Source organism: Danio rerio, chromosome 4 (assembly GCF_049306965.1).
Source record: "Danio rerio strain Tuebingen ecotype United States chromosome 4, GRCz12tu, whole genome shotgun sequence".
Lineage (NCBI taxonomy): Eukaryota > Metazoa > Chordata > Actinopteri > Cypriniformes > Danionidae > Danio > Danio rerio.
The window spans coordinates 37368516-37510187 of NC_133179.1; the positions used below are offsets into that span (position 1 = coordinate 37368516).

The 141672-nt window shown below is 38.3% G+C and overlaps 3 protein-coding genes, 1 long non-coding RNA gene and 49 other non-coding genes across 54 annotated transcripts; 20 read left to right on the forward strand and 33 right to left on the reverse strand.

Annotated features, from left to right (window-relative positions):
* The first annotated feature begins 3894 nt into the window (after positions 1-3894).
* On the forward strand, positions 3895-15536 carry LOC137491093 (uncharacterized). 2 transcript variants are annotated; one of them, XM_073947740.1, is made up of 3 exons: positions 3895-3945; positions 4286-4434; positions 13936-15536. In XM_073947740.1, the coding sequence occupies exons 2-3, from the start codon at positions 4350-4352 to the stop codon at positions 14928-14930; spliced, it is 1080 nt and encodes a 359-aa protein (XP_073803841.1). In that variant the 5' UTR covers positions 3895-3945; positions 4286-4349; the 3' UTR covers positions 14931-15536. The 2 variants fall into 2 exon arrangements, with proteins under 2 accessions (XP_073803841.1, XP_073803840.1); XM_073947739.1 differs by having other exon boundaries at positions 3895-3940.
* Positions 15537-18804: 3268 nt separating this feature from the next.
* Positions 18805-18877, reverse strand: trnar-ucg (transfer RNA arginine (anticodon UCG)). The gene has a single exon. It is a non-coding gene; the product is annotated as a tRNA-Arg (tRNA).
* A 10366-nt stretch (positions 18878-29243) lies between these two features.
* trnam-cau (transfer RNA methionine (anticodon CAU)) lies at positions 29244-29316 on the reverse strand. The gene has a single exon. It is a non-coding gene; the product is annotated as a tRNA-Met (tRNA).
* A 94-nt stretch (positions 29317-29410) lies between these two features.
* On the forward strand, positions 29411-29493 carry trnal-cag (transfer RNA leucine (anticodon CAG)). Its single transcript has one exon. It is a non-coding gene; the product is annotated as a tRNA-Leu (tRNA).
* Positions 29494-30376: 883 nt separating this feature from the next.
* On the reverse strand, positions 30377-30449 carry trnam-cau (transfer RNA methionine (anticodon CAU)). The gene has a single exon. It is a non-coding gene; the product is annotated as a tRNA-Met (tRNA).
* Positions 30450-34638: 4189 nt separating this feature from the next.
* trnas-gcu (transfer RNA serine (anticodon GCU)) lies at positions 34639-34719 on the forward strand. Its single transcript has one exon. It is a non-coding gene; the product is annotated as a tRNA-Ser (tRNA).
* Positions 34720-38408: 3689 nt separating this feature from the next.
* On the forward strand, positions 38409-38490 carry trnas-gcu (transfer RNA serine (anticodon GCU)). The gene has a single exon. It is a non-coding gene; the product is annotated as a tRNA-Ser (tRNA).
* A 2354-nt stretch (positions 38491-40844) lies between these two features.
* On the forward strand, positions 40845-40926 carry trnas-gcu (transfer RNA serine (anticodon GCU)). The gene has a single exon. It is a non-coding gene; the product is annotated as a tRNA-Ser (tRNA).
* A 1682-nt stretch (positions 40927-42608) lies between these two features.
* Positions 42609-42727, forward strand: LOC137494131 (5S ribosomal RNA). Its single transcript, XR_011014106.1, has one exon. It is a non-coding gene; the product is annotated as a 5S ribosomal RNA (ribosomal RNA).
* A 3013-nt stretch (positions 42728-45740) lies between these two features.
* On the forward strand, positions 45741-53034 carry LOC141381754 (uncharacterized). Its single transcript, XR_012402407.1, has 2 exons — positions 45741-45925; positions 51060-53034. It is a non-coding gene; the product is annotated as an uncharacterized lncRNA (long non-coding RNA).
* A 3596-nt stretch (positions 53035-56630) lies between these two features.
* On the reverse strand, positions 56631-56719 carry trnar-ucu (transfer RNA arginine (anticodon UCU)). Its single transcript is given in 2 exon segments — positions 56631-56666; positions 56683-56719. It is a non-coding gene; the product is annotated as a tRNA-Arg (tRNA).
* A 436-nt stretch (positions 56720-57155) lies between these two features.
* Positions 57156-57229, reverse strand: trnat-agu (transfer RNA threonine (anticodon AGU)). The gene has a single exon. It is a non-coding gene; the product is annotated as a tRNA-Thr (tRNA).
* Positions 57230-57415: 186 nt separating this feature from the next.
* Positions 57416-57489, reverse strand: trnat-ugu (transfer RNA threonine (anticodon UGU)). The gene has a single exon. It is a non-coding gene; the product is annotated as a tRNA-Thr (tRNA).
* A 749-nt stretch (positions 57490-58238) lies between these two features.
* Positions 58239-58327, reverse strand: trnar-ucu (transfer RNA arginine (anticodon UCU)). Its single transcript is given in 2 exon segments — positions 58239-58274; positions 58291-58327. It is a non-coding gene; the product is annotated as a tRNA-Arg (tRNA).
* A 433-nt stretch (positions 58328-58760) lies between these two features.
* Positions 58761-58834, reverse strand: trnat-agu (transfer RNA threonine (anticodon AGU)). The gene has a single exon. It is a non-coding gene; the product is annotated as a tRNA-Thr (tRNA).
* Positions 58835-59020: 186 nt separating this feature from the next.
* On the reverse strand, positions 59021-59094 carry trnat-ugu (transfer RNA threonine (anticodon UGU)). Its single transcript has one exon. It is a non-coding gene; the product is annotated as a tRNA-Thr (tRNA).
* A 1305-nt stretch (positions 59095-60399) lies between these two features.
* Positions 60400-60488, reverse strand: trnar-ucu (transfer RNA arginine (anticodon UCU)). Its single transcript is given in 2 exon segments — positions 60400-60435; positions 60452-60488. It is a non-coding gene; the product is annotated as a tRNA-Arg (tRNA).
* Positions 60489-60922: 434 nt separating this feature from the next.
* Positions 60923-60996, reverse strand: trnat-agu (transfer RNA threonine (anticodon AGU)). Its single transcript has one exon. It is a non-coding gene; the product is annotated as a tRNA-Thr (tRNA).
* A 275-nt stretch (positions 60997-61271) lies between these two features.
* On the reverse strand, positions 61272-61345 carry trnat-agu (transfer RNA threonine (anticodon AGU)). Its single transcript has one exon. It is a non-coding gene; the product is annotated as a tRNA-Thr (tRNA).
* Positions 61346-61531: 186 nt separating this feature from the next.
* Positions 61532-61605, reverse strand: trnat-ugu (transfer RNA threonine (anticodon UGU)). The gene has a single exon. It is a non-coding gene; the product is annotated as a tRNA-Thr (tRNA).
* A 745-nt stretch (positions 61606-62350) lies between these two features.
* On the reverse strand, positions 62351-62439 carry trnar-ucu (transfer RNA arginine (anticodon UCU)). The gene is given in 2 exon segments: positions 62351-62386; positions 62403-62439. It is a non-coding gene; the product is annotated as a tRNA-Arg (tRNA).
* A 434-nt stretch (positions 62440-62873) lies between these two features.
* Positions 62874-62947, reverse strand: trnat-agu (transfer RNA threonine (anticodon AGU)). The gene has a single exon. It is a non-coding gene; the product is annotated as a tRNA-Thr (tRNA).
* A 186-nt stretch (positions 62948-63133) lies between these two features.
* trnat-ugu (transfer RNA threonine (anticodon UGU)) lies at positions 63134-63207 on the reverse strand. Its single transcript has one exon. It is a non-coding gene; the product is annotated as a tRNA-Thr (tRNA).
* A 1271-nt stretch (positions 63208-64478) lies between these two features.
* trnat-agu (transfer RNA threonine (anticodon AGU)) lies at positions 64479-64552 on the reverse strand. The gene has a single exon. It is a non-coding gene; the product is annotated as a tRNA-Thr (tRNA).
* A 186-nt stretch (positions 64553-64738) lies between these two features.
* On the reverse strand, positions 64739-64812 carry trnat-ugu (transfer RNA threonine (anticodon UGU)). The gene has a single exon. It is a non-coding gene; the product is annotated as a tRNA-Thr (tRNA).
* Positions 64813-66117: 1305 nt separating this feature from the next.
* On the reverse strand, positions 66118-66206 carry trnar-ucu (transfer RNA arginine (anticodon UCU)). The gene is given in 2 exon segments: positions 66118-66153; positions 66170-66206. It is a non-coding gene; the product is annotated as a tRNA-Arg (tRNA).
* A 432-nt stretch (positions 66207-66638) lies between these two features.
* Positions 66639-66712, reverse strand: trnat-agu (transfer RNA threonine (anticodon AGU)). The gene has a single exon. It is a non-coding gene; the product is annotated as a tRNA-Thr (tRNA).
* Positions 66713-66987: 275 nt separating this feature from the next.
* On the reverse strand, positions 66988-67061 carry trnat-agu (transfer RNA threonine (anticodon AGU)). Its single transcript has one exon. It is a non-coding gene; the product is annotated as a tRNA-Thr (tRNA).
* A 186-nt stretch (positions 67062-67247) lies between these two features.
* On the reverse strand, positions 67248-67321 carry trnat-ugu (transfer RNA threonine (anticodon UGU)). The gene has a single exon. It is a non-coding gene; the product is annotated as a tRNA-Thr (tRNA).
* A 746-nt stretch (positions 67322-68067) lies between these two features.
* Positions 68068-68156, reverse strand: trnar-ucu (transfer RNA arginine (anticodon UCU)). The gene is given in 2 exon segments: positions 68068-68103; positions 68120-68156. It is a non-coding gene; the product is annotated as a tRNA-Arg (tRNA).
* A 438-nt stretch (positions 68157-68594) lies between these two features.
* On the reverse strand, positions 68595-68668 carry trnat-agu (transfer RNA threonine (anticodon AGU)). Its single transcript has one exon. It is a non-coding gene; the product is annotated as a tRNA-Thr (tRNA).
* A 186-nt stretch (positions 68669-68854) lies between these two features.
* Positions 68855-68928, reverse strand: trnat-ugu (transfer RNA threonine (anticodon UGU)). Its single transcript has one exon. It is a non-coding gene; the product is annotated as a tRNA-Thr (tRNA).
* An 8473-nt stretch (positions 68929-77401) lies between these two features.
* Positions 77402-77474, forward strand: trnav-cac (transfer RNA valine (anticodon CAC)). The gene has a single exon. It is a non-coding gene; the product is annotated as a tRNA-Val (tRNA).
* Positions 77475-80387: 2913 nt separating this feature from the next.
* LOC101883862 (uncharacterized) lies at positions 80388-82419 on the forward strand. Its single transcript, XM_017355664.4, has 2 exons — positions 80388-80833; positions 81013-82419. The coding sequence occupies exons 1-2, from the start codon at positions 80390-80392 to the stop codon at positions 82228-82230; spliced, it is 1662 nt and encodes a 553-aa protein (XP_017211153.3). The 5' UTR covers positions 80388-80389; the 3' UTR covers positions 82231-82419.
* A 1705-nt stretch (positions 82420-84124) lies between these two features.
* On the forward strand, positions 84125-84197 carry trnam-cau (transfer RNA methionine (anticodon CAU)). Its single transcript has one exon. It is a non-coding gene; the product is annotated as a tRNA-Met (tRNA).
* Positions 84198-84802: 605 nt separating this feature from the next.
* Positions 84803-84885, reverse strand: trnal-cag (transfer RNA leucine (anticodon CAG)). Its single transcript has one exon. It is a non-coding gene; the product is annotated as a tRNA-Leu (tRNA).
* A 94-nt stretch (positions 84886-84979) lies between these two features.
* trnam-cau (transfer RNA methionine (anticodon CAU)) lies at positions 84980-85052 on the forward strand. Its single transcript has one exon. It is a non-coding gene; the product is annotated as a tRNA-Met (tRNA).
* A 780-nt stretch (positions 85053-85832) lies between these two features.
* Positions 85833-85905, forward strand: trnam-cau (transfer RNA methionine (anticodon CAU)). The gene has a single exon. It is a non-coding gene; the product is annotated as a tRNA-Met (tRNA).
* A 605-nt stretch (positions 85906-86510) lies between these two features.
* Positions 86511-86593, reverse strand: trnal-cag (transfer RNA leucine (anticodon CAG)). The gene has a single exon. It is a non-coding gene; the product is annotated as a tRNA-Leu (tRNA).
* Positions 86594-86687: 94 nt separating this feature from the next.
* On the forward strand, positions 86688-86760 carry trnam-cau (transfer RNA methionine (anticodon CAU)). Its single transcript has one exon. It is a non-coding gene; the product is annotated as a tRNA-Met (tRNA).
* Positions 86761-87540: 780 nt separating this feature from the next.
* trnam-cau (transfer RNA methionine (anticodon CAU)) lies at positions 87541-87613 on the forward strand. The gene has a single exon. It is a non-coding gene; the product is annotated as a tRNA-Met (tRNA).
* Positions 87614-88216: 603 nt separating this feature from the next.
* On the reverse strand, positions 88217-88299 carry trnal-cag (transfer RNA leucine (anticodon CAG)). Its single transcript has one exon. It is a non-coding gene; the product is annotated as a tRNA-Leu (tRNA).
* Positions 88300-88393: 94 nt separating this feature from the next.
* On the forward strand, positions 88394-88466 carry trnam-cau (transfer RNA methionine (anticodon CAU)). The gene has a single exon. It is a non-coding gene; the product is annotated as a tRNA-Met (tRNA).
* Positions 88467-89349: 883 nt separating this feature from the next.
* On the reverse strand, positions 89350-89432 carry trnal-cag (transfer RNA leucine (anticodon CAG)). Its single transcript has one exon. It is a non-coding gene; the product is annotated as a tRNA-Leu (tRNA).
* A 94-nt stretch (positions 89433-89526) lies between these two features.
* trnav-cac (transfer RNA valine (anticodon CAC)) lies at positions 89527-89599 on the forward strand. Its single transcript has one exon. It is a non-coding gene; the product is annotated as a tRNA-Val (tRNA).
* A 1432-nt stretch (positions 89600-91031) lies between these two features.
* Positions 91032-91114, reverse strand: trnal-cag (transfer RNA leucine (anticodon CAG)). The gene has a single exon. It is a non-coding gene; the product is annotated as a tRNA-Leu (tRNA).
* A 94-nt stretch (positions 91115-91208) lies between these two features.
* On the forward strand, positions 91209-91281 carry trnam-cau (transfer RNA methionine (anticodon CAU)). Its single transcript has one exon. It is a non-coding gene; the product is annotated as a tRNA-Met (tRNA).
* A 605-nt stretch (positions 91282-91886) lies between these two features.
* trnal-cag (transfer RNA leucine (anticodon CAG)) lies at positions 91887-91968 on the reverse strand. The gene has a single exon. It is a non-coding gene; the product is annotated as a tRNA-Leu (tRNA).
* A 94-nt stretch (positions 91969-92062) lies between these two features.
* trnam-cau (transfer RNA methionine (anticodon CAU)) lies at positions 92063-92135 on the forward strand. Its single transcript has one exon. It is a non-coding gene; the product is annotated as a tRNA-Met (tRNA).
* A 605-nt stretch (positions 92136-92740) lies between these two features.
* trnal-cag (transfer RNA leucine (anticodon CAG)) lies at positions 92741-92823 on the reverse strand. The gene has a single exon. It is a non-coding gene; the product is annotated as a tRNA-Leu (tRNA).
* A 94-nt stretch (positions 92824-92917) lies between these two features.
* Positions 92918-92990, forward strand: trnam-cau (transfer RNA methionine (anticodon CAU)). Its single transcript has one exon. It is a non-coding gene; the product is annotated as a tRNA-Met (tRNA).
* Positions 92991-126237: 33247 nt separating this feature from the next.
* Positions 126238-136562, forward strand: zgc:173705. Its single transcript, NM_001327991.1, has 2 exons — positions 126238-126387; positions 135080-136562. The coding sequence occupies exons 1-2, from the start codon at positions 126303-126305 to the stop codon at positions 136072-136074; spliced, it is 1080 nt and encodes a 359-aa protein (NP_001314920.1). The 5' UTR covers positions 126238-126302; the 3' UTR covers positions 136075-136562.
* Positions 136563-141457: 4895 nt separating this feature from the next.
* trnar-ucg (transfer RNA arginine (anticodon UCG)) lies at positions 141458-141530 on the reverse strand. Its single transcript has one exon. It is a non-coding gene; the product is annotated as a tRNA-Arg (tRNA).
* Positions 141531-141672: the final 142 nt, after the last annotated feature.

Genomic DNA, 141672 nt, shown 5'->3' on the forward strand with positions numbered 1-141672 from the left:
GAAAAGAGGAGTCGAATTCACAGAAAGAAGATGGCGGACAATTTAGTGTCAAAACGCATTGCAAAAGCACCTGTTTGGCAATATTTTGGGTTTACACCAAATGCAAAAAGAGAACCTGAAGACGTCAATGAGGAAGTCTGCAAACTTTGCCTGACAAAGGTGGCAGCATCTAGAGGAAACATAACAAATTTATACACGCATCTTCAACCTACCTTTATGTTTAACTATGGGTGGGTCACGGATAGATCAATGGCCATAAATACGCAGCGCATACTCTCATTGTAAAAATCACGCTACCATCATCTCACAGTGTTTAATAATAAGTATCTTATTTTTTTCATTAAAACGAGTGATTTAGCAATGCCGCGCCATTAAGAAGCCAACTGCAGAGAAACAACAACCGCAGTGAGCACTTTTTCCGAAGTTCAGCTGTTCTTTTTTGCACTTGATTTTGCAATTAATGTTAAAAAAATCAATTGTGAATAGGCTGACAAGAGTGCATCCTGTGTGAGCGCGCATCTTTTATTACTGAGACCGCTCTCCTCAAAAACCGAAAGTTGCTTTGTCTGTCTGGCAATGTTTCGGCTTTTAATCTAATGAAGTTCATTTAGATGAGCCAATATTAAACATTGCAATAAAGTAACTGAGACGTGCGGCCACACATCGAATCTGAGGTCTGATCTTATCTCTCTCTCTTTCTCTTTCTCTCTCTCTCTCTCTCTCATACATCGAGACCCCAGACAAGTCAAGTCCCAAAACTTAGGCAGGTGCAGCTGACAGGTAGAATAGCTGAAGCCTTTGCGAAATGTCAAAATACAGCACTGAAATTAACAGGCATAATGTCTTTGAGCCAAAAAAAAAAAAAGTCTATTTGTAGGATATCTGTAAAAATGCAATTGGAGCCAATGTTATGGAGGAGTTGTGTAGCCTATTAATTATATTAATTCTAATAAAATGAAAACCAAAATAAACAATTTATTGCATTTTTCAGTTGATAAAAATATGGTAACGAAAAAAATCTAAGTGTGGGTAGTTTGTATTAATGTGTTTTAATATTAATGAAAATATGTTTAGCCTATTTAAATTTAACGGCTATATACGCCGCCAATAGACAAGCCATTCAAAACATATTATTTCACTGTGTACTGGGTTATAATGTATATTTTACAATAAAAACTTATTGTAGCATGTCTAGCTGTCATTTAAAACATGTAATTCATACCACATCAGAGCTGTGGACCTACAGTCAATGCATTGTGTAAACTTACAGGGCGTTGTTGGTCAATAGTTTTGTCTTGCTGGTCCACCAAACATAGACCAGCATCACCAGCAATACTAAGCTGGTAGACAAGCATGACCAGCAAGCCGAAGCTGGTCTACCAGCATAACCAGCAAGACCAAGCTGGTAGACCAGCATGACCAGCAAGACCAAGCTGGTAGACTAGCCTGACCAGCAAGCCGAAGCTGGTCTACCAGCAAGACCAAGCTACGTCGAGCAGTGCTGTAAAGCATGTTTAAATGCTGGATTTAGCAAACATGTTTATATTGAAAAACATATGAAATATATTGGAGAACTTTGATTTACTGAACTATGACTCCTGATCACAGATTTCAATGGTCACACCCTATACTGTACAGTCTACGGTCACATGAGTTCAGTAAAAACATCCGTCACAAACACAAACAGAGCAGATAGGGACATGCGGGGGCCAAAAGGACATGCGGGATTTACATTCAATCAAATGACATGCAGACGGTTACATGCGTGACTTTACCTAAAGCAGTATTAACACTGGATGTGGAGAAGAAAGTGTTGACGATATGCACCTCTTCTTCTTCTGGCTGTGCGTTGAGTCAGAGTGCAGAGTAAAACTCCACACCGCCACCTGCTGTATTGGAGAGATTAACATCCTTCAATGTGGATTTCCCTGAAAATGAAATGACTGCTTTCACTGCCTTCTTAAATTACCTAAGGTATTTCAGTTCCTGCATAATGTGAAGATACATTCATTGAGTTTATTCTTTCCTTATGTTTTCTTCATTTTTTTCCGCAGGAACCTGCTGGTATCCTGTAGGAATTATGAAATCCTGCAGGACAAAATGACAATATGTGCAGGCAATTCCTACAGGTTTTAGAATCATGCAGTACTTTTTACAGGAATCCTGAAGGATCTATTTTTCCCCCTGCAGGATAGCTGCAGTACTGCAGGAATTATAAAATCCTGTAGGACACATTGACGATATGTGCAGGAATTTCTTACAGGTTTCACAATGGATCCAAGCAAGTGACAAATCCTGCAGGATTTTATAATTCCTGCAGGAGTTATTTGCTGTAATTGGAATGAAAGAAAGAAATTCTGTCACTTGCTGTTAGCAATACAGTATGAGTTCTAACAGATAAACAATACAACAAACAAACAAAAACTTAATAAATACAGAAATACATAAAAGTTTACGAATAGATTATAAACAATTATAGAAATCAACCATTACTATAAACCATTTAAATTATGCATTTGCATTTTACCTTTCATTTCTATACTTTTTTATATAATTTATTAAAATGTCAATCCAGCAATCTATTTTAATTCAACTACCATCTGTTTCGTTGGATGCAAAAAAAAATAAAAATACTGCAAGAGGTGAGGCGGTGGCGCAGTAGATAGTGCTGTCGCCTCACAGCAAGAAATAATAGGAATAATAGGTTTGCTTTTTCGAACCTCGGCTCAGTTGGCGTTTCTGTGTGGAGTTTGTGTGTTTCTGTGTAATGTTCTCCATGCCTTCGCGTGGGTTTCCTCCGGGTGCTCCGGTTTCCCCAACAGTTCAAAGACAAGCATTACAGGTGAATTGGGTAGACTAATTTGTCCGTAGTGTATGAGTGTGTGTGAATGTGTGTGTGGATGTTTCCCAGATATGGGTTGCGGCTGGAAGGGCATCCGCTGCGTAAAAAACTTGCTGGATAAGTTGGCGGTTCATTCCGCTGCGGCGGCCCCGGATTAATAAAGGGACTAAACAGACAAGAAAATGAATGAATGAACAACTGCAAGACTGATCCTTGATGTAGACACATGTTGAACGTATGTCTGTGCATTTCATGAGTTCAACAAGGTCTATCCCTTCTTCTTTTAAAATGTTTGTTGCTGTTATCCCTGATTCTCTGTCTTTTTGACGAAAGCTATTTTAATCTGTGTCTATTGCCTTTTTGTGGCAGCTGGAACTGGTGCCTCTTTTTTAAGTACACTTTTTACTCAATTTTTATCCTTTAAAAAGAAGCAGGTTAGTGTTATTGTTAGTGTGATTGGTAAAAATAATGTGTTTTCTGCAATGTTAGAGTAAGTTGAATCAGTAAATTAATATAAACATTTGTTAAACATTTTAAATAAAATGCAAAATTGAAATTAGATTATACATTACAACCAATAACGTATATGTCTATTTTATACACGTATAATAATTACAATATTTTAAGTTATTATGACTACTAATGTGTGTTTGTGTATTATTTGACAAAATGGATTTGTGTAGACACAAAACAAACAGTTGTGGCTACAATAAACTATTTTCCTTTCATAGCTATTTCCTCTCTTAATAATTGTGAGATTATTATTATTATTTATTATTATTATATTTCTTGCCATTTTATACGTTTTAAAAGCACTTTAAATGTACCTCAGGAAAGTCTCTTCTCCCCCGAACCCCTTATTCGACGTTGAATCAACATTGGTTTGCTATCTGGGAAGGTTTGTGTGTGAGAAAGAGAGAGAGAGACAGAGAGAGAGAGCAGATATAGTGTAAAGAGAAAAAGAAGGGCGAAATGTATCAATAAGTCATGACTGCAACAGTAAGTGGCAAAAAAGCTAAACAAAAAAAAAGACTTTTATTTTGGCGTAGCCTGTGACGTCATCAGGCGGCGCCGCATCAGCGCTATGGTTCAACTGGAGTAAGGTTTGTTTTAAAACGTTTACAGATATAAACCGATTTAAAGTTAAAGTTCTGAAGTTTTAGCTTTTTTTTAAACGATATTAAATTATGTTCCTGCTGTTGGAAATATTATTTTACCTTTTTATACAACATACTATTTCTATAATCTATAATCTCTCATTATTTGAGAGCTATTGTTTGGATAAAGTGTGTAATAAGTGTTTTAAAGAAACGTTTTACCCGATTTCTTTTTGTTGATTACTCATATGAAGACACTTTTAAAGAGAAGTTATCTTGTTTCTGTTCAATGTTTTATTTATTTTAAACAGGACATTTTTAATGTTTTTTTTTTTATTTTAAACAGGATAAAGTGTCCAAACACAGAGAAAACTCCTGCTGAAGCGACTGATCTCCACACTGTTATAAAGATGGCGTTTATTAAAGAGGAGAGTGAAGATTTGAAGATTGAAGAAACATTCACAGTCAAACAGGAAGATCTGCAGGAACAAACAGGTTCGTTTTTATTCTCAAACATCAACTCAGTCATTTGATCCATTCAGATATATTTTAATAATAAGAATACTAAATTAAATCCATCTTGCAGCCCTGAGTGTGCTGCCTAGTTCTCCTAAATGCACATAAGCACTCATTGAAAGACAGGAATAAGTTTCTTTCTTGTTACTTGTTCTCGTGTCTTTTGTCATTATTTTATGTATTATTGTAAATTCCTTTTTTTTTTTTTTTTTACCAAATTCTTTATGGGTTTAAACTTGTTTCTAATAGTTGTTACTGGTTGTTACTTATAGTATCTGAGTTAGAACCACATTATTATAATAACTAATTACCAGGGCTATTGTTAGTGGTGGGCAAAGCGAGGCTTCGTGAAACACTGAAACTATCGAAGCAAATGTGTCGAAGCTTCGAAACGTTTCGAAACACCACTCTACGGCGACACCTAGTGGTCATTTTAATTGTATTTCACTGAAACAGCTTCAGCAAAGAACAGTTGAGCAAATTAGGGTATGAAACCCCACTTTGTAGCCATGAATCTACAAGTGGTTTTGACGAGCGGTTAGAGTCTGTGACTTCCAAGCGGGAATAATGGGATCGAATCCATACTGAAACAATAATTTTGAAATGCTTTAATACCAGTTGGTAATGCTTTGTTATTGTATCGTTTTGTTTCAACATTGCTCTGACATACGAATAAACACCTTGTAAATAAATTTGTATTGTTTTGTTCATAAAACAGGTTTGTTGCTAGATCAGATACAGTTGTGGCCAGAAGTTAACAATAATTATTTATATTATTAATTAAATTTTCCATTGTATTTTATTAACGTCTATCCAAAACCTAAACCCATCACAGTACTGTAAAAATATGAATTATTGTTTTACAGTGTTACAAAAATGATGCTAAATTGATGGCGTATCCGCAGCTGTATCCTATCTAGACTACACCATAAAACAGTCACATGATTAAAATATATAAAATCATGATTTTGGAGAATTTGGACTAGTCGGGATTCGAACCCAAAACAAAATTGTATCTTAGATCAGTTGTGCACACGCACGGTCCACTAAACCATACAAGACACAGTTACGTCATTGATCATGCCAGTCAAATGGAGATTCTCCGGGTCTTGAAACGCCTCTGAGATGATCAATGCTTTGAATCGCTTTAGTCACGTGACCAAGTGTTTCGAAACACTTAAGTCACGTGACCTGGGTGTTTCGGCTCATGCTTCGGTGCAGTGTTTCGAAACACTTGCGCTTCGGGATCTCGACACTGTGTCGAAACGTCAGTTTCACGTCAGCCATCCTTAGCTATTGTATTTAAACAGGGTTTCCGCGAATCATAAAATGTCCTAAATTCCAAAATCTAAATTTTAGGCCTTAAAAAGTCTTAAATTTTTCTGAAATATTGTGTTGTAGGTCTTAAATCTTTTTAAAACAAGTCTTCATTTTGCTTTGTTCATGATTTACTACCCAATCTGGCCAAAACCCATACAATCACCAACAATCCATCTCAATAAAACTTTCAACTTTTTAATTAAAAAAGGACGTTTTAACTCTATTTATCATAATAGTTTAATTATTTCTTTTACAATAACATTTGTTTAAATGTGATCTATGTATTTACTGCTGAGGACATCTACCTGGACAGATTGTTGTGCATAGATTTAGTTTATTATAGTTTTAAAAACTTTTAAAACATTTGTTAATTTTTTTTGTATTTTTTCAAAGTTTATGTTGGGAAAAAGTGTATGGATATAAGTAAAGGCTTGTTTTTACACAATATTTAAAATCTTTTGCTAAGAAATATCTAAAATATTGTAATTTTATATTATTCATTTATTATTGTATTATTAAATGTATTAAAATCATAATATTTTTAAGGGCAAATAAAAACCATTTTCATCTGGGCCATTTGAAAAATTCCTTAGCTTTTAGCCCTTTATGAGTATAAATTTTCATTCATAATGGTCTTAAAAAGTCCTAAATTTAACTTGGTGAAACCTGCAGAAATCCTGGTTTAAAGCATGTCACAAACGTGGATGCCCACAATTTTAAACATGCTGAATGAAATGGACACTAAAATAATTAATTATTATAAAACATTTTACAGTATTCTAAACTATTTTAATGATGTTGTGGGACAACATGAGGCAAAATAAACAAATTATAGTAGAACAATAATGTTTAGCATTGCACTGACTAAAACTGGCCAACAAACTAGTCTAAAAATGACTTTTGCTGTTTAAGAAATGGATTACAGCATGCTTATGATATGCAAACATTTGAGTGTAAAGTTTATTAGAATTTTGACCATATTCTTTGTTTACCAGCAGACATTGGAATCTTTTTGCTTGAGACTTTATTTAAAGAATTAATTTTTAGATCCTAAAAACAGTGTTATGCTGCTAAGGCATGGGACGATAACAATTTTCAAGGTATAAAGCTGACAAAATATTCTGCTATATCATTACTACTGTATATGTAAGGTTTTTATGTTTTAAGTTTTTCAGGACAACAGTATCTCCAGCAGAAAAGATATCAAAAGATGCCATTTTAAATCATAAAGAAATCTGTGTTTCTGAAACTAATGAAGACAGCAGAAGTCAATGATTCTTTAGAATTATTCAGCCTGACATGTTTACTGCTCCAAAATACTTTCAAAGTTTCTCAAAAGAAAATATATTGTGTTCAAAGGGAAAATGTGTTTGTTTTTTTACCCAGACATATAAAAAAATATTCATTTTAGAGCAGTAATCACAGTACCATGAAACTGTGATATTTTTATTCAAGGTTATTAGAATTAGAATCTTATACTGGCCCTTGCCTAATGCTGCTTAATGTTGCAAAGTCAAAATTTCTATTTTTATTATTTTTGTTTGTATGTATAGTCATGAACACACTTCACTGTTAAAAATTGTCCCGTTAAAAAACAGTAAAATACTGGCAGCTGCAGTTGCCAGCAATGTACTGTTATTTTACAGTATGTTGCTGTAAAAATACATGGACTACATTGATTTACACAATACTCAAGTGAACTCATTTTGCTCACTGAAAGCAACTGCCTCAACTTGGTCAACTGCTGAATGAGTTTATGAAGTAATGTGCTATATATGCTTAGAAGCATACTTATAATGATAATTTATTTTAGTTAATTAGAAAAGTTTGGTTTAACTCTAATGTCTTATTTTTCACAACAGCACACATACATGTAAATCTGGAATCACCAGAGAGATTCTGACTGCATCAGCAACTAAACAGCCGCTATCTTTAAATAAAGAAACATACAGAATAACATCAGCAGTTCATTGTTCATCTTTAACTCATACACTGGCTCTACTCTCCTCCACAACGGTGACAGACAGAAGAAATTAGCTTCAGGTTTTACAGTAAAATACTGTTTTTTCCTTGATTTAACAGTAATCTACTGGCAGCTGTGGTTGCCAGCAATCTACTGTTTTTTTACAGTCTATTTCTGTAGTGTAAATTAACAGTATATTCCTGTTAAAATACATTTTTACACTGTGTTTTTACCTCTCACACCTTTAACCCTTTAAACCCCAGAGCATACACTTCAGTTTTAGTTGAAGTGTCCACACTACTGAGTGTTTAAGAAACATGGAGCAAAGCTGAAGTAAATTCATTAATTAACTGACTAATTAAATGATAATTGAGGATTAACAATGAACAAATGAAGAAATACTGAAGGGAAAAAACAAGAACAGAACATACAAAACTTTAGTCACAGCTTTATAATGAAATAACCTGAAGAACAACAAATGATTAAATCATTTAAATGATCAGCGGATGATTAAAGAACTCTACAAACATCATCACCAGCTACACTTATTACTTAATACATGTATTTTTGTATAACATCTACTAAAGTTATTCTTGAGAAAAAGTTAAAGTTTTACGTCACCATCATGGAGAACAGAGTTTGCTTTAGTTGTGCTCTTAGCCCTGTCATTTTGAACATTTATATATCTTGGCTGCTGCAATTGTTAAGAACTTTGTTTAAAAAGTTCCTTTGTTGAGGCAAGCCAGCCAAAAACCTAAATAAGATCTGGTGATGTTCATGTTGCTGTTAAATGGCAGAGTCTGTTCTCATTTCGTATAATAAAATTTACTGCTCCTATTCAATGTTAAATCTATTGTTTTACATTATATGTCTATATATGGCAATGATTTCTGGAAGTTTTTAAGAATATCTTGGACAAAACACTGCTCTATGGTGCAAATTGCACTCAAAGAGACATCAATAATCAGCATATGAACCTCAATAATGGTGACAACTAACAAAATTAACAGTTTAACTCACAAACAGGCAACTGAAAGTCTAAATATAAACAACAGCAGAATCAAACACAAAAAAAGAAAACTGTTAGACCATTATACAACATTTATTTATACCGCAATGCATGCTGGGATATTTGTACCGTGCCACTCCCAGCAAGCATTGCAGCATGAAACATTTGAGATGTTACCATTGTTGAGATACAAGGTCAGATTCATGAGGTCTGAGTGTGTATTTGTTATATCTGAACTGTTTTTGTATGTTATTTCTTAACTGTTAAGTAATTACGGAGGTATCTTTACTGTTTCCACTTCTCATTAATTAAATTAATACCAGCAACTAAGCATAAAATCTATTGCATGAGGCCCTTCTTCCAGATTTATATCAAAACATTTATCAGAACTAATTTCAGACAAATAGATTTCTCTATTTATTGACTTTCCAACTTGATTGTTATAATACAAGCATTTTGTTAACTCTTTATTATAGTAATTGGAGAGTCTGAATTAATAAGTTCAAGGGTGAAGAGCCCAACTAAACCAGCCCCTCACTCCATTACGGTGACACAAAAAACACCTTAATTTCTGTTGCATCTCAATGAGAATAGTTTGGAAGTCAAATCAGTCAGTAATAAGTGTGTGTCTGCTGTTGTTTGTGGAGTTGTTTAATGATCCTCTGCTGAGACTGAAGCTGTTTTATTTGATTTGATTTTATTTAATGTTGTAACTCAAGTCACTGTTTGTGTTTCTTGTTTATTTTCTTCAGTAATTGTGATTATTAACAGCAGGTGTTCATCAGTGTCTGAATTCACTCATTAGTGTTCATTAAAACTGTCAGGTGAACTATATTAGTTAACTAGTGTATGAAATAGTGAACAAGGACACAAAGCGTGATTTCAAACACAGACTTCAAAACATCGAATCTGAACTCTGTTAGCTCACAGTTTTCTGCAGTTGGTTACTTTCTCGAAAACAAAAAATGTTACCCAGAAAGCACTGTTTTTAACAGAATATTACTGTTTTAGTGAAAAAACATTATTTTACCGTAGAATCTGACCGTTTTTTAACAGCAATTTTTTACAGTGTTGTTTGCAGAGCAAGTAGTGTGACCGTTTTCTGCCATTTATTATTCCTGGTCATTTCTCCAAGAGGCACTTGAATTGGAAGTTCTAAAACATTAGCATATGAAATCAGGTCACTGCTATGACATGATTGACAATTTTTGTATGTCGCTGTTTGTCTTTGTGCTCTGTTTATGCTGAGAACTGATGCTGAGTATTCTTGGTCATTCTAACTCTGAATAACAAAATCCTTGGTTATCAGTAAGCACGTTCCACACTGCTCATGCTATACCAGGGGCTAACAAATAATCCTAGATGTTCATTAACAGACATTACACATTCCCAACCACTGGGTTAACATTATTATTTGTATATTTATGTTGTCACTGTCCCTGATTAGACAAACAGCAGGTCACCTTTTTTAATGGCATTTCTGCATCTTGTCAGGTATGTAAAATGTCATCATGTAGGTCTTCAGCTAAGCCTCAGGACATGCACAAAGGCAAGAAAACAAAGACAAATATACAAGTGAATGAAACCAAGTTGCAAAGTATGTCATCTATGTATGCTAGTTCCCTTCAAAACCCAGGCAGTGTTTCCTCTAGAATTTTTTCCAGCTGTAGCGGCAGGCCTTTTTTAGACAGATCTACCAACTACGTGTGGTGTTATTTCAATGACAAATGTCGTGACCCCAGTATTAGAAGTCGAGATCACATTTATGTAATAGCCTACAGCATGCGGATCTCTTTTTTTGTACATTTATGAATGTCTCTAATTGACCTACAGAACGATATTAATGCGTCCTGAAGTAAAGTGAAACGGCTATAGATCGTGTTTGCTGGCCTCACGCATCTGTCAGTCAGCCAGTCAGTCTGTCAGCACTTATTCTTAACGGGGTAAACAAATAATACACAGCACTACTACGATTACAGAGAAGTTCACGCTGTTATTATTCACTCAACCTTTTAATACATTTTGACGTTTAATACGTTATTACTGGCTATTAAAAAAATTAAATGTTTTGAATGAGAAGCTGTAATGTAGCCGTGGCGGGATGAATTTTGTCATGGTGCCCCGCCATGGAAGAATTAATGTAGTGGAAACCATGCCAGAGGAGCAAATATATACATTTTCTACCCCATTAAAGGCTTCTTTCTCTTTATGTAGTTAATAACAAAAGATATATGTATTTTTGGCTGTGAGACATAGTTTGGACAAAGTTGTCTGTGATTGTCCTTTTGTAAAGTCATGCAGTGTAAAACTCCCTGTCGCCAATCCATCTTGCAGTGTAAACAAAGCAGTAACAAAACACTAACCCAGATAGTCATGCAGTGTGAAAAACATCCGTAACACGAATATTTTGAAAATCATGCAGTCTGAACTCAGCATTAGTCCCTTTATTCATCAAGGGTTACCACAGTGGAATGAACCACTATCTTTTTTAGCATATGTTTTAAACAGCGGATGTCCTTCCAGCTACAACCCAGTACTGAGAAGCATTTGCATAAGTTATATCAGTGTTACCTTAAGGATTTTTTCCAGCTGTAGCGGCAGGCCTTTTTTACACAGATCTACCAACTACCTGTGGCGTTATTTCAATGACAAATGTTGTGACTGCAGTATTAAAAGTTGAGTTCGCATTTATGTAATAGCCTACAGCATGCAGATCTCTTTGCTTGCCCAGGTAAAAAAAAAAGAAAAAAGTGCACTAAAATGCACTTCAAGTATACTTAGTACACTTTTTTCAGTAATGTGCTAAAAGTGCTCTATTTTCGCAAACTAATTTTGTACTTAATGTACTAAAAGATAGTATTAAGTATATGTTAAGATAAACTTAATACCATCTAAGTGCACTCAACTGTGCTATTGAGACACCTGGAAATTGAACTAAAATGTGCTTTTAAAAAATATGTTTAGTTACAACTAGAAATTTGCTTGAACCCTAATTTTAAACATTTATAAATATTTTTGAGAATAGCTTAAAGTATAATAGTAATATATTAAAACAATATACAAAATGTGAAAAAGTGTGCTAAAATACAATTTAAGTACACAAAGTACATCTTTTAAATAATGTTCTAAAATTGCTCTATTTTTACACACTAATTTTGTACCTGATGTACTAAAATATATTATTAAGTATATGTTAAGATAAACTTAATACCATCTAAGTGCACTCAACTGTGCTATTTTGAGACACCCTGAAATTGATCTAAAATGTGCTTTTAACATACTATATCTGTATTTTAAAAAATATATATTTAGTTACAACTAGAAATACACTTGAACCCTACTTTTAAACATTTAAATATATTTATGACTAATTTAAAGTATAATAGTAATATATTAAAAGAATATACAAATTGTAAAAAAAAAAGTGTGCTAAATACTGTATTAAAAGTGCTCGATTTTCCCAAACTAATTTTGTATTTAATGTACTAAAAATTAGTATTAAGTACATTTTAAGAACAGTGAAAGACCAGTTGCGATGAATAAAAAAAAGAGTCAGGAATTAAATAAAATAGAAGGAAATTTAATTACTTTTTTTGTAGTTTTGACTGCAAGAAATCAGCTTCAGCACTCTCCATGAGCTCCACAGGTCGACCTTCCTTACATTCAGGATACAGTGATATTTATGCTAACAGAGTCAACAAACCTATGTCATTAGATTGTTTAGACATCCTCACGTAATTGGTTAGACAAAAGATAATTAAGTAGAAGGATAAACAGTCCAGAACAATTTTAGAATATGCAATGTAAAACATATGTATCCTTAGATTATCATATTATTGACTACACTGGATATACACAAACATAGCATCCCTTCTGCATGCCCATTCTTGGCTTTCCTGATCATTCCTTGACCCACAACACACACATACTTCAAGACAATAATGTTTTGGTAAGATTACCACACTCAAAATCAATTTAAGTGTTAGTGATAATTGCATTCACATTAAGTGTACTTAAGTACAACTTTTGGGAAAATGTACTTCTACTATAATACATTACTAATAGATGTTTTATATATTAACTTATTTTAAACTTAAACAGTGTACTAAAAATCAACTAATGTTTAAAGCATTTAAAGCACACTTTTGAAAAAAACACACTAATAAAACTCTTTTGGGTGTTTTTTTCTGTAGTGTACTTTATTGTAGTACACTAAAAATGTATTTAAGTATTACTGGTATTTGGTATACTTTTGTCAAGTGTACTAAAGTCCTACTAAAGTATAAACATACTTATTTAGTATATTTACAGTGTAAAACCATCAAACTTTTATTTAACACAAAAAACAACAATGTACTAAAAATGTATTTGCGGGTATTTAAGTCTATTTTAATTGCATTTAATTATATATTTTTTTCACCTGGGATGTCATCTCCTCATCACAGTTTACAGCAAACGTGGCATTAAGCTTTTGCACAAGTTCATTCATTCATTTTCCTTCGGCTTAGTCCCTTTATTTATCAGGGGTCGCCACAGTGGAATGAACCCCCAACTTATCAAGCATATGTTTTCAACAGCGGATACCGTCCAGCTGCAAACCAGTACTGGGAAACATTTGCATAAGTTATTTACAATAATGCAAACTCACTAATATAAGCTGAATTATGCGTACTAGCTATAAACATGCAGGATTTGTCTCAATCGGGTCTTCTAAGCAAGTTACAAATGTTTAAATCCAGTGGAAGATACATATAAGGGAACACAACCTGAGTAATCTAAAGCGAGTGCATTTGATCATTTGCATTTAAAGCCACAGGCACAAAAACAGCTTGGTTTTTCTCTGACCCCCAAAATGAAATATTCTGCAAGGTATATGATCTGATTTTGAGCCGAAACCTCAGACACATTCTGGGAACACCAAAGACTTATTTTACATCTTGTTAAAAAAAAAAAAAAAAACTCTCCATTACTCTCCATTAATAAGTTATCCCTTGGTTCTTTTGAGCACAAGATATTGTAAAAAAAAATATGCAAGCTTCCTTTGTGTTTCAAAAGAAAGGAAATGTTTAAAACCACATGACGGAGAGTAAATGTTAATTGGTTATTTTTATTTGTGGGTGAAACATCCATTTCATGCTTATCGCTTTGTGGCTTCATACTAAAGTTCACTTTTTTGTTGTTTTTTAAGACCTGATGGTGCTGAAAGAAGAGACACATCAATGCAATGAAATGGAAGAGAAACATCAAGACATAATGGCTGATGAAAAACCCACACTGACTAAAAAGACTTCATCACGTGGAAGACCTCGGAAATCCAAATCTAAGTGTAATTTCAGCAGTAAACAGCGTAGAAAGACTTTTAGTCAAAAGCCAAAGCTTGATGTTCACATGAGAGTTCACACAGGGGAGAAACCTTGCACCTGCAAACAGTGTGGAAAAAGCTTCTATACTATAGGAAACTTAACGGTGCACATGAGAATTCACACTGGGGAGAAGCCTTACACCTGTGAACAGTGTGGAAAGAGTTTTTGTAAAAAAGAAAACTTTAAAACCCACATGAGAATTCACACTGGAGAGAGGCCGTACACATGCCAACAGTGTGGAAAAAGCTTCTATCATTCAGGAAACTTGATAATGCACATGAGAATTCACACTGAGGAGAGGCCTTACTATTGCCCTCAGTGTGGAAAGAGTTTTAAGCAAAATGGCAATCTTGAAGTCCACATGAGAACACACACTGGAGAGAAAAGATTTACTTGCACACAGTGTGGAAAAAGTTTTGTTAAAAAACAAAACCTTGACATCCACATGAGGATTCACACTGGAGAGAAACCTTACACATGCACAGAGTGTGGTAAAAGTTTCACATATAAAAGCTCACTCAAACACCACATAAGAACTCGCACCGGAGAGAACCCGTTTGCATGTGCTCAGTGTGGAAAGAGCTTCTCAACCAAATCTAGCCTCATGAACCACATGAATGGTCACACTGGAACCATAGTGTTCACATGTGATCATTGTGGAATTAAACTCAAACGCAAAGACTACATTAGGCGACACATGAAGACTCACTCAAGAGAGGATCATTTTAGATGCAATGAGTGTGGAAAGGGCTTTACCCATAAAAGAAGCCTCAGCGCTCACTTGAAGCTTCACAATGCAGAGCAGAGTCCTGAAAAATGAGGCCTTGTCCACACAAACACGGGTATATTCAAAACGGCAGCTTTTTCATGTAGCTTGGCTGTTCATTCAAGTGAAGTTTATTTATAAACTACTTTTGAGAGGATCACATGCTTATGATTGTCCACAGCTGGTCCAGCATTAGCTAAAACATGATTTACCAATCAGACGATTCCTAACTCACTATAAATAACCAGAGTTTTTTTACCTCAGTTATTGCTTACATGCAGGGCCGGATCAAGCTGAACTGCCGCTCTAGTCAGAAGACAGTCACGCCGCCCTAAACCCCAATGTGAAAACGAAAGTGACCGGTTATGAAAATGAAGCAAGGTATCGTGTACCTCTTTTCTGCCGCCCTATGCGCGGATATAACTGAGGACGCGGGTGGTGAGGGAGGTGTTGCAGACATAACTGAGGACGCGGGTGGTAAGGCAGGTGTCGCGGACGCTGCCCTCTCTCTCCGTGCCGGCCCTGGTTACGCAGTTATGCCGTTTGTTATAAAGTAGTGTCTCACAGACTGTACTTTGGTTTAAGGTACTTGAAGACGGATGAGTTAACATCACTGATGAGGACCTACACTATTAGTTGTCTTCAATAAAGTCTTCTCCCTGTAAGAACTTTGGTCAGCTTCCTTATTTCATCTGTTAGAGTCATCTATACATTGGCAAGCCACACAAGAACGGTTAAGCCAAATACAGCAAAATATAACAATGTGCTTCAACTTATTATGAACCAATAACCATATTTGTGCACAGTGCACATTTGCAAACAGTTTATTAATTTACCAAACAAATGATCGGCTCTGAAAAGAGAATTAGAAAGATTAGGGAGGAGAAAATATTTGAGGAGATGCAGGGAACACTGTCCTACACCCTCAGATTGTGTTTTTGATATCTCACTTTGTTTGATTGTCACTCGCCTGAACAAACAAAGATTTACATCCAATTTTGTGCTTTTGTCTGCAATTTCACAAAACTTGTTAGTGGATAAACTCCTGTGGTGTGAACTCGCTGTAAGGCAATGACAGTGAGCGACCGATACAGACTCCCTGAAGCCCTGTTCAGACAATGCCGTTTGCCAGTTACGACAGATCAGATTTGTGTCAGATTATGAGATTTTAACTTGATCAACTCTTGATGTGTTGTGGGTAACAAATGAAGACTTTGATTTCAAAACACTACACATTTATTTTGATGGACTAATTTGAGAAAAGAAACTAGTTTTCTTTCTGAAGACAATTACAGTCTCTGTAGACAACTTGTTGCCTTTAAAGATGCAATGTGAAAACTCCCATATTACTTCAAATAAATGTATTTAGATTCATTATTATTATTAGATTCATAAATGTATTTAGATTCATTATTATTATTATTTTTTTATATTATGATATATCTATAATCTGGAACAAAGAAGTGAATTCAGTGAAATCACTGATTCTGGAGAAATGAGTCAAACTGACTCTCATGTGTCTTGAGATTGGCTGTTTGCTGCACTTGTGTGTCTTGTGATTGGCTGTTTGCTGCACGTCACACTTTAAGCTGCATTTCTCCAGAGTTGATCACAAACTAAAGTAAACTTTACGGTTTATATCAAGCATTGTCAAATCATTTAACATCGCCATAACCAGGTTGGGTTTATTTGATTTTGTCAACTTCCAGAGCTTTGTCTTTAAACCAGAAGAAGGAGGGAAAATGCATATTGACATCTTAAAATAGTATTTAAACTAGCCTAATAGACCAGGGGTTCTCAACCTTTCACAAGCTGCCCCCACCCCCAAAAGCTGGTTCATTGCAGTTATATATAGTGTATATAAACTAAATACGGCCTCATGTTTTATATGTTTGCAGCCTCTGCAACTTCCGTCCATCATAAAAATTTGGATGATTTGACTTTCCGCCGTTTTCTAAAGTCTTTGAGCGCAACACACAAAAACTAAATTGACATACTGCAGTCACACTTCAAAATGTGGTGTTTTTACATTTATAACATTTGAGCACAGTTCAGCAAAATACATCACATGATCTGACGACCAAGAGATCTTAATTTACCATCACCAAACGATTAAAAATGTGACACTGATTTCATACAGAGTTCATACAGACACAGCCTAATGAAAACCAAGGTTTTTTAAACACTTTTTCCAGCACCTATTTTTATTTTCAAGACTGACATGCAACGTATTGAACACCTGAAATGTATTCTCAGCAACCCATTTAAGCATTGCATAGGAACCATCTATTGATTTATTAAAGAAAACATTAATATAGTATAGATATAATAATTAGTTAATAATATATTTATAATTAAGAATATAGAAAACCAAAACTGACACGCAATGTATTGAACACCTGCAATGTCTTCTCAGCAATTAATAAAAATACTACATTGGAACTATCTATCGATTTATACAATTAAAAAAACATTTATTAACAATAATAATAATTGATCATATATTAATAATATAATAAGCCTGCACTAAATGTGCCTGTGATTTTTTTTATTTTATTTGTTGATGTTCTCTCACAGATGACAAGTTTTAGTAAATAATACTTATATTTTACAAATTACTCTTTTAAAAAACTACACTGAGTACTAGTTAGTTACTTTTGAGAAAAACTCAGATTTTCATTATGGCCCTTTTTAAGAATAAAACTATTTAAATGGTTTAACTGCTTACATCACAAGGCTACATATAGGAATTTGCATTAACAAAGTATGGTCGATTTTTCCTTTCATGACATTGACTCAATTTCAATAGTACTGGCACAACTACCACATACTTTAAAGGCCATAGAGACACTTTTTGTCCATTTGTAAACAATACTTCCAAGCTTTGAAATGTTTAATTAAAGTATATGATGAAAATATTTAAATTTGGAGTTTTATTTACATATTGTACACTATTGTCCTATTTGCTCATTGTTGTCTATACAACATTTTATTTTACACTTGATCTTAAACTGAAATAATTTTACACAAGGACAAGGACACTGTCAGTGATAAAATAATAAAACAAATGACTTCGTTTCACTTGAGGTATTTGAAATATGACGACTCTACATTTCTCAAAGCAGTGCTTTAAGAGCCTTATTGTTTATTTTGATAAATGTAACAAATTGTTTTACCTGTATTGCCTGCACAATTTAGTGATGCTTTAAGACCAATCAGAACACCCCTATTATGTATAAATCACATAAATACCTAATCCAGAAACATTTCTGGCATAATTATTTTGTCGTAAAGAAATAAAAAGTTTCACCTTTGCTAAAAGTTCTGGTAGAATAATATTATAACAGTGTTATTTGCAAACTCTAAATAGCGAAATCATATTAGCAGCCAATGACTATCAAAGTACAACATTGGTCACAGTCAAATAAACAGTGTTAATGTTGTTTTTAAGTCATACTTGCATGCTAATTCTGATCGAATATTCAAAATTACATGGTAAACAATATAGAGACTTCTAAATGAACGAATGTGTGAATATAAAAAAAACTTTACCTTTATAACTCGCCATCGGGAGAGAAGAGAGTGAAACGTGTTTATAAAAAATGTAAAATATATTACAATTTTTTTATGAAATAATGACTGTTTTGGTCTAATTTAGCAGCAGAAAGAGATCCGATGAATCCAAACAAAGATAACAAATTTGCACGTCCCCAAGTGTCTGGCTCAAGAAGTTCTTGTAACTCAGAAAACAGCACTTCAGGATCCCTATTGCTTTCAGACGATCTGGTGTGTACACCTAATGACAAAACAGCTTCTCTGACGAGTTTTCCATTGTCATGTCTTTTTGACCTAAGGGTATGAACCTAGCTTTTTGAAGGTCACACTGAATTGTGCTGCACAGCCAACTTCAAATGAACTGCATCAAAGACAACCCAGGTGGGACTTGAACCCACAATCCCCAGCTTCGAAGGCTGGTGCCTTATCCATTAGGCCACTGGGCCATGTCACTAATTTCTATCAAGTATCTCTTGTATGCCTTCAACAAGACTCTTCTTCAGAGCTTGTTGGTCTCGTGCTATGATTCTCACTTAAGGTGCGAGAGATCCTGGGTTCAAATCCTAGATGAGACCTATGTCTGTCACAGAAAAAGCAGTGGTGATGTGCTGTGCTGTCTAGGGTGTTTATATGTTAATTGTAGCACATTCAGCTGTGTTTTCAGTTAATGAACATGTTGTGGACTACTGATCTAAATCAGTATAACTTGTACGATTATACAGACAAAAAAGAAGCGTTCTATCGGATTTCTTTGAAGGAATTCAATTAGAATTATGATCATATTTTGCAACCATTCCTATAGGATTGTTTTAAAGTACAATACATAAAAATCCTTTAGGATAATTTCTGCAACATTTTAATTGGATCCAATTTATATCTTAATTAAGATATGCTTTTCTATTGTCTCTCTTAGCCTATTATACAATAGTTTTGAATGTTTAATGCACAAATTTCCAAACTAACATGTCTATACCAAAAACATATACAATGTCGCTAGCCCAAACTGTGGGCTGGCCCACTCAAAACAGACGTTCACTGTGGGCCCATAGCAAGTCCACACAAAGTGTAGTGTATATAGCCACAATGGGCGAAGTATAGGTATACTATCTGGGTCAGAAGTATGTCCTATGAGCATGCTCTGTGGGCATTTAGTAATTAACAAAATAGTAAGGTCCCACTAATACTAAGTTGAGTCCAGGCACAAAATGTGCCTATAAGGTCCCAGTAAAGCACTTTTATGCAGGGCCATTGTGGCTTTAACACAAAACAAAACTAGTTCACTTCTACTATGTAGCAAAATAGCACAATATCACTTCAAATGCATAATTACATATTTTGAAAGCATAAAGTAAAATCAGTAATAAATGAAGCATCTAAAAATATAAAGACAACATGGACTATTTTTCAAAGGTTTGGGACAAAACTGCTTTAGTTTATAAAAATGCAGATATTAAAGTAACCTTGTAAATAATTATTCCTTTTTAATATGTTAACTTTTCCATTTGAATATGTTAAAATATAATTTATTCCAATGATGTTAAAGCTGCATTTGAGGCATTTGTGTCCTACATAAAATAATTTGAGACAAAACAACAAAACAAATAATAATATACTTAGTTAAAAGAAAAACAAAGTAAGATTTTTATGTGTGTATTTTCTCTACCATTTGTACCTTAAAGGGTCACGAAACACCAAAACTATTTTTTTGAGCTGTTGACAGTCGTATATGTGTCCCACACTGCTAAAAACACTATTAGGACACAAATATTTCACTAAAAAGTGTAAATTGGTTGTTTTTGCGTTATTTCAAGCAAATTTGTACTTCCGGTTTGAAACTAATTTTTGAAGCTGCGTCTTAACCATGAGATAATAGTGTGTATTCCAGCGTGCAGACTGGATGTCTGTGCCAGAGTGTGTCTTATTACGTCTTACAGTGCGGCTCGAAGGATATCTTTTGCGTTCAGAGCTGCTTTCGTGAAGAGATCATCGGCAACACTGCTCGAAGTTTACCATGGAGGTGAAAAGGAAGTTCCCTGACCAGGAATTGAACCCAGGCCACAGCGGTAAGAGCGCTAAGTCCTAACCACAAGACCACCAGGGAAGGCCTGGCTAAAGGTTGCCCTCTAGCCTAGCTGTGGGCATCCACTTAGGTGTGCTGCAGCTGCTCTGACAAAAATAACGTTTGCAACCTCCTTCTGGAGAAGAGAAAGTCTCAGAGCCTGGATCACAGTTCTTCTACGGAGGGACTGTCACATGCTCTGTGTAAGAGCATCCTATCGACACCACAACTTGCCATGACAACAAAGCACAGCATGCGTTGAAGGAACTCCATGTTTACCGGGCCATGTCCTCTTTCCAAGCAGCATGCTAATGAGCACTCCTGGCACAGAGTGGCCCAGTGGCGCAATGGATAACGTGTCTAACTACGGATCAGAAAATTCTAGGTTATACTCCTGGCTGGCTCGTTCAGGATTTTTGGCATTGCTCTCAGTCAGTGCACTGCGGTCGCAGTTTGCCCCTGCCGGAGTTGTACGGTTCTACTCTGGAGTGGATTGAGTTTCTGGGGCTGCCAGCACAGTGCCTGTGGGGTGCTCTCCTGGGTTCAAAGTCTGCCCCAACTGCTCTCATGTCTTGGTCCCGTCCATCCCTCAGGACTTCCAGAAGAAACCAGTACAGCCACTTTCCTGGGAAGACGGCTGTGACAGCTTGTAGACCAAAATGTTTGCTGTGAGGCTAAGGCGTTCTACTGCAGCACAGATACGCATTCGAAAAGCAGACAATATTCAAAAACAAAGTGCCAACCTAAAACAAGATTGCAGTCAAAATGACCACCTCAGACAAGTGTGAGCAACGTTTCAGTCTCTGTTATATGTCTGCAAATATGCCACACAGTGCAGACGCTCATACTGAAAAGAAAGTTACCTGACTGAGAAAGGTATAAATAGAAATCGAAGCCTGCTACAAACGACCTGGTCAGCTCCAAGTGGGCTGTACAAACCTCCTGGAGTTTTCATCCATTGGCTGTGGAGAGAATCATACGGATCATAGAAGAGATGGGCGAGGATGTTATCAGAAATGTCTGTGAAGAATTCAAAGTAAAAATGTGAGTTGTTTTTATTATTATTTTATGGGTAATTATAAAGTATGAAATAATAACAAAAATGAAAATCATTGCCCAATTTTACTGTTTCTTTCTTTTCTTTTTACTTGTGTAAAATTGTAAATACATTTTAGAATTGTACACACATTCAACACCTATTCTTGCAAGAAATGTATTAACTGTTTGATTACAAATACTTAATAGCATGGTCTTTTATGTTGTACAGGTTGAGTCCAGCTGAAATAGTTTTTCTGACGGAGTACTGCACTGTAATGAAACCTGTGGTAAAGGCTTTGAATATCCTTCAGGCAGAGAACAACACACACATGGGGTGGCTCCTGCCCGTGATCTTCCAGTTACAAATAAAACTCTGCAGACTGGAGACATCTTCCAAGATGTGTCTGCCCCTTATCAGAGCAGTTCAGTATGGCTTCCAAAAGCGCTTTGGTGGGATGATCCAAGACCCTGAATTGATTGCTGCAGCAATACTTCTGCCAAAGTTCAAGAACACCTGGACTGAGAAGACTGATGTCATAAAAGCAGGTATGATTCTTTTTTTTGATATAGTGTAATCAGATGTTAATTTTTAATCTGTTTTATTTACTTTATTATTTAACAGTGTTGTAGGAGAGTTAAGTGAATTCTGTATTTAGAAAAACAGAGAAGCAGAGCAGAGATGAAGTTTGAACAGTTGTCTGCTGTTTAAGTAACATTAGTTGAATCGTTAAAATTTTTCGTGCTCGCCTCCCTTGCCATAGTAATAATCGAAATAATTGCAGCTTTTGTGATTTGAAAATCGCACCTTTTCAAATTGCGATTTTGCTTTAAAATAGCTTCAAGACTTCACACTTACATAGCGTTTGACTATTTAAGCTAGGTTGGTCCCGGGAGAGAACCCTGAGCTCGGTGATAGATGAGCCCAAGGCTCCCGCCTGGTCAATAAGCATTAGGAGGGATATGAGATCAGGTAGTTCTCGATAGCTCCCAAAATAAATTATTGGCGCTAATTTATAGTATGTGCTTGTGACTTTAACTTTGCATGGTTTTTTAGGTGTGGGAGGAAACCGGAGTACCTGGAGAAAACCCACGCGAACACAGGGAGAACATGCAAACTCCGCACAGAGAGTATTGTTGAACCAATGACCTCCTTGCTGTGAGGCAACAGTGCTAGCCACTGAGCTGCCGTGACCCTGAACTGAGGAGGATGGTGGGGTTTCCCAAAAACAAAGATGAGGAATGAAGTTTAGGCTGGATATTTATATTGAATTTAGAGTGATCCGATTGGCTAGTTAGTGATTAGTGATAAGGATCAGCTGTAGTCAGTTCTATCACGTGCTCCTCTCGAAATTAGTTTGGGAAACTTCACTTAATTGCGCATGCCTAATGTGTTTGCACTATGTTTATGTGTGTGTGTTTTGTCACTTAACAGGACTGATGTATATAAGAAAACACCTTGACCAAATGGCAGAGGTAGCAGTGGAGCAAGACGGACAACATTCATCAGATGAAGATAATTTCTTCTCCTCAATGAAGTTCAGAAGGTCACAAGGTACAGGGGAGTTAGATGGGTATTTTTCCTGTGTCTCAGACAAAATGGATCTCTTGAACTCATTTCCACACATCAAGAAACATTCTCTCAAACTCAATATTGTCCTTCCTGCCTCAGCTGCCTGTGAGCGTCTCTTCAGCTGTGCTGGACTTTTATTCACCGCAAAGCGAGCACGGATGAACTCTTCTAATTTCGAAAACCAGTTGTTGCTAAAACTAAACAGAAAGTTCATAGAATAAAGATGGGCACCCAGTTGTTAAATTGTTAGGCAGAATGACCTGTCAAAGGTTTGAAATAATATATTTTTTTATTCTATTCTTTTTTTTTTGTTTTTTTTCTTTAATTTGTAAAGTTGTTCCTTCAAATAAAAAGTACTAATTGGAGATTTATGTCCCCTTGTTTTTTTGAACTACACTAAAAACCCTTATCTACCCCACCACAGGTGTTAAAAGAAATAGTTACTTAATACTTTTTACTCATGAGTACATTTTTAATGAATTAATTTTTACTTTTACTTGAGTAGATTTTTTTAGACCTGTAACTTTACTTTTACTTAAGTAAAATTTTATTGAAGTAACAGTACTTTTAATTGAGTAGAATATTTTATCACTCTTTCCACCTCTGATCACCTGCAACTGCAACACTCACGACATCTTCATACTCTCCTGAGCAGCGTTCATCACCTGCATCTGCAACATTCACAACATCTTCATACTGTCCTGAGCAATGTCATCACCTGCAACAGCAACACTCACGTCATCTTCTTCCTTACCTGACCAAGTGCCACTCGCATCATCTTCCTCCTGTCCTGATGAACCCTTATTTTCTCCTGTGCCTTGTGCTTCATTGACTCCTGTGAGTTCAACACAAACATCTGAGACGCACTTATTAGGAGAGGTTAGTACTTGAAATTAGTTTGTGCATAGATATTAGTATTAATGTTTTTGTTTTAAACCTCCTTAAAGCTGTGTTAATTGAAATAAAGGTAGTATTTATTCAGTCAGATGGTAGCCTGTAGATCTGTTTCTGTTGTACAACGGGCAGTCACAGGCCTATTATAAAAACAGTATGCTGAGTTGTTTGATGTAGTTGGATTGTATCAGTTAGACTGTATCGTGATTCTTTTTATACAACATTACTTTTACTATATTAATTGATTATTTGTTGTTGCTCTCTTCCAGATGCACTCATTAGGACCGTCGAGGAAAAGACAGGTAACTGTTATTAAAAAGTGGTATTATTAAAAATCTGTTAGATTTTGGCATCTGTGTATTGTATTACATATGTTCTAAAATATTTAATTAAAGACTGCACTTTTAATTTTTCTAATTCAGTATTCTGGAAGTGCCTTCAATGGTTCAGACCTTACAGATAACAGCGATGATGACTACATAACCCAAATAAGCTCAGATGAGTCAAATGGTAGTGTCTCTGCAAACAAGTCTGAAAACAGTTCAGAAGCAAATGATAAATATGGTAAACAAATGGCACAAAAAAAGATGAAATGCCAAACTAAACAGAGATGCATCTTCTGACAAAAGTACTTTTGTTCAATCAATGCCACTACCAAGACCAAAATGCTAATCATATAGCCAAAAACAGTACTGCCTTTTTGCCATTTATAAGCCATTTTCAAAAATGCAAGACACCTGGAGTTTGTTCACTGCAATGAGGTGGAGGTTGCAAAGGCTATTGCATTTCCCAAAAAATCCAAGTAATAGCAAGTACAGTTAAACATACTTTGAAACAAGGGGAAACTTTGCACACAACACCAATGTGGCAAGACAAGGGCATGGGCAAATGATTGCGTGTTACCGACCAAAAAATAACAAAAAAATAAAAGACTTCATTCTTTGTGTTCATTGCCAGGGGCTGTATGGCAAACTCAGCCTTTGGAAACGCATGAAAAGTTGTCCCCTGAAACCTGCTACGGATAAACCTCAAGGTAGAAAAAGAGTTCGATCTCTTTGCACTTTTAAAACACCCGTTGGCTTGAAGTAAGCAAAGGTTTAAAGAGAGTGCTTTCCCTGATGAACTACGATGATGTTTCTGAGACCGTTCAAAGTGACTCATGCATCATGCAACTGGGAGAAAACATGTACAACAGAATGGGATCGGATGTGACCAAGCATGATTACATAAGACAAAAAATTAGAGAAATTGGCACACTTCTTCAAGCAAGAACGATTACCCCACTGAGAACAATGGCAGACTTTAAACACGTCATATCAGCTGTTACAGTTGTTTCTGGCTTTGATGAAGAGACAACCTCCTACCGCATTCCTTCATTAGCTCTCAAACTTTGCCATTCTTTGAACAAGATCTGTAGCATTGTTGAGAGCAATGCAATGATATGTGGTGACCATGAGCGTGCAGCGTGTGCACGAGACTTCAGAAAAGTACACCAGGCAAGGTGGAATGAGTATATTTCAGCTACTGCTTTAACAATGCTAAAAGAAGCCAAGTGGAATGCACCACAGACCATCCCTTTTACTCAGGATGTCAAAGTGCTTCATGAACATCTACAAAAAAACTTGATGAGTTTCTTAATAAACACAAAAACTTTCCTTCTGCAAAAAGCTATGCTTCTCTAGCTAAAGTCATATTGTCCCAAGTCATCCTGTTCAACAGACGAAGAGAAGGTGAGGTGTTAAGAATGCTTTTGTCAGCTTTTCAAGGCCGAGATTCTTCTGAGCTACACTAAGACATAGCCATGTGTCTTTCAGAGTTTGAGAAGAAACTCTAATGATTTTACCAGAGTGAAGCTTTGTGGTAAACGAGGGAGAATGTGCTCCTTAAACGAGGTTCCTGTGCTCCTTAAACCTTCATTGGTGTCTGCCATGGAGCTGCTTGTTGAAACACGTAAGGTTTGTGGTGTCCCTTTTCAGAATTCCTTCATGTTTGCTAGATCTGGAGCAATGTCTGGTTACAGAGGAGGAGAGTGCATAAGAAGAGCTGCTCATGAATGTGGCATCAAGAATCCTGAGGCTCTGTCTTCAACCAGGCTTAGGAAACACATAGCAACCATGTCAAAGATTCTTAACCTTGATGAGAATGAGGCGGACCAGCTGGCTGATTTCCTTGGTTACGATATCAGAATCCACAGACATTATTACCGGTTACCAGAAGCGACACTGCAGCTCGCAAAAATGAGCAATGGAGAAAGGAACACTTTCCAAATATAAAGGAAAGAAACTTGATGAGATCCAAATGGTACAGTTATAATAAGATTGTCAGTCTAAGCTAAAATAAGCTTAATTTCAGTCCATATTTTTCTATAATAATCTTTCACATGTGAAATGCTCTTTCTTATTGTTGTATAGCAACTTGAAGAACTAGAAGATTCCATATCAAGTGATGAGGTGGAATCAGATGCGAGATGCAGCGACATTCCTGAGACGACATGTTGGAATATTTATCTCTATTCCATGCGTGTTCAATAAGAAAAGGTCTGGAGAGGGTTTTCTTCAATGCCAAAAATATTAGTAATTTATTAGATACAAATGAATAATTCGATGACAGAGCTCTGGGTCACATTACCCCAATGCAATACAAGAATTACATTCAAGAGGTTCGCAACTAACATACATTTCCTGACTTCAGCATATATACACCACCAATCTTAACAGGTGGAGTTTTGGTGTAACGTCACTTGTCAGTCATTGTTCAGTCCTCTATTGGCCGCCCCTTCGACATACTTCCTCTTTTTCTACGAATTATCTGCCTAACAACAAAGTATACATCTTTCTGTGTTCTGTGTTCAGTTTTAACACCTCTATTCAGACAGGAAGTTTCTGCAGAGCTGAATTTAATTTTGGACCCGCATCTATCTACTTCTGCAAAAATGCTAATTAGTATGCACAGCACTCACCCACAACATTAGAAGTTCAGTTAATATATGACCCTTACATGACCAATACAAACAATTGTTTGATTAAAAGAAAGAGACAAAAATAAAAAAAAACTGATTTCTATTTTACAACACAACCTACCCCAACTCTTAACCCAACCTCACAGTAACAAACTTCCATGTGGGTTTCATTGATTCAATGTCTTGTACATGGCACAGAATACAACCTATTGCAGTTTATTAAAATCACACCTACCCCAGCCCTAGGCCCAACCTCACAGTAACCCACTATGTTTTATTCAATTTTACACCTACCCCAACCCTAAACACAACCTCAGAGTAACCAGTTTTATTTTTTTTTATATTTATGAATGTCTACTACAGCTACATCAATCGCAAACCCAGCCTACGTGTGGCATAACTGCCGACCCCTTAGAGGTCATCCAGCCAACTTGCAGTGTAATCTCCTCCACTTGTAGGTCTCTGAGCTGCAGCAACACCTAAGTGCTCTGACACAAAAGACTTTTAACCTCCTCTTGGAGAGGAGAGAGTCTCCGACCCTGAATCTCAGGGCTTCTATGGAGGGACTGTCAGGAATCCTGTAAGAGCATCCCATCCACACAACCTCTTGCCATAAAAAAACAAAGCAGAATGTGTGGTGAAGGAACTCCGGGTTGACAGAGCCTTGTCCTTGCTTCAAGCAATGTGCTAACAAGGTGCTGAACAGAGTGGCACAAAGGATAGCGCTTATGACTATGGATCAGAAGATTCTCGGTTACGGAAACCAAGAAACTGTGTATGAGAGAATGCGTAAGTGTATGAGTGGCACTTGTTCAAGCAGAGCAGGGACGTGCCAGCGATCAGAAAGAACTGGAGTTTGTGCCAAGACTGGGTTTCAAAAGTGGCAATTTCTATATGGTCTAGCAGTCAGGATTCCTGATTTTCACCCAGGTGACCTGGGTTCGACTCCCGGTATGGGAAGGCTTAAGTACTTTTGCTCCTGTCCTTTTTGGCCAGCGGTCGGACTGCAGCTACCTTATAGGGTGTGGTTGTGGAACTGCTAAGTAAGACTTTGATGGCTCAGTTGGTAGAGTGGAGTACTGTAGGACCAATTCTTAGGTCGCAGGTTTGACTCCAGCTCAAAGGACGTCTTTTGTGCTCAGAGCCGCTTTCTTGCCTTTGCGAAGATATCATTGGCACCACTGCTCGAAGTTAACCATGGAGGTGAAAAGGAAGTTCCCTGACCAGGAATCGAACTCGGGCCGCGGCGGTGAGAGCACCGAATCCTAATTACTAGACCACCAGGCTAGACCATCAAGCCTAGCTGTGGGCTTCCACCCAGGTGTGCTGCAGCTGCTCTGACAAAAATAACTCTAACATTTGAAACCTCCTCCTGGAGAAGAGAAAGTCTCAGATGCTGGATCACAGTTCTTCTTGGGAGGGTCTGTCACATGCTCTGTGTTAAAGCATCCTATCGACACCACAACTTGCCATGACAAGAAAGCACAGCAAGCGTTGAAGGAACTGCATGTTGACCGAGCCATGTCCTCTTTCCAATCAGCATGCTACTGAGCACTGCTGACGCAGACAGGGCCAGTGGTGCATACTGCCACCTGTAATTCGTGGTTATTCCTGGTTACACCGGCCAATCACGTTCCGAGTTGGAACCAAGATTTTTTTTTATTTTTGGTTACGCTGGCCAATCTTGTCCCGAGCTGGAACCAAGATTCACCCTATTCTTATTTACGGCAGCCAATCATGTTCCGAGTTACAATGAACGCTATGACCAATCATAGCCCTTATAACATTCATGATTTGTACTGTATTAACAGATTTCGTTGTGGATTAATTCGGACAACAATTAAAAAGTAAGTATTTTTATAACAAGTTGGTTTAAATAAATAACCATTACAGTAACATTAATTACAACAAAACAATGGACGAGGGCTTTAATGCAAGTGAACCAAAAGGGGATCAAAAGTACTGTCTTAGAATGCCATGTAGTGGAATGTCCTGGGATGCCGTTGATTTTTAAGGCAATGGGATTCGCAGGACTTTTCGTCAAATCCTCGCACAACGTTAATTCATGACATTTGACAGATCCACGCCGAACGTCAAGCGACACCGTGATAGGAATGGGAGCATCTTACCATCATTGCTTCAGACTCAGGAAATGTTCTTGGAACTTCACACCACCTGGCCTCCAGAGGAGCTGTAGCTTTTTTTGCCCTGGGGAAGCATGATCCACACGGAAGGGAATAAAAAATGCTGGCCAGTCATCTAAGCCCTTCCAAGTGCCAAAAGGTAGCACCTTGCCCCATGTGAGGCTCAAACTCACGATCTTCAGATTATGAGACTGACGCGCTGCCTACTGCGCCAACGAGGCAGACTGTTGGACCTGGGCAAACTGGGAAACACCAGCTTCCATGTCACGGTGCTGCGGAGTGGCTTCCAGGAGACAGCTTAGGTCAGGCAAGCATGTCAGGATGGCTGAGCGGTCTAAGGTGCTGCGTTCAGGTCGCAGTCTCCTCTGGAGGTGTGGGTTCGAATCCCACTTCTGACAAACCTAATCTTTGGCTACGCGTTCAGGCTCAAGTCTTTAACTCTCTGGCACCATGTCCGAGTGATACAGTAACACTGACAAAGCACCGCATCAATCTCGGTTTGCCAAAGTTTATGCAGCGTAGCAGTGTCCCTGGCAACCTTAATGGGCTCTTTAGACTGTAGGTTTTAAGGCGTTTGCTATCAAGGTATTGTCCATGAAAGTTCGGAAAAGCATGTGAACAAAACAATGGACAAGGGCTTTAATGCAAGTGAACCAAAAGGGGATCAAAAGTACTGTCTTGGAATGCCATGTAGTGGAATGTCCTGGGATGCCGTTGATTTTTAAGGCAATGGGATTCGCAGGACTTTTCGTCAAATCCTCGCACAACGTTAATTCATGACATTTGACAGATCCACGTAGCAATGTCCCTGGCAGCCGTAATAGGCTCTTTAGACTGTAGGTTTTAAGGCATTTGCAATCAAGGTATTGTCCACAAAAACTCGGAAAAGCATGTGAACAAGACAATGGACAAGGGCTTTAATGCAAGTGAACCAAAAGGGGATCAAAAGTACTGTCTTAGAATGCCATGTAGTGGAATGTCCTGGGATGTCGTTGATTTTTAAGGCAATGGGATTCGCAGGACTTTTCGTCAAATCCTCGCACAACGTTAATTCATGACATTTGACAGATCCACGCCGAACGTCAAGCGACACCGTGATAGGAATGGGAGCATCTTACCATCATTGCTTCAGACTCAGGAAATGTTCTTGGAACTTCACACCACCTGGCCTCCAGAGGAGCTGTAGCTTTTTTTGCCCCGGGGAAGCATGATCCACACGGAAGGGAATAAAAAATGCTGGCCAGTCATCTAAGCGCTTCCAAGTGCCAAAAGGAAGCACCTTGCCCTGTGTGAGGCTCGAACTCACGACCTTCAGATGATGAGACTGACGCGCTGCCTACTGCGCCAACGAGGCAGACTGTTGGACCTGGGCAAACTGGGAAACACCAGCTTCCATGTCACGGTGCTGCGGAGTGGCTTCCAGGAGACAGCTTAGGTCAGGCAAGCATGTCAGGATGGCCAAGCAGTCTAAGGCGCTGCGTTCAAGCTGGGGAACAATCGTCCAACAAAGAAGGGAAGAAAGGGGGAAGAAAGAAAGAGAAAAAGGGAAGAAGAGGGGGAAAAAACGAAGAAAGGAAAGGGTGAATTCTAAGCTTCCCGGACACGCCTTCCCCGCACCTGCTTTACGTCACGCATAGTGATACTGTTCTGTGTTAAAACAACGCAATTTGAGTTACATTGATTTCTATTGCAGGTGCTCACCAAGACCGGGGTTCGAATCCAGCTAAAGACGCTTTATTGTTATTGGTTAATTATTACTCAATAAACTAACTGTTTAAATGTGTAATGCTCCAAGGTAAATAAAATATGCCTAAGCGCTTTATTCTTGTGTTTTTTGACATTCTTTCATGAAAAATAAAGCATACTAACTTGAATGTGTCACTATTTAGTAGTTGTTGTAGCATTGTTATGCTTATGGTTATTATTGTTCTGTATTTTGATGTACAAATGATCTATAGAAATGTCATAGAGTATATAGTGTACACACACACATATAAACATATATATATATATATATATGTGTGTGTGTATAGTGTGCATAGTGTATATGGAATTAAAAGTCAAGTAGTCAGTTATTTATATATGCATTATTTATCTAACAATTGTCAACAGAACAGTAATGAAAATAGAGTAGAAAATGTAAAAATAATAAATTAGTTATTAATAATACAGTATTAACAATATAAATAAACAATGTTAATAAAATGTTAAAGACAAACAGAAACAAAGTGGACTTAAAAGTCAAGGACCAATCATTTATAAATGCAATATTTATTTAACAATGGTCAACAAAACAGTAATGAACATGGAATGAAAAATCTAAAAAATTAAATAAGTTAAATATTAACAGAAAAAAAGACAAAAATTAACAAATTAAATAAAATGTTGAATAAATTTAGAAACCAACAAGTAAAATAGGACAAATTGAACTATTATGGTGCACCATTGTGGAGGATTGTAGCATCTGTGTGCAAGTCCAATATAAACTAAGGATAGCTGATGTTGTGCTGCATCTTCTTTTGTTTAAAAGTAACTGTGTAGTTACAAATACAGGGAAAATCTGTTTGCTAATTATACATACATGAACACATTAGTGCATTGAATGACTACGTTTTTGTGAGCTAAACTAGGTTTTTAGGAACTAAGCATTGTATCAGTTGATGAAATATGGTTATTTTCTGTAAATTAAAACAGTTATATAAAACTTCCGTATTTTTACAGAAAATTCCTGGCAACCACTGCCGGTATTTTTCAGTAAATTTAAAGGATTTCTTTTAGCAGTGTAAATAAATTAAAGTTAATTATAAATGTTGTGTTGATTGAACTAAACAACATTACCTTACCTTTATGTAACTAGCTTAAGTTCACTCAAATGAATATTCTTTCTTTAAGGTAACTTAACTCGGTAACGTGGAACCTGTTGAGATAAAAAAGTTAATTAAAGCCAACATATCATTTTTTTGAGTGCAAGGTCCTCTGTCCACGAGACTGCAATGGGCAAAAATAGAATAAATAATTTTAACTCAATGACTCCTTTAATAAAGCACAAAATAGCTCTGTAAATTAATTTAACTATGTTTCTAGAATGTGTGTAATATTTATCTAATATGTAATTGTACAGTTTGTATCTCCAAAAAACAAAAAGAAAAAGATAGAGGTAAAGTTGGTTTTATATTCGCACATTTGTTCATTTAGAAGTCTCTATATTGTTTACCATATTACTTTGAATTTTTGATCGGAATTAGCATGCAAGTATGATTTGAAAACAATATCAACACTTATCTAATTCACTGTGAACAATGCTGTACTTTGATAATCATTAATCATTGTCTGCTAATATGATTTTCCTATTTAGAATTTGCAAAGAATTTTTTTCTGAAATGATATTATTAAGAAGAATGTCTGAATATCCAAATATAAAACCAACTTTACCTCTATAAGAAAAAAAATAAGAGGAACTGGACAGGAACATTTCAGGCCTTAAAACCACATGCTGTATTGTACATTCATAATCCATTCCCCCACCTTTTAAAATCTCTCTCATAAACGATCAAACTAAAGTAAATTATTTGAAGTAAATCTCAAAATGCATGCAATTTAAAACACATGATTATTTAAAAACAAGTATGACATGTTTTACATAGATACTGTACTGAATGTACTGAAGCCTAACAAGTTAAGCAAATTTCAACAAACGTTATATCATTTAAACGAAATACACACCCTTTGATAAATCTCAAGCCACTTTTTTTATTGAGGAGCTGGCCTGTTCCTGTTGCCCTAATCTGATGGCAAAACTCCTGTGCTGGCAAACTTTTTCAGACGAGAAATCCAGTCAGCGTCTGACATGGCTTTGTGGAATTTTTCAGACATTTTTTCTCCTATAAATAAAAGGTTTTGAATTAAAGTATCCAAATTTGAAATACATCACACTAAAACATTAATACGTGCAATTATGTAGATTTTCTTATCTTTTTTAAGAAATCACTATCAGAAAAAAAATCCTGAACTTTAAACAAAAAGATGCTGTGCTCTGTCGAATGATGCTGTTTCTCGAAAATCACTAAAGGTCAAGGAACTTTTTTGACCTCTGACCCGCCTCCAGATGACCCTGTTATTCCTTCGTGTACCTTCGGCTCAGTTCGGAAAATTGATTGACATCTGACTAACCTGTTTGACTGCACACCTAGCGGTGAATCTTGGAACGGTTCCTTCCCCAGCTTTACCATTGCCATGACTCTGATTGGTCAAATGTTGAAAATGTTGAGAATTACGGTCCGCGATTGGCTGCAAATGTTGAGATGCTGCAACGTGATTGGCTACAATGTTGGACCGAATCGCTCCGATTGGCCCTCATCTTCAACATTTGTGAAATATTGATGGACAATCCTTCAGCAGCTGGCATTGCTAATCCATTGTGCTCTTTAAATCCCATCCTCGTCGCTAATATGTCCTGGCATTCGAGAGAGCCTGGTGCTTCTGTGGAACTTGTTTTACTCTCACTCTCTTAGCGTTTTGAAGGATGTTGTTGCAAAATTTTATTACGAAGTGGCCAGGTCCATCGAATCCCATCCTTGTCGTTCAAATGCTTTGGCGTTTGAAAGAGGCCGGTGCTTTTGTGGAAGGTGTTTTACTCGCACGCTCTTTTCGTTTTAAAGAATGTTGTTGCAAAAATTCATGTCATCTTTACCGAAAAGAGCTGCAAATACATACAGAAATGCTATAGTCCAGCCCCCATCAGGAAAGGGAGTATATACATGAGGAGGTGGCCGAGTCCATCGAATCCCATTCTTGTCGTTCATATGGCAAAACTGAAAGTCATCTTACCGAAAATAGTTGCACAAACATACATTTACAAATATGTGCCACAGTCCGGCCTCCACCAGAGAAAAAGGTGTAAACGAGACGACTTGGCAGAGTGGTTAAGGCGATGGACTGCTAGTCCATTGTGCTTTGCACACGTGTGTCTGAATCCCATACTCGTTGCTAACATGTTGTGGCATTTGATAGAATGGTGTTTCTGTAGAAGTTGTTTTACTATCACTCTCTTAGCGGTTTGAAGGATGTTGTTGCAAAATTTAATGTCATCTTTATAAAAAAAAGAGCTGCAAATACAAACATATATGCCATAGTCCAGCCCCCATCATGAAAGTGAGTACATACATGACGAAGTGGAAGAGTTCATCGAATCCCATCCTTGTCGTTCAAATGCTCTGGCATTTGAAAGAGGCCGGTGCTTCCGTGGAAGGTGTTTTACTCGCACGCTCTTATCGTTTTGAAGGATGTTGTTGCAAAATTTAACGTCATCTTTACCGAAAATAGCAGCAAATACATACAGAAATGCCATAGTCCAGCCCCCAACAGGAAAGTGAGTACATACATGACGGGGTGGCCGAGTACATCGAATCCCATTTTTGTCGTTCATTTGCTCTGTCGTTCATACGGCTAAACTGAAAGTCATCTTACCGAAAATAGTTGCAGAAACATACATTTACAATTATGTGCCACAGTCCGGCCTCCACCAGAGAAGAAGGAAAATGCATGACGAGGTGGCCGAGTGGTTAAGGCGATGGACTGCTAATCCATTGTGCTCTGCACGCGTGGGTTCGAATCCCATTTTGTCGATCATATGTTATGGCATTCAAGAGATCATGGTCTTTCTGTAGAAGTTCTCTCACTCTTTTAGCGTTTTGAAGGATGTTGTTGCAAAATTTTATGTCAACTTTATCGAAAATAGCTGCAAATACAAGCATATGCCATTGTCCAGCCCCCATCATGAAAGTGAGTACATACATGACGAGGTGAAAGAGTCCATCAAATCCCATCCTTGTCGTTCAAATTCTCTGGCAATTAAAAGAGGGCGGTGCTTCCGTGGAAGGTGTTTTACTCGCACGCTCTTATCGTTTTGAAGGATGTTGTTGCAAAATTTAACATCATCTTTACCGAAAACAGCAGCAAATACATACAGAAATGCCATAGTCCAGCCCCCAACAGGCAAATGAGTACATACATGACGGGGTGGCCGAGTCCATCGAATCCCATTTTTGTCGTTCATTTGCTCTGTCGATCATACGGCAAAACTGAAAGTCATCTTACCGAAAATAGTTGCAGAAACATACATTAACAAATATGTGCCACAGTCCGGACTCCACCAGAGAAGAAGGAAAGTACATGACGAGGTGGTCGAGTGGTTAAGGCGATGGACCGCTAATCCATTGTGCACTGCAAGCGTGGGTTCGAATCCCATCCTCATTGCTCATATGTTCTGGCATTTGAGAGATCATGGTGTTTCTGTAGAAGTTCTCTCAATCTTTTAGCGTTTTGAAGGATGTTGTTGCAAAATTTTATGTCAACTTTATCGAAAATAGCTGCAAATACAAACATATGCCATAGTCCAGCCACCATCATGAAAGTGAGTACATACATGATGAGGTGGAAGAGTCCATCAAATCCCATCCTTGTCGTTCAAATGCTCTGGCGTTTGAAAGAGGCCGGTGCTTCCGTGGAAGGTGTTTTACTCGCACGCTCTTATCGTTTTGAAGGATGTTGTTGCAAAATTTAATGGCATCTTTACCGAAAATAGCAGCAAATACATACAGAAATGCTATAGTCCAGCCCCCAACAGGAAAGTGAGTACATACATGACGGGGTGGCCGAGTCCATCGAATCCCATTTTTGTCGTTTATTTGATCTTTCGTTCATACAGCAAAACTGAAAGTCATCTTACCGAAAATAGTTGCTGAAACGTACATATACAATTATGTGCCAAAGTCCGGCCTCCACCAGAGAAAAAGGAAAATACATGACGTGTTGGCAGTGTGGTTAAGGCGATGGACTGCTAGTCTATTGTGCACTGCAAGAGTGGGTTTGAATCCCATCCTTGTTGCTCATTTGATCTGGCATTCGAGAGATCATGGTGTTTCTGTAGAAGTTTGTTTATTCTCATTCTTTTAGCGTTTTAAAGGATGTTGTTGCAAATTTTGATGTCATCTTTATCGAAAATAGCTGAAAATACAAACATATATGCCATAGTCCAGCCCCCATCATGAAAGTGAGTACATACATGACGAGGTGGAAGAGTCCATCGAATCCCATCCTTGTCGTTCAAAAGCTCTGGCGTTTGAAAGAGGCCGGTGCTTCCGTAGAAGGTGTTTTACTCTCATGCTTTTATCATTTTGAAGGATGTTCTTGCAAAATTCTTTTGCACCAAAACTGCAAAAATCAGTGCTCAATTTGCTGCACCTACAACAAACACGCAAGATACAACACCAACACCTCACACACTCACCTCTTTTTCCCAGCTCTCTGAGTCTGAGGTGTCCAAACTCGTGCTATCTAGCCATGCAACCACCTGTCCACTCGATCCCATTCCCTCTCATCTCTTGCAAGCCATCTCTCCTGCAGTCATACCAACACTGACTCACATAATTAACACATCTCTTGACTCTGGTTTATTCCCCACTTCGTTTAAGCAGGCTAGGGTAACCCCACTGCTAAAGAAACCCAACCTGGACCATACGCTACTTGAAAACTACAGACCAGTATCCCTGCTTCCATTCATGGCCAAGATTCTGGAGAAAGTAGTGTTCAATCAAGTTCTGGACTTTCTTACTCAAAACAATCTCATGGACAACAAGCAATCCGGCTTTAAGAAAGGCCACTCAACTGAGACTGCCCTGCTCTCGGTCGTGGAGGATCTCAGAATGGCTAAAGCAGACTCTAAATCATCAGTCCTCATTTTGCTGGACTTGTCAGCTGCTTTTGACACTGTCAACCACCAGATCCTGCTATCTACGCTCGAGTCACTGGGCGTTGCGGGCACTGTTATACAATGGTTCAGATCTTACCTCTCCGACAGGTCATTCAGGGTGTCTTGGAAGGGAGAGGTCCAACCTACAGCATCTAAACACTGGGGTACCTCAAGGCTCTGTTCTGGGGCCACTTCTCTTCTCCATCTACACTTCATCTCTAGGACCAGTCATCCAGAGACATGGATTCTCCTACCACTGCTATGCTGATGATACCCAGCTATACCTCTCTTTTCATCCTGATGATCCCTCGGTTCCAGCTCGTATCTCAGCCTGCCTGTTGGATATTTCACACTGGATGAAAGATCATCATCTTCAGCTGAATCTCGCAAAAACGGAAATGCTTGTAGTTTCTGCCAACTCGTCTCTACACCATAACTTTTCAATCCAGATGGATGGGGCAACCATTACTGCATCCAAAATGGTGAAAAGCCTTGGAGTAACGATTGATGACCAACTAAACTTCTCTGACCACATTTCTAGAACTGCTCGATCTTGCAGATTCGCACTCTATAACATCAGAAAGATCCGACCCTTCTTATCTGAACATGCAGCTCAACTCCTTGTTCAAGCTCTTGTTCTCTCCAAACTGGATTACTGCAACTCTCTACTAGCTGGGCTTCCAGCTAACTCTATCAAGCCTCTTCAACTGCTCCAGAATGCAGCAGCACGAGTTGTCTTCAATGAACCTAAACGAGCACATGTCACTCCGCTGCTAGTCCGTTTGCACTGGCTGCCAGTTGCTGCTCGCATCAAATTCAAAGCTCTGATGTTTGCCTACAAAGTGACCTCTGGCCTTGCTCCTTCTTATCTGCTCTCACTTCTGCAGATCTATGTGCCCTCCAGAAACTTGCGTTCTGTGAATGAACGTCGCCTCGTGGTTCCATCCCAAAGAGGGAAGAAATCACTTTCGTGAACGCTCACGCTCAATCTGCCCAGTTGGTGGAATGAACTCCCTAACTGCATCAGAACAGCAGAGTCACTCACTACTTTCAAGAAACGACTAAAAACTCAACTATTTAGTCTCTACTTCACTTCCTAATCTGCAGTTGCCTCTTTGAATATCACACTAACTGTACAAAAAAAAAAATACTAATACCATTAATACTTCCCTTCTTAGACTTTACAGACCTGAAACTTGCCTATAGCACTTATTCATTGTTGCTCTTAGTTGTGTAAATTGCTTCCTTGTCCTCATTTGTAAGTCGCTTTGGATAAAAGCGTCTGTTAAATGACTAAATGTAAATGTAAATGTAAAATTTAACGTCATCTTTACCAAAAATAGCAGCCAATATATACAGAAATGCCGTAGTCCAGCCCCCAACAGGAAAGTGAGTACATACATGACAGGGTGGCCGAGTCCATCGAATCCCATTTTTACGTTCATTCGCTCTGTCGTTCATATGGCAAAATTGAAAGTCATCTTACCGAAAATAGTTGCAGAAACAAACATATACAAATATGTGCCACAGTCCGGCCTTCCCCATAGAAAAAGGATAGTACGTGACGAGGTGGCCGAGTGGTTAAGGTGATGGACTGCTAATCCATTGTGCTCTGTACGCGTGGGTTCGAATCCCATCCTCGTTGCTCATATGTTCTGGCATTCGAAAGATCATGAAGTTTCGGAAGAAGTACTCTTACTCTTTTAGCATTTTGAAGGATGTTGTTGCAAATATTTTATGTCAGCCTTATCGAAAATAACTGCAAATACAAACATATGCCATAGTCCAGCCTCCATCATGAAAGTGAGTACATACATGATGAGTTGGAAAAGTCCATCGAATCCCATCCTTGTCGTTCAAATGCTCTGGCGTTTGAAAGAGGCCGGTGCTTCCGTGGAAGGTGTTTTACTCGCACGCTCTTATCGTTTTAAAGGATGTTGTTGCAAAATTTAACGTCATCTTTACCGAAAATAGCAGCAAATACATACAGAAATGTCATATTCCAGCCCCCATTATGAAAGTGAGTACATAGATGACGAGGTGGAAGGGTCCATCGAATCCCATCCTTGTCGTTCGAATGCTCTGGCGTTTGAAAGAGGTTGGTGCTTCTGTGGAAGGTGTTTTACTTGCACGCTCATATCGTTTTGAAGGATGTTGTTGCAAAATTTAACGTCATCTTTACCGAAAATAGCAGCCAATATATACAGAAATGCCGTAGACCAGCCTCCAACAGGAAAGTGAGTACATACATGACGGGGTGGCTGAGTCTATCGAATCCCATTTTTGTCGTTCATTTGCTCTGTCGATCATACAGCAAAATTGAAAGTCATCTTACCGAAAATAGTTGCAGGACCATACATATACACATATGTGCCACAGTCCGGCCTCTACCAGAGAAAAGGGAAAGTAGGTGACGAGGTGGCCGAGTGGTTAAGGCGATGTACAGCTAATCCATTGTGCTCTGCACGCGTGGGTTTGAATCCCATCCTCGTTGCTCATATGTTCTGGTATTTGAGAGATCATGGTGTTTCTGTAGAAGTTCTCTCAATTTTTTAGCGTTTTGAAGGATGTTGTTGCAAAATTTTATGTCAACTTTATTGAAAATAGCTGCAATTACAAACATATGCCATTGTCCAGCCCCCATCATGAAAGTGAGTACATACATGACGAGGTGGAAGAGTCCATCGAATCCCATCCTTGTCGTTCAAATGCTCTGGCGTTTGGAAGAGGCCGGTGCTTCCGTGGAAGGTGGTTTACTCGCACGCTCTTATCGTTTTGAAAGATGTTGTTGCAAAATTTAACGTCATCTTTACCAAAAATAGCAGCAAATACATACAGAAATGCTATAGTCCAGCCCCCAACAGGAAAGTGAGTACATACATGACGGGGTGGCCGAGACCATCGAATCACATTTTTGTCGTTCATTTGATCTTTCGTTCATACGGCAAAACTGAAAGTCATCTTACCGAAAATAGTTGCTGAAACATACATATACAAATATGCGCCACAGTCCGGCCTCCACCAGAGAAAAAGGAAAATACAAGACATGTTGGCAGTGTGGTTAACGCAATGGACTGCTAGTCCATTGTGCACTGCATGAGTGGGTTTGAAACCCATCCTCGTCGCTCATTTAATCCTGCATTCGAGAGATCATGGTGTTTCTGTAGAAGTTCGTTTATTCTCATTCTTTTAGCGTTTTAAAGGATGTTGTTGCAAAATTTAACGTCATCTTTATCGAAAATAGCTGAAAATACAAACATATGCCATAGTCCAGCCCCCATCATGAAAGTGAGTACATACATGACGAGGTGGAAGAGTCCATCGAATCCCATCCTTGTCGTTCAAAAGCTCTGGCGTTAGAAAGAGGCCGGTGCTTCCGTGGAAGGTGTTTTACTCGCACGCTCTTATCGTTTTGAAGGATGTTGTTGTAAAATTTAACGTCATCTTTACCGAAAATAGCAGCCAATATATACAGAAATGCCGTAGTCCAGCCCCCAACAGGAAAGTGAGTACATACATGACGGGGTGGCCGAGTCCATCGAATCCCATTTTTACGTTCATTTGCTCTGTCGTTCATACGGCGAAATTGAAAGTCATCCTACCAAAAATAGTTGCAGAAACATACATTTACAATTATGTGCCACAGTCCGGCCTCCACCAGAGAATAAGGAAAGTACGTGATGAGGCCGAGTGGTTAAGGCAATGGACTGCTAGTCCGTTGTGCTCTGCACGCGTGGGTTCGAATCCATCGAATCATCTTTACCGAAAACAGCAGCAAATACATACAGAAATGTCATAGTCCAGCCCCCATCATGAAAGTGAGTACATACATGGCGGGGTGGAAGAGTCCATCGAATCCCATTGTTGTCGTTCATTTAATCTGTTGTTCATATGGCAAAACTGAAAGTCATCTTACCGAAAATAGTTGCAGAAACATACATATATATATATAAATATGTGCCATAGTCCGGCCTCCACCAGAGAAGAGAGAAAGTATGTGATGAGGTGGCCGAGTGGTTAAGGTGATGGACTGCTAATCCATTATGCTCTGCACGCGTAGGTTCGAATCCCATCCTCGTCGCTCATATGTTCTGGCATTTGAGAGATCTTGGTGTTTCTGTAGAAGTGTTTTTACTCTCACTCTTTTATCGTTTTGAAGGATGTTGTTGCAAAATTTAACGTCATCTTTACCGAAAATAGCAGCAAATACATACAGAAATCCTATATTCCAGCCCATATCAGGAAAGTGAGTACATACATGACGGGGTGGCCGAGTCCATCGAATCCCATTCTTGTCGTTCTTATGCTCTGTCGTTTATATGGCAAAACTGAAAGTCATCTTACCGACAATAGTTGCAGAAACATATGTAACCCTAGTGAAATAGTTAAAGTATAATCATATTATTATTATATCTACAAGTCTTTATAAATATGATAAACAAAATAAAATTCATGTATACAAATGTAGTTTGAGGTAAAGTAACAACCAATCGTAAGAGCGGGTTGTTAGCTCCGCCCCTTCCAGCTTGCCACAGAGAGAGAGTAGAGACGAGACCGGTTGGCAGAATAATAGAGGAGCAAACTTGAACAAAAAGATTAAAATACAGTATGTTATGATTCCCAAACAGTTTAAAAGTGATTGTAGTTGTACTAAATCAAGTTGTACCTGCAAAAGTGTTAGTGTATTTAAGAGTGTGTTGAAGTCAGACTGCATGTTGCATTGCGTTTACTGTGCGCTGACGCCATTTTGCAATCGCGTGTGTGTGAGAAGACCATAGAGTGATATAGACATCGCGAATTTGACAGGTATTCCATTATATTAGCTCATTTTATGGTAAACGTGTGTGTATGTGTTTTATTTGTTCTACGTGTTGTATAATTTGTATGTTTTTGAAATTATTTTGAACATATTAAACTTATTTATATATTCTGGTCTGTGATCAGGCCAGGTTTTTTTCTGAAGACATTTTCCCAGTTTCACTGGATACCTTGTATTGATGGCGAGCCTCCTACGTCGACCTGAAAAATTGTGAAGTACACATATTTCAATTTATCCTTATTTCACCGAATAAAGTAAGAATTTGCCAAAAAGTTAATTCCTTTATTGGACTGCGATTTTTTAATGCAGCTCTAAGGACTGATTTTCTTGACGGGGAAAAAACAGAACTTTATCTGAATTGAACTGATTTCACCAATTTTAGAGTGAACAACGACACTAATTTATTTGTGTTATTTTATGGTTTCTTTTGTTTAAACTTGAATTCATTTATTGTGATTTGTGTTTGATTTAAAATAATTGTAAAGTAGGTGCACCCTGGGGTTGTTTATAAATAGTTATGTTACTGATGTAAGTATTGTTTACTAAGACAAATACGAAAAGGAAAAAATTCATACAATCTTAAGTAATACTATTTTTGTATTTAAAACATTCAGTTTGTCTTTGGTTATTGCTCAGTTTCACCCCCACCCCCTTTTACTTACCTTGTAATCTTCTGGTTTTATTGTCTGGTCCAATAATAAATAAATATAGTACACCTGTTACACTTGGATGGGAGACCGCCTGGGAATACCAGGTGCTGTAAGCTTTTCGAAGTCTTTCATTTGGCAGCTGATACACTTCCCTGTGCCACAGCTCCGCTGCCATTATTTTTTCTTGCCTTCAAGGGCATTGTTTCTGTCGGTGCTGTGTCGATGCCAGCTGAGCTGTGCTCGGTCCCTGGTGCTGCGCCTGTTTTAAATAGCCAACTCTTGACAGCCTCTCTCACTTACGGCCATACCACCCTGGAAATGTCTGATCTCATCTGAACTCGGAAGTAAAGCAGGGTCGGGCCTGGTTAGTACTTGGATGGGAGACCGCCTGGCAATACCAGGTGCTGTAAGCTTTTCGAAGTCCTTCATTTGTGTTACTACCTCTTTGATGTTAGTCTAGGGTAAAAGTAATAACATTTAAAAGGTGTGGTACTGTTACAAGATGATGGGTGAAAGTAAAAGACATAAACACCAAAACTGCCAACAAAAGTGATTTAATGTACAAAAAAGTGAAATCAGAATAATGCCCAAATATGTATACAATAAGAAAAAATATTTACAATAATAAAGTAATAAATTAAACAAAGTATCAAACAAAATTAGGTCAACTCAAGAGTAAGGGGACACTAGTGAAGCCAAATCAAAGAAATAAATATAACAAAACAATTCTAACTTATAAGCAAACCCCTTACCTCGCTAGAAACATAAAAAGAATTCTATTCTGAACTAAAACAAAACAAATACAATTGGCATTCACTTCCTTACCTGGGGCCTGTTTCAGTAAGGAGTTACAAACAACTCGGAGTTTAAACTTGAACTCTGAGTTGATTTACAGAGAGATTAAAAACTTTTCGGTTTCAGAATAGCTGATCTGAGTTAGATCAATCAACTTTGAGTAGACCAACTCAGAGTTAAGCACGCACACTGTGACTTAAAAAAAGACATTATCAATGGAGCGCAGATATTACGAGTGACAATGACAACATCTTAAAAAAAGAGATCACCATTTCTTTCTCCAGCTGAACTTGATCTGCTCATGCAAAGTTATAGCAAATATGAGCGTATATATTTAAAAAGGAGCAACCATCAGTGAAACAAAGACAGTTAGCCTGGGAAAACAGCTGCTCAAGTTAATGCGTAATTTTTAATTTAAAGTATTTAAATATTTAAGTATAATAAAATGAGTAATGTAAAGTGTGACGTTTATAAAATGTTTCTAAACTTTTATACACGTTTATCAGTTTTAATAGATTTAACAGTGCACTTGTGTGTCTGCCTTTTTATTGATCAAGTGATAGAGGTTGATAACATTTAGAAGGTATGTAGTACTAAAAATACATTTTAGAAAGAATAGTAATCCCATTAATCTACTAACAGTACATGTCAAAGGTTAAGCTAATTATTTATGAAAAAAGAACAAGCCATTCTCGTAAGTGACTTTGTTCTGTGCGTGACAAAAATGTAGGCAATATCTATGTTTCCATCCAAATATATTACATAAATTTGTGCAAAACTGGAATAACGCCTAAAAGATGCGAATAAAGCAGCGTTTTCATCCAACAAGTCAAGAGAACACAATCGTCACTTTCTGATTAACTTGCGCCAAATATCAACAGTAAAAACAGAATTTATTGCGGTAGAAGAAGCTGCGGCAATAATTTTTTATTTAATAAATGTAATTGCGTCTCAGAAGACAATGCTGACACACAATGAACACGTGGGGGCTTTGAAAGCCATGAGACGCGGATATCTTGACACGCTCCAGACGCTCTGAGGTAATTAATAACATACAATAATACTGAAACAGTTAAGGCATTTTAGAATGACCAAAACAACATTTAAGATGTTCTACAGTGAGCTCAGTCTGCTGGTTTGTCCATGTGCGGAGACGTAAGGCTAACGCCTGTTTCACACCGCAAGCTTCAGCGTCGCGTGAGCAGAGCGTGAGCAGCGCGTATGTCGAGCAGTAGCAGCACGCAGGCGTTTGCCTTTCACACCAGCTGCATCTGCAGCGCGCAGCTCTTCAGCAGCTGCTGCAGAGATCAACCTATCTCTGTCTATTCTATCTAGTTACCCATGTCTCTCTATATACAAATACACTTTTTAAACTTTTCATCTGCACCAAGGCCCCTCCTATGCTGTTACTTTAACCTGCAAATGTTTATTTTACACATTTTATAGATCAAATAGTACTGTATGCTTCTCAAGCTAACTTATATGAGAAGTGTCTACATTCTACAAGAAAATCGCCTGTGATATCATGTCATTTGTTTTTTTGATTATCAGGTTGCTGTAGACCTAGTTATAATCATATTTATACAACATAGTTATAATGATATTTATACATGATCAAACTAGTGTTACTTTCTCTGCTTCAGTGATGTCCAGCGGCAGAACAACAGCTCATTAATTCATGCTCGTGCAGATGATGAGACGGATAAAAGTAACCAATGCATGCCATTCTTTTACTTATTTTCATGTTGTCAGATTCACAGTGCAAACAGCCCCCGGTAGGAATAACTCGAGTGAACATAAAACAAAGCTGATTTAAACTTTCTTCCTCTGCTCAGCTGCACAGAACACAGCGAGCTCACATAATCCAGCATGCGTGTCGAACTACACTACCCACAATACACTTCACTATGGACTACAAATCCCGTAAATATTCTATTTCCCCTCTCCTAAAACACTAGTGTGCAACTTAAGCAAAATTGATACTAAATTTGTTTTACATTTGGTTTTGTAGTTCGGGCCTAAATAAATGTTTGTTGCCGTTTTTAATCGTTTTAAGTTCATTTGATTGACTATATATAAACCATTTGACATTATTAAAGCATTTATTGGGTAAAATTGCTTTTTACTGTCATTCAATGTGTTTTGGTCATTATCAATGCACTGTCACTTTAATTGAGTGTGAGCTGTAATGGAAATTCATTTTTTAGATGACCTTTATATAGTAGAAACTTGTCTAAGACTCATTTTTATATGTGTGTGTATCTGTGTTCTCCATATGTTCATCATAAAACCTATGTGTACATTTTTATAGATAACTATATTTCTTTAGGTGAAAGCTTTTTCATTATCCTAAGAAGGATGTGTGGTTGTTATGAGCATATCGCACGAACCGCAGAAGACGCCTGACGTAATTGTAGATGAGGCCTTATTGGGAGTTGACCTCGTAAGCAGTACAAACTAGATAAAAAGGTGAACACATTTTGCTTTAGTATCTCACTCTGCAGAAACTGTTGTTGCTGTATGACTGTGATCTTCTTTATAAAGAATAAAACTTGTAAAAGACATCCCGGGTAAGACTTTGTTTCTTGACCACTGAGAGACCCTCCTTAGAGAAAATAGCCATTACAATTTGGTGTCAGAATAGTGGGATGTCTTGGAGGAACTTTATCGGACCCTGCGGACGGTGACTGATCATCCTGGGACTTCGTGTCACAGCCCTGCCCCGCTCGATTGAAGGTTGAGGGGCCGACCGCCGGGCTTGGAGGGGGACCCCACTGACATCTGGGAAAAGAACTCAGTGGCATCTGAACTCTCTGGTAAGAAACAAATTCTTTGTTTATTGTTAAAAAAAGGAAATTTAACAAGTTTTGGGTATTTGATTATTGTGATCAAAAATAATTAGAAGGGTTTTTACTGCAAATTGGGCCTCACCATGCTGGTAGATCTGTCTCTGTGGGATAGCGGCGTGATTAATGAAAGTGAGATCGGACATCGGGCGGAGATTGAGACCGTTGTTACAAGTGAGATCTGGCGTTTAGCTTAGATCAAGACCTTATACAAGTGAGATCTGGCGCCTGTCTAAGATCAAGACCTTTTTAATACGTTCGGCTAGCTAACTGCGATTTACTCCCGGGAGGGGGTTGAAATCAGGGGGCTGTACAATTTACTTCCAAAAAGAAGCTGAAATCCAGGCTGTGCGATTTACTTCCAGAAGGAGGTTGAAATCAGGGGCCGGGCGATTTACTTCTAAAAGGAAAGTGAAATTGTGTGCCACGAGAAATAGAGCTGGAAAGCTTAACTTGTCGATTTTAGGTGAAAAATTGAAATCTGTTGGAGACGTCCGACAGATTAATAGGTACCGACAAAGTCCAGGGGAGGTTTTTACCAGCATGGGGACGTCTCAAAACAAAGTACGAAGATATGATAGACCGGTGTTTTGGAATATGTGAAAAAATTATATGGAAAAAAAGCATGCAAGATATAGGTAAACTAATAAAGTATCACAAGTTTCTGAGGGAAAGGGAATGTTGAGTGTTACTAGGTTAAACAAATTGAAAGAGTTGATTAAGAAGGCAGAAGGAAAAGCAGGTTGTTTTTGTGAAAGGCATGTGTGTGTGTCGTGTGGAGACACTGTTGATTGTTGGCTCAAAAAGGCAGATAAGAGGCAAAAAGGAAAATACTGCAGAGGCAGCTGGCATGTAAGGAAAGAGAATGAAGAAGTGGCATGTAGGGAAAAGAATGAAGGAGATAAAGTGAAGGAAAAAGCAAGTGAAAAAATGTGAAAGTGTGAATGAAAGATTAATTAGCATTACTAATCTTTTCTATATATCTGTTTCCATTCATGTACCGCCGTACGATCACTATCCCGTGGCTGAGCTGCGAGCCCTGAGAACTGACCCAGACCTCAACTGCTACTGTCCCAGAAGACCTCCGACCGCACCAACGAAATTCCCACCTCGAGCGAGTGGAGGACATCTGTTTGAACTGGAGAAATGGACATTTAACGGACATTCTGCTGTGTGCTCAACATGCTGAAGACAAGCTGACAGTGAAGCAAGAGCAAGACAAGAAGAAAGCAGAAAGGCAGCTGTGCATGGCTCTGATACAAGTGGCCAACCAAAGATCCAACCAAGACCTGACAACCAAGGATATCACAAGTTCAAAGGCGACAAAGGTGTCAAGGGTGAGAAAGATACCAGAAGATGGAGAAACTGGAATGTGACGGATGGCGATTAAATCTGCAGAGCCTGTGGTGTACGTGACGAGAAACTGTACCAAATGTCTGTGCTTGCCACCGAGATGGACTTTTGGTCAAGGATTGACCCGAAAGGCGCAAACCAACAACGGAGCTGGAAGAGCAGAATTGAGAGGGTCTGGGCAAGCAGCCAACAGCTACAGTAAAGGGAAGTGAACATTTTTTACTAACATGTTTAAATGCATGTTTAAATGCAAACACATTTTTATACACACATATTCACATACACTGATATACTGGCTCTCTGCAATGAAGAAAAAGCTTGCATTTCCCACTGTAATTTTGATCACAGTAATGTTGATCATTTTTCTGATGAAATGGCATTATTGTTTAATAATGAAGCATTTCTAGACATGCCACAATATTGCATGAAAGTTGGGGGTACAATAGTTGAGTTTCTAGCTGATAGCGGAGCTAGCAGATCTTGTATACGATCATGTGACTTACAGTGTGAAATACCTCTATCAACCAAATTGCACGAGTCTCTGTCTTCATCTGGTCATAAAGCCATCAAGCGATTTACAGCTCCGCTGACCTGTGAGACAGAGGGGGGTGAAATTTTCAGACATGCATTTGTTTGTTCACCAAAATGCCCCATTCCCATCCTCGGAAGGGACATTTTGTGTAAACTAAACTTGATTTTAACGGCAGATTCCTCTGGTGTGAGAGTGATTGAAGGGGAGGAATTTTGTTGTTTACAAATTGAATCACAAGAGCCGAAGTGGGCCTATTAATGGCTCATTGAAGACAATGAATGGGCTAATTCAATTTGCAAATTGGCTAAAGAACGTGTTAAACCTTTTAACAGTGACATAATGTCTCCTGGTGAACTGCATTGTACGGCACATGTCGTAATTGATAGGGATGATGATTTTGAAAAAGCTTGGTTTGAGAAAGATGAACAGGAAACTTTGAAATTGGAGAAAATGTACTGGAATGGCAGTTTTTGTGCAGTTTCAGTGTCTCTGTCAGAAGAGCAGCGTTCATTCTATCTCTTGTCAGCACAGGCTGTGCCTCACATATCAGTTTTCAAGGGTAAACAACAATCTTGGGCTGATTTAGGGCCGTTTGTGAAGCAGTGTGTTGAAGCTGATGACTGGGAGAATAGAGAAAGAGGGATGGAATTTAGCAAAAGCGCAGAAGCATTTAGAGTAAACAGTGAAACAAAACAGCTGTTTCAAAAACTGTGACTGCTATTGACAAAGTGTGCGTGAAGAATTCTTGCATGGTTGACTTTAACGCTGCAGACATAAAACCAGCTTTAGCAGAAATACCCAGCGAACTGTGGGCTAAAAGCAAGTATGATGTTGGTTTGATTAAAGGTTGTGAGCCAGTCACAATCACTGCAAAATCTGATTACAGACCATGTCAACAACAATATCCTTTGAAAAGGGAAGCCATTGAGGGTATTACCCCAGTATTTGAGCCTTTACTGAAACAGGGTGTTATTGTACCATGCAACAATTCTGAGGTTCGCACCCCTATTTTTCCTGTTAAAAAGATAAGGGATAATGGGATGCCTACAGAATGGCGTTTTGTACAGGATTTACAAGCAGTAAATGCAGCTGTCAAACAAAGGGCTCCATTAGTTCCAAATCCGTACACGATTTTGTCACAAATTCCTGAAAAATCACAATTCTATTCAGTGGTTGATCTGGCAAATGCATTTTTCAGTGTGCCAGTGGACAAAGACAGTCAATTTTGGTTTGCATTTAATTTCAATGGAAAAGGCTACACCTTTACACGTCTGTGTCAGGGTTTTACAGCATCTCCAACTTTGTACAATGAAGCGTTGTTAAGAAGTTTGGAACCTTTGACCCTGACAGCTGGAACTGCTTTGCTACAGTATGTTGATGACTTGTTGATATGTGCTGAGAATGAAGAGACGTGTGTGAAAGACACTGTGACTCTCCTTAAACACCTGGCTAAGGAGGGCCACAAAGTCAGTTTGACAAAATTGCAGTTTGTTAAACAAAAGGTAACATTTTTGGGGCACGTCATTACACCACACAGTAAATCTCTGTCTGAAAAAAGGGTTAGTGGTATAAAAAATGTACCAAAACCGCTGACAAAAAAACAAATGTTGTCTTTTTTTTTGGGAATGTGTTCATATTGTCGCACATTTATTCCAAATTATGGAATAGAGCCCTAACATTAGGGAAGGGGATGAAATCCACGGACAAACTAGAGTTGACGACAGAGGCAGAGCAGGCATTTGTAAACATGAAATTACAAATGGCTGAGGCCCCTGCATTGGGTTTACCTATACCAACAAAACCATTTGTTCAGAGGGTAGATGAGAGAAATGGGTTCATGACATCATTGCTCCTACAGGATCATGGAGGTAGATTGCGACCTGTGGCCTACTTTTCGAGCAAACCTGACCCTGTAGCAGCAGGCCTGCCACGTTGCTTAAGAGCAGTGGCGGCTGCGGAAAAAGCTGTTATGGCTTTAAGAGATTTTGTTGGTTATTCTGATCTGATACTGATGGTGCCACATTCTGTGTCCATGATACTTCAAGAACAAAAAACATAGCATCTGTCAACAGCTCGCTGGCTGAGATATCACACTATCTTGTTAGATATGCCAAATGTGACTGTTAAACGATGTACTGGTTTGAATGCAGCTACTCTTCTTCCTACTGAGGAGGATGGGGAAGAGCATCATTGTTGTTTAACAGCACTTGAACAGGTGTGTACGCCACGACCTGACCTCTCTGACGAACCACTTGAAAACTCTGAATGTTCTCTGCTATCTGTTGATAATGACAATGACGTGTGTTCTTCTTTGCAGGATATGCAGACCTTCGCGACGGGAAAGGAGAAAAAAAAACAAGTGGAGACAGTCTGGCTGTGTGATGAAAGATAATGTGTGGAAGTGTGCTGAGGGCAAGGCGTGTTCACCAAAACATTTTTTCCAACATTATGCGAAATTACTTCACGGTAAAGATTATGTGTCAAAAACAGCAATGGTTGCGCAAATGAACGAACTGTGGTTCACAAAGGGGTTCACTACATTTGCGGACAATTTCTGTAGACGATGTGTAATTTGCAACACACATAATGTGGCCAGAGCGATAAAGGTTCCACTATCATCTCATCCACCTCCAACAGGGCCTTTTGAATATTTGATGATGGATTTCATTGAATTGTCCCCATGCAATGGGAAAAGGTACTGTTTGGTGATGGTTGACATGTGGTCAAAGTGGGTTGAAGTTTTTCCAACCTCAAAACAAGATTCGGCTGCGGTAGCAAAAAGCGTTACTGACTGAAATCGTGCCGAGATGGCGAATACCACAAAAAATAAGCTCAGATAATGGTACCCATTTTGTTAATGAAGCAATTAAACAAGAAGGCCAATATTTGGAAATTGATTTGAGAACACATTGCAGTTACCATCCAGCTTCAGGCGGAGCTGTCGAGAGAGAAAATGGTACACTGAAAAACAAATTGGCAAAATGCTGTGAAGACACAGGGCTTACATGGGTTCAAGCTCTACCCATTGTCCTGATGTACATGAGAATGAGAAAAAGACCAAAAATTAATTTGAGCCCGTTTGAAATTGTCTTTGGCAGACCACCGCGTGTAGGTGTGAATGGGGGTAAACAGCAGCTGCCCTCAACAGATGTGTGTGAGAATGACATGTTGAATTACTATAAAGAAATGTCTCATGTGTTGTCCAATGTTTGTGTGCAGGTAAAGGCCGCATTGGGGAAGGCAGCTGACAGACCACTACACAATCTGAGGCCTGGCGATTTCGTGGTGATAAGGGACCTGAGGAGGAAGAGCTGGAGAGCGAAACGTTGGCTGGGTCCATTTCAAGTGCTGACCACTGAGACAGCGGTGAAGGTCGCGGACCGGGCGACGTGGGTGCACGCTGGGCACTGCAGGAAAATTCCACCACCTGAGGAGGATTCTGCGAGGGAGTAGGAGAGAAAGAGGGGCTCTGAAGCTGTCTGAAGGAAAAGAGCAGGCTGATATCTGAGTGAAGCAAGGTCACAGCTGGGGAGAAACAACAACAAAGTCAAGAGGTGTGTGTGTGAAACAGTAACTTCTGAATACAACACCAAGCAGCAATCAGACGGAGGAGAAGGCAACCAAAAGAGAGGTGAAAAAGCTGTGCTTGACCATCACATTAAGGATCTGAAGATGGGCGAAAAGATTGCTGGCATCCATTCTGTGTGCAAGGAATGTGTGGTCTGAGGAGAACAACAGTGGCATTGCTGCTAGTGTCACCTTAATTAACCTGATTACAACAAAACATTACTGGCATTGTAGTTGATATGAGATTGGCCGTAAAAGTGCCTAAGAACGCTAACAACTGATGGCTAGATTGGCTGTCATTTAAGTGGGGAAACTGAATCTACTGGGCCTTTACTGTGGTGTTACCTGTATTGGGGGTGGGTCTAGTGTTATTGTGTTGTCTGCCATGTATTTTCAGATTTATATCATGGTCAGTGGGCAGACTGATTACATCTACAACATCCCTTCAGATGGTAAAGATGGCTGTCAACAAAGAGGGTATGAATATTGATATGGGGGATGAATTTGATTATGACTTTGATGATAGCAGCAGATATGTGGATATGAACAAAGAAAACCCGTAAACAGATTGAGAACAGATTTAAGTGACGGCTGTTACTTAATTGAGAAAATGCTAATGGATCTGACTTTTTGTTTGAATTTTGAGACGACTATTTGCTTGCTTACATGTATTTTGGGTCTATCCAAAGAAAAACAGCAAACTGCATGAGTTGTATGTTCTGTAACAAGTCTTAAAAGAGTGATCATTTGCATGAAAATCGAGAGAAGAGTGTAAATGTGATGTATGTTTAAGAGTACAGAAACAACAACGTGTTCCTATGTTTATGAGTATTATGATTTAATTAACAATGTAGAGGGTTAATTATTTTAATTAACTGACAAATGTTTCTGAATTTTGTAAAATCAATTAATAGTGTGCAAATAACAGGCAATTTCTGTGATGGAAACCTCTGAGGGGTGACTGAGGGTCTGACTTCGGTCAGGAGCGCAATAACAGTGATTATTCGTTTAGCCCGGCTCCCAGGGAAGAGGGATGTTTTGAAAAGTAAATCTTAATGGGGAAACTATATTAAGAAGAGGGTTTGAACATCTCTAGTGTATTAATGTGTGCAGAAACCTGTTTAATGATTTGTGTAATCAGCATGATCAATATAATCAGAATGAGATTTATAATTAGTGTGATTTTAGAAAGCCTGTGGAAAATGAATTTGATGATGAGTTATCAATGAATGATAAAAAGAGAGGAATTGTAATGGAAATTCATTTTTAGATGAGCTTTATATGTTAGATACTTGTCTAAGACTCATTATTACATGTGTGTGTATCTGTGTTCTCCATATGTTCATCATAAAACCTATGTGTACATTTTTATAGATAACTATATTTCTTTAGGTGAAAGCTTTTTCATTATCCTAAGAAGGATGTGTGGTTGTTATGAGCATATCGCACGAACAGCAGAAGACGCCTGACGTAATTGTAGATGAGGCCTTATTGGGAGTTGACCTCGTAAGCAGTACAAACCAGATAAAAGGGTGAACACACTTGGCTTTAGGATCTCACTCTGCAGAAACTGTTGTTGCTGTATGACTGTGATCTTCTTTATAAAGAATAAAACTTGTAAAAGACATCCCGGGTAAGACTTTGTTTCTTGACCACTGAGAGAGCCTCCTTAGAGAAAATAGCTACTACAGTAACTAATATGGTCTTTTATACTATTGCATCTACGTTGACGTAATACACGTTTATTATTCAGATAAGGTTAAATATATTTCATTTGTATTGGCTGAAAATAAGAGAATAAAATGAATATATGTATTTGTTGAGTAAACACTAGATGGCGCTAGAGGTCTATGTTTGTGCTCAGAGATCCGTGGTCTTATCGGTATCAAAAGACCTTAGCGGAACCACCCGCTATTCGTGTTCACAGATCTGTCCGGATCACTACTGTTTATTACAACGGACAACGGCTATAACCTTATCACAGAGACCTGAAGGCGCTTCATGCTGCGCTGAGGAAATTAGTTTGACAGAGGTGCCGCACGACGGTTTGCATAACAGACAGCCAAATTCAAAGAAACGTACACGCAGTTTAATGTTAGTATAAAATAAAATTAAATAGACTAAAACAAGACATTCAATAATGATTATCTGGCGTATGCCAGATTATTAATGTAAACAATATATAACCTAGTTGCGGCAATCAATAAAATGATTTAAGAGGTTATCATTCGCCTGGATTAAAATATGTAACAACGTGGTATTGAGTAAAACATCATACCAAAATGATAATGGTTTATTAAATACAGTTTTTTAAATTCATTTCTTCCAATATTTCTATATTGAGCCAAAATAATATACCATACAAATCGTGTTGAGTGTTTATGATATTTAATATTCATTGTGTATGATTATAAATTACTTGTAATTGAACATTTATTCACAGTTTGCATCATAGATAGATTAAAAAATTGTATGAGATAAGCTTTACATTAGAAATGGATCATACAACACAGTTAATCGTTTATAGTTTATTATAACATTGAAACAAAGTTAAACAACCATAATAATCATGATGGATGAATATTTTTGTTTTTGTTGAACAATCATTGTCTCATTCGCACACATAGAGAGACATACAAACAGACCGAGAGCCGTACCAGAGAGACGCAAACACACACACAAACACAGTCTCACGCTTTAACAGCTGGAAAGAGCCGGACCGAACGATAACCATGTAAACGGACGTTTGCGTTTATTTACCAACCGATGTCATAATGTTCGCTTATCAGATACATGCATACGCTGTAACAGTCATCAGATGTCTTTTATCATTCTCAAGCATGATTCAACCGGTTCAAATTTCCCGCACACATACACCCACGCAGGCACAGCCAGAGCCTCTCAACACACCAACACCCGAGCCGGAGAGACGCACACACATACACAGACACGCAGTTCTGACCATAACAGAGCAAAGGCAACACAGCGGTGCATATACCTTAGCTTATTAATTCTAACATAATATATTAACATAATAGTATATAATTTAATTATAATAACATAATTTAAAACAATAATGACAATATAATATTGTATAATTATAATAACATAATTTATTACAATAATTAATATATAATACTGTATAATAGTGTATAATTATAATATAGTTTTAATAACGGTTGATATAATTTATTTCATTAACATCCATTTCATAATATTAAAATATCTAATTTTAATGTAATAATACTGGAATTATTAATTTTATTCAATTGATAAGAATCTAATTACAGGTATTATTAATTTAATTAAACTGATAAGAATCTAATTACCGGAAATATTAATTTAATTAACCTGATAAGAATCTAATTAACGGAAAGGGGGTGGGGTTTACAACGGAAGCCCCACCCAAAAGGGGCGGGGCGGTCATCAATAAAAAAATTTTACATATGGTACCGGATATTCCTCTCTCTGACCGATGCGGTCTTTTAGAGTCTGGATGATTATGTCTCAAACCTAACCGGTAACCTGGCCTCTGTTCAAGATCAAAGCAAAAAATGCATGAATTTATTTTTATTTAATCTATCCTAAATCATGTGTTATGTGTTTTTTGGTACCTCCAGTTTCATTACATCCAAACCCAGAGTCAGCTCGGAAAATGGAAATCAGGACAAACATATGCTATCGGCCATTGAAAAGAGTTTCAGATCAGAAAGCCACTCTCCCATAATCTGAGGGAAAGGTGCACTTTTTAGTACTCTCTGGCCCATGAAAGAACAGCCAACTGCAGACAAGGTACTGCTGGGATTTGAAACCAGGATCACCTGTTTACTAGACAGGCACTTTGACCAACTAAGCCACAGCGCCAAACGACCTTGACACAGGCTAAATGTTTAATTCCAAAAAAAAAAAAAAAAAAAAACTAACAACGGTAGCGCTGCATGTGGGAATGTCTGGACTTGAAATATTAAAGTCCAATTGGTTAGGCATTACCACACTATGCTATATAAAGGCATCGTCCAAAGCCCTCTTGAACGAGCAGCGTTCTTAAGGATTTGAGTTTTGTTAAGAAACCGACTGCTAAACATCCCGCTGCGTAAACACTCGTTCTTCTTAACAAAAAGCAAACACGAAACCTTTACATTAGGCACTGCTGGGATTTGAACCCAAGATCTCGTGATTACTAGACAGGTGCTTTGACCAACTATGCCACAGCGCCAATGCTGAATAAGACACAAGACGTTTTTGCACACAGAGACTAAAAAAAGACAGCAAGTCTTAAAATGGCGAGCAAAGAGGTTGTTTAACTCTATTTGTCGCACTACTCATTACGCCTCAAAGCTATACAATTTTGTAATTCATTCCGGTGAGCTCTATAAAACAAGCACACGCACCACCTGGACTATACGCTGCTGGGATTTGAGCCCAGGAACTCCTGTTTACAAGGCAGGCGCTTTGACCAGCTAAGCCACAACGCCACAGAAATTCACAGTAAGAGACATTTGCCCGATAACAAAAATTGAAGAAGAAAAAATAATACACAACAAAAACCAGCATGTCAGGATGCAGAAAATGCTGACAAGCCGGACGCGGTCTCTTAGAGTCTGGATGATCATGTCTCAAGCCTGACCATGTCATCCAAACCCAGAGTCAGCTCGGAAAATGGAAATCAGGACAAACATATGCTATCGGCCATTGAAAGAGTTTCAGATCAGAAAGCCACTCTCCCATCATCTGAGGGAAAGGTGCAGTTTGGATTTGAACCTAGCACCTGTTGTTCCCAAGACAGGTGCTCTGGCCAACTTAGTCTTAACACTAAAAGAAAAAACCTCTGGATACGATACTTCCAAACGCAGTTTCATCTAAGACAGTGGGGGGGGGAAGCAAAATTTACTGTGCTTTCTACTCAGTTACTTTGCACATGCATAAAGAGGCTCTTGTACGACAAATCCAAAAGGCATGATCTCAACAATAGGTGGCAGTTACTTTTCCCCAAAACCACAGGTTGCCGACGAGTCATTCCTCAAGCCCACTAGGCCCTACACCGTTTTCTAATCTCCCTTATTTAAAACAGCTCAATTAAGTCATCGGCTTTATTGTAGAGTACCCCTAGTATCTGAGCCTGCACTGCGCAATGAAAGAAAGAAGCAAAACGGGATGGACAGATGCCTAAAATGTTAGAAACGCACCACACCTTAAGTCAGTGAAGAAAAAGAGCAAAGATTTTGACTCTGGTGGGACTCGAACCCACAACCTTTGAATGGCTCAGCTCACAGCCTAGAAGTCCAATGCACTATCCATTGCACCACAGAGCCTAAGTGCTCTGCTTCTTCTAGAACTGTTGGACAGAAAGCACTTTTTAGTACTCTCTGGCCCGTGAAAGAACAGCCAACTGCGGACAAGGCACTGCTGGAATTCAAAGCCAGGACCTCCTGTTTACTAGACAGGCACTTTAACCAACTAAGCCACAGCGCCAAACGACCTCGACACAGGCTAAATGTTTAATTCCAAAAAAAAAAAAAAAAAAACTAACAACGGTAGCGCTGCATGTGGGAATGTCTGGACTTGAAATATTAAAGTCCAATTGGTTAGGCATTACCACACTATGCTTTATAAAGGCATCGTCCAAAGCCCTCTTGAACAAGCAGCGTTCTTAAGGATTTGAGTTTTGTTAAGAAACCGACTGATAAACATCCCGCTGCATAAACACTCGTTACTCTTAACAAAAAGCAAACACGAAACCTGTACATTAGGCACTGCTGGGATTTGAACCCAGGATCTCCTGTTCACTAGACAGGCACTTTGACCAACTAAGCCACAGCGCCAACGCTGAATAGGAGGCAAGATGTTTTTGCAGACAGAGACTAAAAAAAGACAGCAAGTCTTAAAATGGCAAGCAAAGAGGTTGTTTAACTCTATTTGTCGCACTATTCATTACGCCTCAAAGCTATACAATTTTATAATTCATTCCGGTGAGCTCTATAAAACAATCACACGCACCACCTGGACTAAGGCGCTGCTGGGATTTGAGCCCAGGATCTCCTGTTTACAAGACAGGCGCTTTGACCAGCTAAGCCACAGCGCCACAGATATTCACAGTAAGAGACATTTGCCCGATAACAAAAATCGAAGAAGAAAAAATAATACACAACAAAAACCAGCATGTCAGGATGCAGAAAATGCTGACAAGCCGGACGCGGTCTTTTAGAGTCTGGATGATCATGTCTCAAGCCTGACCATGTCATCCAAACCCAGAGTCAGCTCGCAAAATGGAAATCAGGACAAACATATGCTATCGGCCATTGAAAGAGTTTCAGACCAGAAAGCCACTCTCCCATCATCTGAGGGAAAGGTGCAGTTTGGATTTGAACCTAGCACCTGCTGTTCCCAAGACAGGTGCTCTGGCCAACTTAGTCTTAACACTAAAAGAAAAAACCTCTGGATACGATACTTCCAAACGCAGTTTCATCTAAGACAGTGGTGGGGGGGAAGCAAAATTTACTGTGCTTTCTACTCAGTTACTTTGCACATGCATAAAGAGGCTATTGTACGACAAATCCAAAAGGCGTGATCTCAACAATAGGTGGCAGTTACTTTTCCCCAAAACCACAGGTTGCCGACGAGTCATTCCTCAAGCCCACTAGGCCCTACACCGTTTTCTAATCTCCCTTATTTAAAACAGCTCAATTAAGTCATCGGCTTTATTGTAGAGTACCCCTAGTATCTGAGCCTGCACTGTGCAATAAAAGAAAGAAGCAAAACGGGATGGACAGATGCCTAAAATGTTAGAAACGCACCACACCTTAAGTCAGTGAAGAAAAAGAGCAAAGCTTTTGACTCTGGTGGGACTCGAACCCACAACCTTTGAATGGCTCAGCTCACAGCCTAGAAGTCCAATGCACTATCCATTGCGCCACAGAGCCTAAGTGCTCTGCTTCCTCTAGAACTGTTGGACGGAAAGCACTTTTTAGTACTCTCTGGCCCGTGAAAGAACAGCCAACTGCGGACAAGGCACTGCTGGAATTCAAAGCCAGGATCTCCTGTTTACTAGACAGGCACTTTGACCAACTAAGCCACAGCGCCAAACGACCTCGACACAGGCTAAATGTTTAATTCCAAAAAATAAAAAAAAACTAACAACGGTAGCGCTGCATGTGGGAATGTCTGGACTTGAAATATTAAAGTCCAATTGGTTAGGCATTACCACACTATGCTATATAAAGGCATCGTCCAAAGCCCTCTTGAACGAGCAGCGTTCTTAAGGATTTGAGTTTTGTTAAGAAACTGACTGCTAAACATCCCGCTGCGTAAACACTCGTTACTCTTAACAAAAAGCAAACACGAAACCTGTACATTAGGCACTGCTGGGATTTGAACCCAGGATCTCCTGTTTACTAGACAGGCGCTTTGACCAACTAAGCCACAGCGCCAACGCTGAATAAGAGGCAAGACGTTTTTGCAGACAGAGACTAAAAAAAGACAGCAAGTCTTAAAATGGCAAGCAAAGAGGTTGTTTAACTCTATTTGTCGCACTATTCATTACGCCTCAAAGCTATACAATTTTATAATTCATTCCGGTGAGCTCTATAAAACAAGCACACGCACCACCTGGACTAAGGCGCTGCTGGGATTTGAGCCCAGGATCTCCTGTTTACAAGACAGGCGCTTTGACCAGCAAAGCCACAGCGCCACAGATATTCACAGTAAGAGACATTTGCCCGATAACAAAAATCGAAGAAGAAAAAATAATACACAACAAAAACCAGCATGTCAGGATGCAGAAAATGCTGACAAGCCGGACGCGGTCTTTTAGAGTCTGGATGATCATGTCTCAAGCCTGACCATGTCATCCAAACCCAGAGTCAGCTCAGAAAATGGAAATCAGGACAAACATATGCTATCGGCCATTGAAAGAGTTTCAGATCAGAAAGCCACTCTCCCATCATCTGAGGGAAAGGTGCAGTTTGGATTTGAACCTAGCACCTGCTGTTCCCAAGACAGGTGCTCTGGCCAACTTAGTCTTAACACTAAAAGAAAAAACCTCTGGATACGATACTTCCAAACGCAGTTTCATCTAAAGCCTGATTTATACTTCTGCGTCAAACGTCGGCGTATGCTACGGCGCTGACGCATAGCCCTTCGCCGTGGCCATCGCCGTCGCTGACGTGCACCTCTCAAAAAATGTAACTACACGTCGCAACGACGCGTAGCGTAAGCTCTGTGATTGGTCGGCTTGGTAGCGCTGACGAGTCTGGGCGGGACCGAGAGGCGCAAGAATGGCGCGACGCCGCGCGAGCGATTGTTTACAAGTGTGGAGTACCGTGAAGGAGCTCCGGATGGAAAGTTTTGTTTTGTGTTTACCTCATAGTTAAATTTGTTGCACGTCCGCCGGTTCCTGCCTCAAAATGAGCGAGTTTGAGCCACTTGTACATCCCGGAAGTGTTCAGGAAATGCAAAAAAGTAGCGAAGAAACTCGACACAGAGGAACATTTACACCTCACTGCCAACTAGCGTTTCGGAAGTGTTAATGCAGACCGACAGAGACAGCGCGCAGAAGTATAAATGCACAGCCACACGCGTTGCCTGCGCCATGGGTTACGCCGGTTACCTGACGCAGAAGTATAAATCAGGCTTAAGACAGTGGGGGGGTAAGCAAAATTTACTGTGCTTTATACTCAGTTACTTTGCACATGCATAAAGAGGCTCTTGTACGACAAATCCAAAAGGCATGATCTCAACAATAGGTGGCAGTTACTTTTCCCCAAAACCACAGGTTGCCGACGAGTCATTCCTCAAGCCCACTAGGCCCTACACCGTTTTCTAATCTCCCTTATTTAAAACAGCTCAATTAAGTCATCGGCTTTATTGTAGAGTACCCCTAGTATCTGAGCCTGCACTGCGCAATGAAAGAAAGAAGCAAAACGGGATGGACAGATGCCTAAAATGTTAGAAACGCACCACACCTTAAGTCAGTGAAGAAAAAGAGCAAAGCTTTCGACTCTGGTGGGACTCGAACCCACAACCTTTGAATGGCTCAGCTCACAGCCTAGAAGTCCAATGCACTATCCATTGCGCCACAGAGCCTAAGTGCTCTGCTTACTCTAGAACTGTTGGACAGAAAGCACTTTTTAGTACTCTCTGGCCCGTGAAAGAACAGCCAACTGCGGACAAGGCACTGCTGGAATTCAAAGCCAGGATCTCCTGTTTACTAGACAGGCACTTTGACCAACTAAGCCACAGCGCCAAACGACCTCGACACAGGCTAAATGTTTAATTCCAAAAAAAAAAAAAAAAACTAACATCGGTAGCGCTGCATGTGGGAATGTCTGGACTTGAAATATTAAAGTCCAATTGGTTAGGCATTACCACACTATGCTTTATAAAGGCATCGTCCAAAGCCCTCTTGAACGAGCAGCGTTCTTAAGGATTTGAGTTTTGTTAAGAAACCGACTGCTAAACATCCCGCTGCGTAAACACTCGTTACTCTTAACAAAAAGCAAACACGAAACCTGTACATTAGGCACTGCTGGGATTTAAACCCAGGATCTCCTGTTTACTAGACAGGCACTTTGACCAACTAAGCCACAGCGCCAAACGACCTCGACACAGGCTAAATGTTTAATTCCAAAAAATAAAAATAAAAACTAACAACGGTAGCGCTGCATGTGGGAATGTCTGGACTTGAAATATTAAAGTCCAATTGGTTAGGCATTACCACACTATGCTATATAAAGGCATCGTCCAAAGCCCTCTTGAACAAGCAGCGTTCTTAAGGATTTGAGTTTTGTTAAGAAACCGACTGATAAACATCCCGCTGCATAAACACTCGTTACTCTTAACAAAAAGCAAACACGAAACCTGTACATTAGGCACTGCTGGGATTTGAACCCAGGATCTCCTGTTTACTAGACAGGCACTTTGACCAACTAAGCCACAGCGCCAACGCTGAATAGGAGGCAAGACGTTTTTGCAGACAGAGACTAAAAAAAGACAGCAAGTCTTAAAATGGCAAGCAAAGAGGTTGTTTAACTCTATTTGTCGCACTATTCATTACGCCTCAAAGCTATACAATTTTATAATTCATTCCGGTGAGCTCTATAAAACAATCACACGCACCACCTGGACTAAGGCGCTGCTGGGATTTGAGCCCAGGATCTCCTGTTTACAAGACAGGCGCTTTGACCAGCTAAGCCACAGCACCACAGAAATTCACAGTAAGAGACATTTGCCCGATAACAAAAATCAAAGAAGAAAAAATAATACACAACAAAAACCAGCATGTCAGGATGCAGAAAATGCTGACAAGCCGGACGCGGTCTTTTAGAGTCTGGATGATCATGTCTCAAGCCTGACCATGTCATCCAAACCCAGAGTCAGCTCGGAAAATGGAAATCAGGACAAACATATGCTATCGGCCATTGAAAGAGTTTCAGATCAGAAAGCCACTCTCCCATCATCTGAGGGAAAGGTGCAGTTTGGATTTGAACCTAGCACCTGTTGTTCCCAAGACAGGTGCTCTGGCCAACTTAGTCTTAACACTAAAAGAAAAAACCTCTGGATACGATACTTCCAAACGCAGTTTCATCTAAGACAGTGGGGGGAAGCTAAATTTACTGTGCTTTCTACTCAGTTACTTTGCACATGCATAAAGAGGCTCTTGTACGACAAATCCAAAAGGCGTGATCTCAACAATAGGTGGCAGTTACTTTTCCCCAAAACCACAGGTTGCCGACGAGTCATTCCTCAAGCCCACTAGGCCCTACACCGTTTTCTAATCTCCCTTATTTAAAACAGCTCAATTAAGTCATCGGCTTTATTGTAGAGTACCCCTAGTATCTGAGCCTGCACTGCGCAATGAAAGAAAGAAGCAAAACGGGATGGACAGATGCCTAAAATGTTAGAAACGCACCACACCTTAAGTCAGTGAAGAAAAAGAGCAAAGCTTTTGACTCTGGTGGGACTCGAACCCACAACCTTTGAATGGCTCAGCTCACAGCCTAGAAGTCCAATGCGCTATCCATTGCGCCACAGAGCCTAAGTGCTCAGTTTCTCTAGAACTGTTGGACGGAAAGCACTTTTTAGTACTCTCTTGCCCATGAAAGAACAGCCAACTGCGGACAAGGCACTGCTGGAATTCAAAGCCAGGATCTCCTGTTTACTAGACAGGCACTTTGACCAACTAAGCCACAGCGCCAAACGACCTCGACACAGGCTAAATGTTTAATTCCAAAAAATAAAATAAAAAACTAACAACGGTAGCGCTGCATGTGGGAATGTCTGGACTTGAAATATTAAAGTCCAATTGGTTAGGCATTACCACACTATGCTTTATAAAGGCATCGTCCAAAGCCCTCTTGAACAAGCAGCGTTCTTAAGGATTTGAGTTTTGTTAAGAAACCGACTGATAAACATCCCGCTGCATAAACACTCGTTACTCTTAACAAAAAGCAAACACGAAACCTGTACATTAGGCACTGCTGGGATTTGAACCGAGGATCTCCTGTTCACTAGACAGGCACTTTGACCAACTAAGCCACAGCGCCAACGCTGAATAGGAGGCAAGACGTTTTTGCAGACAGAGACTAAAAAAAGACAGCAAGTCTTAAAATGGCAAGCAAAGAGGTTGTTTAACTCTATTTGTCGCACTATTCATTACGCCTCAAAGCTATACAATTTTATAATTCATTCCGGTGAGCTCTATAAAACAATCACACGCACCACCTGGACTAAGGCGCTGCTGGGATTTGAGCCCAGGATCTCCTGTTTACAAGACAGGCGCTTTGACCAGCTAAGCCACAGCGCCACAGAAATTCACAGTAAGAGACATTTGCCCGATAACAAAAATCGAAGAAGAAAAAATAATACACAACAAAAACCAGCATGTCAGGATGCAGAAAATGCTGACAAGCCGGACGCGGTCTTTTAGAGTCTGGATGATCATGTCTCAAGCCTGACCATGTCATCCAAACCCAGAGTCAGCTCGCAAAATGGAAATCAGGACAAACATATGCTATCGGCCATTGAAAGAGTTTCAGATCAGAAAGCCACTCTCCCATCATCTGAGGGAAAGGTGCAGTTTGGATTTGAACCTAGCACCTGCTGTTCCCAAGACAGGTGCTCTGGCCAACTTAGTCTTAACACTAAAAGAAAAAACCTCTGGATACGATACTTCCAAACGCAGTTTCATCTAAGACAGTGGGGGGGAAGCAAAATTTACTGTGCTTTCTACTCAGTTACTTTGCACATGCATAAAGAGGCTCTTGTACGACAAATCCAAAAGGCGTGATCTCAACAATAGGTGGCAGTTACTTTTCCCCAAAACCACAGGTTGCCGACGAGTCATTCCTCAAGCCCACTAGGCCCTACACCGTTTTCTAATCTCCCTTATTTAAAACAGCTCAATTAAGTCATCGGCTTTATTGTAGAGTACCCCTAGTATCTGAGCCTGCACTGCGCAATGAAAGAAAGAAGCAAAACGGGATGGACAGATGCCTAAAATGTTAGAAACGCACCACACCTTAAGTCAGTGAAGAAAAAGAGCAAAGCTTGCAACTCTGGTGGGACTCGAACCCACAATCTTTGAATGGCTCAGCTCACAGCCTAGAAGTCGAATGCGCTATCCATTGCGCCACAGAGCCTAAGTGCTCTGCTTCCTCTAGAACTGTTGGATGGAAAGCACTTTTTAGTACTCTCTGGCCCATGAAAGAACAGCCAACTGCGGACAAGGCACTGCTGGAATTCAAAGCCAGGATCTCCTGTTTACTAGACAGGCACTTTGACCAACTAAGCCACAGCGCCAAACGACCTCGACACAGGCTAAATGTTTAATTCCAAAAAAAAAAAAAAAAAAACTAACAACGGTAGCGCTGCATGTGGGAATGTCTGGACTTGAAATATTAAAGTCCAATTGGTTAGGCATTACCACACTATGCTATATAAAGGCATCGTCCAAAGCCCTCTTGAATGAGCAGCGTTCTTAAGGATTTGAGTTTTGTTAAGAAACCGACTGCTAAACATCCCGCTGCGTAAACACTCGTTACTCTTAACAAAAAGCAAACACGAAACATGCACATTAGGCACTGCTGGGATTTGAACCCAGGATCTCCTGTTTACTAGACAGGCGCTTTGACCAACTAAGCCACAGCGCCAACGCTGAATAGGAGGCAAGACGTTTTTGCAGTCAGAGACTAAAAAAAGACAGCAAGTCTTAAAATGGCAAGCAAAGAGGTTGTTTAACTCTATTTGTCGCACTATTCATTACGCCTCAAAGCTATACAATTTTATAATTCATTCCGGTGAGCTCTATAAAACAAGCACACGCACCACCTGGACTAAGGCGCTGCTGGGATTTGAGCCCAGGATCTCCTGTTTACAAGACAGGCGCTTTGACCAGCAAAGCCACAGCGCCACAGATATTCACAGGAAGAGACATTTGCCCGATAACAAAAATCGAAGAAGAAAAAATAATACACAACAAAAACCAGCATGTCAGGATGCAGAAAATGCTGACAAGCCGGACGCGGTCTTTTAGAGTCTGGATGATCATGTCTCAAGCCTGACCATGTCATCCAAACCCAGAGTCAGCTCGGAAAATGGAAATCAGGACAAACATATGCTATCGGCCATTGAAAGAGTTTCAGATCAGAAAGCCACTTTCCCATCATCTGAGGGAAAGGTGCAGTTTGGATTTGAACCTAGCACCTGCTGTTCCCAAGACAGGTGCTCTGGCCAACTTAGTCTTAACACTAAAAGAAAAAACCTCTGGATACGATACTTCCAAACGCAGTTTCATCTAAAGCCTGATTTATACTTCTGCGTCAAACGTCGGCGTATGCTACGGCGCTGACGCATAGCCCTTCGCTGTGGCCATCGCCGTCGCTGACGTGCACCTCTCAAAAAATGTAACTACACGTCGCAACGACGCGTAGCGTAAGCTCTGTGATTGGTCGGCTTGGTAGCGCTGACGAGTCTGGGCGGGACCGAGAGGCGCAAGAATGGCGCGACGCCGCGCGAGCGATTGTTTACAAGTGTGGAGTACCGTGAAGGAGCTCCGGATGGAAAGTTTTGTTTTGTGTTTACCTCATAGTTAAATTTGTTGCACGTCCGCCGGTTCCTGCCTCAAAATGAGCGAGTTTGAGCCACTTGTACATCCCGGAAGTGTTCAGGAAATGCAAAAAAGTAGCGAAGAAACTCGACACAGAGGAACATTTACACCTCACTGCCAACTAGCGTTTCGGAAGTGTTAATGCAGACCGACAGAGACAGCGCGCAGAAGTATAAATGCACAGCCACACGCGTTGCCTGCGCCGTGGGTTACGCCGGTTACCTGACGCAGAAGTATAAATCAGGCTTAAGACAGTGGGGGGGTAAGCAAAATTTACTGTGCTTTATACTCAGTTACTTTGCACATGCATAAAGAGGCTCTTGTACGACAAATCCAAAAGGCATGATCTCAACAATAGGTGGCAGTTACTTTTCCCCAAAACCACAGGTTGCCGACGAGTCATTCCTCAAGCCCACTAGGCCCTACACCGTTTTCTAATCTCCCTTATTTAAAACAGCTCAATTAAGTCATCGGCTTTATTGTAGAGTACCCCTAGTATCTGAGCCTGCACTGCGCAATGAAAGAAAGAAGCAAAACGGGATGGACAGATGCCTAAAATGTTAGAAACGCACCACACCTTAAGTCAGTGAAGAAAAAGAGCAAAGCTTTCGACTCTGGTGGGACTCAAACCCACAACCTTTGAATGGCTCAGCTCACAGCCTAGAAGTCCAATGCACTATCCATTGCGCCACAGAGCCTAAGTGCTCTGCTTACTCTAGAACTGTTGGACAGAAAGCACTTTTTAGTACTCTCTGGCCCGTGAAAGAACAGCCAACTGCGGACAAGGCACTGCTGGAATTCAAAGCCAGGATCTCCTGTTTACTAGACAGGCACTTTGACCAACTAAGCCACAGCGCCAAACGACCTCGACACAGGCTAAATGTTTAATTCCAAAAAAAAAAAAAAAAACTAACATCGGTAGCGCTGCATGTGGGAATGTCTGGACTTGAAATATTAAAGTCCAATTGGTTAGGCATTACCACACTATGCTTTATAAAGGCATCGTCCAAAGCCCTCTTGAACGAGCAGCGTTCTTAAGGATTTGAGTTTTGTTAAGAAACCGACTGCTAAACATCCCGCTGCGTAAACACGTTACTCTTAACAAAAAGCAAACACGAAACCTGTACATTAGGCACTGCTGGGATTTAAACCCAGGATCTCCTGTTTACTAGACAGGCACTTTGACCAACTAAGCCACAGCGCCAAACGACCTCGACACAGGCTAAATGTTTAATTCCAAAAAATAAAAATAAAAACTAACAACGGTAGCGCTGCATGTGGGAATGTCTGGACTTGAAATATTAAAGTCCAATTGGTTAGGCATTACCACACTATGCTATATAAAGGCATCGTCCAAAGCCCTCTTGAACAAGCAGCGTTCTTAAGGATTTGAGTTTTGTTAAGAAACCGACTGATAAACATCCCGCTGCATAAACACTCGTTACTCTTAACAAAAAGCAAACACGAAACCTGTACATTAGGCACTGCTGGGATTTGAACCCAGGATCTCCTGTTTACTAGACAGGCACTTTGACCAACTAAGCCACAGCGCCAACGCTGAATAGGAGGCAAGACGTTTTTGCAGACAGAGACTAAAAAAAGACAGCAAGTCTTAAAATGGCAAGCAAAGAGGTTGTTTAACTCTATTTGTCGCACTATTCATTACGCCTCAAAGCTATACAATTTTATAATTCATTCCGGTGAGCTCTATAAAACAATCACACGCACCACCTGGACTAAGGCGCTGCTGGGATTTGAGCCCAGGATCTCCTGTTTACAAGACAGGCGCTTTGACCAGCTAAGCCACAGCGCCACAGAAATTCACAGTAAGAGACATTTGCCCGATAACAAAAATCAAAGAAGAAAAAATAATACACAACAAAAACCAGCATGTCAGGATGCAGAAAATGCTGACAAGCCGGACGCGGTCTTTTAGAGTCTGGATGATCATGTCTCAAGCCTGACCATGTCATCCAAACCCAGAGTCAGCTCGGAAAATGGAAATCAGGACAAACATATGCTATCGGCCATTGAAAGAGTTTCAGATCAGAAAGCCACTCTCCCATCATCTGAGGGAAAGGTGCAGTTTGGATTTGAACCTAGCACCTGCTGTTCCCAAGACAGGTGCTCTGGCCAACTTAGTCTTAACACTAAAAGAAAAAACCTCTGGATACGATACTTCCAAACGCAGTTTCATCTAAGACAGTGGGGGGGAAGCAAAAATTACTGTGCTTTCTACTCAGTTACTTTGCACATGCATAAAGAGGCTCTTGTACGACAAATCCAAAAGGCGTGATCTCAACAATAGGTGGCAGTTACTTTTCCCCAAAACCACAGGTTGCCGACGAGTCATTCCTCAAGCCCACTAGGCCCTACACCGTTTTCTAATCTCCCTTATTTAAAACAGCTCAATTAAGTCATCGGCTTTATTGTAGAGTACCCCTAGTATCTGAGCCTGCACTGCGCAATGAAAGAAAGAAGCAAAACGGGATGGACAGATGCCTAAAATGTTAGAAACGCACCACACCTTAAGTCAGTGAAGAAAAAGAGCAAAGCTTGCAACTCTGGTGGGACTCGAACCCACAACCTTTGAATGGCTCAGCTCACAGCCTAGAAGTCCAATGCGCTATCCATTGCGCCACAGAGCCTAAGTGCTCTGCTTCCTCTAGAACTGTTGGACGGAAAGCACTTTTTAGTACTCTCTGGCCCGTGAAAGAACAGCCAACTGCGGACAAGGCACTGCTGGAATTCAAAGCCAGGATCTCCTGTTTACTAGACAGGCACTTTGACCAACTAAGCCACAGCGCCAAACGACCTCGACACAGGCTAAATGTTTAATTCCAAAAAAAAAAAAAAAAAAAAACTAACAACGGTAGCGCTGCATGTGGGAATGTCTGGACTTGAAATATTAAAGTCCAATTGGTTAGGCATTACCACACTATGCTATATAAAGGCATCGTCCAAAGCCCTCTTGAATGAGCAGCGTTCTTAAGGATTTGAGTTTTGTTAAGAAACCGACTGCTAAACATCCCGCTGCATAAACACTCGTTACTCTTAACAAAAAGCAAACACGAAACCTGCACATTAGGCACTGCTGGGATTTGAACCCAGGATCTCCTGTTTACTAGGCAGGCGCTTTGACCAACTAAGCCACAGCGCCAATGCTGAATAGGAGGCAAGACGTTTTTGCAGACAGAGACTAAAAAAAGACAGCAAGTCTTAAAATGGCAAGCAAAGAGGTTGTTTAACTCTATTTGTCGCACTATTCATTACGCCTCAAAGCTATACAATTTTATAATTCATTCCTGTGAGCTCTATAAAACAAGCACACGCACCATCTGGACTAAGGCGCTGCTGGGATTTGAGCCCAGGATCTCCTGTTTACAAGACAGGCGCCTTGACCAGCTAAGCCACAGCGCCACAGAAATTCACAGTAAGACACATTTGCCCGATAACAAAAATCGAAGAAGAAAAAATAATACACAACAAAAACCAGCATGTCAGGATGCAGAAAATGCTGACAAGCCGGACGCGGTCCTTTAGAGTCTGGATGATCATGCCTCAAGCCTGACCATGTCATCCAAACTGTTGGAATATCTATCTCTATTCCATGCGTGTTCAAGAGAAAAGGTCAGGAGAGGTTTTTCTTCAATGACAAAAATATTAGCAATTTATTAGATACAAATGAATAGTTCGATGACAGAGCTCTGGGTTACGTTACCCCAATGCAATACAAGAATTACATTCAAGAGGTTCGCAACTGACTTACATTTCCTGACTCCAGTATATATATACACAACTGATCTTAACAGGTGGAGTTTTGGTTTAACGTCACTTATCAGTCATTCTGCAGTCCCTTGGCTCTTTGCAACCCCTGGACATTACTTCCTCTTTCTGCAACCTTTCTCTGCATACCCGAACTGAACACTTCCGTGCATCTTTAATATATTTCACAACTTCTACAAGCATCAGGACAACTTGTGACATGTCTAGACTACAGTTCTGGAACAAACCTAAATTTATTCTTATTCTGCTTTTTTCACTTGTCAGCAGTTATTCTAAAAAGTATACAGCACAGTAAAAAATAGGAAGTTTGTCTGGTCAAGACATTTTATAATACAAAAGAGAAAGATTGATTAATCTGTTTTTAGTCTAAACATTTTTCTAATAAAAAATAATAAAAAGAATAAAAATAAAAATAAATTCCTTTTCTCCAACAATTCCCCTTTTCTGCTCCTCTCTGGAGCAGACAAAAACAAAATCAGATAATCAAATCCCCGCAAAAATGTCCAATTGTCATTACTGCAGGACTTTGCCTAAATCCCTGTTTTACCTCTTATTCAAAACAATCTTTAACATCCTAGTGCTTCTTCATTATGTTAAATGATGCCCAAAAACCCTTTTAACTCAATTTCTTTAACTTTTCTGGATTCAGTTTATAATTTTCACACTCTTGGTTCTCCTCTTCGGTGGTGCAGTCTCTTCCCTCTTGAAGTCACTCCGATATCTTCTTTTGCTAAGGATTATACTTGCTATATTCAGGCTTATTAATCCCAACACTCTTATTAACTTCCAATTATCCCATAATAAAAATTTTCCATTCTCATACACTTTATCAATAAAGGTAATTAATTTTTTCTTCTTCTTCCCCACCAAAATTAAAATAAGAATGAGAATAATAAAAATGTAAATAAAATTTAAAAACTCCAACATTTAAAAAATAAAATCTGATCAAAAGGAAATGCACTCCCATTGAAAATCCCACAGTATGAATAAAATCTAAGATCAACACTTGTGAAAATATGATTGGAATTAGAAATTCAAAATTCTAACAACATAATTCAAATCAGCAATTCACTAATACAAATTATAATCTCCCTGCTTAGTTCAGACTGAATTTCAACATTTTTAAGTCATTATTGAACCAAAATTACAATTGAGATTTAGGATGAAAAATCAACAGCTTCAAAGTAGGATTAAACTAACCAATTATTAAAATGAAAAGTTCAGAACTAAATCATAACAAGGTTATTAAACTAACAACTCAGACTTGTCACCAAATTTTAAAACCAAAATTCAAACATATTTAAACTAGAGATTTCAAAAGGTTCAAAAACAACAATGGCTTAAAATAAAAATCTTAAAATGTCTTTAAATTAAAGATTTAAAAACAACAATGGCTCAAACTAAAATAATCTTCAAAAATGTGTTCAAATAAAAGAATCTTAAACTCATAAGAATGTGTTTAAAATAAAATAATCTTAAAAAATGTCTTAAAATAAAAGATTCAAAAAGCATCTTAAAATAAAAGATTTTTGCATTGAAAATGAAAAATATAAAAGCATTGAATGTCTTAAAATAAAAGATTATGAAAAAACATACAAATGTCTTAAAACAATAGAACATTAGAAAGGTATTAAAATAAAAGATAAAAAGCATAAAAATTTCTTAAAATAAAGTATAATAAAAAAAACATCAAGAATGTCTTCCCATAAAAGATAAAAAAAAATATGTCTAAAATAAAAGAATAAAAATAATTCAAAAAATTCCTAAAAACTAACGTGTGTAAAAAAAAATAATTTTAAAATGTAATTGTGTTTCATTTTATTTTTTTCTCAATTTTCTCCAATCTAATTGGTCCAATTCATTCATTCATTCATTCATTCATTCATTCATTCATTCATTCATTCATTCATTCATTTTCTTTAAGGCTTAGTTCCTTTATTAATCTGGGGTCCCCACCGTCAGTAAAATGAACCGCCAACTTATCCAACATATGTTTTACACAGCGGATGCCCTTCCAGCTGCAACCCATCTCCGGGAAACGTCCATACACACTTAATCACACACTTTCTGTCAGATTGTCATATGCTAGTAAATCAGTCTTATTTTCTCTTTCTATTTTAGAATTTAATGTGGTTTTCGGTTCCCCTTTTTGTGTTGGGCTGTATCTAATATACAGTTGGCCTCATGCATTGGTGTTGCAGCGTGTTCAGCTCCCACACCAATACATGCTTACACACTCCAATTAGATATCAGATATCCCCTTTTTGTGTTTTATCCCCCTTTCGGCCTGGGCCTAGCTCCAGGCCATTTTTACACTCCTATGTTAACTTTCAAGTTACTCCGGCCAGCCTCACACCTTCAGCAACCTGTTTAGAAAAATCTGAAGTAAAGTTGTTAATTTGTCATATTCTAATCTCTACATAAGTAAGCTACTGCATGTCCAAGCTGCACCAGGTCCCCAAAACTGCAGTCCTGTAAACAATGCATAAGTCATTAATTCCATTGTTTTGTTCCATAACAAACTAATACCCCTCAACATGATTTTTATCCAATTCAGTTTGGTCTGTGCACAGATTTTTGCCAATTGTGTTTAAATTTGTATCAATTTTCTCTACCTTTCCCTGTAATTATTAGTCTTACACCATCCCTAAATTCATGCTTCCGGCCCATTACTTGCTGCAATTTCAAATATTCATTATTTCAGTGTTTATCATTATCCAATCTAATTCTTACTCAACATCTATTTGTTTCTAAATCGTCTTTCATTAAACACTTCATCACTGTCTGACTGTCCTCCTTGCTTGCTGGCCACTCCTCCAGCCATTCACTATAGCTGTCAATCATGACTAGCACATATCTTTTTATTCACCTGTTCTCCCATATCTCTATAATCAATTATAACCTCACTCTCATTCTTCTCTTGCAGTTTCTGATATCTCTAAATATAATTAAAGTCTATAATTCATATTAGTCTTATTACCATGTGTAATACATTCACCAGTTTACAGTTATTTGAAATGGCTTACTTATTTAGTGATCTGACTTTTCCTAATATTGAGGCGTGTCATCTAATCACCTATAATTTTTACTTCCTTTAAATCTATTTCCATGGAAATGTCATAACACCTATTTCATTTTAATCAATTAGGTGTCTATTCTTTTTCTGCAAGTAAGATTTCATCAACATGCTTAATCATCACCACTCTTCCTGATAATTCAAAAATCTATCACTTTACATTTTTCATCAGTATGACCATATTTCTGCATACACTATTAACCTCAGCTTTAAAATCTCTTCTCCTTAATTGCTTCTAAATCATAAACTAAACACAATCTTCTTTTGTTTGTTGCTTACTTGTAAAATTTTATTAAAATTAAATAAGTAACATCTATGTTTATAACTCAGTTAAAATTTAGCTTAAATAAAATTTCTAAAACAGATTCCATATGACCTTGTCTAGGTGTTTCTCTTAATTGCTCAACGACATACTACCTCTTCACTACGCTAGCTAATTTTATAATTTTCCATTTAACTATTTTACTAATAATCAATCAGTTTTGACTTTGACACTACTTTTGATAATTAATTTTTCTCAGCTATTTATTAATTCGTATGTTCTGCTAATGTTTATTATTTTCTTTTGGCTACTAATTATTTTCTATGTTATTCCTGGTCAACTGGTTGCCCATACAATCTTGATATACTTTTATAAGCTGACTAAAAATCACTCAATTTTCTTATTCGTTTCTTTCAGCTGTATTTTGACTTCATCATTAAACTTCTTCACATAGTTACATGTGAAAGAAAATCTGTTTTCTTAAACTCTCTTATTATGTTTTAATTCTTTTATCAGATTAGAACTATAAATTTTTTACCTGATGACATGAGTTCAATTTTTCATGTTTCAATTTCTTCTTTACCCATAAATATTTTTTTCTGTTACCAACCTTTTCTAGTTTTTAATATGCCATCTTAATTTAGATTATTCAACATAATATTTTGCTTTTAGTAAATCTTTACTTATATAATCAATTCCATCTAAATTTATAATTCAAATTACTTCTTCAGTTACCAATAGTTGTTTCTTCTTCTTTAGTCACCACCATACATTGTACTTCCTCCTATATCCTGTTCATGCCCTGTATCAGTAAACCTATGAAAATTTGCAAAAATAGTTAAATATCATTTCAACATTATACATTTAGAGATTCATTGTATATTTTCCTCTAAGCCTTTTTCTTAGATATGATTTTCATGACACTACCTTAATAAATTCTGTCTCTTTCATATTACCAGTCATCATATGGTCTCAAATGGTTCTTGACAGCACCCTGCCTCTTACTTTACCCACAAGTTCCTTTTTCTGAGTGTCTGATCTCCAGACATATTTAGCAGTTTGCTGTGGTCCGGTTTGGAGGAGCCCACATTTCTGAGGCAGACTACTGATCTTTCACAGTGCCCCTCAATATTCGGATGCTCTAGGCCTTTCAAGCATCACTGCTCCACTCCACAACCATCTCACACAACACCTGCCTTCCTGTACAGGTGCCTAGTCTCCGTGACAAAATTCCTGGCTTAGGTCGCTCCCGGTGGCCAACGAGAGTCTTACCCGTCTTTGGAATAATGTCTCATGGAGACCAGTTACTGCTCTTCTCCACTGCAACCTCCTTCTCAGTTTTCCTTCAGAACTTGGTATCTCTGATGTTAGGGAAACATGCACTCAAGAACCATGTGAGCCATTGAGACCACATTTTAGAGTCTAACCAATGAGACAGGTTTTATTAAGTTTAAAATCAATTTGACCCCCAATAATAGTTTTAAGTAAAGTTTGGCATCTTCACTCCCATCCACTCAGCACTATGGTCTGCTTAGTCTGCAGGCAAAGCTGTAGGGCACTACGATGGTGGAGACTAAAAAACAAGACACAGTTGGGTTATTATTCATAAAACACAAATTATGACAAATTATGGCCTACCATGTGATATAATTGTTCAACATTACTGCTATGTCTCAGGATTCATATTAGGCATTGACCCCACATATTTGTTTAATATGTTTTTTTTATATCTGAAATGCAATGTTTAATTATCAATTTCTTTTTTGGTGTTTATCATTTTAAATATAGAAAATTTGAACTCACTTCATCTTGTTCATTAACATCCACTAAGTGTCCATGATTTTTCTTTGACCCTAGATGATGGCTTAGATCAGGGGTCCCAAACTCGCGGCCCGCGGGCCATTTGCGGCCCTCAGTGCAATATTTTGTGGCCCGCCCCGACCGCTGTACACTGACAGAGTCAGTGGAGCGGGGAGAGGGAGCGCTCCCCGCTCCGCTGATTCTATCCGTACACAGCGGTCACTGGCATTCCCCGCCCGCCGTGTAAACAAAGGGGCGGGAATGCCGGTGACGTCACCACGCACCCCGCCCCTTTGTTAGACGCTGTGACGGGCGGGAACATATTTGGGCGCATTAGTGCGACTGCAGATAATGGTTGTAGTGCGACCTGTTTTGATTTTTTGTAAAAACGTGCTGAATCGCTCTTCCCTGCCGCTATATTGGTTCATATTAGCTGTCAATCACTCAAGGTATTCCGCTGTCAGATGTCAGGGAAGGAGCTTTTATGACTACGGGAAATGCAAACGGCTGAAGAGTAAAAACTTAAAGCACACAGGTTTGCATACCCCACCTAAAGTTGAGGCGCAGATGAGAGCGATCATGACACGTCACGTGGTGAATAATGATCTCCATGCGTCGCATTCACTGCATGTTCATCGCAAATGTCTGCTAAAAGTCAAATCTAATACTGTACATATCATCGCCAAAGAAGCTCGCCTTTACTAAGTTTACACGGAAACTGCGGCTCATAACAAAGAGCGGTATTGCGCCTGTGGTCACCGCAAGAATCTTGCGCTGCCTGCTCATAAATTGGGTCGGCTGACTCGCCAGCTTTTCCACAAACACAGAAAAATGAAGATCATCTCAGACTGAACCTTTAAATTGACACAAACTGAAACCAAAACTTTTTTAAAGAGTGATGGAAGTGAGACTTTACTTAGGCTACTTTCTTTTGTCTATTCTTTTTTGAGGTGTATATTATTTTTTTTTTATTTATTTACTGACTGCTTTGCAGCTTTCATCATTGAATTGAATGATTAATTATAATCTTTTGTTTGTTTTGTAGCAGAAATATTATTTATTAAATTGACATGCATATAAAAACAGCAGTACAAAATAAATATTTCTTACTGCAATACTTCATTTTTGTTTGATGCAAACTATACAATTATTTTTCATAAAGTAACAGACTTTTTATAGCAGATAATCTACATTCATGCACATTCAAGACAGTATCATAATGAGAAATGTAATTCATTGTTACTATTATTGTCATTTTCATCATCACTAATATTCTATAGCCTAATTATTAGACATTCATTTTGGGATTATTGCACACAAATATCAATGTCTTCGCAGCATTAGTTAAATAGTTGTTTCTGGTTTTTGTCCTATTGATGTTGTTTTAAAATACAATAAATCCCTTAAAAAGCAATTTGCAGCGGTGCTCATTCAGTTTTGGTGGGTGCTCCTAAATTTTTTCTGGTGCTCCTAAATTTATTTTGGTGCTCCTAAATATTTGAAGTTGGGAGCACCGGTGCTACCAATTAAAAAAGTTAATTTCGAGTCCTGTTTCTCATAAACATGTACTGGCTCTCTCTCTTACACACACTACTACATGCTGTCTTTCACTCACACACACACACACACACACAAACAAATGTGCATTTGATACTTATTTATATAATTTTATGTGCTCATTAGGCTTACGATAGGTGGTTGCATTGTAATTATTTGGTCATGAAGGTATTAATTGTTTTAAATAGTTTTTCAGCTAATAATGTTTGTGATGAGAGAAGAGAGAAGGTGTCTCTCAAAATGCAGTGGCCCAGCTCGCTGCAATTGCAGTGCTGTACTTTGCGAACAGGGAGCAATTTAACAGAATCAGCTTCACACCAGGAAAATGAAGAGTTCGCTCAAAAGTGTAGAGAGCTCATTTTTGGAGATTCTTGCATAAAGGTTGTATCAATGAAAAGGAAGGGTTCTTTTGTATGTTTCTTTGTTCAATAATGCTCCGGTTTACTGTTGGTAAAATGTAGGAGCAAAAACCTACAGCACAATAAGCTTAGCTTATAATGCCAATAAAAATAAAAAATATTGAAATCAGATGCAAAAACCTTTAAATTCCGACTAAATTCATTAATTTTCTTTTCAGCTTAGTCCCTTTATTAGTCTGGAGTTGCTACAATGGAATAACCCAAGAGCTTATCCAGCCATGTTTTACACAACAGATGCCCTTCCAGCTGCAATGCATCACTGGGAAACATCCAAACACACACATATATATTTGAGACTACTCAATTTACCTGTACCACATGTCTTTGGATTTGTGGAGGAAACCAGAGCACCTGGAGGACACCCACACAAACACAGGGAGAACATGCAAACTCCACACAGAAATGCCACCTGACCTAGCTGAGGCTCGAACCAACGACTTTTTTACTGTGAGGCGAACGTTCTACCCTCAGCGCCACCACATTGCCTGCAATTTAATTGTTATTCTAAAATTTGTTTTTTTTAGCCTACTGTTTGAAAGATAATGAAAAAAATATTTGCCACAAAAATAGTTAAATTGCAGAGCTGAGACTTAAAATATATATACATTTTAGAAAAAACTGTATATGGTGGCTGCATGGTAGTGCAGTGGGTAGCATGTTCGCCTCACAGCAAGAAGGTCACTAGTTCGAGCCTAAGCTGGGTCAGTTGGTGTTTCTGTGTGGAGTTTGCATGTTCTCCCCATGTTTGTGTGGGTTTGCTCTGGTTTCCTTTCTTTTAGCTTTGTGTTGTGCATGAGCAGGTGGCCAGTGTGTTTGCTGGCATTCCACGATGCAGACCGTACAATACAGCTCTATAAAAAAAGACTATAAATACTTGAAAGCAGAAACAGTTTTCTTCTTTTGGCGAGAAAATAATAGCATCCACTGCGCTCCCAGCAATGATCGTCAACAGGCACCCAATCAAAAAGGGTTATCTGCTTGTTCTGGCTGAAGGTTTCCGTAGTGTAGTGGTTATCACGTTCGCCTCACACGCGAAAGGTCCCCAGTTCGAAACTGGGTGGAAACAATCTCTAGCTTTTATGACAATTGTCAAATCATGCTTCTGTTGAGTACTGACGTTCACTGAAAACATTCTTTCTGCAGAGCGGTGTGAGGCTAGAAGTTTGAATTCAACTCAGTGTTTACCTCCCCTCGCGGTGTCGCAAACTTGCGAAGAATCTGATTTCTTTTAGCTTTGTGTTGTGCATGAGCAGGTGGCCAGTGCGTTTGCTGGTCCTCCACGGTGCAGACCGTACAAGACAGCCCTATAAAAAAAAGACTATAAATACTTGAAGCAGCACTGGCCTATTGGTTTCCGTAGTGTAGTGTTTATCATGTTTCCATTACACGCTAAAGGTCTCCTGTTCGAAACTGGGCGGAAGCATACAATTAGCTGACACTTTTGTCCAAAGCGACATACAATAGTGGAGGTATTCAACAAGACGAGGCAATGCATACGAAAAAGGGCTATTCATTCCAAGTAATTTGTTTGTGCTCAGAGAATTTAGTGCTGGAGTAGGAGTTTCGTTTTCTTTAGAGAGAGGGATATTCACCGGGGTTCGGGTGTACTCTGAAGAGATGGGTGTTAGCTGTTGTTTGAAGGACACCAGTGTATCCGTCATCCGAGTGGGAATGGGAAGGTGATTCGACCAGCGTAGAACATTGAATGAAAACATTGTGGAAAGTGACTTTCCCTCTCTCTGCCCTGCACCACAAGACAGTGCTCTCACCCTAACCGGAGGCTCCTGTGGTTATCACGATGGCTTTACAAGCGGAGGGTCTCCTGTTAGAAACTGGGCGGAAACATTCAGATTTGCTTTTACGCACATTCTCAATTGGCTCTCTACTCGCTGGATGATCCACGATACAAGGGCATGGATCTGTCAAATGTCATGACTTGACGTTGTACGAGGATTTGACGGAAAAAATGCCCTGCAAACCTTAAAAAGCAAAGGCATCCCAGGACAATTCTTTTGATCCCCTTTCAGTGCACTTGCATTAAAGCCCGCGTGATGCGGCACTTTGTCAGTGTTACTGTATCATTCGGACATGGGGGCAGAGAGTTAAAGATGGTGCTTCACAACTTGCCCAGCTCCGGCTGTCCAGCTCATTGGCGCTGCAGGCAGCTAAGCTGTGCTCGCCTCCTGGGTCTACGCCTAGTTTCAATAGCCAACACTTGACATCTGTCATTGCTTACGGCCACACCACCCTGAGGGGGCTATAGAGCAAACAGGAAGTGAGTTGGCAGCAGTAAGGAGAGAAAGGCTCTCCCCATTTGGTTTGTCTACCTTTTTGTTTATTGACCTTGAGTGGTTTGTTTGTTTGTTTTATTTTTGTCTTTAATAACCACCTAACAGCAGCATTTTGCTGTCTGAAGGGTGGTTATGTAGTGTGTTTAATTTTTAATCATGGACAGATTCCCCAGCAACGACATGGAAATGGAGGGACTTGCACGAAAGGATAAAGAAAATGGGCTGGATAATAGACAAAGAGATAAACAAAATGGCCTTGACAACAGACAAAGAGATAGCTGATAACGGAGCTGATTGGAGAAGGAAGAATTCTGGCGTTGAGACCCAAACAAACAAGGGAGGATGAAGTAACAGTGTGCTCTGAAGAGATGAGTGTTAGCTGTCGTTTGAAGGATACCAGTGTATCCGTAATCCGACTGGGAATGGGAAGGTGATTCCACCAGCGTAGAACATTGAATGAAAACATTGTGGAAAGTGACTTTCAGTCTCTCTGCGATGGCACCACAAGACAGAGCTCTCACCCTAACCGGAGGCTCCTGTGGTTATCACGATGGCTTTACAAGCGGAGGGTCTCCTGTTAAAAACTGGACGGAAACATTCAGATTTGCTTTTACGCACATTCTCAATCGGCTCTCTGCTCACTGGATGATCCACGATACTAGGGCGTGGATCTGTCAAATGTCATGATTTGACGTTGTACGAGGATTTGATGAAAAAATGCCTCTGCAAACCTTAAAAATCAACGCCATCCAAGGACAATTCTTTTGATCCCCTTTCGGTGCACTTGCATTAAATCCCGCGTGATGCGGCGCCTTGTCAGTGTTACTGTTTTATTCGGACATGGTGGCAGGGAGTTAAAGACTTCAGCCTGAGCGCACTGCCACAGGTTCGGTTTGTCAGAAGTGGGATTCTAACCGACGTCTCCAGAGGAGACTGCGACCTGAACGCCAGCTGCCGAAGGATAGTCCGACAATATTTCACAAATGTTGAAGATGAGAGCCAATCGGAGCGATTCACTCCAACATTGTAGCCAATCACGTTGCAGCGCTTCAACATTTGCAGCCAATCGTGGACCGGAATTCTCAACATTTTCAACATTTGACCAATCAGAGTCGAGACAATGTTGAAGCCGGGGGGCTTCCAAGATTCACCGCTAGGTGTGCAGTCAAACAGGTCAGTCAGATGTCAATCAATTTTCCGAACTGAGCCGAAGGTACACGAAGGAATGACGCGGTCCTCTGGAGGCGGGTCAGAGGTCAAAAAAGTTCATTGACCATCAGTGATATTCAACAAACAGCATCATTCGACAGAGCACAGCATCGTTTTGCTTACAGTAAAGGATTTTTTCCGATAGTGATTTCTTAAAAAAGGTAGGAAAAACTACACAATTGCACGAATTGATGTTTTAGTGTGTTGTATTTCAAATTTGGATACTTTAATTCAAAACCGTTTAATTTATAGGATATATTTTTTTTTTGAAAATATTTTTTCAAACATAATGCTACAAGCTTTGAGGGAAATTTATTTGTACATTTCTCTGTCTTCGTTGTATTTCCATTGCATTTCATTAGATGTTTTGTCCAGAATATTTATTATGTTTTGGATCTCTGATTAAAATGTATGTTTTTGTTTGTTTCTTCCTTGACGTTGAGCTTTTAAAACTACTTGCTACTTCAACACCCAATCAAACATGGCTCTTAAAATTTGTTTATTTATGTTTCATTTATTTTTTTCAGGTGAGCTCATTGGAGTGCAGTATCTGTTCCAGCAGACTGGTCAGGCACTGCAGAACATGAACCCAGACTGTCAGCAGACTGCTGAGCTCATTGAGGATCTCAATGTGGATGAGCGAGAAGAAGATGAGGGCTTCTGTGACATCAGTGAGGATCACACTATTGTTGATCCGGAGGCTGCTCTGTCACCATCCTCCTCCACATTGAGATCGGGTTCCTCCACTGCAGTCACCAGCAGTGTCGCTTCCTTGCCAGTCTCCACATGCCCTGCACTGGTCCCTGACCCACCTGCGCAGCCTGAAGAACCAATTTCACCTGTGCCCTTAGAGCCAGAAGAGGCTACGGAAGATGATGACGAAGACAATGATGATGACGACGATGATGATGGTGATGAAGAGACTGTAAGTCCCACTAATTTCTGTCTTTACAGTGATCTAGAATAATTTTAAAATAAAGTGTAAAGTCAAACACGCATCAGGTTTATTTCCGTAGTGCAGCTTCAACATGATAACAGAAACAATTATGGAATTATGCATTGAAAAATTTAATATGCTATTTTATTTTGTTGTGCTTTCATTAGGCTGTTGACTACCAAAATATTCCGGGCTTCCAGCATGTGGACAGGCTGGCTGAATATCTGGTTGAGCTTCGGACCCACAAAAGCCTCAGCCTCACCAACCAGGAGGCCAACGAGATCATTGGTCTTTGGCAAAGCCTGCATGACCAAGACAAGAAGCGGGTGGTGTATGCAGCTCGACACCAGAAGCGACTGCTGAGTGGGCGATTTAAAACACCCAAGAAGCCCACTCACACCCCTGGCGTGGAGAGCACTACCAGATGTGTGCTGGGTGCAAGCAGTGCTCCTGCTCAGTGGCCTGACTGTTGCCGTCTTGTGGAGACCATCTTTATTAGGCTTTGTACCATCCACCCTAGTCCCAAGCGAAAAGGCAAGGGAACCCTTTCAAGATGGTCTCTGATCCTGCAAGACTACCGCAGGATTAGGCAACTCGTACTGGGCAACAGCTTGGTAATGGGAGGTACATCCATGCAGCTGGTTGAGGTAAACCAGAATACCCTGATTCAGTGGTTTAATAACAGACAGAAGAAACAGGAGCTGTCTGTGCTGCTTCAGGGTATTCAGTTGCCTCAACACCTCCCAGAAGCCCAGGAACCTCTCCCAGTTGCCAAAAGTCTTCAGACAGAGCCAGACCAACCAGGAGAGCAGCACCAGTATGTGTTGCCAGAGAGCACAGCAGGTCAGGCAAGGCAGAGGCAGACATCTGTTGGACGACCCCCACTCAGACTCAAGGCACCAGTACAGACCCAGGTCATATTTACACCACCAGCACCTGGAGCATCGCTGCAGATGGTACCCAACATATACATCCCAGCTACACCAGGGTACCAGGGTATGCCGATGTTTCAGGGTGTACCAATGTTCCAGGCTGTGCCAATGGTCCAGGGAATCCCTATGGCCCAGGGTATCCCGATAATGCAAGGAGTGCAGATGGCCCAGGGTATCCCAATGGTGCAGGGGATGCCACTCAGACAGCCACCACTTCAGCCAACAATGTCCAGTACCAGCTCACAGCCTGCTGCATCACCATCCACATCTGGAGCCATTCCCAAAAGACCGTACCGGAGAACTGTTCAAGCGAACACTTGTAAAAAGTGTGGGCAGTTCAAAACAAATGCCACAGGCCATAGCCAACTCAGGGGCAGGGTGTACTGCCCACAGACTGAAACTTTAACTAAAGAAGAGTGGCTAGAGGAAATGAAAAGGACCAACCCAAAATAATGTGTTTGTTTGTTTGTGTATGTATATAGTGTAATAGTTCTTCAGTTTATTCAATTTCACTTGCTGTTAGTTTATATTTCTATTTCACATTTTCTTTAAATAGTGTTTTTATTTTGTTGACATTTTATTTAACTTTTATATTTTTTATGTGTGTGTGTGTGTGTGTGTGTGTGTGTGTGTGTGTGTGTGTGTGTGTGTGTATAGTGTTTACAGTTTATAACCATAATAATTCAATTTATTCTATTTCACTTGTTTTTTTGCACATTTTACTTTTTAATAATTTATTTTGTTAACATTTTATTTAACTTATTTATTATTTATATATTTGTGTGTATTTATATAGTTTATAACCATAATAGTTCTACAGTTTATTCTATTTCACTTGTTGTTGGTTTCTATTTTATTGCGCATTTTATTTAAATAGTGTATTTATTTTGTTAACATTTTATTTAATTTATTATTTATATATGTGTGTGTGTGTGTGTGTGTGTGTGTGTGTACAGAGTGTATAAAGTTTACAACCATAATAGATCTTCAATTTATACTATTTCACTTGTTGGTTTCTATTTTATTTCACATTTTATAAAAATAATTTATTTTGTTAACATTTTATTTAACTGTTTATTATTTATGTGTATGTCTATAGTTTATACACTTTATAACCATAATAGTTCTTCAATTACCTTGTTTGATTCTGTTTTATTGCACTTTTTATTTAAAGTTTATTTATTTTGTTGACATTTTATTTAACTTATTTATTATTTATATGTGTGTGTATGTATAAAGTGTATACAGGTTACAACCATAATAGTTAAATTTATTCTATTTCACTTATTGTTGGTTTCTAAATTTATTTAACATTTTATTTAATTTGTTAATTTTGTATTTATTCTGTTAATATTTAACGTTTAATTTTTAAGAATTTTTATTCCATGTTCACTACTGTTTTGTTGACCATTGTTAAATAAATATTGCATTAATAAATGTCCTTGACTTTTAAGTCCACTTTGTGTCGGTTTCTGTTTGTATTTAACGTTTTATTAACATTGTTTATTTATATTGTTAAAACTGTATTATTAATAACTAATTTATTATTTTTACATTTTCTACTCTATATTCATTACTGTTCTGTTGACAATTGTTAGATAAATAATGCATATATAAATAACTAACTACTTGACTTTTAATTCCATATACACTATGCACACTATATACACACACATATATATATATATATATATGTATATATGTGTGTGTACACTATATACTCTATGACATTTCTATAGATCATTTGTACATCAAAATACAGAACAATAATAACCATAAGCATAACAATGCTACAACAACTACTAAATAGTGACACATTCAAGTTAGTATGCTTTATTTTTAATGAAAGAATGTCAAAAAACACAAGAATAAAGCGCTTAGGCATATTTTATTTACCTTGGAGCATTACACATTTAAACAGTTAGTTTATTGAGTAATAATTAACCAATAACAATAAACCGTCTTTAGCTGGATTCGAACCCCGGTCTTGGTGAGCACCTGCAATAGAAATCAATGTAACTCAAATTGCGTTGTTTTAACACAGAACAGTATCACTATACGTGACGTAAAGCAGGTGCAGGGAAGGCGTGTCCGGGAAGCTTAGAATTCACCCTTTCCTTTCTTCGTTTCTTCCCCCTCTTCTTCCCTTTTTCTCTTTCTTTCTTCCCCCCTTTCTTCCCTTCTTCCCCTTCTTTATTGGACGATTGTTCCCCAGCTTGAACGCAGCGCCTTAGACCGCTCGGCCATTCTGACAGGCTTGCCTGACTTAAGCTGTCTCCTGGGAACCACTCCGCAGCACCGTGACATGGAAGCTGGTGTTTCCCAGTTTGCCCAGGTCCAACAGTCTGCCTCGTTGGCGCAGTAGGCAGCGCGTCAGTCTCATAATCTGAAGGTCGTGAGTTCGAGCCTCACACGGGGCAAGGTGGTACTTTTTGGCACTTGGAAGCGCTTAGATGACTGGCCAGCATTTTTTATTCCCTTCCGTGTGGATCATGCTTCCCCAGGGCAAAAAAAGCTACAGCTCCTCTGGGGGCCAGGTGGTGTGAAGTTCCAACAACATTTCCTGAGTCTGAAGCATTGATGGTAAGATGCTCCCATTCCTATCACGGTGTCGCTTGACATTCGGCGTGGATCTGTCAAATGTCATGAATTAACGTTGTGCGAGGATTTGACGAAAAGTCCTGCGAATCCCATTGCCTTAAAAATCAACGGCATCCCAGGACATTCCACTACATGGCATTCCAAGACAGTACTTTTGATCCCCTTTTGGTTCACTTGCATTAAAGCCCTTGTCCATTGTTTTGTTCACATGCTTTTCCGAACTTTCATGGACAATACCTTGATCGCAAACGCCTTAAAACCTACAGTCTAAAGAGCCTATTAAGGTTGCCAGGGACACTGCTACGCTGCATAAACTTTGGCACAATGAGATTGATGCGGTGCTTTGTCAGTGTTACTGTATCACTCGGACATGGTGCCAGAGAGTTAAAGACTTGAGCCTGAACGCGTAGCCAAAGATAAGGTTTGTCAGAAGTGGGATTCGAACCCACGCCTCCAGAGGAGACTGCAACCTGAACGCAGCACCTTAGACCGCTCGGCTATCCTGACATGCTTGCCTGACTTAAGCTGTCTCCTGGGAGCCACTCCGCAGCACAAAGACATGGAAGCTGGTGTTTCCCAGTTTGCCCAGGTCCAATAGTCTGCCTCGTTGGCGCAGTAGGCAGCGCGTCAGTCTCATAATCTGAAGGTCGTGAGTTCGAGCCTCACACGGGGCAAGGTGCTACCTTTTGGCACTTGGAAGCGCTTAGATGACTGGCCAGCATTTTTTATTCCCTTCCGTGTGGATCATGCTTCCCCGGGGCAAAAAAAGCTACAGCTCCTCTGGAGGCCAGGTGGTGTGAAGTTCCAACAACATTTCCTGAGTCTGAAGCAATGATGGTAAGATGCTCCCATTCCTATCACGGTGTCGCTTGACGTTCGGCGTGGATCTGTCAAATGTCATGAATTAACGTTGTGCGAGGATTTGACGAAAAGTCCTGCGAATCCCATTGCCTTAAAAATCAACGGCATCCCAGGACATTCCACTACATGGCATTCCAAGACAGTACTTTTGATCCCCTTTTGGTTCACTTGCATTAAAGCCCTCGTCCATTGTTTTGTTCACATGCTTTTCCGAGTTTTTGTGGACAATACCTTGATTGCAAATGCCTTAAAACCTACAGTCTAAAGAGCCCATTAAGGCTGCCAGGGACACTGCTACGCTGCATAAACTTTGGCACAACGAGATTGATGCGGTGCTTTGTCAGTTTTACTGTATCACTCGGACATGGTGCCAGAGAGTTAGACTTGAGCCTGAACGCGTAGCCAAAGATTAGGTTTGTCAGATGTGGGATTTAAACCCACGCCTCCAGAGGAGACTGCAACCTGAACGCAGCACCTTAGACCGCTCGGCTATCCTGACATGCTTGCCTGACTTAAGCTGTCTCCTGGGAGCCACTCCGCAGCACAAAGACATGGAAGCTGGTGTTTCCCAGTTTGCCCAGGTCCAATAGTCTGCCTCGTTGGCGCAGTAGGCAGCGCGTCAGTCTCATAATCTGAAGGTCGTGAGTTCGAGCCTCACACGGAGCAAGGTGCTACCTTTTGGCACTTGGAAGCGCTTAGATGACTGGCCAGCATTTTCTATTCCCTTCCGTGTGGATCATGCTTCCCCAGGGCAAAAAAAGCTACAGCTCCTCTGGGGGCCAGGTGGTGTGAAGTTCCAACAACATTTCCTGAGTCTGAAGCAATGATGGTAAGATGCTCCCATTCCTATCCCGGTGTCGCTTGACGTTCGGCGTGGATCTGTCAAATGTCATGAATTAACATTGTGCGAGGATTTGACGAAAAGTCCTGCGAATCCCATTGCCTTAAAAATCAACGGCATCCCAGGACATTCCACTACATGGCATTCCAAGACAGTACTTTTGATCCCCTTTTGGTTCACTTGCATTAAAGCCCTTGTCCATTGTTTTGTTCACATGCTTTTCCGAACTTTCATGGACAATACCTTGATCGCAAACGCCTTAAAACCTACAGTCTAAAGAGCCTATTAAGGTTGCCAGGGACACTGCTACGCTGCATAAACTTTGGCACAATGAGATTGATGCGGTGCTTTGTCAGTGTTACTGTATCACTCGGACATGGTGCCAGAGAGTTAAAGACTTGAGCCTGAACGCGTAGCCAAAGATTAGGTTTGTCAGAAGTGGGATTCGAACCCACACCTCCAGAGGAGACTGCGACCTGAACGCAGCACCTTAGACCGCTCGGCTATCCTGACATGCTTGCCTGACTTAAGCTGTCTCCTGGGAGCCACTCCGCAGCACAGTGACATGGAAGCTGGTGTTTCCCAGTTTGCCAAGGTCCAACAGTCTGCCTCGTTGGCGCAGTAGGCAGCGCGTCAGTCTCATAATCTGAAGGTCGTGAGTTCGAGCCTCACACGGGGCAAGGTGCTACCTTTTGGCACTTGGAAGCGCTTAGATGACTGGCCAGCATTTTTTATTCCCTTCCGTGTGGATCATGCTTCCCCGGGGCAAAAAAAGCTACAGCTCCTCTGGAGGCCAGGTGGTGTGAAGTTCCAAGAGCATTTCCTGAGTCTGAAGCAATGATGGTAAGATGCTCCCATTCCTATCACGGTGTCGCTTGACGTTCGGCGTGGATCTGTCAAATGTCATGAATTAACGTTGTGCGAGGATTTGACGAAAAGTCCTGCGAATCCCATTGCCTTAAAAATCAACGGCATCCCAGGACATTCCACTACATGGCATTCCAAGACAGTACTTTTGATCCCCTTTTGGTTCACTTGCATTAAAGCCCTCGTCCATTGTTTTGTTCACATGCTTTTCCGAGTTTTTGTGGACAATACCTTGATTGCAAACGCCTTAAAACCTACAGTCTAAAGAGCCCATTAAGGCTGCCAGGGACACTGCTACGCTGCATAAACTTTGGCACAACGAGATTGATGCGGTGCTTTGTCAGTTTTACTGTATCACTCGGACATGGTGCCAGAGAGTTAGACTTGAGCCTGAACGCGTAGCCAAAGATTAGGTTTGTCAGATGTGGGATTTAAAACCACACCTCCAGAGGAGAATGCGACCTGAACGCAGCGCCTTAGACCGCTCGGCCATCCTGACATGCTTGCCTGACCTAAGCTGTCTCCTGGGAGCCACTCCGCAGCACCGTGACATGGAAGCTGGTGTTTCCCGGTTTGCACAGGTCCAACAGTCTGCCTCGTTGGCGCAGTAGGCAGCGCGTCAGTCTCATAATCTAAAGGTCGTGAGTTCGAGCCTCACACGGGGCAAGGTGCTACCTTTTGGCACTTGGAAGCGCTTAGATGACTGGCCAGCATTTTTTATTCCCTTCCGTGTGGATCATGCTTCCCCGGGGCAAAAAAAGCTACAGCTCCTCTGGAGGCCAGGTGGTGTGAAGTTCCAAGAACATTTCCTGAGTCTGAAGCAATGATGGTAAGATGCTCCCATTCCTATAACGGTGTCGCTTGACGTTCGGCGTGGATCTGTCAAATGTCATGAATTAACGTTGTGCGAGGATTTGACGAAAAGTCCTGCGAATCCCATTGCCTTAAAAATCAACGGCATCCCAGGACATTCCACTACATGGCATTCCAAGACAGTACTTTTGATCCCCTTTTGGTTCACTTGCATTAAAGCCCTCGTCCATTGTTTTGTTCACATGCTTTTCCGAGTTTTTGTGGACAATACCTTGATTGCAAATGTCTTAAAACCTACAGTCTAAAGAGCCTATTACGGCTGCCAGGGACACTGCTACGCTGCATAAACTTTGGCACAACGAGATTGATGCGGTGCTTTGTCAGTTTTACTGTATCACTCGGACATGGTGCCAGAGAGTTAGACTTGAGCCTGAACGCGTAGCCAAAGATTAGGTTTGTCAGATGTGGGATTTAAACCCACGCCTCCAGAGGAGACTGCGACCTGAACGCAGCGCCTTAGACCGCTCGGCCATCCTGACATGCTTGCCTGACCTAAGCTGTCTCCTGGGAGCCACTCCGCAGCACCGTGACATGGAAGCTGGTGTTTCCCGGTTTGCACAGGTCCAACAGTCTGCCTCGTTGGCGCAGTAGGCAGCGCGTCAGTCTCATAATCTGAAGGTCGTGAGTTCAAGCCTCACACGGGGCAAGGTGCTACCTTTTGGCACTTGGAAGCGCTTAGATGACTGGCCAGCATTTTTTATTCCCTTCCGTGTGGATCATGCTTCCCCGGGGCAAAAAAAGCTACAGCTCCTCTGGAGGCCAGGTGGTGTGAAGTTCCAAGAACATTTCCTGAGTCTGAAGCAATGATGGTAAGATGCTCCCATACCTATAACGGTGTCGCTTGACGTTCGGCGTGGATCTATCAAATGTCATGAATTAACGTTGTGCGAGGATTTGACGAAAAGTCCTGCGAATCCCATTGCCTTAAAAATCAACGGCATCCCAGGACATTCCACTACATGGCATTCCAAGACAGTACTTTTGATCCCCTTTTGGTTCACTTGCATTAAAGCCCTCGTCCATTGTTTTGTTCACATGCTTTTCCGAGTTTTTGTGGACAATACCTTGATTGCAAATGCCTTAAAACCTACAGTCTAAAGAGCCTATTACGGCTGCCAGGGACATTGCTACGTGGATCTGTCAAATGTCATGAATTAACGTTGTGCGAGGATTTGACGAAAAGTCCTGCGAATCCCATTGCTTTAAAAATCAACGGCATCCCAGGACATTCCACTACATGGCATTCCAAGACAGTACTTTTGATCCCTTTTTGGTTCTCTTGCATTAAAGCCCTCGTCCATTGTTTTGTTCACATGCTTTTCCGAGTTTTTGTGGACAATACCTTGATTGCAAACGCCTTAAAACATACTGTCTAAAGAGCCCATTAAGGCTGCCATGGACACTGCTACGCTGCATAAATTTTGGCACAACGAGATTGATGCGGTGCTTTGTCAGTGTTACTGTATCACTCGGACATGGTGCCAGAGAGTTAAAGACTTGAGCCTGAACGCGTAGCCAAAGATTAGGTTTGTCAGAAGTGGGATTCGAACCCACGCCTCCAGAGGAGACTGCGACCTGAACGCAGCGCCTTAGACCGCTCGGCCATCCTGACATGCTTGCCTGACCTAAGCTGTCTCCTGGGAGCCACTCCGCAGCACCGTGACATGGAAGCTGGTGTTTCCCAGTTTGCCTATGTCCAACAGTCTGCCTCGTTGGCGCAGTAGGCAGCGCGTCAGTCTCACAATCTGAAGGTCGTGAGTTCGAGCCTCACACGGGGCAAGGTGCTACCTTTTGGCACTTGGAAGCGCTTAGATGACTGGCCAGCATTTTTACATTTACATTTTACATTTAGTCATTTAGCAGACGCTTTTATCCAAAGCGACTTACAAATGAGGACAAGGAAGCAATTTACACAACTAAGAGCAACAATGAATAAGTACTAAAGGCAAGTTTCAGGTCTGTAAAGTCTAAGAAGGGAAGTGTTAGTAGTTTTTTTTTTTTTTTTTTTTTTTTTTTTTTTTTTTTACAATTAGTGTGATATTCAAAGAGGCAATTGCAGCTTAGGAAGTGAAGTGGAGACTAAATAGTTGAGTTTTTAGTCGTTTCTTGAAAATAGCGAGTGACTCTGCTGTTCTGATGCAGTTAGGGAGTTCATTCCACCAACTGGGCAGATTGAGCGTGAGCGTTCGCGAAAGTGATTTTTTCCCTCTTTGGGATGGAACCACGAGGCGACGTTCATTCACAGAACGCAAGTTTCTGGAGGGCACATAGATCTGCAGAAGTGAGTGCAGATAAGAAGGTGCTAGGCCAGAAGTCACTTTGTAGGCAAACATCAGAGTTTTGAATTTGATGCGAGCAGCAACTGGCAGCCAGTGCAAACGGACTAGCAGCGGAGTGACATGTGCTCGTTTAGGTTCATTGAAGACAACTCGTGCTGCTGCATTCTGGAGCAGTTGAAGAGGCTTGATAGAGTTAGCTGGAAGCCCAGCTAGTAGAGAGTTGCAGTAATCCAGTTTGGAGAGAACAAGAGCTTGAACAAGGAGTTGAGCTGCATGTTCAGATAAGAAGGGTCGGATCTTTCTGATGTTATAGAGTGCAAATCTGCACGATCGAGCAGTTCTAGAAATGTGGTCAGAGAAGTTTAGTTGGTCATCAATCGTTATTCCCTTCCGTGTGGATCATGCTTCCCCGGGGCAAAAAAAGCTACAGCTCCTCTGGAGGCCAGGTGGTGTGAAGTTCCAAGAACATTTCCTGAGTCTGAAGCAATGATGGTAAGATGCTCCCATTCCTATCACGGTGTCGCTTGACGTTCGGCGTGGATCTGTCAAATGTCATGAATTAACGTTGTGCGAGGATTTGACGAAAAGTCCTGCGAATCCCATTGCCTTAAAAATCAACGGCATCCCAGGACATTCCACTACATGGCATTCCAAGACATTACTTTTGATCCCCTTTTGGTTCACTTGCATTAAAGCCCTCGTCCATTGTTTTGTTCACATGCTTTTCCGAGTTTTTGTGGACAATACCTTGATTGCAAACGCCTTAAAACCTACAGTCTAAAGAGCCCATTAAGGCTGCCAGGGACACTGCTACGCTGCATAAACTTTGGCACAACGAGATTGATGCGGTGCTTTGTCAGTTTTACTGTATCACTCGGACATGGTGCCAGAGAGTTAGACTTGAGCCTGAACGCGTAGCCAAAGATTAGGTTTGTCAGATGTGGGATTTAAACCCACGCCTCCAGAGGAGACTGCGACCTGAACGCAGCACCTTAGACCGCTCGGCCATCCTGACATGGTTGCCTGACCTACGCTGTCTCCTGGGAGCCACTCCGCAGCACCGTGACAAGGAAGCTGGTGTTTCCCAGTTTGCCCAGGTCTAACAGTCTGCCTCGTTGGCGCAGTAGGCAGCGCATCAGTCTCATAATCTGAAGGTCGTGAGTTCGAGCCTCACACGGGGCAAGGTGCTACCTTTTGGCACTTGGAAGCGCTTAGATGACTGGCCAGCATTTTTTATTCCCTTCCGTGTGGATCATGCTTCCCCGGGGCAAAAAAAGCTACAGCTCCTCTGGAGGCCAGGTGGTGTGAAGTTCCAAGAACATTTCCTGAGTCTGAAGCAATGATGGTAAGATGCTCCCATTCCTATCACGGTGTCGCTTGACGTTCGGCGTGGATCTGTCAAATGTCATGAATTAACGTTGTGCGAGGATTTGACGAAAAGTCCTGCGAATCCCATTGCCTTAAAAATCAACGGCATCCCAGGACATTCCACTACATGGCATTCCAAGACATTACTTTTGATCCCCTTTTGGTTCACTTGCATTAAAGCCCTCTTCCATTGTTTTGTTCACATGCTTTTCCGAGTTTTTGTTGACAATACCTTGATTGCAAACGCCTTAAAACCTACAGTCTAAAGAGCCCATTAAGGCTGCCAGGGACAATGCTACGCTGCATAAACTTTGGCACAACGAGATTGATGCGGTGCTTTGTCAGTGTTACTGTATCACTCGGACATCGTGCCAGAGAGTTAAAGACTTGAGCCTGAACGTGTAGCCAAAGATTAGGTTTGTCAGAAGTGGGATTCGACCCACACCTCCAGAGGAGACTGCGACCTGAACGCAGCGCCTTAGACCGCTCGGCCATCCTGACATGCTTGCCTGACCTAAGCTGTCTCCTGGGAGCCACTCCGCAGCACCGTGACATGGAAGCTGGTGTTTCCAAGTTTGCCCAGGTCCAATAGTCTGCCTCGTTGGCGCAGTGGGCAGCGCGTCAGTCTCATAATCTGAAGGTCGTGAGTTCGAGCCTCACACGGGGCAAGGTGCTACCTTTTGGCACTTGGAAGCGCTTAGATGACTGGCCAGCATTTTTTATTCCTTTCCGTGTGGATCATGCTTCCCCGGGGCAAAAAAAGCTACAGCTCCTCTGGAGGCCAGGTGGTGTGAAGTTCCAAGAACATTTCCTGAGTCTGAAGCAATGATGGTAAGATGCTCCCATTCCTATCACGGTGTCGCTTGACGTTCGGCGTGGATCTGTCAAATGTCATGAATTAACGTTGTGCGAGGATTTGACGAAAAGTCCTGCGAATCCCATTGCCTTAAAAATCAATGGCATCCCAGGACATTCCACTACATGGCATTCCAAGACAGTTCTTTTGATCCCATTTTGGTTCACTTGCATTAAAGCCCTCGACCATTGTTTTGTTCACATGCTTTTCCGAGTTTTTGTGGACAATACCTTGATTGCAAACGCCTTAAAACCTACAGTCTAAAGAGCCTATTAAGGTTGCCAGGGACACTGCTACGCTGCATAAACTTTGGCACAACGAGATTGATGCGGTACTTTGTCAGTGTTACTGTATCACTCGGACATGGTGCCAGAGAGTTAAAGACTTGAGCCTGAATGCGTAGCCAAAGATTAGGTTTGTCAGAAGTGGGATTCAAACCCACGCCTCCAGAGGAGACTGCGACCTGAACGCAGCGCCTTAGACCGCTCGGCCATCCTGACATGCTTGCCTGACCTAAGCTGTCTCCTGGGAGCCACTCCGCAGCACCTTGACATGGAAGCTGGTGTTTCCCAGTTTGCCCAGGTCTAACAGTCTGCCTCGTTGGCGCAGTAGGCAGCGCATCAGTCTCATAATCTGAAGGTCGTGAGTTCGAGCCTCACACGGGGCAAGGTGCTACCTTTTGGCACTTGGAAGCGCCTAGATGACTGGCCAGCATTTTTTATTCCTTTCCGTGTGGATAATGCTTCCCCGGGGCAAAAAAAGCTACAGCTCCTCTGGAGGCCAGGTGGTGTGAAGTTCCAAGAACATTTCCTGAGTCTGAAGCAATGATGGTAAGATGCTCCCATTCCTATCACGGTGTCGCTTGACGTTCGGCGTGGATCTGTCAAATGTCATGAATTAACGTTGTGCGAGGATTTGACGAAAAGTCCTGCGAATCCCATTGCCTTAAAAATCAACGGCATCCCAGGACATTCCACTACATGGCATTCCAAGACAGTACTTTTGATCCCCTTTTGGTTCACTTGCATTAAAGTCCTCGTCCATTGTTTTGTTCACATGCTTTTCCGAGTTTTTGTGGACAATACCTTGATTGCAAACGCCTTAAAACCTACAGTCTAAAGAGCCCATTAAGGCTGCCAGGGACACTGCTACGCTGCATAAACTTTGGCACAACGAGATTGATGCGGTGCTTTGTCAGTGTTACTGTATCACTCGGACATGGTGCCAGAGAGTTAAAGACTTGAGCCTGAACGCGTAGCCAAAGATTAGGTTTGTCAGAAGTGGGATTCGAACCCACGCCTCCAGAGGAGACTGCGACCTGAACGCAGTGCCTTTTTTTTTTTTTTTCTTTATTAAAAAATACATCATCAACAATCATGACATTTATACATACAAATATTTAAAAGATAAAATATTTAAAAATCTCCAGGTAAGAAAACTTCAAAACCAGTCCAAGTTTGTACAATATATGGATTATTTTTTGTAATACATTTTTCAAAAATGTCCATCTTTTCATACATTTTGCAATAGTCATATATAACCATTATTTCCTCAGTCACAATCTGTTTGTACAACAAAACCAATGGAATTTCTTTTTTCTTTTGTTTCATAATATTTCTTCTTTTCCATATTGTAAATCTTGCAAGAGTCAACATATAATTAAGAGCAAACTTATTTTTTGTTTTCCCATTAAAACCAAATAAAAACAGTGTATCCCATTCTTCTAAAATAATGTTTTCATCATACAGAAAATTACACACCATTGTTTTCAACATCTTCATAAAATCACTCAACTTTTTACAATTTAAAAATAGGTGTAACACGCCTTCCTTTTTTTCCAAACACACTTTACACAAATCATCTTGTGATACCCCAATCTTTTTAAAGATGATCTCTGTCATTATGCAGTTGTGTCTTAACATAAAATCCAGTTTTCCAATGCTGGACTTTTTAAAATTGATCTTACATTTTTCCATATACTTGAAGTATCAAAGTTTTCAAATAACTTTTCCCAAAATTCTCTTGATTTAGGTTTTTTAAACACAGTATTACACAAACATGTATAAAACATCTTGATAGGACAATCATTGATACTAATTTTATCTTCATCCATTTTTAAAAAAAACTTTTATTTTTCTATTTTCTGTTTCTTTTTCATTCTCTTCAATAGTTTTGATCCAGTGATCTGGTAATGCTAATTTTAACTTCTTGTATTGATCTTCAATTTTTTTCTTTATCATCTACATCTTCTATTTCCTCCAGTGTATCTATTATTGCTTGAGTCGGTAAAAACCCAGGTTTTATTTCATATAAAATGTCTTTTACTTGTCTAAAACCCACTGCATACCAGTTCTCATAAAACATTTGCTTTTTACTTTTATTGTTCTGATTTAAAAATAGGGGTTGCTGTAAATAAAGTTTTCTCCCTTCAATCTCAGTTTGTATATTATTATAAAAGCATTTCCATGTTCTCAACAACTCTTTATAAAACTCAGGAATATTTTCTATCATGCGGTCTTTAAATGCCATCTGTTAAAGTACTGGCACTCTTGCTCATTGTATTAATATAATCACTGAAGGGTTCATAATTATGTTTCAGTGTATTACGGTACTGTAGCGATGACGTCATGTTGTTTACGTGCTTTACGTCACCACGTTGTACTGTTGTTGTACGGAAGTTTTACCGTCTCGTGTTCATGCTGTACAGAGAGAGCATGTAAAAGTGAGTAATAAAAGACGCTGATAAAAACGAGTCGTTCTGTTTAGTGCTTAAGCTACGCACTCCAAGCTCAACACCATCCATAAGAAATCATCTCCTATTTGTCCACATTTATTAATAAAATAACTCATTATGCTTTTCCATGGAATATTGTCTTCATTTAAAAACTTTTTTAATGTTTTAATTCTCAGGCTTTTCATTCTTATCCATGGATCTATAAGTCCTAGTCCTCCCTCATCCACCTTTCCAATGATAGTGTTATATGCAATTTTAGATGGTTTATCATCCCATAAAAACTTTAAAATCATAGTTTTTATTTTCTTATACACCCACGTAGGTAGACTAACAACACTTAAAACATACCACATCTTAGATAGAAAAAGAGAATTTAATACCAGTACTTTTCCTTTTAAAAACAATACTCTCTGTTTCCAAAAACATAATCTTTTTTCCATTTTATTTATAAGTTCATCCCAAATTATTTCTCTAGTTTTAATTTCATCATATCCCAGTGTAATGCCTAAGATCTTTATGTAATTTTTTTGTTCTTTATATTCCCAATTTCCTTGTGGAACGTCTACTTTACCCATCTTCATATATTCAGTTTTTTCTTTATTTACTTTTGCTCCCGATCCTCGACAATATTTATCAAATATTTCCATAGCTTTTCCAACACTTTTAAAATCTTTTAAAAATAGAGTGGTATCATCAGCATACTGAAAAATTTTCTGTTCTGATCTATTGATTTCTATTTTAAACCCTTTAATTTCCTTTTCTCCATTTATAGCTAAGCCTAATGGTTCAGCAACTAATGTGTATAATAACGCTGATAAAGGACATCCTTGTCTTATAGATCTAGAAATCTCAATGTAGTCGGTTAAAAATCTATTTATTTTAAAACAACTAAAAATATCTGTATAAAAACATTTTATCCACTTAAAAAAATTCTCACCAAAGCCAAATTTCTGAATTACGTCAAATAAATAGCTATGCTCAACTCTATCAAAAGCCTTTTCTAGATCTATGCTGAATAAAAATCCTTCATCTTTTTTTTCTTTTATGTACCAGATTAAATCTCTGATGCTTGTTACTGTGTCTGCTATATCTCTACCTATAACACCATAAGCCTGGTTAGTAGTAATAAGAGTGGGAACTACCTTTTTAAGTCTGTTTGCTAAAATCTTTGCTAATATTTTATAATCTGTATTAAGCATACTTAAAGGTCTATAATTTTGCAAATTATCTTTATCACCTTTATTTTTATAAATTATTTTAATCATTCCTTTCTTCATACTCTCACTCAACTGTCCTTTTTTAAAAATAGCAATAAAAAGATCTTTTAAAATTGGAAATTAAAACATCTTTAAAAGTCTTATAAAATTCGGATGACAAACCATCTAAACCAGGGCTTTTCCCATTACTTAATTGTGTTATAGCTTCATTGATCTCATCTTCAGTTATATCACTATCACACAGTTTTTTATCCTCTTCACTTACTTTAACCTTTATTTGATTTAATAAAAAATCCTTATCTTCTTCATGAACTCCTTTTGCTTTAAACAAAGTTTCATAGAAATCTTTAACGGTTCTTAAAATACTTTCTTTATCTTTGACAGTTTTCTCTTTTGTTGAGAGATTCTTTATCAAATCTAAAAGAACTTTGTACTTCTTTCTCCTTCCACTGTATTTTTTATCTTACTTCTTATTCTAGCTCCCATACATTTTTCCTCTTCTAGTTTTTTCAGTTTCTCTTCTAATATCACTATTCTCCTAATATCCATATTTCCTTCTGTTATCTTTTCCATTTCATTCTCCCATTCTTTGTTTAATTGTCTTTCTTTAGCTCTTTTGGCTTTCTGCATTTTCTTTGAACATTCTATTGAAAATCTTTTGGCCTCTAATTTTACATTGTCCCACCACACACTTATTTCTTCATCATATAACTCATCATTCACACTATTAATAATAAAGTTTTCCATTTCAATTTTATAAAAATCATTCTTTAAAAGCTCTGTATTAAACACCTGGTCCTCTTTCAACTCCACTGAAATCCATCATTACATACAGAAAATCATGGTCACTACAGCTAAAAATCTTGTAAAAAATATTTGAAATAAAAGATTCTAAATTTCTTGTACATAAAACATAGTCTAATCTACTTTGTTTTAAAACTGTATTCACCCACTGCCTTCTTGAGTATTCTCTTTTGGCTCTATTTCTCTCTCTCTCCATACATCTACATATTTATGTTTTTCAATCATGTGTTTCAGTTCTCTTCTTCCAACATCTGCTCTATACACCATATGATCATCTACATCTATTCTTTCTAAAACAGTATTAAAATCTCCTAAAACAATAACATTATTCCATCCACTCATTAAAACACTTAGATCTTTAAAAAAGTTACTCTTTCTAAGTCTTCATTTGGAGCATGTATGTTACATATTGTTATTTCTTCATCCTTATTCATAATTTTAATAGTTAAAATCCTTCCATAATTATCTTTAAATAAAACATCAAATGTATATCCTATTCCCCTTCTAATTAGTATTGCCATGCCTTTTTTCTTATCTGGGTCAATATTATACAATATTTCCCCATCCCAACATTTTTTTAAATCTTTAACAATGTTTTCATTCCATCCAGTCTCTTGTATACATATAACATCACATTTTTCTGTTAAAGCAATTACATTTTCAAACTTCACTTTGAATGACAGCCCTCTTACATTAATTGAAACCAAACATAAGTTGTTCATTAGAAATATAAAAGAAAACAAGCCATCCAAACAAAAGAAAATCCAAATGAAACAAATCATCAATCATTTGTAGTCTTTTTTATGATCTAAAATCTTAGATCAGTTCTGTCAGTTTTTAGTTTTGCTTTTGCTTCCTTTCGTAATTTCTGTTTCTTAAGCACTTGCTGAATATTCAATTGTACAGTTTTTCTCCGTCTTCTGTTTATGCCGTCTATTGTTCTGTCTTTAGTCCCAATATTTATTTCTTCATTATCATCATCATCATCGCTTACCTCTTCCTCAATTCTGCTTTCTGTATTTTCACCTGCTGCTCCTTGTTCTTCTTCCATGTCGTGTCCATCGTCTTTCATTAGATGTTGTGTCTCAGTCTCTGCTGCATCTCCTTCATCCTCTTCACTCATGGCCTGCTCCACTACTTGTTCATTCAAATCATCCGGTGGTAATTCCTGTACTTCCTCTTCCTGTTCTTCATTGCTTGATTTCTCCATTTGTTTGTTCGTTTCCATAACTTCAGTCTCTTCCTCATCCGATTCACATCTGCACCACAGTATTGTCTTTTTGCAGCCTTGGCACCGTGGGGCTTTACAGTCCCGCGCAAAATGCCCCTGCTCCAGACATTCTCTACACACAAATTGTGGGCAGTCTTTTTTTTTCATGCTCAGCACTTCCACATAATCTGCATGTTTTTATCTGCTGATCATGTATGACTCTAAAATATTTTGGTCCTTCCTCTGTATCAAACTTTACATTGTAAGGAAGACTCATAACTTCTTTTGGAAATTTCACCCTGATAAACCTTGTTCCATCAGCCACAGTTGTTCCTGGATAATATCTTCTTCTCAGTGGGAGAATAGGAGAGACTCCCCAGTCCACCAGCTTTTGGATAATCTCACTATCTTGAATATAGTTGGGTAAGTTCAAAAAAGAAACCATTCTCTCAGTTGCGCAGAGTTTTGATACTTCACAAAATTGTTGGTTAATCATTAGTCCATCCATTAAGTGATCACAGTCTGTTTCATTTTCCATAGTTAGTTCATAGTCAAAATTGGATTTTTTCCTCAGTCCAAACAATTTTCCGATTCCAGTCTTATCTTCCACAGCCTTTATAATCATAGTTACGGTGATATTTTCAGGACCTTTCACAGTCATTGTCAAAGTTGTTTCTTTTTTATATTGTCGCTGAAATCTAGCTTGACTTTTCAGTTTGTTTATCATCTCATTTGTATGACTTGTTTGTTGGCTATTTTCCAAGTGTTCAGCATTTGCTTTACCTTTAGTTTGTTGCATTTCTCCACTTCCTTCTCTACTTGTGTCTGATTTATTTTTCCTCCTTCTTGCCACAACAGTTGCCCATGTGTCATTATCGTCGATGCCGTTGTTTGAATCTCTTGAATTGTTGTTTTCAGGAGTAGCTTTGTCCATGCTGCCATAGTCCATTTTCAGTTCCAGTTCCTTTACCAAAGTGTCCATCCTTTCAAAACGTTTTAACCCCAAACAGATAACACTGTCTGGGGTTTAACTAAAACTAAACAAAATTAATACAATTTAATTTAAGCAAAATCAAGAAAAAAACAATAAAGCAAATCAAAATGGGAGAGCCTTTCTCTCCCTACTGCCACCTCACACTTCCTTGAAAGCAATGACTCAGTCAAACTCAAGGGGGCATTGCCAGGGTGGTATGGCCGTAAGCGAAAGAGGCTGTCAAGCGTTGGCCATTTTAAACAGGCGCAGCACCAGGGAAGGACGCAGCTCAGCTAGCGTCGACACAGCACCGACAGAAACAATGCCCTTGAAGGCGAGAAAAAATAATGGCAGCGAAGCTGTGACACGGGGAAGTCTATCAGCTGCCAAATGAAGGACTTCGAAAAGCTTACAGCACCTGGTATTCCCAGGCGGTCTCCCATCCAAGTACTAACCATGCCCGACCCTGCTTTACTTCCGAGTTCAGATGAGATCGGGCATTTCTTTTTTTAATTTTTTAATTTTTATTTTTTTATTTAAATACTTCAAGAAACTTCACAAAACAAATACATTAAAATAAACATTCTTCATAAAATAACATCCTCTTTGGGCATTTTCCACTTTAAACCACTTAAAACATTATACACTTCATTATTAAACACATCATAAAAGCTTGGTAACATGTGTTTTTTTTTTTTTCTATATTTTATATCAAAAATTAAAAACAGTTACATTCAGGTAATAATACATTTACATTATATAAAGCCATCTGAACATATGTATTCCCACTTAAAAAGTCTTTTTTAAATACATGATTCATGTTACAATAATAGAAAAGAGCATTAAGCAGTTCAGACATTTTTCTTTGAAACAATTTACACACAGACAATTTGCCATTCTTTTGTTTAACAATATTCCTTCTATTCCATATCACATTTCTTGCAACTGTTAAAATGAAGTTTATGAACCTTGTGTTTTTACCATCTGTTTTCCAACCAAATAAAAATAATGTTTCCCATTCCTCATCAACAAAATTTTTTTCAATCCCCATTTCACTTAGCATTTCTTTAATTTTTCCAATAAAACATTTTAACTCTTTGCATTTAAAAAACAAATGTAATATACCTTCATCTTCTTCATTACAAACTTTACATCTTGCATCATTTGCCAAACCTATTTTACACAATCTCATTTCACTTAATAAACAGTTTTGTCTTAAAACAAACAAGCTGTACAAACTGCCACAAACTTCTACAAAAGATTGCAGTTCTTGAAACGAAGTTGCTTGCGATCCGACCAGAACTTCAGCTTCATTATGGGTTCTCTCAGCACACAGCCGGTGAGTCCCATAAATCTGTTCCTGCTACTGTTTTGAGCACAGAAAAACAGAAAAGAACTGTTGAAAATGAGCATTGGCATAAACAAGGTGCGAGACCAAAGGGTACTCGAGGGGTCAGATCATACGCTGCCGCATTAGCGTCTTCTACCCCAAATACAGCTCGGACTCAAATACAGCTTCAGAACAGATATGAAGTTTTGAGTAATATGGGTGAAGAATCCCCAAATGCAGTCAGACAGAGATCGCATGATTCAGCAACTAATTCTGCATGGAACAGAGGCTCAAGGCCATCTAGACAGCGGCATTCTGCTCCAATCGCACCTGAGATAAGAACACTAGTCGTAGGAGATTCAATAATCAAGAATTTCAGGAACAGATCTACAATGACATACTGCTTTCCTCATGCAACAGTTTCTGATGTAAACAAAGAACTTGAGGAAATTCTGAAAAAGCACAAGATGGCAAAACGGATTATCATCCATGTGGGGAAGAATGATATTCGGAAAGAACAGTCAGAACTGCTCAAGAAAGATTTCTGTGAGCTCTTGGAAACAGCTGAAAGATTGAAGGTTCAGGCGTTCATAAGTGGACCACTCCCTGCAAGAGGGACAAATATGTTTTCACGGCTTCTTGGTCTAAATGTATGGCTACAGAAAACATGTAACAAGAAAGGACTGAATTTCATCGACAACTTCAATCTCTTCTGGAACCAAAGACAGCTGTTTACATCAGACGGCCTTCATCCAAACAAGCTTGGTGCAAAGGTGCTAAAGGACAATATTTTTTTCTCCCTCAATCATCCATCAGCTGTGTATGCCACTGAACTGAATTGCAAACACACACCTAGCAAATGTCCGGATGACCACAGGACTTCAAATCAGCTCCTGAGTGGACTTGTGGCTGACGAATCACCCAAGGACAGTGATAATGCCACGCAGCCAAAACACCCAATGTTGATAGAGACACTATCAGTTGCCCTCTGCTCAACACAGGCAGACTGTGACGCATCAGAACAGCATCAAGTCTCGTCACTCAAAAATGATCCTCAGGAAAACATATTTCTGCAGACAGAATCTCCAGATGCACAGCCTCTGTCACCGGACACGTTCTCATTGTCACAATGTTCACCACTCTTGGGTTTTTCAAAAAAGATGGAGGAACAGGTGTATGCTGGAACTAAACTTTCACACTCCATTGCCGCAAGCCCCCAGTTACCAACCAAAAAGCGGCCTGCTCCACAACCACCTATGAGCCCACCTGGAAGAGCCCTCCGATCACACCGCCAAGGCCCAAACAACAACGCCCCATCTTCAGCTGGTGAACACAAGAGCTCTCTGTGATGTGTGTCGGGGACCTGCTTAGATAACAGTGTCTTTATCAAATGTTTTCAGAACAAGCAGGAACCCAGTGTGTCTGTAGCTTTCTCTAAGCAGATATGTGTTGTGTTAAGTGACAGAAAACCAAAGACTTCATTAGGCCGTAAAGCAAATCATTCAAATCTGGTGTCTATTAAATGTAGATCTGAGACTACTATAGGAAAAACAGCTAAAACTGTTAAGTTAGCGCTTTTAAATATCAGATCACTCAACAATAAGTCTCTTTTAGTCAATGATTTTATCACCACAAATTGCCTTGATTTTATGCTTTTAACTGAAACTTGGCTAAATGACAGTTGTAGCGCAGCAGTTCTGCATGAAGCAGCTCCTTTAAACTTTGACTTTTTGATTGTTTGCAGAGCTAATAGGAGAGGTGGAGGCATCGCTGCCCTGTTTAAAGATGTGTATGAATGTAAACAAGTGTCATTTGGTGACTATCTGTCTTTTGAATATCTGAGTATAGCACTAAAAGGTGCTCCACGCATCTTACTGATCATTATCTACAGACCTCCAAAATATTCTCCAGCTTTTATTGAGGATTTTACAGAGCTGTTATCAATAGTAACCTCTGAATTTGATTATTTTAGTATTGCTGGGGATTTTAATATTCACATTGATAATCCAGAAATCAATGCTGTAAAAGAACTGATGACTGTTTTTAACACTTTTGATCTGACTCAGCATGTTCAAGGACCCACACACAATCGTGGACACACTGTTGATCTACTTATAACTAAGGGTTTACACATTTCATCAACTGTTGTTAAGGATGTGGCACTATCTGATCATTTCTGTATCTTTTTTGATATATTGATCACTCCAGCTATTAAAGACAGATCTGTCTCTGTCAGAAAGAGATGCATAAATGAGAACACCAGTGAGCAGTTTATGAAGGCCATATCGCTAGCACCAAGTATATCTGCAGATTCTGTTGATTCTCTCCTTGATTTGTTCAATTCTAAAATTGAGAATGTCATAAATGACATCGCTCCTGTTAAAGTCAAGAAGATGACTGGCAGGCAAAAGGGATCTTGGACAAGGTCACCTAGAGTACAAATGATGAAAAGACAGTGCAGAAAAGCTGAGCGTATGTGGAGAAAGACGAAACTAGTAGTCCATTATAATATCTATAAAGACAGTCTTCATGCCTTTAATATGGAACTAAACACTGCTAATCAGACTTTCTTTTCAAGCCTTATAAACAGCAACTTAAATAATACTCGCACACTCTTTGCAACGATAGAGAGACTCACAAACCCCCCCAGTCGGATTCCAAGTGAGCTCTGAAAGCAAATGTAATGAGTTTGCTCATTTCTTCACTGATAAGATCAATAATATCAGAAAGGCAATCAGCTCATCCAATCAGTCAAGTTGTGTCGATATCAAACAAGCTCAACCACAACTTAAGAAATCAGACATTATGTCTGATTTCATGGCAATTAACGGCAAAATCTTAGAAAAAATTGTGCAAGTTATGAAAACATCAACCTGCAGTCTTGACACGCTCCCCACATCATTCTTCAAAACGGTGTTTACTTATTTAGAAATGGATCGTCTAAAAGTGGTAAATGCTTCACTTCTCTCAGGGATTTTTCCAACCTCACTTAATACTGCAGTTGTTAAACCCCTCTTGAAGAAGAGCAACCTGGATAACACCCTATTGAGCAATTACAGGCCAATCTCAAATCTCCCTTTCATTGGCAAAATCATTGAAAAAGTTGTTTTTAACCAGGTTAACAAGTTCTTAAACTCCAGGGGGTGTTTAGACAATTTTCAATCTGGTTTCAGAGCACATCACAGTACAGAGAGCGCTCTTATAAAGATAATCAACGATATACGCCTAAATACAGATTCAGGTAAAATAACAGTGTTGGTACTGCTCGATCTCAGTGCTGCATTTGACACTGTCGATCACAGCATACTTCTGGATAGGCTGGAAAACTGGGTTGGGCTTTCTGGCACGGTCCTCAAATGGTTTAGATCTTACCTTGAAGGTAGAGGTTACCATGTCAGTATAGGTGACCATAGGTCGAGGTGGACACCCATGACATGTGGAGTCCCACAAGGCTCGATTCTGGCACCTCTCCTGTTCAACCTTTACATGCTCCCTCTGAGCCAAATAATGAGAAAGAACCAAATCTCCTACCACAGCTATGCTGATGACACTCAGATCTACCTAGCCTTACTGCCTAAGGACTACAGCCCCATTGACACCCTCTGCCAATGCATTGATGAAATGAGCAATTGGATGTGTCAAAACTTTCTTCAGTTAAACAAAGAGAAAACTGAAATGATTGTGTTTGGAAACAAAGATGCGGTTCTCAAGGTAAATGCGTACCTTGGCACTAAAGGTCAAACGACAAAAAATAAGGTCAAGAATCTTGGTGTGACTCTTGAGTCAGACCTGAGTTTCAACAGTCATGTCAAAGCAGTCAGTAAATCAGCATACTATCATCTCAAAAACATAGCAAGAATCAGATGCTTTGTTTCTAGTGAAGATTTAGAAAAACTTGTTTATGCTTTTATCAGCAGCAGGGTGGATTACTGTAATGGACTCCTCACTGGTCTTCCTAAAAAGACAGTCAGACAGTTGCAGCTCATCCAGAACGCTGCAGCCAGAATTCTAACCAGAACCAGAAAATCAGAGCACATCACACCTGTCCTCAGGTCTTTACACTGGCTGCCAGTTACATTCAGAATAGATTTTAAAGTATTATTACTGGTCTATAAATCACTAAATGGCCTAGGACCTAAATACATCACAGATATGCTTACTGAATACAAACCCAACAGATCACTCAGATCATTAGGATCATATAAACTAGAAGTTCCAAGAGTTCAGTCAAAGCAGGGTGAATTGGCTTTTAGCCACTATGCCCCCCGCTGCTGGAATCAGCTTCCAGAAATGATCAGATGTGCTCCAACATTAGGCACATTCAAATCAAGACTGAAAACACATCTGTTTAGCTGTGCCTTTACTGAATGAGCACTGTGCTGCGTCCGACAGATTGCACTATCATGTTTTTCTCTTCTTCTTCATTCTTTTATATCACATTTTACCTGTTTTTATGTTTTGTTTTTACGCATTTTTATTATTTGTTTTTATTTTTATTTTACTTGTTTCTTTTATTCTTATTTATGTAAAGCACTTTGAATTGCCATTGTGTATGAAATGTGCTATATAAATAAACTTGCCTTGCCTTGCCTTGCCTTGCCTTGCCTTACCTTCTGGAACATTATATAGCGGACTAGCTTAGCGGGAGGAAGATTCATTTGAACAGGGCTTCAAATGAATAGACTCTTTTGATCCGAACAAACGAATCGTTCAGCGATGCTATTAACAGAAAATTTGAGCAGGGTAGCAAGATCAAAGTTCAAGACATTAGATTCATTAATATGCACAGGCACTTTTCTTTATACAAAATTAAACTTTATTGACTAATCTAACAGAAACTAACACCTAACACAAACACACATTCATACAAGCATAGGGGAGAGTAACAAACGTGCAGAGGATGAGAAGATGTAATGATGGGAAAAACCTATGAGTCTGTAAGAACAAACCAAGCAACCAAACGTAATCAAATTCAATATAACCCTTCTATTGTCTCTTTTGGGGTAATTTAGTTCACACCAGTTTAGATGTTGGGAGAAAGGAGATACTTGCAGTCTGTTCGTGGTGTCCGAGCTCCCGTTGTTAAGCACGTGGCTGGTTGGCTGATCTTTGTTCCTCACGAGGTTGTAGTTTCAAGTTGAAGCGGCAAAAAGCAGTCTGGGCGGTGAATTGTCCGAGCCCGGTCCGATTAACCCTATCTGTCTGGGTTTCAGCCTGCTTTCTTGGAGGTTTCTCAGTCTGGGGAAGTTGTAGAGGGTTGATGAAAGTTCAAAACAACATGTTTCCAGAGGGGGGGGGTTGCCTGGAGTTGGGAGAGAGAGGGGGGAGCTTCCAGGCAGCGTGTTTGAAGTGAGGATCCTGGTTGAGTTTGAACAGAGAGAGATTCCAAGAGCGAAGAGGAGAGAGGAGAGCAAAGAAGAGCAGGTGTTTAGCTTGGTTTTCAACTTTTATAGGGCAGGTTCGGATCCACCCTCCATGGAAAGTTGACCAATTAGAAGCTAACTTTCTGGAATATAAAATTTATTGGTCTTTGTCTGAGGCAGAATAATTTGCATAGGCAAATTTTATGTAAATCGGGACAAAAATGTTAAAGTCTCTTAAAACATTAATATGTTGCACTCATATTAAAATAAAATGTCAACGATCAATTTGTACAGCGAGTAAGCTTTTCAAAAAGCCAAAACTTGAACACTTTAAGAGGATGCTTAGCCTAGGTACAGTTAAACATTATATGCAAGGGTATTAAAACCAAAAAATATTATTACAAGAGAAAGGGAAACTTTGCAAAACATATGATTAAACATAAAGAGTACAGTTTACATGAAAACAGTGTTAAACAGTCATTCCTGTGCTTAGAGCCGCATGGCACATTCCTTTGGGTCGTAAATACCTTGGAATCAGGTTTCGAGCCTTCTCTGGGCAAAGTTGGCTGGTTGTGGAATAAAATGCTAAATATTTATGTGTCGGGTCAGCCATTTTCGTTACACTTTAATGCCAACCGTATAAATAATTATTGATAAAATGCTTATGATAAGCCGTTGTTTGTTTACCTTCAAGCTTTGCATGTGCCTGTGAAACAGCCCGTGGGCACCAGCACACACACATACAGTATCATGTACATCTCGACATGCGAAAGTGTTTCTCAAACTCCTTTATCAGCGAAGACTGTTGATCGTGCAGCAGCTTGGTAAGTGAGGGCGCAGGCTCAGTCTCACACAAAATCCGCGCTAATGTTTGAAACGCGTTCGATATGCCTCTGTTCACGCGCTGTCTCCACAAATCCAGTTTAAATGCAGCTTCTTTATCTGCCAACTTAAAGATAATTCATTCTTGTTCAGCCCGGTACTGATTGATCCACGCACCAGCACACGCCTGGGGGTTGAAGACCACTGATCTAAACCACTACAATAATATGAAGACACACTATAAGCATGTATTCAGCAGTTTACTGTAAGAGACCTGGTGAACTGATGTATTTACTACACATGCATCTGAAAATAACCCTGATTACTCATTCACATGAAGCAATATATTGACTGAAGATCTTCTGTCAGAAAGGCTGTGTGTGAAGAAGAGTCAGCGCTCATGATTATTGATCAGGTGTTTCTCAGCTGACAGAATAAAAGTCCCCTAATGCTCCATCAGTGTGAATGTGAGTGTCAGGCTGGTGAAAGAGACATTAAGAGAGCGGGTTTGTGTTTGTTTTAGTTTATTTACATCATCGTCCACAATATAATATACAAATGAAGATCAGGTCATGTTCTGTTTCTCTTCATACAGTAAAGTTTGATCTACAAGCTGAAGTTTGTGACTGTCAGGGCTGTAGTACTTGAGTCCAGACTCAAGACGTTTCTTTCTATAGTCTAGTACTCGCTAATATTCAGACATGAACTTGGTCCAGCAATAGTCATTGGTTGAGTGTGTTTGTCTGGAAAACAGGAAACATCACTGTTAAATCCACTGTGAGTCTAGAATGGGCACTGACACTCTCGTGTGATACACTTGTATGTGGCTGCGTTATATTGCTCCTACTCCAAATGAGTGCCCTGTTCAAGTGCGCATCAGTCACTGTCACTAAGACACATGTGGGACACCGCTCTATTTCTTAAGACTCCTGGCGGCTAAAGCTAAACTAGTAGAGGTGATGTTTAGCTGAGAGCTAGCTAACGTTAACTGCTAGCATGTTCCATCCTAAACATAAGAGTTAGCATTCGCACTGGTTAGAAAGCAGTGAAAGTGATATAATATAATGTATGTCTGAGATCTGCAAATTTAGGAAACATCTTTAAAGTATGGACACCTGATTTGGGCTGAGCGATGTGGATTTGATTAGATTACATAATCCTCATTATTAGTTAAAGATAATCTAGTGAAGTGATCAAGTAAATGTCGGCCCAGTCTGTAAGTGTAGATGGTCTAATAACAACACGACACTTCCCTTTAGATTGTAGATGAATACATATGCTAAAGCTTTATTTCATGTGTCTGTCGCTCCATCTCACCCACAGAAACAGGCTGACAGACATCTAGAATGTCTTTAACACACAAATAAAGCAAACAAACCTCCAGACATGTGAAGGAGAGATCGGGCCTTTTGCTCATGAGTATAATCTGAGGTTTAGACCCCCTCACACGCTTTGGAAAGGAATGAGTGAGCGAAAGAGAAGCGGATGGCCAATCATGAGCTGCGGCCTCAACACATTACCCACATATTAGTTTGAGCACTGGCTAGACAGTATCTATAGGCTGTATACCATTTGCTTGTCCACAGTTTTAGTAGTTAATAAATGTGTCTTGATGATGCTGTGATGTAGGGCTGGAGGAGAGTGTGACGCTGCATTAAGTTTGTGCTGGGCATCCTCCTAGATAAGCAGCTCAGCACCTGTAACATTTAAGTCAATCATCTACAAAACACACATATAATGTTTTAAAATAAACTATATAGAGCTGATCAGGATGTGTGTGTTCATCACTGCTGTTGACATGAGCAGAAACAGCAGTCAGCATCTTAACAACACAAAGAGATGTGTGATTGTCCAACTGTGTGATGTGGACTATTGCTGTGTTTGTAGATTGTCTGGCTGTATGGTGACAGAGGAAGGCTGTGGTTTTCTGTCTTCAGCTCTGACTTCAAACCCCTCACACCTGAGAGAGCTGGATCTGAGCTACAATCATCCAGGAGATTCAGGAGTCAAGCTGCTCTCTGAACAACTGGAGGATCCAAACTACACACTGGACAAACTCAAGTATGTGGAGCAGCACTGGCCTTGTGCTTTTACACTGAATAGCTTTAAAAAGACACTAGAAAGCTCTTTTGTGATCAGCTTCAGTTTTCTGTGAGGGTTATGGGGTGAGGACAGACAGAAGATACAGCTTGTAGAGTATTCCAGTCATGTCTATGAAGAGCAATGAATGGAATCAGACACTTGGATTAATGTTCAGACTCTTGTTCTAAAATCAACATCTGGATTCCTCTTCTCTGTGCACACATGTGTATTTTTCACTTGCTAATCTGTCAGGAACTTGGGCGCTGGCGAGCAGCTTTAATAATCTGAACATAGTTTAGAGATGGACTGCAACATGTGCTCAAAGGCTGCATGTGCTGAAGAACGATGGCGAAGCTAAGTGTGATCACTGTAATAAATGAATGTTGCAGCAGGGTGTCTCCATCAACATGAGCAGTATCTGCGCTCGCTTCACCAACAGCAGAGGAAAAGAACGCACTGTGTTACATTCATTGTGCATCCCGGCACAACCAACAAGTGTTGTGTGTTTTAGCTCAAGAGTTTGGAGCGTGTAGCTGAACAACTCAGTGCTAGCTTTAGCTTATTAGCTGAGGGGGAAACTAAACAGCTCATTCTCTCCATCTGTGTGTGTTTACAGTCTGGATCATGGAGGACACACGCGGATTACAGCAGGGCCAAGCAAATGTAGGACCGACCACACACACATACATACACACATACACACATATACACACACACACACACACACACACACACACACACACACACACACACACAAACAAACAAACAAACAAACAAACAAACAAACAAACAAACAAACAAACAAACAAACAAACAAACAAACTAACTAACTAACACACATTCACATACACACACACACACTCACATCAGTGGTGGAAAGAGTACTGAAAAAGGACAACACTAAATAAGGACAACACTATTTTGATGTCCAATAATGACATCAAATATTGTTGATATTTGATTGATTTTAGGTCGTTAGAAATTGACCAAAATCCAATGTTGAGCCAACATCTTAAACCAACATCCTATTGATGTCAAATACTGACATTTATTCATCAGTTATGGCAACCAAAATTCAACGTCTGATAGATGTCATGGTGGTAATGTCGACACAAAGTCAAGCTGTAACATCATTAGACGTTGATGATATTTGGTTGGTTTTAGGTTGGACGTTGGATAGTGATATTGGGCTGACTTGAGTTCTGATGTAAACCCGATTTTCAATTCCAAACAAAATGCAGCATCTTTAGGACCTTAGGGTACAATTTCAATCTGATGGCATGTTGACATCGTGTGCCTGCTGGGGGTTTAAGGCCATTTCGGTCATCATACAGTAAATATCCTGGAGTCCCGGTGTCCTGCAAAGTTTAGTTCCAATTAGACGCACCTGGGGTAGCTAATCAATCTCATACTAAGCTTTAGAAACATCCATGCAGGTGTGTTGAGGCAAGTTGGATCTAAAATCTGCAGGACATCGGCCCTTCAGGACTGTGGCTGTTTCTCAATATGCATTCTTCAGCGGTCTTGCGTCCTCGTGTAACTTCATCATCAGCTGCCAAAGTTCAGTTCCAGTACTCAAGACTGCAAGAACAGAGGATGCGTGAAACTTCCCAGATGTGATCTTAATATCAAGGATGCACCGATGCAGATTTGAGCACCGAACCCGCTCTAGAAGTCCCAGAAGTCATTGCGACTGGAGGTGAGAAGCGCAGCATTTTATTTACATTTATTACTTAAGTTTAGAGATTTAACTTGTTTACCTCAGGAGTTTCCTTAAATGAAACGGTGAAGGTAAACATTACCATGGACATCTTAATAAAGGAATAAACACATTAAGGGTGTTTGTTTGCTGAAATTTGTAGTCAAATCAGTTTTATTTATATTGTGCAGAGTATATTTATAATGTTTTTATGCAGAGTATATATCTTTAAAAAAAAGGGGGGGGGGTAAATCGTTGTATGAGTGCTGTACTGTTAAAATAATTTACCATTTAAAACGCGTGAAGGTCACGTGACCATCATGAAGAATGCAGCATCTCATTTCTCAAAGGACGTGTTCTCTGCCCTTGTGGTCTCCTGAGTTCGTTCTTCCGAGGACACCTGGCAAAACCGGTCTCCACAAGAACACAAGTCCGTTCTCTGTGTTCTTTGAATTAAGAAACAGCCTGTGTTTGGGCATCCCTGATCTAAACAGTCTCTGTGTCAATGCGTGTAAAGATTTCTCGGACACTTAATGCTTCCAAACAGTTTGCTACAATGTAAAGTGCACATGTCTTGAAGTAGTTCATTATGAGGTGATTTACCTTTTATGTGTGAATCCATTGGACAGGACTCACAGGACTGATTGTTCTAATTCCCATAGACAAGAAAATATAAAGTAGTGACTGCAGGTTGAAGGAAAGTAGTGAGAGTAAAAGTACATAATTATAAAACTACAAAGTAAATTACAATTCCTGAGAAAAATTAATTACAGTAATTTAAGTATTTGTAATTAGTTACACAGACGCTCACACACACACTCTCTCACACACACACACACACACATAACATGCACGCACATACGCACACACACACACACACACAAACAAACACTCACACATGCGCACACACACACTCTCTTTCTCACACATGCACATACACGCACACACCACACACTCTCCCTCTCTCGCTTACACACACACACACTTACTCCCTCTCTCTCACACACACACATACACTCCCTCTTTCTCTCTCTCTCTCACACACACACACTTTCCCTCTCTCTCTCACACACACACACAGCTGTGGTTATAAATGTGTGTGTTCTTGTGTTCAGATGTCTGTTTCCTCACTCTGGATCCAAACACAGCACACACTGAACTCAAACTGTCTGAGGAGAACAGAGAGGTGAAGAGTGTGAGAGAGAATCAGCCGTATCCTGATCATCCAGACAGATTTGATTATTATCGTCAGGTGTTGTGCAGAGAGAGTGTGTGTGGACGCTGTTACTGGGAGATTGACTGGAGTGGAGATGGTGGTGTGTGTATATCAGTGTCATATAAGAGCATCAGGAGGAAGGGGGGAGGTGATGAGTGTGAGTTTGGATTTAATGCTCAGTCCTGGAGTTTGCGCTGCTCTTCCCCTGGTTTCACATTCTGGCACAACAACACAGAGACTGATCTCCCAGTGAAGCCGCTCAGCAGGAGAATAGGAGTGTTTGTGGATCCCAGTGCAGGAACTCTGATCTTCTACAACATCTATAGAGACACAATGACCCTCATCCACTCAGTCCAGACCACATTCACCGAGCCGCTCTGCCCTGGGTTTGGGCTTTATCCTGGGTCATCAGTGAAACTGAGCTGAAGACTAATAAGAGATTTACCCAGAATCCTCTGCAGGAGCAGTCAGCAGTGTGTGTGTGTGTGTGTGTGTGTGTGTGTGTGTGTGCGTGTCTGTGTGTAAGAAAAAGAGATCGTTGTGTGCATGTATGTCTGCATGTGTTCAGTGCTCTGTGTATATTGCTGTGTGTGAAAGTGTGTGCATGTGTGTGTGTGTTTTAGAGAGTCTGTATTTGTGTGTGTGCATGCATGTTTGTGTGTGTGAGAGTCTGTGTGTGTCTGCCTGCGTGCATGCATGCGAGAGAGTATCTGTGTTTGTGTGTGTGTGTGTGTGTGTAAGAGAGAGTCTGTGTTTGATTGTGCCTGTGTGTGGCCTGCCTGCAGAGCGTGGATCACACTGTCTCACACACTGCGCTACACAACCCCGCTATTGACCACACTATTCTTAAGTTTGTCATTAGAGCTCGTTTACAAACACTTCCTACAAAGTTTAATCTGTCTGTGTGGTACCTGAAACACCACAAGCCCTTCTGGTTATTACATAGCGATAGAATGGTGGAATCAACAGCACACATAATGAACGGCTGCCCCGCGTTCAAAGGCATGTACATCGCACATCACGATCGCATTGTGAACATCACAGCTGAAGAGCTTGACAGAGTCAGTGTGCACAGAGCACTATACACTAACAAGACTGTACGAATGAACTGGTTTCCATCATTGAGCAGTAATGCACATGTTCTGAGTACTGTCATTAGAGATTTTCCAAACACTCCTGATATTGTTGTTGTGGATGAAGTATTGAAAAACATTCTGATATGGAAGTAGGCTGCTGTTTTGACATACATGGATCTGTGCTATTCAGAAAAAATGCTGAAATACCAACCATTAGTGAATGCTCTGAAAGTGTGTGGCTACAACACAAAGTTGGTGGTTTTAATTTACGGTAGCCTAGGGCACGTTCATAAACTGTGTGTGAGGGGACTACAAATTGCCGGACTCAGTAAAAAAGACTCTAAACAAATTGCAAAGTATTGTTCTGTATCTGCAATAATAGGCAGTCTGCATGTGTGGAGAAGACGATGTCATCTCTATCCTTAATCTGTTTACTTAATACTGCACGCAGAATGGATTGAGTGTCTAATAGTGCCACGCAAAAGATCATCAATGGTTGCATACTACTTGTACTGCACTGCAAATTTTAGATAGTAGATTTAACTACCTTGGAGTTAAAATTAACACTCCCTCAGAGTTTATATGGGAACCACTATAAGTGTTAAAAATAACACTTTTAAAAGTGTTAACATTGTCAACACCAAGAGAGTGTTAATTAACAAACTCTTATTGTGTAAAATATCTGTTAAATTTCCGAAAAAATACCAGCAGCTGTGATTACCAGAATCTTTCTGTGAAAAACATGGAAGTTTTATATAACTGTATAAATTTACAAAAAATAACCATATTTCATAAACTAACACATTGTTTATTTTACAAAATCATAGCTTAGTGGACAAAAATGTAAAGTCTTTAGATGCAATAATGTTTTCATGTATGATGGCAAGTAGCAAACAGATTTTAACTGCATTAGTAACTACACAGTTACCTTTAAACAAAAGAAGATGCAGCATAACATCAAATTTTCTCAGTTCATCTTGGACTTGAACAGAGACGCTATTATCCTCCACAATGGTGACACAAAAACCGCTTTGCTGTTTTTCTTTCTTTTTTTTTTTTTTTTAAATATATACCAGCAGCTGTGGTTGCCAGTAATCTGCTGTTTTTAACATAAATACAGTTTACAGAATATTTCTGTTAAAAACACATTCAACAGTCTGTATTTTTTATCGAACTCACACTGCAAATTTTAGATTTGGTAGATTTAACTACCTTAGAGTTAAAATTAACACTCCCTCAGTGTTTATATGGGAACCACTATAAGAGTTAGAATAACACTTTTGAAAGTGTTAAGATTTTTAACACTCAGAGTGTTAATTAGCAAACTCTTATTGTGTAAAATATCTGTTAAATGTATGTCAAAATACTGGCAGCAGTGGTTGCCAGTAATCTGCTGTTTTCAACATTTTACATTCGTAAATACATTCGTTTCCAGAATATTTCTGTTAAAAATACATCCCATAGTCTGTATTTTTCATTCGAACACACGTAAGCCTTAAATTCCAGAGCAAAATCCTCACTAGTGTCCTCACTACAGAGGGCTGAACACTCAGACAGTGATGAAGTTAATGAGACAATTAAGTGTCTAATTAAAGGAGGATTGAGAATTGTTGATGAACAACTGTTAACAAGCAGAATCACTGAAGGAAAGAAAAACACAAGCCAAAACCAAAGATGAAATCAACTGAGAAAAAAAAAACTCTAAATAAAATAATAATCAATAAAAATAAAACAAATTACACAATAAAAAATGTTATTTTTCAACATCTTTAAAAAAAAAAACTAATCAAATTAAACAACTTATCATGGAGCTTCACCTATTACTGACCTTTGACTTTATTTCTGTCATGTGAACAAAAGCTCTTAATAAAATTTCCGTTGTTCCTTTGAAGTCACCATGATGGAGGACAGAGTCTGCTTTAGTCAGGTTCTTCAACTTCTTACTATAAATGTCTTTTATTTTGGCTGCTATAATTAGTGTTAATTACACTATTTATACATATAGCATGGAAAGCTGAAAGAAAATTAAAGTGTCAGTCTGAAGAGATTGTTAATGATAACATAGCCTTCCTTTCCTACTTGTTTTCTAATTCAGTATCATATTAGTTATGTGTGAGAAATAAATGATATACATAAATGAAACCACTGAAGCTCCAATAAAATAAAAACAATATTTACAATGAGAATGTTTGATCTATGGAAGAAGTCAAAAATACACAGACATCAATAATTAGTCTTTGAATCTCAATGATGGTGACAAACAAAAACACTAAAAATCAAGTAAAATAAAACACTCTACTGAAATATCACCTCCCAAAAACAACACAAAATAAAGGAAAAGAAAGAGATTGTAAGAACATAAAGCTGCATAATTTATTCATGCTGCAATGCATGCTGGGAGCTTTGTACTATGCTGGCACCCAGCATGCATTGCGGCATGAACTATGCAGCTTTTTTTTTTTTTTTTTTATCAACCGCGGTTGAGGTTCATGTCCTGATTCTTGATGCCTGTGTGTCATAAAGAGCAAGCTGGAGCTTGAATGTTTAGTGCATGACACTCTAATTATTAATTGCATCCTAATTGTTTGTTGAATTTTCTATGAAGAGCAGCAGACTGCCAGTATTATTGTCCCATGCAGCTTTAATACAATTATATTTGCATATCTTTATGAATTAACTTAATTAACACCTGAAATTAAATCTATAACAATTAAGCATATACAGTATAGTTTCTCTTGACCTTTCTTGCTATAGCTGATGAGTTTTAGAAACACGGCTATAGCAGTCAGAGAAACATTAGACTGCTATAGAGCTTAAATAAGTAGCCTCTGATCTCCATGATGGTGAGGTCAAATGAAATATTGTTAATAAAAAAATATAAACCTCTGTTCATTGTCAAATATTCTTACAGAAATGAAGTCAAACTGTAATCAGTGAAGCTGCTTATGCTATTATTTAATGGAGTTGTTTAATCCTCTGTTTTAATTCAGTTGGTTTGGTGTGAGGCTGTGTCTGTAGTTTTATTTCTTCCTTCAATTTCTTATTCCTTCAGTGATTGTGCTTGTTAACAGCAGGTGTTCAACAGCAGGTGTCTGAATTCACTTATTTGTGGTCATTCACTCTGTCTAGTGGACTAAACTAATTGACTAATTTAAGGGCCAGGTGAATGAGGGTGTGGTGAGATTTCAGACACTCTGATTAGTTTCTCAAATACAAGGGTTTTCTACAAAGGTAGATACATGTTACTCTGTGTGACAAGGAGGCAAATCAGCTTCTAACGCCGAGAGGACTCTAGAATTTTAACACTTTACTCTGAATTACCACAACACTTTAAATTTAACACCAATGAATTTGCTGTGCAACACAAGCTAACTTTTAAATTGAATCCACTGGACAAGAAATGCTCATAGGGGAAACTAACATTATTTAAACATAAGGGGTCACAATAAACTGGCCGAGAAGAAAATAATATTATAAAATAGGATTTCAGTTATTAAGGTGAATAGTTTAGGAAACAAAGTTTGCCAGAGCCAAAACAAGTACAATGTGTCAGATTCTGTGTCAAAAAATGACACAATTTGACTCAATGTATCGATTGTACCAACTTAAGAATCACACGCAGAAATGTTGCAAAATGCCCTGAGACTTTTATAGGCATAGGTTGAAAGGAAAAGCACCACTCTCTTTGTATCGGTTTAAAGAATTTATCTTCCAGAAGTTTTCACTGTTCATTTCAAAATTAATTTCCTATACTGAAAGATTCATCCGATTCATCATTGAAAGAGTTTGAAAGCACCAGGAACCCTTTAGTCACTGGCAAGTACAATGTTTCAGCTTCTGTGTCAAAGAATAACACAATGGGATACAATGTCTCAAAATGTATTCACTCAAAAATAACCACAAGCTGAAATACTGAAATACACTGAGAACTTCATAGGCATAGGTTGAGAACTGGTCTAGAAGGACAGGACCACTTCCTCTTGTAACTGTTAAAAGATATTATCTTTCATAATCTTGCAGTAAGTCATCAGAGTTCATCCAGAGTTTAAATCCTTCTCCTATCCTTAAATTTTCATTGTTACTAGCAGTTAAAACCATGACTCCCTTATCACTGTCAATATAACCAGATATCGACTTTCATAATAATTGTGCACAAATTGTATGTTTCATGATCTGCTTATTCTGCCAAAAGTTGACAGCTGACAAGTTTAAAGCCTCTTTAAAGACTGAATCTTCTCTGAACCAGGTATTACAATTAAAAATGTCAAATAACATTTTATAATTGCAAAGAAAATAATTGCAGTTTCAGCTCCAGACGTACCTGTGAGGTTCTGCCAGGAAGTGGAGCACCAAGACACTTGGGATAAACCCCAACCTGAAAATCAAGGTAAAAAACAAAATAAATAATAACAGATTCATTGGTATTTGAAATAAGAACTGAAATAAGAAAATTGCTCCACATACTCACACTAGGTAACTCAACATTTTCTGTACAATCCAACAGAGGACACATTTTCTGTGCTGCGGCCTTTACAAGACAGAGCACCACGTAAGTTGTATGTCTTACATATATGTTACATGCAAATTACATATATGCCATGCAAGTTCCTATTTGGATTTTACAAATAAAATATATTTTATTTATGCAATATACATTTTGAAATATTGCAAAAATGGCTGTGCTGCTTACAAATATTATCTTTCAACGATTGGAATTATATGTACAGATATGTTCACACACACGCACGCACACAGACACACACACACACACACTCTGCTCAGCACATATGAGTACACCTCCTTTTGAATTGGAATATTGTAATCTATTTTTCAGTAAACAGAGATAATATTTTTGTTCATTTAAATAAAAGATGTTTATTAAACAGTTATGTGCACTAAAATACAAGTTTGGCCACATAACATCTTTAGGAATAAAAAAACTATTTAAATTTAAATTCAAATGAGTATTTGCACAAAAAAGTAAACTACAAATTTTTAAATTTATAATAATAATAATAAATGTAATATTTTAAGTTTCTCTTGATTTTTTCCTGTATTTTAGAGGTTTTTTGTATATATTTTTGAACCGTAATATAAATTTATTTAGCTTAATTATTTTGACTTTAGTACTGACAAACCTAATGGACAAATATAATATTTTAAAGCATTCTACAGAAAAAAATATTATATATAATATTATATTATATATATATATATATATATATATATATATATATATATATATATATATATATATATATATAATATATATTATATATATCTTATTAAATGTAATTATTAAAACCTAAAAATATTAATTATTAATATAAAATTTACATATCTATACATATTTGTAATTCCAGTTGTTTAACAAATATATAAGTGGTCAATGACAAATATTGTATGTGAAGTCTAAATATGAACTTTTAATTCAATTATTTGTTTTCTATATACAGGGTGATTAAAAAAAAAGAATACCACAACTTTGAAAATCTGTATTTAATCAAAGAAACATGATGGAACCTTGGGTAAATAATCAGTGTGAAGTCCTTAAAAGTTTTTTAGTAGTAAACAAGTTCATAGATGTTCAATATGACCCCCTCTTCTTTGAAGAGTTCTTGATTTTAAAAGTTGTGGTATTCTTTTTGAATCACCCTGTATATTTACATGCATCAGATTTCTATATGGGTGACCTGATCACCTACATGTTTCTACCATCAAAGATTAAATAAAACAATAATTAAGTATACAGAGGAAATACTAAACACATTTATTGTAATTTTTTGCAACCTTTTTATACTTTTGTTTGTTTGTTTTTTATTATTTAGACAACACATACTCTGTCCAAGATCCAAAGCCATCAGCAGATCAAAGAAAAATGCAGAGTAAGTGTAAAAAATAAATAAATTATATACATTTTATGTAGTGTCATAGTAGCAAATGCAACTTACCAACTTGACCTTTTTCTCAGCACCAGTTTTTCCAATAAGCATGTCCCATGTAAATGAGCAAGAAGATGCTTGGGGGGACCACCCATCGAGCTATCGAGGTGCAAGAACATTCAAAAAAACATACACAGCAAATTAGTTTCTAATTATTAACATGGTAATGTTACATTGTCTGTACAATCACACAGAAGACACAACTTCTGAGCTGAGACCTTCAAGTACCCAGGCAAGAGCGAAGAGTAAGTCATTTGTTTTTTTTAATTGACAGTTACTTCTTATGAATTATTATTATTATTATTATGTTTTTTATACAGTATTTGTAGTTGTATTTATATACTGCACAGTATAATCTTCAGAGTAAAATTTACTCAGTTCAGAGAACATTTGGTCCCTCTCTAAATTGAGCAAAATTTACTCAGCAGCAGAGTTAAAGTTAATGAGACAATGATGGGGTTAATTAAGTGATAATTGAGCACTGATGATGAACACCTGCTGTTAATAAGCAGAAACAGAAGAGAAGCAGCAGCAGCTTCGCTCATTGTTTACCTGATTGACTTTATTTCTGTCAGATGTTCACAAAAGTCCATATATGATTTATTGAGAATTAACCGTTTTAGTTATTTACATATTACAAAATAAAAAAACATGTTTTTTTCGCCTGATGTCACCATCATGGAGAAAAGTGGTTGATTTACTTGGACTCGATTTCTAATGTTAATTTTCTTTACTTGCAATGACAAGTAGAAAGAGAGCACATGAGATTAAATTGATTGATCCTGTGTGGATTCTTACTCTTAAAAAGAGTATCTGTACAGGAAACTATGTTTAGAGAATGGTTTATCATACAAGAAACAAAATTCAGTATTTTTCAAGAGAATGAATCTCAGCAGTGGTGTTATATTAAAATACATTGCGCATCAGAATCACTTTAGAAACACAGACATCAATAATCAGCGTATCTATCTCAACAGTGGTTAGAGATTTTATATTTTTGGATGCAGTGCATGTTAAGACAATCATTCGACATTCATCCATAGTTCCCAGCATGCACTGTAGGAGAAAAAAAAAAAAAAAACTCACCATAGTTGAGAAGCATACGTTGATTCTTTATGTCTGTGGGTTTTTAGTGTTTCAGATGGTCAATCTGTTTTATGATCTAATAAAAGTATTAGTGAGCTCCATTTTCTTAATACAGTGCTCCTTTTGTGATACAACATTGTTTAAATTTAACAGGTCAAACCAATTTTACTGATTTGACCAGTGACTAAACCCCCACAGAGTCAATTATCCGGAGCACAATTGCTCTCTTCATACAATATTTGCCATAATATATTATTTGGCAATCAAAGACAAACTAACATAAGAAATCGAGTCAGAGTCCAAGTAAAGCAGCTACTGTTCTCCTCAACGGTGACAGCTTAAACACAAAAAGTGTGTTTTTTTTTTATGTTGTTGTAAAAAAAAAAAAAAGTTAATTCTTAATATTATCACTATATGGAATTTTGTAGAGTGTGGCAGAAATAAGGCCAAACAGGTTGTTAATAATTAAAGCTGCTGTTTGTTGAGTTGCTTAATGATGCTATGCTGAGATTTTGAGATTTGATGTGTTTTATTTCAGTTTGTTTAATCTACGGCTGTGACTGAAAGTAGATGTAGTTTTGTGTTTCTCCTCCCCGTTTCTGCTTATTAACAGCAGGTGTTCATCATCAGTTCTCAATCATCCCTCAATTAACCCCATCATTGTCTCATTAACTTTAACTCTGCTGCTGAGTAAATTTTGCTCAACTTAGAGAGGGACCAAATGTTATCTGAACTGAGTAAATTTTACTCTGAAGATTTTACTGTGTGCTAACCAACATCTATTAATGTAGTTAAATCTTAACAAATTAATTAAATTTCTTGCAAATTAATTAACAATTTGCTAATGCTAAATGCATGATTCAGTGTGCAGTTGTTACGAAGTGTTACCCAAACTTTCTTCCTTCTTGCTGAACACAAATGAAGATATTTTGAAGAAAGTTGGAAACCTGTAACCATTTACTTCCATAGCATTTTCCTACTATAGAAGTCAATAATCACTGGCTTTTAGCTTTCTTCACAATACCTTCCTTGTGTTTAGCAGAACAAAAAAAAAAAACTCAAATGTTTATAACCACTTAATGGTGTGTAAACGTAAGTAAATGTACATCCTTTTAATTTATTTGTAAACATATTAATCAACACTGAATGTTGTGAAAATTTTCCATGGTTAATAAGCTGTTCGCAAAACATTATCTAATTATTTCCTTGTAACCTAATAAATACAACACTATACAACAACAAAAAACACTTCGTTAATTATAGTGACAGTAAAAAAACTCACTGTATTCAGAATATTAATGTATTAGAGTACAATATATAATTTATCATTACCTATAAATTAATGGTTTGAAAATTAATTTAAAGTGTTTTGTTAATTTATGCTTTCAATAACTTTGGGGAACTAACGATTTCGTATGCACAGAAAAATTCACATATAAACTATTTTACGTAAAAGCACAGACCAAGAGGGGGTTGGCTTCTGTCTGCTTTTTAAAATTCAGTTTTATTTCCTCTTAATTCAGTTTTGCTATTTTGCTTTTCTGAATTCTGTGAATAGTTTAAGTCATTTTAGCCATAGAAAAACAATGTGTAATCAGACGGATATAGTTTTTTTTTTATTGTTTAAGGTTTCAAGCATATTATTATAATATCCTCATAACATTTTTGTGAATCGTTCAAAAGTGATTTTGCTTGCAGATGCTTCTGGTATCAGCCGATGGAGCTGCATCTCCAGTCAATGCACACGTAAGTGAAATTTAAGTGCTATGTATAATAATAATAATTAAAAAATATTTACATATAGTTGAATAGAGATTAACCCACTTACTGTGTTGCAGCTGTGGAGAGGGCAATTTTGGAGAAGCTTAATGAGCTGGACATGAAGATTACCCATCTAACTTCAGTGGTCCAGTCCCTTGCCCCTCGGTCAAGTGGTCAAATGGTGGTGGACACTGAGGATGACACCTTTCCTATTGAAACAATGGAGGACCTTGAACAACTGGAAAGGCAATTAGCTGAAAAACCAATGATGGAGAAGATGGTACGAATATTTAAGATTTAAAGGTTTTACAGCTGTTGTTAGGTAAATCTTTATTATATGGCCAGTTTCACAAGCAACACTTAAGGCTAGTCCCAAACTAAAAATCTATGTGTGAGCTGTGTGATGCCTTACAATATCTCATTGCCATTATTTTGTTACCAGATGCACACTAGTATCGTGCTTATATTTTCTTTCACATGCATTTTTATAAAAGAAGTTTTATATCTAACATTAACTAAGACTTAAAGTCCAGACTTAAGCTTATCCTTGTCTTTAAAACTGGGCCATAGTCCTTGCACTTTGTCTGTAAAGATTTAATATTACCTTTTATTTTTAAGATGAAGAGGTTATCCATCAGAGGAGGACAAACTCTGAAAAAAACCATTTGGCGTGTATGCTCCAAAGTGTTTGGTCCAGTGGCCAAACAGCTCAACTGGTGTGGAAGAGGAGATAAAAGAGGCCTAAACAACACAAATATTGGGACACTTGTGATAGGTATGTTCAATTGTCTTGCAATGAACGGTTTAGATAATACCTATAAGACAGAACTGCCAGTATATCTCTATAGCATGATTACCTTGTACACACATAATATGGTTATCAGTGTGCTATAAGCTTACAAGCTAGCATATGCTGTTCATATATTGTAAAATGATATTTAATACACAAGAGTGTTTTAGAAATAAAATTTAGATCATTATTTTAAGTGGAGAATTGTTCATTCTTGTATATTAGGGGAAGGAGATTAAACCTTAAATCAAAACCTTGATTGATTGAACACTTTACCTCCTTTTGAAATATTGAATCATTATATTATATTCCAAGTAATTTTTTGTACTTAATCAAGTTCCATTTATTCATTTACTAAACATTTCAGTTTTAGTGTTAAAAGAAAGTTTCCCTAAAAAAATATTTCCATGTCAAAAGTGGAAAATGACAAGTATCTTTAACAAGCATAACTTGTGTCTGGAAAATAGTAAATAATAAAGCAATGTGAAAAAGTACATAATGTGAACATTGCTGTTCACAATAATATTTTAAGTGCGTGTGTGTGCAAGCTTCTCTTTACGAAAAGACAGCTTACATTGTATGTTCATTCATTCATTTTCTTTTTGGCTCAGCCCCTTTATTATTTCGGGGTCGCCACAGCAGAATGAACCGCCAACTTATCCAGCATTCGTTTTACGCAGCGGATGCCATTCCAGCTGCAACCCATCACTGGGAAACATACACACACAAACACACACACACTCATACACTATGGACCATTTTTTTAGCTTACCCAATTCACCCATACCTCGTCTTTGGACTTTGGAAATCGGAGCACCCGTAGGAAACCCAAGCGAACACGAAGAAATTGAAAACTCCACACAGAAATGCCAACTGACCCAGCCGAGGCTCGAACCAGCGACCTTCTTGCTGTGAGGCGATAGTGCTGATTACTGCACCTACCTTGTATGTGATAACTAGAAATAATAAAAACAAAACCTCAGTCGATTTGATTATGAATATACGCTAAAGAAAAGTGAGTTATGCTTCACAAATTATAGGTCATATAATAATCAAAAAGAAAATCTGTCATGCCTCTGATTATTAATCACATTGCCTGCATTCGCTTGAGCTTTGCTGAAGTACATGTGGACGGTACATGCATTAAATCGCCACGTGGGGATATATGTCGGTTATGGATTTAGGTTTCGATTTTCGAATAATCTCCCAGCACTACTGTATAATGCATATGTACACTTTTACAGTATTCATTATTTAGCAGTCAATTCGTATGATATTAATCTAATAAATTTAAAGAACAAATTTTCCCGAAATTTAAGTTAGCCCTAATCACCTTGAACTGCTGCTTGGTCAGTTGTCATCACAACGTGTTTAAACATAGCTTTATTCGTCTAAATAAAGTTATTACCTTGTTAAATTTACTACAAACAAAGTGGAATAAATATTTTACTGACCACACATATCAATAACAATGAATCAGACTGCTTACCTCAGTATTCCCGCGTGGACTGGTGTCTTCTACGTGCTGAGTGTGATGCTTTGAGGAAACATGCGCAATAGTGATGAAGTTTCGAACACAACAGTCGATTCCTCGAATTTGACCACGTTGTCCAAGTGCATACTAATGCAAGTACACTTGTTTTTGTTGTTGTTATTTTTTCTTTATTCATTTTATGGCGGATTTAAGCTTTTGCACCTCTCGTTTCTATTTGACATCAATTTTTCAATAGCTTAATTTATTTGAGAGTAACATTTTAAAGAATATGATATTGATTACATGAGGACGGTGCATGATCGAATAGTAAAAATATTTCCAATCTAAGCCGTATTTCAACAACAAATGAACAGCAATCAAATAAAGGTAGGCTAAACTGATTTAAAAATGGTGTTAACGATCATTATCTAAAATAGACGATATGCCATTTAGCTAAACGAATTTCAAACAATCATATTATTTCTTCCACTCTATTATTATTATTATTATTATTATTATTATGTAGTCAAATGCAATAATTAACATGGTGTGTATTAATTTTGGTCAGATAAAAATAAAAGGCTCACAATAAAATAAAACACCCCCTGAGCCTTCTTAAAACCGCCTTATTTTATTTTCTTTATTTTTATTCTTTTTTAACAGGTGCAGCTATGAGGAACCCCGTGCTTCCGTCTCCAACAGAGGCAGAGGCAGAAAAATATTTGAAAGACTTTCTCCGCTTGGCCCCAGGAAGAATGGCCTCTTGAGCCAGTTGTTTTTATTTATTTATTTATTTGCTGCTATTTGGTTTTGTTTGCTTCAAAAAATATGAATTCTAATCAATTATAATATAATAAAATTCTACAAATAATTCTTCAGCCGTTGAGTTTTTCATTTTGAGTGGATATACTTGAGCTTATTATATATGTGAAGACGGATGTATAATCAGAGTACCTGTAACTGTTATTTATAGCAAAATGAATGAAGGAAATGTCTAAATAAACAAATAAAAAACGACGTCTATGCTGCATAAATAAGATGTCTCACAGACCTAACATTCTAAAAATGAACATCTGTAATGCATCGCATAGACGTTGTTTGAATGTATGACAAGGACGTCTATGCGACGTTTTCCAGATGAGCAAACGCCCTGAATAAGACGTCTCCCAGATGAAAACGCGGATGTCCAGCAGACGTCTCTGCGACGCATGTGTGCTATCTGGGTAAGGGCCTTTCTATCAAAGATAAAAAATGTAATAACAATATATCAGGAATATCCTAACTGCAGATAAAAGTGTTCCTCCAATTGCAATGGTTAAATGGAAACAAGCATTCCCTTCATTCTTCTTTTCCCCAAAAATCTGGTCAGATATTACAAAATACATTATTCCTAATAAAGTAAAAGAAACAAATTTTAAAATATTACATAGATATTATCCATGCAATGATTTTATAAGTAAGTTTAAGGAAGGTTTTTCACCCTTGTGTTGTTTTTGTAAAAAGGAACCGGAAACAATTCTTCATTTATTTTTCAGTTGCAGTTACACAAAACAGTTTTGGTCCCAAGTTTCCTTACTACTTTTTGAAGTGTTTTATAAATTAATCAGTATAACTGAGCAAATGGTTTTTTTTACGGATTGCAACTCTGGATTACTGGAAATGGACAAAATAGCAAAAATTCTTATTTTATTTGGAAAGTATCACATCCACAAAACAAAATGTATGCTGACTGTACCAAATTGTAAACTATTTTTCATTGATCTAAAACTTTTTATGATTCCCTCACTGCTATACAAAGTAATACCAAAGCTATTAAGACATCTCAACTACTGGAAAAAATACTTAATGTACACGATTAATTTTTGTTGTTAATTCCATTGTATACTGTTTTTATGTATAACTCTGTACATCCCGGTTTGTTCAATAAAAAAAAAAAAAAAAGATCAATAAATCCAATAAAAGCATCAGAATAAATGATTCCTGGGGAAAAAAAAAAAAAAAAAAACTGCAGTAAGGTTTGTTTTAAAACGTTTACAGATATAAACCGATTTAAAGTTAAAGTTCTGAAGTTTTAGGTTTTTTATACGATATTAAATTATGTTCCTGCTGTTGGAAATATTATTTTAACTTTTTATACAACGTAGTACTATTTCATTATCTGAGAGCTATTGTTTGAATAAAGTGTGTAATTAGTGTTTTAAAGAAACGTTTTACCCGATTTCTTTTTGTTGATTACTCATATGAAGACACGTTTAAAGAGAAGTTATCTTGTTTCTGTTCATTGTTTTATTTATTTTAAACAGAACATTTTTATTGTTTTGTTAATTTTAAACAGGATAAAGTGTCCAAACACAGAGTAAAACTGCTGCTGAAGCGACTGATCTCCACACTATTATAAAGATGGCGTTTATTAAAGAGGAGAGTGAAGATGTGAAGATTAAAGAAACATTCACAGTCAAACAGGAAGATCTGCAGGAACAAACAGGTTGGTTTTTATTCTCACACACCAGCTCAGTCATTTGATCCTCATTCAGATATATTTTAATAATAAAAATACTAAATTAAATCCATCTTGCAGCCCTGAGTGTATATAGAAGTATAGTTGGTTTTATATTTAGATATTCAGACTTTCCCCTTAATAATATAATTTCATAAAAGTATTATTTGCAAACTCTAAACAGTGAAATCATATTAGCAGCAAATGACTATCAAAGTACAACATTGTTCACAGTCAAATAAACAGTGTCAATGTTGTTTTCAAGTCACACTTGCATGCTAATTCCAATCAAATATTCAAAGTAACATGGTAAATAATATAGAGACTTCTAAATGAACGAATGTGTGAATATAAAACCAACTTTACCTCTATTGAGTGTACTGCCTAGGTCTCCTAAATGCACATAAGCACTTATTGAAAGACAGGAATAAGTTTCTTTCTTGTTACTTGTTCTCATGTCTTTTGTCATTATTTTATGTATTATTGTAAATTCCCTTTCTTTTTTTTCTTTTTTTTTCTTTTTTTTTTTTACCAAATTCTTCATGGGTTTAAACTTGTTTCTAGTAGTTGTTACTAATAGTGTCGGAGTTAGAACTACATTATTATAATAACTAATTATCAGGGCTATTGTATTTAAACAGGGTTTCCGCGAATCATAAAATGTCTTAAATTCCAAAATCTAAATTTTAGGCCTTAAAAAGTCTTAAAGTTACTGAAATAATGTGTTGTAGGTCTTAAATCTTTTCAAAACAAGTCTTCATTTTCCTTTGTTCGTGTTTTGTTAACCAATCTGGCCAAAACCCACACAATCACCAACAATCTATCTCAATAAAACCTTAAACTTTTTATTAAAAAAAATGTCTTTTTTATCTAATTATCATAATATGTTAATTATTTTCCCTACAATAAAATTTGTTTAAACGTGCTTCATGTCTTTACTGCTGAGGACATTGACCTGGACAGATTGTTGTGCATAGATTTAGTTTATTATAGTTTTTAAAACTTTTAAAGCATTTGTTCATTTTTTATTATTTTAAAAGTTTATGTTAGAAAAAGTGTATTGATACAAGTAAAGGCTTGTTTTTACACAATATTTAAAATCTTTTGCTAAGAAATATCTAAAATATTGTAATTTTATATTATTCATTTATTGTTGTATTATTAAATGTATTAAAATCATAATATTTTTTAAGGGCAAATAAAAACCATTTTCATCTGGGCCATTTGAAAAATTCCTTAGCTTTTAGCCCTTCATGAGTATAAATTTTCATTCATAATGGTCTTAAAAAGTCCTAAATTTTATTTGGTGAAACCTGCAGAAACCCTGGTTTAAAGCATGTCAAAAACGTGGATGCCCACAATTTTAAACTTGCTGAATGAAATGGACACTAAAGTAATTAATTATTATAAAATATTGTACATTAATCTAAACTATATGATGATGTTGTGGGACAACATGAGGCAAAATAAACAAATTATAGTAGAACAATAACGTTTAGCATTGCACTGACTACAACTGGCCAACAAACTACACTGTAAAAAATTGTTGTTAAAAAACGGTCAGATTCTACGGTAAAATAATGTTTTTTTCACTAAAACAGTAATATTCTGTTAAAAACAGTGCATTCTGTGTAAAATTTTTGTTTTCGAGAAAATAACCAACAGCAGAAAACTGTGAGCTAACAGAGTTCAGATTCGACATTTTAAAGTCTGTGTTTAAAATCACACTTTGTGCCCTTGTTCACTATTCCATCAACTAGTTCACCAATATTGTTCACCTGACAGAGTTAATGAACACTAATGAGTGAATTCAGACACTGATGAACACCTGCTGTTAATAATCACAATTACTGAAGGAAAGAGAAACAAGAAACACAAACAACACTTGAGTTACAACATTAAATAAATTCAAGTAAAATAAAACACTTTTAGTCTCAGCAGAGGATCATTAAACAACTCCACAAACAACAGCAGACACACACTTATTGCTGACTGATTTGACTTCCATACTATTCTCATTGAGATCCAACAGAAATTAAGGTGTTTTTTGTGTCACCGTAATGGAGTGAGGGGCTGGTTTAGTTGGGCTCTTCACCCTTGAACTTATTAATTCAGACTCTCCAATTACTATAATAAAAAGTTAACAAAATGCTTGTATTATAGTAATCAAGTTGGAAAGTCAATAAATAGAGAAATCTGTTTTATTTAAATAAATTTAAATTTAAATAAGTTGTCTGAAATTAGTTCTGATATATGTTTTGTTATAAATCTGGAAGGAGGGCCTCAAGCAATAGATTTTATGCTTAGTTGCAGGTATTAATTTAATTAATAAGAAGTGGAAAAAGAAAAGATACCTCCGTAATTACTTAACAGTTAAGAAATAACATACAAAAACAGTTCAGTTATGACAACTACACACTCAGACCTCATGAATCTGACCTTGTATCTCAACAATGGTAACATCTCAAATGTTTCATGCTGCAATGCATGCTGGGAGTGGCACGGTACAAATATCCCAGCATGCATTGCGGTGTAAATAAATGTTGTATAATGGTCTAACAGTTTTCTTTTTTTGTGTTTGATTCTGTTGTTGTTTATGTTTCGACTTTCAGTTGCCTGTTTGTAAGTTAAACTGTTAATTTTGTTAGTCGTCACCATTATTGAGGTTCATATGCTGATTATTGATGTCTCTTTGAGTGCAATTTGCAGCATAGAGCTGTGTTATTGTCCAAGATATTCTTAAAAACTTCCAGAAATCATTGCCACATATAGACATATAATGTAAAACAATAGATTTAACATTGAATATAGGAGCAGTAAATTTTATTATACTAAATGAGAACAGACTCTGCCATTTATTAGCAACATGAACATCACCAGATCTTATTTAGGTTTTTGGCTGGCTTGCCACAACAAAGGAGCTTTTTAAACAAAGTTCTTAACAATTGCAGCAGCCACGATATATAACTGTTAAAAATGACAGGGCTAAGAGCCCAACTAAAGCAAACTCTGTTCTCCATGATGGTGACGTAAAACTTTAACTTTTTCTCAAGAAGAACTTTAGTAAATGTTATACAAAAATACATGTATTAAGTAATAAGTGTAGCTGGTGATGATGTTTGTAGAGTTGTTTAATCATCCGCTGATCATTTAAATGATTTAATCATTTGTTGTTCTTCAGGTTATTTCATTATAAAGCTGTGACTAAAGTTTTGTATGTTCTGTTCTTGTTTTTTCCCTTCAGTATTTCTACATTTGTTCATTGTTAATCCTCAATTATCATTTAATTAGTCAGTTAATTAATGAATTTACTTCAGCTTTGCTCCATGTTTCTTGAACACTCAGTAGTGTGGACACTTCAATTAAAACTGAAGTATTTGCTCTGGGGTTTAAAGGGTTAAAGGTGTGAGAGGTAAAAAAACAGTGTAAAAATGTATTTTAACAGTAATATACTGTTAATTTACACAACGGAAGTAGACTGTAAAAAAACAGTAGATTGCTGGCAACCACAGCTGCCAGTAGATTACTGTTAAATCAAGGAAAAAACAGTATTTTACTGTAAAACCTGAAGCTAATTTTTTCTGTCTGTCACCGTTGTGGAGGAGAGTAGAGCCAGTGTATGAGTTAAAGATGAACAATGAGCTGCTGATGTTATTCTGCATGTTTCTCTATTTAAAGATAGCGGCTGTTTAGTTGCTTATGCAGTCAGAATCTCTCTGGTGATTCCAGATTTACATGTATGTGTGCTGTTGTGAAAAATAAGACATTAGAGTTAAACCGAACTTTTCTAATTAACTAAAATAAGTTATCATTATAAGTATGCTTCTAAGCATATATAGCACATTACTTCATAAACTCATTCAGCAGTTGACCAAGTTGAGGCAGTTGCTTTCAGTGAGCAAAATGAGTTCACTTGAGTATTGTGTAAATCAATGTAGTCCATGTATTTTTACAGCAACATACTGTAAAATAACAGTACATTGCTGGCAACTGCAGCTGCCAGTATTTTACTGTTTTTTAACGGGACAATTTTTAACAGTGTAGTCTAAAATTGACTTTTGCTTCTTAAGAAATGGATTACAGCATGCTGATGATATGCAAACATTTCAGTGTAAAGTTCATCAAAATATTGACCATATTCTTTGTGTACCAGCAGACATTGAAATCTTTTTGCTTGAGACTTTATTTAAAGAATTAATTTTTAGATCCTAAAAACAGTGTTATGCTGCTAAGGCATGGGACGATAACTGTTTTCAAGGTATAAAGCTGACAAAATATTCTGCTATATCATTCCTACTGTATATGTAGGGTTTTTATGTTTTAAGTTTTTCAGGACAACAGTATCTCCAGCAGAAAAGATATCAAAAGATGCCATTTTAAATCATAAAGAAATCTGTGTTTCTGAAACTAATGAAGACAGCAGAAGTCAATGATTCTTTAGAATTATTCAGCCTGACATGTTTACTGCTCCAAAATACTTTCAAAGTTTCTCAAAAGAAAATATATTGTGTTCAAAGGGAAAATGTGTTTGTTTTTTTACCCAGACAAATAAAAATTCATTCAAGAATTCATTTTAGAGCAGTAATCACAGTACCGTGAAACCATTATATTTTTATTCAAGGTTATTAGAATTAGAATCTTATACTGGCCCATGCCTAATGCTGCTTAATGTTGCAAAGTCAAAATTTCTATTTTTATTATTTTTCTTTGTATGTATAGTCATGAACACACTTGTTTGCAGAGCAAGTAGTGTTAGTTTTCTGCCATTTATTATTCCTGGTCATTTCTCCAATAGGCACTTGAATTGGAAGTTCTAAAACAGTAGCAAATGAGATCAGGTCACTGCTATGACATGATTGACAATTTTTGTATGTCGCTGTTTGTCTTTGTGCTCTGTTTATGCTGAGAGCTGATGCTGAGTATTCTTCGGGCTTTTCACACTTCAAATGGAGAATCCTGGGTCATTCCCACTCTGAATAACAAAATCCTTGGTTATCTGTAAGCACGTTCCACTCTCCTCATGCTATACCAGGGGCTAACAAATAATACTAGATGTTCATTAACAGACATTACACATTCCCAACCACTGGGTTAACATTATTATTTGTATATTTATGTTGTCACTGTCCCTGATTAGACAAACAGCAGGTCACCTTTTTTGATGGCATTTCTGCATCTTGTCAGGTATATAAAATGTCATCATGTAGGACTTCAGCTAAGCCTCGGGACATGCACAAAGACAATAAAACAAAGACAAAAGTACAAGTGAATGAAAAGAAGTTGCAAAGTATGTCATCTTGCCATCTCCTCATTACTCCAGTTTACAGCAAACTGGCATTAAGCATTTGCACAAGTTCATTCATTCATTTTCCTTTGGCCCAACTGGGCCGAAAAAGGAAAAAGTTGAAGAGAAATTGCTAGTTCCCTTCAAAACCCAGGCAGTGTTTCCTCTAGGATTTTTTCCAGCTGTAGCGGCAGGCCTTTTTTAGACAGATCTACCAACTACCTGTGGTGTTATTTCAATGAGAATTGTCGTGACCCCACTATTAGAAGTCGAGATCACATTTATGTAATAGCCTACAGCATGCAGATCTCTTTGCTTGTACATTTATGAATGTCTCTAATAGACCTACAGAGCGATATTAATGCGTCCTGAAGTAAAGTGAAACGGCTATAGATCGTGTTTGCTGGCCTCACGCATCTGTCAGTCAGCCAGTCAGTCTGTCAGCACTTATTCTTAACGGGGTAAACAAATAATACACAGCACTACTACGATTACAGAGAAGTTTGCGCGGTTATAATTCACTCAACCTTTTAATACGTTTTGGCGTTTAATACGTTATTACCGGCTATTAAAAATGAAATGTTTTGAATGAGAAGCTGTAATGTAGCCGTGGCGGGATGAATTTTGTCGTGGTGCCCTGCCATGGAAGAATGAATGTAGCGGAAACCATGCCAGGGGAGCAAATATATACATTTTCTACCCCATTAAAGGCTTCTTTCTCATTATGTAGTTAATAACAAAAGCTATATGTATTTTTGGCTGTGAGACATAGTTTGGACAAAGTTGTCTGTGATTGTCCTTTTGTATAGTCATGCAGTGTGAAACTCCCTGTCGCCGATCCATCTTGTAGACAAACCAATGACAAAACACTAACCCAGATAGTCATGCAGTGTGAAAAACATCCGTAACACGAATATTTTGAAAATCATGCAGTCTGATCTCAGCATTTGTCCCTTTATTCATCAAGGGTTACCACAGTGGAATGAACCAGTATCTTTTTTAGCATATGTTTTAAACAGCAGATGTCCTTCCAGCTACAACCCAGTACTGGGAAGCATTTGCATAAGTTATATCAGTGTTTCCTTTAGGATTTTTTCCAGCTGTAATGGCAGGCCTTTTTTACACAGATCTACCAACTACCTGTGGCGTTATTTCACTGACAAATGTTGTGACTGCAGTATTAAAAGTTGAGTTCGCATTTATGTAATAGCCTACAGCATGCGGATCTCTTTGCTTGCCTAGGTAAAAAAAAAAAAAAAGAAAAAAGTGCACTAAAATGCACTTTAAGTATACTTAGTACACTTTTCAGTAATGTACTAAAAGTGCTCTATTTTCGCACACTAATTTTGTACTTAATGTACTAAAAGATAGTATTAAGTATATGTTAAGATAAACTTAATACCATCTAAGTGTACTCAACTGTGCTATTGAGACACACTAAAAATTTAACTAAAATGTGCTTTTAACATACTATATCTGTATTTTAAAAAATATATATTTAGTTACAACTAGAAATACACTTGAACCCTACTTTTAAACATTTAAATATATTTATGACTAATTTAAAGTATAATAGTAATATATTAAAAGAATATACAAATTGTAAAAAAAAATTGTGCTAAATACTGTATTAAAAGTGCTCGATTTTCCCAAACTAATTTTGTATTTAATGTACTAAAAATTAGTATTAAGTACATTTTAAGAACAGTGAAAGACCAGTTGCGATGAATAAAAACAAAGAGTCAGGAATGAAATAAAATAGAAGGAAATTTAATTACTTTTTTTGTAGTTTTAACAGCAAGAAATCAGCTTCAGCACTCTCCATGAGCTCCACAGGTCGACCTTCCTTACATTCAGAACACAGTGATATTTATGCTAACAGAGTCAACAAACCTATGTCATTAGATTGTTTAGACATCCTCACGTAATTGGTTAGACAAAAGATAATTAAGTAGAAGGATAAACAGTCCAGAACAATTTTAGAATATGCAATGTAAAACATATGTATCCTTAGATTATCATATTATTGACTACACTGGATATACACAAACATATCATCCCTTCTGCATGCCCATTCTTGGCTTTCCTGATCATTCCTTGACCCACAACACACACATACTTCAAGACAATAATGTTTTGGTAAGATTACCACACTCAAAATCAATTTAAGTGTTAGTGATAATTGCATTCACATTAAGTGTACTTAAGTACAACTTTTGGGAAAATGTACTTCTACTATAATACATTACTAATAGATGTTCTATATATTAACTTATTTTAAACTTAAACAGTGTACTAAAAATCAACTAATGTTTAAAGCATTTAAAGCACACTTTTGAAAAACACACTAATAAAACTCTTTTGGGTGTTTTTTTCTGTAGTGTACTTTATTGTAGTACACTAAAAATGTATTTAAGTATTACTGGTATTTGGTATACTTTTGTCAAGTGTACTAAAGTCCTACTGAAGCATAAACATACTTATTTAGTATATTTACAGTGTAAAACCATCAAACTTTTATTTAACACAAAAAAACAACAATGTACTAAAAATGTCTTTGCGGGTATTTAAGTGTATTTTAATTGCATTTAATTATATATTTTTTTCACCTGGGATGTCATCTCCTCATCACAGTTTACAGCAAACGTGGCATTAAGCTTTTGCACAAGTTCATTCATTCATTTTCCTTCGGCTTAGTCCCTTTATTTATCAGGGGTCGCCACAGTGGAATGAACCACCAACTTATCAAGCATATGTTTTCAACAGCGGATACCTGTCCAGCTGCAAACCAGTACTGAGAAACATTTGCATAAGTTATTTACAATAATGCAAACTCAATAATATAAGCTGAATTATGCATACTTGCTATGAACATGCAGGATTTGTCTCAATCGGGTCTTCTAAGCAAGTTACAAATGTTTAAATCCAGTGGAAGATACACATAAGGGAACACAACCTGAGTAATCTAAAGCGAGTGCATTTGATCATTTGCATTTAAAGCCACAGGCACAAAAACAGCTTGGTTTTTCTCTGACCCCCAAAAATAAATATTCTGCAAGGTGTATGATCTGATTTTGAGCCGAAACCTCAGAAACATTCTGGGAACACCAAAGACTTATTTTACATCATGTAAAAAAATTAAAAAAAAAAATAATTTAAAATTAGCCTCACCATTTACTCTCTCTTAATGAGTTATCCCTTGGTTCTTTTGAGCACAATATATTGTAAAAAAAAATATGCAAGCTTCCTTTGTGTTTCAAAAGAAAGGAAATGTTTAAAACCACATGACGGAGAGTAAATGTTAATTGGTTATTTTTATTTGTGGGTGAAACATCCATTTCATGCTTATCGCTTTGTGGCTTCATACTAAAGTTCACTTTTTTGTTGTTTTTTAAGACCTGATGGTGCTGAAAGAAGAGACTCATCAATGGAATGAAATGGAAGAGCAACACCAAGACATACCGACTGATGAAAAACCCACACTTACTAAAAAAACTTCATCACGTGGAAGACCTCGGAAATCCAAATCTAAGTGTAATTTTAGCAGTAAACAGAGTAGAAAGACTTTTAGTCAAAAGCCAAAGCTTGATGTTCACATGAGAGTTCACAAAGAGGAGAAAACGTGCACCTGCAAACAGTGTGGAAAAAGCTTCTATACTATAGGAAACTTAACAGTGCACATGAGAATTCATACTGGGGAGAAGCCTTACACCTGTGAACAGTGTGGAAAGAGTTTTTGTCAAAAAGAAAACTTTAAAACCCACATGAGAATTCACACTGGAGAGAGGCCGTACACATGCCGACAGTGTGGAAAAAGCTTCTATCATGCAGGAAACTTGATAATGCACATGCGAATTCACACTGAGGAGAGGCCTTACTCTTGCCCTCAGTGTGAAAAGAGTTTTAAACAAAATGGCAATCTTGAAGTCCACATGAGAACTCACACTGGAGAGAAAGGATTTACTTGCACACAGTGTGGAAAAAGTTTTGTTAAAAAACAAAACCTTGACATCCACATGAGGATTCACACCGGAGAGAAACCTTACACATGCACAGAGTGTGGTAAAAGTTTCACATATAAAAGCTCACTCAATAACCACATGAGAACTCACACCGGAGAGAACCCGTTTGCATGTGCTCAGTGTGGAAAGAGCTTCTCAAGCAAATCTAGCCTCATGAACCACATGAATGGTCACACTGGAACCATAGTGTTCACATGTGATCAATGTGGAATTAAACTCAAACGCAAAGACTACATTAGGCGACACATGAAGACTCACTCAAGAGAGGATCATTTTAGATGCAGTGAGTGTGGAAAGGGCTTTACCCATAAAAGAAGCCTCAGCGCTCACTTGAAGCTTCACAATGCAGAGCAGAGTCCTGAAAAATGAGGCCTTGTCCACACAAACACGGGTATATTCAAAACGGCAGCTTTTTCATGTAGTTTGGCTGTTCATTCAAATTAAGTTTATTTATAAACTACTTTTGAGAGGATCACATGCTTATGATTGTCCACAGCTGGTCCAGCATTAGCTAAAACATGATTCACTAATCAGATGATTCCTGACTCACTATAGATAACCAGAGTTTTTTTTACCTCAGTTATTGCTTACATGCAGGGCCGGATCAAGCTGAACTGCCGCTCTAGTCAGGCGACAGTCACGCCGCCCTAAACCCCAATGTGAAAACGAAAGTGACCGGTTATGAAAATGAAGCGAGGTATCGTGGACCTCTTTTCTGCCGCCCTATGCGCGGATATAACTGAGGACGCGCGAGTGCTGAGGGATGTGTCACTGACGCCGCCCTCTCTATTCTGTCGCCTATGTGCGAATATAACTGAGGACGCAGGTGGTGAGGGAGGTGTTGCGGACATAACTGAGGACGGGGGTGGTAAGGGAGGTGTCGCGGACGCTGCCCTCTCTCTCCGCGCTGGCCCTGGTTACGCAGTTACGTCGTTTGTTATAAAGTAGTGTCTCACAGACTGTACTTTGGTTAAGGGTACTTGAAGACGGATGAGTTAACATCACTGATGAGGACCTACACTATTAGATGTCTTCAATAAAGTTTTCTCCCTGTAAGAACTTTGGTCAGCTTACTTATTTCATCTGTTAGAGTCATCTATACATTGGCAAGCCACACAAGAACGGTTAAGCCAATTACAGCAAAATATAACAATGTGCTTCAACTTATTATAAACCAATAACCATATTTGTGCACAGTGCACATTTGCAAACAGTTTATTAATTTACCAAACAAATGATCGGCTCTGAAAAGAGAATTAGAAAGATTAGGGAGGAGAAAATATTTGAGGAGATGCAGGGAACACTGACCTACACCCTCAGATTGTGTTTTTGATATCTCACTTTGTTTGATTGTCACTCGCCTGAACAAACAAAGATTTACATCCAATTTTGTGCTTTTGTCTGCAATTCCACAAAACTTGTTAGTGGATAAACTCCTGTGGTGTGAACTCGCCATAAGGCAATGACAGTGAGCGACCGAGACAGACTCCCTGAAGCCCTGTTCAGACAATGCCATTTGCCAGTTACGACAGATCAGATTTGTGTCAGATTATAACTTGATTATAACTTGATTTATAACTTGAGATTTTAACTTGATCAACTCTTGATGTGTTGTGGGAAACAAATGAAGACTTTGATTTTTTGATTATTAGATTCATAAATGTATTTAGATTCATTATTATTATTAGATTCATAAATGTATTTAGATTCATTATTATTATTATTATTTATATTATTATATATCTATAATCTGGAACAAAGAAGTGAATTGCACTGATTCTAGAGAAATTAGTCAAACTGACTCTCTCATGTGTCTTGTGATTGGCTGTTTGCTGCACTTGTGTGTATTGTGATTGGCTGTTTGCTGCACGTCACACTTTAAGCTGCATTTGCTCCAGAGTTGATCACAAACTAAAGTAAACTTTACGGTTTATATCAAGCCTTGTCAAATCATTTAACATCGCCGTAACCAGGTTGGGTTTATTTGATTTTGTCAACTTCCAGAGCTTTATCTTTTAACCAGGAGAAGGAGGGAAAATGCACTCACTCTGCATAGTGACATCTTAAAATAGTATTTAAACTAGCCTAATAGACCAGGGGTTCTCAACCTTTCACAAGCTGCCCCCACCCCCAAAAGCTGGTTCATTGCAGTTGTATATAGTGTATATAAACTAAATACGGCCTCATGTTTTATACGTTTGCAGCCTCTGCAACTTCTGTCCATCATAAAAATTTATTTGGATGATTTGACTTTCCGCCGTTTTCTAAAGTCTATGAGCGCAGCACAAACAAACTAAATTGACATACTGCAGTCACACTTCAAAATGTGGTGTTTTTACATTTATAACATTTGAGCACAGTTCAGCAAAATACATCACACGACCTGACGACCAAGAGATCTTAATTTACCATCACCAAACGATTAAATATGTGGCACTGATTTCATAGAGTTCATACAGACACAGCCTAATGAAAACCAAGGTTTTTTAAACACTTTTTCCAGCACCTATTTTTATTTTCAAGACTGGCACGCAACGTATTGAACACCTGAAATGTATTCTCAGCAACCCATTAAAGCATTGCATAGGAACCATCTATTGATTTATTAAAGAAAACATTAATAAGATATAATAATTAGTTAATAATATATTTATAATTAAGAATATAATAAACCAAAATTGACACGCAATGTATTGAACACCTGCAATGTTTTCTCAGCAATTAATAAAAATACTGCATTGGAACTATCTATCGATTTATACAATTAAAAAAAAACATTTATTAACAACAATAATAATTGATCATATATTAATAATATAATAAGCCTGCACTAAATGTGCCTGTGATTTTTGTATTTTATTTGTTGATGTTCTCTCACAGATGACAAGTTTTAGTAAATAATACTAATATATTACAAATTACTCTTTTAAAAAACTACACTGAGTACTAGTTAATTACTTTTGAGAAAAACTCAGATTTTCATTATGGCCCTTTTTAAGAATAAAACTATTTAAATGGTTTAACTGCTTACATCACAAGGCTACATATAGGAATTTGCATTAACAAAGTATGGTCGATTTTTCCTTTCATGACATTGACTCAATTTCAATAGTACTGGCACAACTACCACATACTTTAAAGGCCATAGAGACACTTTTTGTCCATTTGTAAACAATACTTCCAAGCTTTGAAATGTTTAATTAAAGTATATGATGAAAATATTTAAATTTGGAGTTTTATTTACATATTGTACACTATTGTCCTATTTGCTCATTGTTGTCTATACAACATTTTATTTTACACTTGATCTTAAACTGAAATAATTTTACACAAGGACAAGGACACTGTCAGTGATAAAATAATAAAACAAATGACTTCGTTTCACTTGAGGTATTTGAAATATGACGACTCTACATTTCTCAAAGCAGTGCTTTAAGAGCCTTATTGTTTATTTTGATAAATGTAACAAATTGTTTGACCTGTAATGCCTGCACAATTTAGTGATGCTTTAAGACCAATCAGAACACCCCTATTATGTATATGTGGCAGGAGGGAAGAGTAGGGATTAACAATTTATCCACAAAGCAAATCCGACTACGCCACCTGAGAGGTTTTCTCCCAGGAAATAGAAATTGGCTTAAACCTTACTCTTAGGCCACACAGGTTCAGTTCTCATATGGATAGGCAAGAGACGTGGGTATAGTATAAAAGTACAAAATTTATTTTCAGAATTTGTGGCAGATTAAAATGGTCACATTACATTCTCTTAACATTTTGCCAGCACCCCCCTCCAACACAACTGCAGTAAAATAAAACAAAAAAAGAAAACAAATTTATAGAAGACAACAACAACGTTATTACAAAGTAAATATGAAAATGAAATTAACCGGGGAAATAAATTGAATAAACTAACTTACAGGGCTGAGGTCACACAGGGGGGGGGGGGGGGGGGGGAGGGGGAATCACCAGTGCTCCGTTGTGTTCCAAAAGCACACTTCCACACACACACACCACACTAGATCCACACACTCCACACTTCCCAAACTGTCCACAGCAAAAATGTCAAGTGCAGTGACACCACCACCACCTCAAGATCCTGCACCCATGGGACCTCAGTTCCTGCAAGGAAAATCAAAATCAATATACGGGATAAATTATACAAGAGTAAAACAAACAACAAACCACACACAAGAAAAGAAAAACCAAATACAGCTTCTGTAGTTTCGCTATAGAAAAGCAAGATTCACACAGAACACAAAACTCACTCTTTTGCACACCGAATCACACAACCAAACAGAACAAAAATCACAAATTATATAACAGTAGCAATAGGAGATAGTAGTAGCAGGTCGTAGTAACAACAGCAGTAAATAGAGCAGGTAACAGTTAGTCGTAGCAGTTAGCAGTAACTGCAACAGTAGAGTAGCAGCAAGCAGATAGTAGTAACGGGTAGCAGTAGCAGCTTGTAGTAACTGCAGCAGTAAATGTAGCAGCAGCAGATAGTAGTAGCGGGTAGCAGTAGCAGCTAGTAGTAACTGCAGCAGTGAATGTAGCAGCAGCAGATAGTAGTAGCGGGTAGCAGTAGCAGCTAGTAGTAACTGCAGAAGTGAATGTAGCAGCAGCAGATAGTAGAAGCAGGCAGCAGTAGTAAACAACAGGAGTAGTTCTTTCCACTAGAGATCTCAGGATAGCAGAATCTTTCAAACACAACCGGAGTAATGTTACAGATGCTAGATCTTTATTTATAATCGCCCAGGACAGAGAGGGAGAATCCAAGCCGGGAGTAGTACACTCATGTATTACGAATTAGTCATCTCCATTTATGCTACAAGCGAGCTGAATGGGTGGCAGTCATTAACTCCATGGCAACCAACAGGAAAACCAACGAAAAACCAGGCTGAAACAGATGTCAACAAACGCGGAACAAGAAAGCCGCCTTTCTGGAGCTGGAGGTGACACATCACCTAACACAGCCAACCGGCTCTAAAATAGGCAGCACTGGCCCCTGATTGGTTGTTATCAACATCAATCACTACCACTTATCCTATACACGGTCACATATAAATCACATAAATACCTCATCCAGAAACATTTCTGGCATAATTATTTTGTCGTAAAGAAATAAAAAGTTTCACCTTTGCTAAAAGTTCTGGTAGTATAATATAATAACAGTGTTATTTGCAAACTCTAAATAGCGAAATCATATTAGCAGCCAATGACTATCAAAGTACAACATTGGTCACAGTCAAATAAACAGTGTTAATGTTGTTTTTAAGTCATACTTGCATGCTAATTCTGATCGAATATTCAAAATTAAATGGTAAACAATATAGAGACTTCTAAATGAACGAATGTGTGAATATAAAAACAACTTTACCTTTATAACTCGCCATCGGGAGAGAAGAGAGTGAAACGTGTTTATAAAAAATGTAAAATATATTACAATTTGTTTATGAAATAATGACTGTTTTGGTCTAATTTAGCAGCAGAAAGAGATCCGATGAATCCAAACAAAGATAACAAATTTGCACGTCCCCAAGTGTCTGGCTCAAGAAGTTCTTGTAACTCAGAAAACAGCACTTCAGGATCCCTATTGCTTTCAGACGATCTGGTGTGTACACCTAATGACAAAACAGCTTCTCTGACGAGTTTTCCATTGTCATGTCTTTTTGACCTAAGGGTATGAACCTAGCTTTTTGAAGGTCACACTGGATTGTGCTGCACAGCCAACTTCAAAGAACTGCATCAAAGACAACCCAGGTGGGACTTGAACCCACAATCCCCAGCTTCGAAGGCTGGTGCCTTATCCATTAGGCCACTGGGCCATGTCACTAATTTCTATCAAGTATCTCTTGTATGCCTTTAACAAGACTCTTCTTCAGGGCTTGTTGGTCTCGTGCTATGATTCTCACTTGAGGTGCGAGAGATCCTGGGTTCAAATCCTAGATGAGACCTATGTCTGTCACA

Coding starts and splice junctions, on each gene's coding strand:
- LOC101883862 (XM_017355664.4), top strand. CDS start 80,390: ATGGCTCTTAAAATTTGTTTATTTATGTTTCATTTATTTTTTTCAGGT. Junction 80,834..81,012: donor ATGATGGTGATGAAGAGACT/GTAAGTCCCACT, acceptor TGCTTTCATTAG/GCTGTTGACTACCAAAATAT.
- zgc:173705 (NM_001327991.1), top strand. CDS start 126,303: ATGGCGTTTATTAAAGAGGAGAGTGAAGATGTGAAGATTAAAGAAACA. Junction 126,388..135,079: donor AGATCTGCAGGAACAAACAG/GTTGGTTTTTAT, acceptor TTGTTTTTTAAG/ACCTGATGGTGCTGAAAGAA.
- LOC137491093 (XM_073947739.1), top strand. Junction 4,435..13,935: donor AGATCTGCAGGAACAAACAG/GTTCGTTTTTAT, acceptor TTGTTTTTTAAG/ACCTGATGGTGCTGAAAGAA.